This window comes from Amblyomma americanum, chromosome 2 (genome assembly GCF_052857255.1).
Source record: "Amblyomma americanum isolate KBUSLIRL-KWMA chromosome 2, ASM5285725v1, whole genome shotgun sequence".
Lineage (NCBI taxonomy): Eukaryota > Metazoa > Arthropoda > Arachnida > Ixodida > Ixodidae > Amblyomma > Amblyomma americanum.
The window spans coordinates 151152224-151296402 of NC_135498.1; positions in this window are offsets into that span (position 1 = coordinate 151152224).

Consider the following 144179-nt stretch of genomic DNA (forward strand, 5'->3'; position numbering starts at 1 on the left):
GCTTCTGTTGGACCTGTGAACTACAGCTGATTGTAAAGCCTCCCATTGGTCGAGTGACTTTATTTTGAGACCCTCCGGAGGGGCAAGAGGGCCTTCGCAAAGGATGTAATTAAGGTCAGCTATAGTTTCACAGAGCTTACAGAGATCTGAATATTGACCGGGGTAATAAAGGGTGCACATCGGCGAGTTAGAAATTTAATTATCTGCAGGCGCCGCCAAGCCTGGCTTATTGTTTTGTTGGATGAGGGGCACCTAGTTCTGGTGAGTCTGTGATGTTGTGAAATCTCTCGGTAACACACAAGACGATCTCTATCTTTGGTGGTGGCGTACTATTGATGGTAAAAAAACATTTTCAATCTGAAGTGTTGCATGAATTTTCTCTTGTCCACCCTGATTATGAAGTCCTGTCTCTTGTTATCGAAAGGAAGGTTGTGGCAGTTATCTATCGCCCCCCAAGCGGAAACTTAAAATCCTTTTTTTCCTTTCTCGACTTTTTCTTATCTTTTATAAGCGAAAACAAATACGATGTCATTTTAGGTGGTGATTTCAATATCAACTTCCTTGTAGACAGCCCCACGAAAATTGAATTTGAAAATCTATTAAATTCCTTCGCTGTTCAGAACGTGATTTCCAATCCTACACGTGTTACACTGCAGTCTGAATCACTAATTGACCTAATTTATAACCAATACGCACATGCCTGTCCTGAACGCAGGTGTAATAAATACAGATATCAGTGACCACCGCGCCACTTTTATGTGCATTCCGAAAAGTAAATTTCCTAATAGAAAAGTGACAACTAAATTATTTCGGGACATTTCGACAAAAAAAACTGAACACTTTCAAAGAGGAAGTTAATAGTCATGATTGGAGTGACGTTCTCAATGAAACAGCTGCCGAAAGGGCTTACGCTTTGTTTTTAACGGCCTTTTTACGTATATACAACAAGTGTTTTCCTTATAAACATGCAGAGAAACGTAAGAACATTAGGAAGCCATGGATTACACCTGAATTGCTGAAGAAAATTCGTAAAAAGGACAAGCTTTACAAAAAGTTTGAAAAAACACGAGACCCTGACATATTTAAAGCGTTTAAAGTGTTTCGAAATAAACTGACGACGGAAATACGGAGAGCGCGCGATCAATATTTTTGTGACAAGGTTTCCTCTATGAATAAGTCAGATGAATTATGGAGGAAACTGAATGCACTTCTGGGCAGGTCTTCAGGTTCAAGCCCAATAACAACAATTCAGAATGGGGGTAAGGAATTGACAGGCATTGACTTAGCTAATGCATTTAACAGCCACTTTACAGATATAACTAGTTTTTTCGTCGATTCAAATACTCTTAATACTCGAAACGAGAAATCTATGTTCTTAACGCCAATATCAGAGTCAGAGGTGATATCGGTTTTCATGGGCTTAAAAAACAGTAAAAGTGCTGACGCAGACGACATTGTAATAAAACCAGTAAAGTATGTGATAGAAGACATAGCAGGGTGCTTAACTCAAATATATAACCTTTGTTTATCTCAAGGACTATTTCCGAAGCAAATGCAGCTTGCCAAAGTGAGTGTACTGCACAAGAAAGGAAGTAAGAATGAATTTACAAACTTTAGACCCGTGTCAATACTTCCAGTTTTTTCTAAAGGATTTGAAAAAATGATTCTCTCTAGAATAACAAATTTTAGTGAACAATGCAGTATTCTTCACGACGCGCAATACGGCTTCAGAAAACACAGATCAACAGAAATGGCACTGCTGGAGCAAAAGGAATTTGTTCTAGAATCTCTCGAAAACAAAGAAGTAGCCCTTGTGGTATACGTCGATTTCACAAAAGCTTTTGATTACTTAAATCACTCTATCCTACTGAAAAAACTTGAAATGTACGGCTTCCGTGGAACTGTGCTATCGCTTTTGACATCCTACCTAAATGATTGAAACCAGTACGTATATTTAAATGGCTACTCGTCCCATGTATTGCCCATTTCTGCAGGTGTGCCTCAGGGGAGTATTCTTGGCCCGTTTCTTTTTAATTTGTACCTAAATGACATCATAAGCATCGATCCCACGATAAAATTTGTCATCTACGCGGATGATGTGACACTTTTGTTCACTGCAGCTAGCGCAGATGAGGTCATCACTAGAGCGAACAAAACTCTTGAGAAATTAGACATATGGGCCCAACTGAACAAATTAAAAATAAACGTTAGTAAAACGAAGGCTGTCCTATACCGTGCGAAAAACAAAATTATTAGCATAGACAGAGACATTAAGTTGAACAACTCAAAGATAGAGATAGTAAACACATTCAAAGTACTTGGAGTATATTTCACCGAAAATATGACGTGGGACAATCACGTGAGCCACGTTATCTCAAAACTGTCTTGCATCGTGGGAGTAACGTACGCAAACAGATATACTCTACCTCGAAAGGTTAAACTTTTATTGTACAATGCACTATTCCACTCACACATAAACTATTGCCAACTAGTCTGGGGGAATACAACCAAAGGAAATTTGCAAAAAATTCTGACATTGCAGAAAAAAATGTTAAGAAACATTGAAAACGTCCCCAGAAGTCACCCTTCCCACCTTTTGTTCTCGAAATATTGCATAATGAAAATAGACAGCCTATACTCGCACGGCTTGTGTTCGCGTTATAGGATTGAAATAAAAAACAACACTCATTGTCTACTACGGTTGGCATCTCTTTGTAAAAGGACACTAGCTTATGAATATAGAAGCACACAGCCTTGGTTAGTAAAAACGTGCAGGACAGATTATGGACGACAAATGATAAACAGATTGCTACCACACTTGTTAAATATCTGTTACAGAAACGGTATCACTCCCGAGTTAACTTCAAAAAGAGAACTGAAATTACTGTTCATAGAAAACAATTCCTTCATATGATGGGGTATTTCTAGCATTTTGCATATGTACGCTGTACCTTTCCTTGAGCAACGCTTTTCTGTTCATGCGCATTGTTTTCTCCGTCTCTTTCCTTTACTTATGTAACGTTCTTGTTTTTTCGGGCTTTTTCCGGCATGTACTATCGCTTATCACCGGTGTATCATACAGTTTAATTAGAATTGTTTTGTTTATTTTCCTTGTACAAGCCGATCTGACTTTGTAAACAAAACATTTCTGTATTTTGATTTGTGTTGTTATTATGCTGCTCTGCCAATATTTTATTTTATTTTATTTTTTATTTTTTTCCCTTGTCCTCTCTTTTGTTTCTTGAATTTTTTGTAATCTGGGGAGCTGGGAACTAGTCAAGCTGAATTTTCAGCTTTTTTTCCCGCACTCCCTCACTTCATGAGTGAAATAAAGAATTTATTTATTTATGTCCTCGGTTAGATCTCCAGCTCGGAGCGCGAGACCTCGAGCCAGTTCGTGAGCTGCTTCATTACCAGCGAAGGATGCGTGTGCAGGTGTCCAGAATACTTGAATTTTTCGATTTTCCGTTGCGGCCCGCAGGATTCTTTTCGTTAACGGGGAGATCCTTCCTCTGGCGGTGTTTATCATTGCAACCTTGGAATCATGGACTATAATTTCCGCTTTCGTGTCCTTAATCACAAGCGCGATGGCAGCTTCCTTTGCAATTTATGGGCAGCCCGACATGATTGAGGCGCCAGTTCTGAGATGCATTGCGGCGCGAGCTACCGCTATCGCCATTCTCCCGTTCCCAGAGTTAGCTGCGTTTACATACGCCACGTCTTCAATCGAATAGTCCTTGAAACGTCTGCCGAGGGCTTCAGCCCGTTTCTCTCTGCGATCCCTGTGGTGCACGGGATTCATGTTCTTAGGTAGTGATGGGATCCTTAGCCTATCAGGCACACTTTAAAGCATATCTACTTTTCGACCTTGTTGATTTGCATAATTTATTCCTAGTTTCCTTATGATCTCCCTACCCGTGACGCCCCCGGACAGTCTTTCGTACTGGGAGATTTTTACGGCTTCTACAATTGCGTCCAATGTGTTGTGGAGACTCATTTTTAGTAGCTTTTCGGTGGGGATTCGGATGGGAGCCCCAGCGCTTTCTTGACACATCTGCGAATGATTCCGGTGGAATTTTCTTTTTCCGGCACCTTTAGATTAAGGAAGGGAGCTACGTATGCTATTCTGTTTATTACGAAGGCTTGTACGAGTCTAATTAGATTTGTTTCTTTTATTGTGTGTTGTCTATTGGCGATCCTACGGATAAGTCGCATGGTCTGCTGCGCGAAGAGATCAAATTTACATATTGTTTCTCCACTGACACCGTTGATCAGAATGTGCAGCCCTAGAAGTGTAATCCTATCCGGCTTACGAGTAAGAAGTGCTTGGGATTGGGCTCAATGGAATATCGTCATTTCAAGGGCTGCGCTGCTTGGGCAAAAAAGGACGTGTTAGAATCAAACAGGGACGTGTTAGAGTTTTGTCGCTAGCACGTCACTGTTTGCCCAAGCAGCGCAGCCTATGAAATGCTTTAGGGGTATCCAGTCCTTGAGCTTTGAGTGAGATTCGCGGGGAATGCGGCTTCAATCTACTTTTAAATCTGCTTGTTGGCTTGTATAGAAGCTTTTTCGATTTTTACGGGCAGCATCTGAGTCCCCTGTTGTTCACATATTTTTCGACCTCTTTGGCGGCCCTTTGCAGTGTCCTGCATCTGGCCATCACTTCCTTTTACAATCCACATGATGTCGTCTGTATATATGCAGACCCTATCGCGGGTAGTTTCCCTGGGAAGAAGCGGGCACAGAACGGAGCCCTGTATGGTTTTCTTGCTGTCTAGTTCGATGCCTCCCGATATAGTTTCCCAGAAATAAATTTGTGGATCTCTATCAGAAAGAAAATTTCTGACACAGTTGTAGGTTTTTCGTTTACTCCTTAGTGCCTAAGGTTGTCTGGGATCGCGTTGTGCGTGACGTTGTAGAAGGCGCTCGCCAGGTCTAGACCCAGGATGACCATCGCGTCCCGCGTGTCGGCATCTAGAATTTGATGCAGGCATAAAAACGAATCTTCTCCTAGTCGCTGAGGTGCGAGGTGAGTCACACTTCCCGGAAGTGGGCCACTGTTGCCTGCAATATTTTAGCGGGCCGTTATCTTACGCGTGGGATCGTGCAATATTTTCATAGCCGCATGATGAAATGGTTGCAGCCCAAATAAGAGACATAACAAAAAGGAGCGAGAACAACATTTGGCATACAATAACTATGCCAAGCTTTCCGCGCAGGCGCAAAGTATTACTGCTTTTAACGGACGACTCGGTGGCATTCAGCTGCTCACGTTGAGGATGCCTACCGAATAATAATGAATGAAAAGAAGGTTTTACGTCTCTAGTCTTCTATCGCTTGTTGCTCGGAACGGCGCGCCTTCAAGCCTGACGCAGTCTGCCGTCTCCAGTGATGGGTTTCCAGTGGAGGCGCCGCAGATCAGATATGTGGTGCGCTGAGTCGGTTGCCTAGTTCAAGGGTCACCATCCAATGGATGCTAAATATCGCCTTTCCTAGAAACTTAACGCCATACACGGTGCAGAGATGGGCGCGCGATATTGAGACTATTTCATATTTAGCCTCGTTGTTCGGGTCTGCCAAGTCAACTTCCGGTTCTCATGAGAAAGAGAGAAAGTAAAGTTTAATGAGGGGAAAGGTGGAGAGGTCGGAGAGTGGTATCGTACCCCTGCGGAAGTGTGTATCCATGATTCGTAGCCAATTACATTATGCGAGCTCTACTAACATCTCTTCCCTGCCATTGACACCGTACAAAATGATGATACCCGTACCCAGACACCCTTAGAGCGCCACAGGGGACTCCCTCGACTTAGCGTGACCAGCTCAGCCGGAACCCAGCTAGCAAATGAATGAGGCGGCTGGTCGTTCGGTGCCCAACTTTCGTCAGTGGTAAGGCAGAAAATGGGCTCCAGTCATTTTCTCTGAACAGCAAGCTGTATACTTCAAGCGCCCAGATGGGCACAACACACACGTGTTTGTTGTCCCCTCCTTTCTTTGTCTCGGCGCTGGACATTTGAACTATATCAAACAGCTTGCGCACCAGCACTTTATAGAATTTACGGAATATCACGGCAGAGATACGACACAGAGGAATAAAAACTGCTCATAAGACACATGAAATGTGTCCTACAAAGAGTGCAAAAAATGCAAAGGAATACTTTTTAGAGGCTACACTATAGAGTCAGGTCTTACAATACCGCACTAACATACCAGAGAGGCAAGCAAAAAGAAAACACAAATTACCGGTCGCTGCATCAGTCTGAAGTCAGAGGAATCCCTGAAGTGCCAACTCCAATGGCCCTTCCTGGGCGTACGCGCCCAGCGTCGGCGCTCTTGGCGTACGCCGGAACGGGCGTCGAAAAGGGGTATGCATCTCCATGTTACTGGTGCTGGCTCGCTTCTCTCTCGAGCCGACGGAGAGAATTTCAAGCCGTGAAGAGAAGGGGTCCGAGGCGCCGAAAGGGCAACTTAAACCGCGAAGAAGAGTTCGGGGAACCTGAAAGAGCTTCAAGCTATGAAGAAGAGTCACCGAGACCCCGCGATCCTCCCATTGTTGTAAACCAGACCCCGCTTCCGACGCATACGCGAGCGCCCGTGCGCTGACGCCGATATCGATATCTAGCACGGACAGATATCGGCGCCTCACCGAGGCTCGCTGGCGTCTCCTGCAGTGCGCATGCGCAGACCGGTTCTGGCGTACGCGAAGAGCGCCGAAGTTGAGCGCGTACGCCCAGGAAGGGCCCCTGGAGTTGCCACTTGAGGTGGCAGTCGCAAATACTGGCGCGTGAGCTTTCGCCTGACAGCGGTGTTCCCCGGCAGTCTTGTCGGTGCGCCATTTTATTATATGCATGCCACATGTGTAACCAGGCAGGCACGTAAAATAATTTTCATAGTAAAAACGCTCTCTCACCCTCACACCGGGGTTCTAGTCTTCGTTGGTCCAGAGAGCAGGAACATTCAATCAGCCGCAAAGCGTTTCTTTTCAAGCCGGGCGCCTCCGCTTGCGAGCGAAGTTCAGAGGGCATCATGTAACACGCGCAAAACTACGCACTCTCCGCCGGTCGTCGAAGGGTCCTTCTCTGTCTCGTAATATCTGTGGCTTGCGCGGGTGCAGTTCTGTTCACGCCGCTCCGGGGGGTTTTAACGAACATTGGGGCTTGAGGAAACGAAATGACACAGTAACTGTATCTCTTATCTCGGTGGGCACCCGAACCGCGCCATAAGGGAAGGGATAAAGGAGGGACTGAGAGAAGAAAGGAAGAAAGAAACAGGTGCCGTAGTGGAAGGCTGCGTAGTTATTTCGACCACCTCGCACAGCACACGGGCGCCTTAGCGCTTCGCCTCCATCGAAACCCGACCGCGGCTCGCCGATAATTGTGAAAGCCACAGTACCGTACTGCATGGTCTCCTGCCTTGTTCTCGCCTACTCCAGAATTCATCTCCTATCAGTGCAGTCCACTGCGCTTGAAGTTTACACATTGCTGAATGCAGATCTTCAGAGAACCTGCCAGCCTTCTCGTCCTCATGACTGGATATAAATGCGCATGCCTTACAGCCTTTCAGATCTCACCTCTCCGGTGAGCCATAATAGCATAGTGCATGCCGGCCCTTCAACACTGCATATGCTTAATCATGGCTAGCCTGCCTAACAGTATGATATCTATTCTGAAACAGTACTTATAAGGTAGTCTCAATGTGTAAATTTTCACCGCAAAACTTTGCAGCTTGAGTTTCTAATGTTGGCCTGACTGGATCCAGAAATTTAGCACGCTACGGTGTGTCACAGGAGTGATTGCCACTTTGGTCAACTGGCCCAAAATTGCTTGTTACGGAGAGCAGAGGACGATGTTCATGTACTATCACGATCAAAATATTACGAGACGCGCGCTCTCGGGAAAGGTTTGCTGTAGCTCCACCTCGCTAACCAGTCACATGGTATGGTCACCAGCGGAGAGAGCATGCACGTCCCCTTATGTCCTGACATATATCAGGCGATTACATTATATGACCGCGCCGAAATAAAAGCTTTTCCGCACACAGCGCCCCATAAACTTATCATCGCGATAGCACATATAAAAAGCGTGTCTGGTCTTAATAACTCGTTCAGGAGATGAACTGAAAATCATAATGAGTTAGGTAGAGAAGAACGGTGGGTCTAAACATTGATATGCAGAAAATGAAACTAATGTTCGACAGTCTCACAAGGCAATTGCAGTACACAATTGGTAGCCAGGTGCTGGAAGTGGTAAAGGAATACGTCTACTTAGGGCAGGTAGTGACCGCTGATCCGTGCCATGAGAGGGCAATAACTAGAAGAATAATAATGAGGTGGAACGCATATGCCAGGTTCTCTCAGTTCATGAATGGCAGTTTAACAAACATACCTCAAGGGAAAAGTATGCAAAGGCTGTATCTTACACGTATCACCTACGGGACAGATACATAGATACATAGTTAAGGACAACGCAGCGAGGCATGGAAAGAAAAATGATAGGTGTAACGTTAAGAGACCGGAAGCGCACAGAGTGGTTGAAGGAAGAACCGCGGGCTAATGACATCCTAGTCGAAAAGAAGAAGAAATGGGCTTCGGCAGGGCATGTAATGTGATGGCAAGATAACCGCTGGTCCTTAAGGGTAACGGAGTGGATTCCAAGAGAAGAGAAGCGTGGCAGGGGACGGAAGAAAGTTAGGTGAGCGGATGAGATTAAGTGGTTTGCCGGGATAGGGTGGGCGCAGCTGGGAAAGGAGAGGGTTAACTGTAGAGACACGAGAGAGCTCTTTGCCCTGCGGTGGGCGTATCTAAGCTGATTATGATGATGAAAAAGTGTGAGGCCATGTACTGTACTGCGCCATGATGGTCAAGTTATCGTCTATTGACTTGGTGCGTTGTAAGGCCATGTTCCCGTGATCAGGCCACACTCCAAGCCTGGTTACTCCGTTCTGCTAATATCAGAATTTTAAAGTGCAGCTCTTAGGCGCCCGTTCGTGGGTTGAGCTACGTTGGCGTCGAAGGCGCAACAGACCGTGAGAAGAGAAGTGGGAGGGGAGCGCGGGAGGTGATCTGCCGGCCTGCGCGTCACACGCGCACGCACACACACACACACACACACACACACACACACACACACACACACACACACACACACACACACACACACACACACACACACACACACACACACACACACACACACACACACACACACACACACACACACACACACACGCACGCACACACACACACACACACACACACACACACACACATACACACACACACACACACACATGTGTCGTGGGTTCGGATCCCACCAGCGGCATGGTTATTTTTTCTGCTGCTTTATAAGTAATTTTCTTTAAGCGACAGGGTAACCCAACTATTATTCTCCCATTGATTGGGTCTACAAATTAAACAAAAAATTTTGAAATATTCCCCTATGGGACGAATCATGAACGAATAAGTGGCGGTGCGCTGAACGACGACGACGTTGACAGTTGGTAGCTGGGCGCTCGGTTCTGAGCTGAGTGCTGGCCATCTCAGAGCAGCCGCCAATATAGACTTACCGCCGTAACATCCCCGTAACATCCCCGTAACATCTTTTGGTGGAGGTCGCGGGTTCGAGCCGACATGCCGACGACCCGACGAGCCGACGAGACGACGGGCCGAACCGGCGAGATGACTACCGACCCGGCCCCTCCGTCTGCGCCTGCCACGCCAACTGTCGTCGTAGCCCACCCTCGCGACCCGGGCACATTCTGCGGTACAGATGGCGTGGACGTCGAGGACTGGCTCTCGCTTTATGAGCGTGTTAGCCAGCACAACAGGTGGGACGCCACGCTGATGCTGGCCAATGTAATATTTTATCTCGCCGGCACCGCACGCGTCTGGTTCGAAACCCACGAAGAAGAGATTGCCACGTGGGATGCCTGCAAGCAAAAGCTCCGCGGCCTGTTTGGGAAACCAGTTGGCCGTCAGCTTGCTGCCAAAAAAGAACTTGCAGCTCGCGCCCAAACGGCCACTGAATCATATATTACATACATTCAAGACGTCTTGGCACTGTGCCGAAAGGTCGATCCCAACATGACCGAAGACGATAAGGTAGGCCACATTCTTAAAGGCATTGCCGACGATGCCTTCCACCTTCTTCTATGCCGGGACTGCTCTACGGTTGACTCCGTTCTGCAGGTGTGTCGACGCTTCGAGCAGGCCAAGCACCGGCGCATTGCACACCGCTTCGACCGCCTGCCTAACACAGCTGCCAGTTCCACGTGCGAGGATCTGCCGACACTAAGGCAGCCTTCCAACCCCGACAACGTGACTCGCATCGTGCGCCGTGAACTGGAGGCGCTGGCTCCTGTTACGCCCAACGCGCCCTTGTCGGACAACACCCTGGCCACAATATCCCTTATTCAAGCTGTCGTCCGCCAGGAGGTCGCCAACTTGGGCATGCCCTCCAGCCATCGTCCCGTCGAACCTCGGAGTGCGAGCCCCATCTCTCCCGTGGTCGCTACTGCTACGGCCCGCAACACCTTCGTCCCAAGTTACACAAGGTATCGCAATCCGGATGAGTGGCGTACCCCTGACGACCGGCCGATCTGCTTTACGTGCTCGCGCGTAGGCCCCATCTCCCGCCACTGCCGCAGCCGTTGGTCCGCACCTCCCCGACCTTTGCCCTACGTCGACCGCCGTTATGACTATGAACCCCGTCGCTTCACGCCTCGGAATGACCCACCCAGCGCCGAGTCCACACCGCCTCCTCGTAGAACCAGCCGCTCTCCCTCCCCGACAGCCCACCATTCCCGCTCACCTCTTCCGCACCGCAATTATTCACCGTCCTCTGCAGGCCGCTTCGCGGGAAACTAGCCAGTGCAGCTCCCGGAGGTGATGCTGCATTGGTGCCCCGACCTGAAAATCCTCTACTGACCCAGCCTTCGCCCTGTAATCTGCTCGACGTTTTTGTGGACGGTGTTCCTGTTTCTGCCCTCATTGACACTGGTGCCCAAGTCTCGGTTCTTAGCTCATCCTTTTGAAGTCGCCTCAAAAAAGTTCAGACCCCTGCCGCTTCGCCCACCGTTCGCGTTGCCGATGGCAGCACTGCTGCCGTCACTGGCCTGTGCACTGCCCGCGTCACTCTTGCCGATCGTCACATCCCAGTTTTGTTCACCGTCCTCGAACACTGCCCTCACAATGTGATCCTTGGTCTAGACTTTCTAACCGCTCACTCTGCCCTTATCGACTGCTCCAGCGGCCTTCTACGATTGGACCTGCCTCTCAGCTCAGCCGACACACCCTCAAGCTCCACGCCCCGCCTTCGCTCCACCGAGTACGCTCGCCTGCCCCCCGACTCTGCCGTTTATCTGCCTATGTCCCCATTTCCTGCGGTTCCTGATGGGGATGATCTTGCCTGTCCACTCGCCGATGTCGTTCTCTCCCGCAATGTTGTTCTTCCGCACCTCATCGTGACCGTCACCAAGAATAGCACCTCCCTTCCTGTCCTCAACTTCAGCTTGTCACCACAAGTTCTTCCTGCAGGCATATCGCTTGCTACTTTGTCTTCTCTCACCGACTGTACCGCCACTGCTCTCTCAACTGGACCGCCTTCTACTGTCTTTCAAGCGGCCGACATCCCGGCCAACGTTCCGCAATCCATTTCTGCGATGATTGCTTCTGACCTGAGCCCCGAGCATGCACAGGATCTTCACAACCTTTTGGTGTCCTACTCCGACATTTTTGACTTCGCTTCTGCTCCTCTGGGTCAAACATCGGTAGTGACTCACCGCATTGACACCGGCGATGCCAGACCTATACACCGGAGGCCTTATCGTGTGTCGCTACCAGAGCGCCAGATCATCCAGCGGGAGGTGGACAAGATGTTGGCCAACGATATCATCGAGCCTTCAAACAGCCCTTGGGCATCTCCTGTCGTGCTCGTGAAAAAGAAAGACCAAACTTGGCGGTTTTGCGTCGACTATCGTCATCTCAACAAGGTCACGAAGAAAGACGTCTATCCCCTTCCGCGCATAGATGATGCCCTGGACTGTTTACATGGCGCCCGCTACTTTTCGTCCATCTACCTTCGTAGCGGGTATTGGCAAATCTCTGTTGACGCAAGAGACCGCGAGAAAACAGCTTTCGTCACCCCTGATGGCCTTTACCATTTTAAGGTCATGCCCTTCGGCCTTTGTAACGCCCCTGCCACATTTGAACGGATGATGGACTCGTTACTCCGGGGCTTCAAGTGGACGACCTGCCTTTGTTACTTAGATGATGTAATTGTTTTCTCGCCCTCTTTTGAAACCCACCTGCTTCGCCTTTCGTCCATCTTGGCACTTTTCCGCCGCGCAGGTCTTCAACTCAACTAAAAAAAAATGTACTTTCGGCCGCCGCGAACTAAAAGTCCTCGGCCATTTGGTGAATGCGAGTGGCATACAACCTGACCCTGATAAAGTTCGTGCCGTCAGTGCTTTTCCCTGTCCCCGCTCGCCCAGTGATGTCCGCAGCTTCATCGGTCTCTGTTCCTACTTTCGCCGGTTCGTCCCGAACTTCGCAGCCGTCGCTCGCCCTCTCACCAATCTGTTGCAAAAAGGCGTTCCTTTTTCCTTGGGCCCAGAGCAGGCTACTGCATTCTCCAGCCTTATCGCCGTCCTCACCAACCCTCCTGTATTGGCCCATTTGAACCCGTCTGCCCCGACTGAACTTCGCACCGATGCCAGTGGTCACGGAATTGGCGCCATCCTTGCTCAGCGACAACGCGGCCAGCACTGCGTGATTGCGTACGCCAGCCGTCTTCTTTCTTCCGCCGAGAATTACTCCATCACAGAACGCGAGTGCCTGGCTCTTGTTTGGGCCATTGGAAAATTCCGCAAATACTTGTTCGGCCGCCCATTCACTGTTATAACCGACCACCACGCCCTGTGTTGGCTCTCATCTCTCAAGGACCCTACTGGCCGTCTTGGCCGGTTGGCATTGCGATTGCAAGAATACACCTTTTCCGTTGTTCACAAGTCCGGTCGCCTCCATCAAGATGCAGACTGCCTGTCCCGCTATCCCGTCGATCCTCCTTCTACAGACTGTGAGTCGGATGCCTGTGTCCTCTCCATCTCCGACCTCTCCCACATTGCCGACGAACAGCGCTTGGATCCCACCCTCACCTCTCTCATCGACCGCCTCAGCACCGACCGCCGCGACACTTCTCTGGCCCGGTTTTTGCTTGACAGGAACACGCTGTACCGCCGCAACATGCGACCTGATGGCGCTGAGCACTTGCTCGTTGTTCCCCGCCACCTACGGTCCACTATCCTCGAACAACTGCATGACGCACCTACGGCTGGTCATCTTGGTGTCTCCCGTACGTACGACCGCGTGCGCCGGCGTTTCTTCTGGCCTGGTCTGTACCGCTCCGTCCAACGCTACGTCGCCGCTTGCGACGTCTGTAAGCGCCAAAAGAAGCCCGCTGTCTTGCCGTCTGGACACCTGCAGCCGATCCCCATCCCGACCGACCCGTTTTCTCGCGTTGGGCTAGATTTACTTGGGCCCTTCCCGGAGTCCTCCACGGGGAACAAGTGGATTGCCGTCGCCACCGATTATGCCACGCGGTACGTGATCACTCGCGCCATTCCAACCAGCTGCGCCACTGACGCCGCTGACTTCCTTCTGCACGACGTCATATTACACCATGGCGCTCCCCGTCAACTCCTTACCAAACGTGGCCGCTGCTTCCTTTCCCGAGTTGTTGACGAAATCCTTCGTTCGTGCTCCGTTCGTCACAAGTTCACCACTGCTTATCATCCTCAGACGAACGGCCTTACGGAGCGTCTCAACCGCACGCTGACAGACATGCTCGCCATGTACGTATCCGACGACCACCGGGACTGGGACATAAGCTTGCCTTTTGTCACCTTCGCCTACAACTCTTCGCGCCATGATACCGCTGGTTTCTCGCCCTTCTATCTTCTCTTTGGACGAGACCCCTTACTGCCCTTCGACACTCTGCTGCCCACAGCTGGCCCTGTCACTACATATGCGCGTGAGGCTATCGCCCGAGCAGACGCCGCCCGCCAGGTTGCTCGAGACAAGCTCTCCGCCTCCCAAGAGGCTCAAAAACACCGCTACGATGGCCTGCACCGTGATGTGCGATACCCTGCCGGATCTCTCGTCTTGCTGTGGCTCCCATCCCGTCGTGTGGGGTTATGTGAAAAACTTCTGCCGCGCTACACAGGTCCTTATCGTGTATTACGGGCAGTGACCGACGTAACGTATGAAATCACGCCGCTGCACCCAAAGTCGACGTCCGCTCCACTGAAGTCCGAAGTCGTTCATGTAGCTCGCCTCAAGCCCTATTACCCACCATCGACATCGCACGCCTAACACGCACCGGGACGTTGCCTTCAGCCGAGGGGGATAGTGTTACAAGTGGACGAATCATGAACGAAGAAGTGGCGGTGCGCTGAACAACGACGACGTTGACAGTTGGTAGCTGGGCGCTCGGTTCTGAGCTGAGTGCTGGCCATCTCAGAGCAGCCGCCAATATAGACTTACCGCCGTAACATCCCCGTAACAATATATATATATATATATATATATATATATATATATATATATATATATATATATATATATATATATATATATATATATATATATTATGAGTATCTCGAAGGCTCATTAGGGGCATTACAAGAGGGGTGGGCTAACGTATTATTTTATTTGATCAGTCGTGAATGATTTGAAGGACTCCAGGCCAGGACGGATAATAGCTTCAGCGAGCAGGTTGCTCTAGTCTCATGCGGTCTGGGCGAAGAATGATTTCAGATGCGCAGAAGTGGTTGCTTGAGGTGTATGAACAGCGGATGACTGTTGCGAAGAAAACGGCGGTGTGCAGGGGTGGTAGCGGAATGAGTCAAAGGTGAATGATAAAACCTGTGGAAAAGGCATAGTCTAGTTATTTTCCGACGGGATTCAAGGCTGTGGGGGTATCTTTTGTTTTCCATGCTGTTACGCCCGTATGATATGGACAAGCGCAATAAACGAATCTTGACGTGCGGCTCTGAGAGGACTGAAGAGTTTTGGCTAAGTTAATGTGTTGGGGGTCGTAGATTGAGCCTGAATATTCAAGTTTAGGACGGACAACAATAGCGGGACAGTTTTTTGGAAGCAGGTGCCAAACGCAAGTTACATTTTAGATAGCCAAGAACACGGCTCCGATATCAAGCCGCACTTTGATTTGATGATGATATCAAGCCGATATCATGCACTTTTGTGGGACTTCACCGTGGTAAAGACCGCCAAAGATCCTTCCTTGGTCCGATTTACCTGGGTGGCGACCTTGCGCAGGTTGGCTAAAGAAAACCTGTGCGTGCCACGTCTTGTGTGAAGTAGCATGCACTTTGGCATGCACCGGTAGTTTCTTTCGCTGGACGTAGGCATGACTGTCGTCATAGTGAGCACGAGTACTCAAAGGAAACTGCGAAGAGTGGGCAGCCTTGTACAGGGGACAAGTTTGGGTTAGTTTATGAGGTTTAACACCCCAATGATACTCAGGCTGTGAAGAAGGCCGTAGAAGAGGGCTCCGGGTAATTTCGACCATCTTGGATTCTTTAAAGTCCAGTGGAATTGTAGAGTACACGGGTCTTGAGCATTTCGCATCCATTGCAATGCGACCGCCGCGGCCGAACACGAACCCGCGTGTTTCGGGTCAGCAAATGAGCACCTTAACCAGTGAGCCTTGGCCTTGTACAGGGGACTGCTCATGTAGTTTGCATTAGAATCCTAGTCCAGACTTGCAGATCTGCACAGCTGTTAATACAATGTTGAATGTGTTGGTTTAAAATAATCGGGTTCAAAGGCGGTTGAAGGAGCACATGCGGAACCAATGGGGTTATTAGTCTACGGGGTGCCGATGTGACCTAGTATTAAGTCAAACTCAATGTGGTCCCATGTGAACGCTGCAGATTCCTTGTTCTGTGTAATATTATACATGCACACTGAAACTGGGTCACGTCGCGAGAGATGAAATGTTGTAAAGACGTGAGAGCTGACTATCACAAAGTTGAGCGTGCAAATGGTTGAAGCTGCTATGCATTCAAATGAACGGTATCAAGAACAAACTGAAGCGATGCCTCGGTTTAACACATCGCAGCGAATAGTCTTTTCCATGAGCATACCGCAAGAGATTTAACGACAAACGCTTATTTCTTTCGCGACCATTTCCCTAGGCCTAGAGTGAGTTTTGTCAGGATTCGCATGAAGATATAATTTTTGCAAAAAGCACGCAAGCCGCACGTGCTTCCTACTTCTCATCTCTAAATGAAGAATGTGCCATCATCATTGCTGAGAATTTCCAAGCCGCAATTAACTGCCAGATATTGCCCATGCGGGACTCAGTCGGCTAGATAGATGAGCTGTTATGTCTTCTGGTGCGTCTGCTTCACCTTAAAAGAATTCGAATCACGAATGTCCCAGGGCCATTCACGCGGGGTCTCCACGTATACAGCCTGATGCGTCGCATGCGCTCTTTAGTATGTGAACACAGTTTGCTATTGTCATTCTCGGCGATATGTATAGCTCGGCACCTGTAGCTACTGTAGCATCATGCAGTAGTCATATCGATGTAGTGACGTCACTCCCTTTCCACATTTAATACGCTGCAGTAAAAGCTGCAAGCTAGATTCTCAGTTCCACTGCCTTCTTGAGAGCGCTACGGTTGTCAGGTGTAGAGTGTTAAATTATATTTGAATGAGGGCGCGTGTTAGTTTTCTTTCCTGCTCAAGGACGCACGAAGGCTTTTCGCAAAACCACACCTGTGATTATTCTAAATCTAGAAGTATGTTAAATGGCTCGCATGCCTTACTCAAGGGCTCAGCCAGAGTTTTGATTTGTATAGGCGTCATAGCACGCATCCAAAAATTTTAAGCGTTCTGAAACGCGTCATCTTCTCATACTACCTGCAGTGGCCCATCAGCTGGGTTGAACAGCCACATTAGCCAACCAAACTATGTAACCCCAAAGTAGCATATTGAAAAAAGAAGCGCATGCCTACGATCTGTTATAGCAAAAAACCCGACAGGACGGTTACGACTGTGTAACGCGATGTTCAACGATAGCCGTTTAAGCGTTTAGTTTTGGGGATATATTCCTGGCGTACTGGTGTAGTGGTCAAGTGATGCAACCCTGCACTGGCAGGCGGCTGTTCTAAACAAAGCCACCCGTAGGCTTAGGCAACCTAAGTTGATCGTGACATTAGGTCACGCGACATCAATGTAACGCACAGGTCGCGTGACCGAGACCGAGCAATCCGAGATTCCGCGTGCTCGCGAGCGCGACATGAACGTCACGTGACCGTGACATTAACGCACCCACCGGTTAGGGCGACGACGTCGACGGCGGCGACGGCGACGAGAAAGCCAGGGAGGGGTGCCTAACAGCTGTCGCTGTAAAAGCTGATGCTGCAGGTATCTGTTGTTGCTGCAGGTACCTCGCGCAACTCAATACCGCTACCTGCTCTATAATATCTCCAGATAGGAGCGAACCTCTTCAATAAACCGGAACATACCTGAGCTGACGTCTTATATTTCAGGACGTTAATCAAACTATATTTCTGAACTCTCTATGTTCGCTTCAGCATGAACAAAAAGGTTTGCAGTCATAGCTCTAATACTTCTTTCTGACCTTCGTCTACCCTCACTGCTACCGGCATTTATGCTTTAGGAACGTGCGGCAATTGCTGAGTACTCATGTTTAGTTGAATACATTAGGGACCAAATGCATGTTTAAGTCAAAATTACAAGTAATCTCGTGCTGAAACGCGCGCACTTTGGGAATTCTTTAATCACTTTGTGCAGGATGCTCATTAAGGCTAACTAACCACTGAGCTTGGATGAGGCTCAGAGTGCGCCTGTTGGTGTGCAATTGTCGAAAAGGCAAATACACGAGAGCACATTCTAGGCAGCAGCACCTTCCTCTCCTTTGTGAGGTGGCGGGTTCGATTCCTGTTACTACTAGTTACCCACTTGTTCTCTGAAAAGTGTACAGGCCATCTATTGGCCCGGTGGTCGCCTTCCAAGCCTTCGAGCTTGAACAGGCAATTGAAAAAGCGACAAATTTGGCATTTACCGCACACGTGGATTTCAGTTGTTCAAAAGCGGCACGGACCACCGACCCATCGAAGCAACGGTCAAGTTGAATGCCATCCTCCCAAGGATATTCCCCGCGGAGCAATCTGAGCGCAATGCCGAGGGAAAGCCATTAGGAAGCCCGTGGGTAGCCGGAAGCATTGGGAATCGAAGCCAGCCCCTTCCGCATACGATACAGATGTTAAAGACACTAGGCCACTGCTTCCGTATTTGCTGTAATTAAAGACTTCGCAACGGCGATCGCCACTCTCGTCTCAAAGGCGGCCGCATAGAAGCCACCACTAGTGGCTTGGGCATCGCTCGTTGTAGGAGTAATATACAACATTAACACGACACTAAAACATCCACATAGACAGCACACGGACGTACTGTCTTTGCAAAAAGTAACCGGCCTACATGGTTTGCTTCTGAGTCCTATAGTGGAACAGGTATACAACCGCTAATGCTCTAAATCTGCGAAAGTTAAACAGAACCTTTGCTATAAGCTTTCAACCCCTTTTGATATTAAGATTAGCCCTAAGTTTCACTGTACAAGTCAAAAGCTAACCATGCAGGTTGTTTTTGGCAAAGACTGTACATCGAAGCATATTTCAGTTTGCTGTTCGAAACTGGATGCGCCGAAGGTCAACGGGACATGTGCAGGATCCCCATAGCGTGCCACCCTGAGTGAACCCGTCATCAGGTCATGGGGCGAGAATGCCCTCTCCGAGTTCAAATGGAACCAAGGCTGCTGAACTCATGCTTTCCTTGAAAACGTCGCTGAAGACGGGTATGCATTGTAATGTACGCGCGGTCAGATCATGATGGAGGTTACATTTATTTGGTTTTCAAATGCGGTTTAAGTGTTTTCTTCATTTTACTAATAGCTACAGTATTTGTGACGGCCTTATTTCGTTGAGTTGTAGGTTCCGCATAAATTTTAATTGCCCTGGGACATGCACCAGCGCTTAAAAAACATCTCTAATAGACTACGGACGAACAAAGAAGCGGACAATACAAGGTTCATTTCTTCGTTCTTTATCTGTGCTGTTGTTTTCGAAAATTCCATACCAAGGACTTCAAATGTACGTATATGTTTCAGCTAGTAACGCTTAATGTGGACGATCTTTGTAGTGTGCTGTGCGAAAGCTCCCAATTTCCGCTTTTTCTTTTCAGAAAGACTACGACTCCAAAGAATCAGGGTAAGCAGTTCAACTGGACACCTTTACTGTGCAATATGAGCTTATGCAACGGCAGTGTTAGAGATGCACTCACCTATCAGAGCACCTTAAGAAGTAGAGAGATAGAAACCATGCACCCTGTCGGTGTCATGAATAAGATGTTATCGTTACGTGAAAAGCAGATACCTTTCGGCGAGAAATTATGAGTACGAAGCGGCACACCCATTGACTTCACATGCGTAAAATGTGCTTTAGTGCAGCGCCAAAAAGAACATGCAGTTTTTAATATATACAGCATTACATATGAAGCCTCTCACAATCCATTTCTCTCCGACCGCAGAGCATGCGACCATAGGGCGACCACCGAAAACGTGCGCTGTATTTAAATTATAACAAATAGGCGGTAAAGTGAACTCTACGCTTTTAAAGTGCTGATTTCCCTTCTTATCCGCCTGCGAGAACTGGTCATTCTTTTATGGGTAACAGCATTTCCATATCACTTTTAAAACGGCTTGTGAAAGGCTTTCGAAAGAGGAGATGATCTGGACACTCCTGTAGTAATTAACTCTATCTTGCGGCGCACTTGCTACTTTGCGCTTTTATAGGCTGCTGCATTGCACTTACAAAGGACGCCTGCTTGACTGTTAGGTCTTTAATTTGTTTTTAAAAAAGACTAAAAAAACTAACAGGATGGTTACGACTGTGTAACGCGATGCTCAGTGGTGTAGTGGTCAAGTGGTGCACCCCTGAACTGGCAGACGGCTGTTACAAACAGAGCCACCCATATAGGCTTAAGCGATCCAGGTTGTCCGTGGTATAAGGTCACATCTCACGTGACCGTGAAATTAACGCGCCTACCGGTTACGCCGACGGCGACGAGCAAGCCAGGGGCGGGCGCCTAACAGCTATCGCTGTAAAATGTTCTGTGCTAAGGTTAGGAAAAAGGATGAGAGATCGGCACTGCATCACTCTTTACCGCGCCGCAAAACTTTTTAAGCTAGCTTCCCTAACAAACACCGAAGATATTGCTGCATGAAAATGATGCTCTTCTTGTCCCCCTCTCCTTATATATGCCGAGTCTAAAAAAATAAAGAAAATAAGTAGCGACTGGTTCTCGCTGTGCCCTATCTAGCCCCCATCCCGCCAAAGCACTTGGACAGGGACCGAAGAGAAGGCTTGCCCAGATTTCCTATCTTCGGGATAGAGGGAGTAAAGCAGGAGTGAAGTGACTCCTTCATCTGGTGCGAGTTACTGCGAGAAGTTTTTTTTAGTTATTTGTAAGTTAAAGGACTAACGAAAAGTTATAAGTTTGGCTCGACTAATCACAAAGACCTGCAGATTTATTGCACTAGGATATGCCAATAAAGATAATTTCAGAATTCCTTTGAAACCAAAAATTCGGGCCAGTGCTGGCGCGCTGTTTATGACCCTATTTCTCTCAAACACAACAGCGCTTCGTAAGGTTTGTATCGTCGAATCTTAATCTGCCCTTTTTGGTGAATCTAGTGGCACGTATTCTATGCAACATCTCTTATTACCGTGCAGTGCATTCACACCAGCCAGTAATGATAGCCAAAGGAAACAGACATTGGCCAGCCACAAAAAAAAATGCATGAAGCTCTCTTAAAAGCGCGCCGCATGTCTTGAAGATAGGCTCTTTCTGGATAGCGTTCTTTTGTGCAGGGTTTATCGCCTCACCTGGGCCTGTTTAGTAAGTGCCTCGACAGAGTTTGAAGCGAAAACTTCACTACGCTAGGTAAAGCCGATTTCGCCGTGCGTTGCCGTTGAGCCAGAGGTCATGTGTGGTTATAGGCGTTTCCATATGCGGTCCATCATGGTGTCGCACACCTTGACCTTAGACCTTTCGATTCGCCGATAGAGGCCGGTAGAATAGGCCGCAGCGTTCATTGGGCGACCAACCACCTCTCGCGATCAACCATTAACTGCCACCTGCCAGGGTGGGAGCGCTGCCTGCCCAGTGTGCGGAACGCGCTCAACGTTACAGACGCCAAACCGCGCTTACTCGCCCGACAACTCACAGCTTTCCCTCTCTAACCAGGATCAGCAGTGGTCAAACGCAGGTATTTCTTTTTGTGTTACCTTTTATATGTAGGTTTGAACGAAACCTATTTCTCTACAGTTAGCTCATTTTCTCGAAAGGGCGTCTTCATTGTGCGCTTTTTAAGAGTGACGCTCGTGGAGACACAGACAAGTTGTTAAAAACTGCTATGTTGTAGCCACTTCGCACCACACTTCCCTTCACTCATCAACACTAGGCGGAACAGTGATTCGCTCGTATCCTTTGTCCTAGCGCCAGCTTTCTCGCATTTATGAAAGATGTTTTGGTGCCTATATGTTGCACAAGTTTAAATATAATTAATACTGTGGCGTTGCAGACTTTTTTTACAGCATTACGTACATGGTTTTTTGTCGAATTCCAGCTTTTAAAAACAAATATTAGGAAGATCGGCCCATTGTGAGCTGTCTTACTGGCGCAGCAGAGGCAGGTCTCTTACTGTATATTCTGGCTCATTCTCTATTACATTATTGCATCCGTTTGTATCATTTCAACCCTTGTGAAGCTTAGAACCGTATCTGCGTCTAGACCTTTATCCAGGTTACAGAAAATGGCTCGAGCGTCTCCCGAACTGCACCGTGAGTTACGACCCAATCAGAGACAAGGGTGGCGTTCGGCGATACTACTACAATTCTACGTCGAATGAATGCCAGCAAGTGGATGTTCAAAACGGAGATCTCTATTTCCCAGATAGGCGTTACTGCGTGAGCAAATGCAACGCAAGTGAGTTTTATTTCTTTTCCTTTCAAGAAGTTTCTTGTTTAGAAATAAACTATCGGCGCTGGGAAGATGCTGTGGTTGTATTACATTCGACGCGCAGATAAATTCTCTATGTCGCACTAATGCTTGCTAGAATTCATCATTACTTCAATCAGCCTGCATAGGGGTAGGTTGGAGATCAACTATTGATGATTTGCTCATTAAGGGAAAAATTACGTAGGATCACTTTGCTCTAAAATATGCACGGAAGATCGCCACCACGAATTCTTCAAGTCGCTGTGACCATCAGATTGCGCAAACTACAACACAGCCCACAGTGCATTGGTCTACAAATTTACTTAGAAAAACACTTTGCCTTATAGCCTTTATCAGCTCCTCCAGGGGTGTATACCGAAATAGAATGCACCCTTGTCAATTTGACCACTCTTCATCGTCATCATAATAAGGTAACTACATTTGCAGCAGGATAAAGGCCTTTTCTGTGTACGCGCGATAGACCAACCCCGTGTTTACATCAAAGAGGGAGGTTAGTAGCAAGCGGTTACAAATGGTGGTGAAAAGAAAGCTGAGCGTCTATAGGAATACGCGGAAGCAGGAGTTTTCACTGTGATTTTCTGTTTTCACAGAGCACACAACGATGCTGTCGCTTCACTATGAAAAACAAAATTCATCCTAGATCAGGTTCCGAAAGTATGAAGTGTAACTTCGAAGGCGAAGCATAGTTAAAACACCAAAAAACATGCGCCAATCTACGCAATCAAAGTAGAGCATCGCGTGCAAGCGGACCGGTGTCCGAATCTTGGTGCCGAAAAATTTCTCACCAGGCCTGAAAAAGAAAAAAACTCCGCGTGTAGATGTAATTGCATAATCAGACCTTGTGCGCGGCCTGAAATCAGTGTCTAGAACCGACGAAGTACTTTCTCCCCAGAGCAGGATTTCGTTACTCTGGTGTGGTACTTGCCAGAACCTTCTATGAACACACCAATAAAACCTCGGCCCTCAGTCTCCGGTGGCTGCGGAGCAACTGACCAAGGCGGCGGTCAGACCTGTGATGCAGCGGAGTGTTCTAAGAATCTCTGGCTCCAGACAAGCCGCCATTGGTGTCTGAAAATGGCAGCGTTTCACGCTCGAGCCTTATCCAGTGACGGTAGCTTAGAAGTGCTGCTCGAGGAACTAGCGGGCATTAAATGCGATGCCCCAGGGCTTTGTGATGTTAGGAGGACAGGTGAGGCGCTTACTGTAAAAAATGGTGGGCCCGTACTGTGCTATCGCTGATTAGAGGACAAACGAGAACAAGGTGTGGGATCCTCATCAGCTAGGATATAGCTGGAAACACGAGGAGTTGCATAGTATTACCGAGAAGTTAGCAGTTATCGTAATTAGGCTTAATAAGAGGTAAAAGGTGAAGGCGATGGAGGCCTACGAGCCTACATCAAGCTAAGGTGACCAGATTAATGAGCATCTTCTGTGAAGACGTGGAATCGGCAATGAACAAAGTAAAAACTCAGTACAATGAACTCATGGACGACTTCAACGTGACGGTGGCCAAGAAGCAGGCCGAAGACCGTATGGTAGGTGGCTATGCTTAGGCTCCAATAATAGCCAAGGGGAGTTATTAGTAGAGTTCTCAGAGAGAAATAATTTACGGACCATAAATACCTTCTTCCGGAAACGAGAGAGCAGGAAGTGGACCTGGAAGAGCCCTAATTGTGAGACTAAACATGAAACGTACTTCTTACTGTGCGCGCACCCTGGCTTCGTGCAGTAAGTGGAGGTTCTCAGAAACGTGCGTCGTAGCAATCACAGAATGGTAAGGTCTCGAATTAGCTTAAACTTGAAGAGGGAACTGAACAAGCTAGTGAAGACGAAGCGCATTAGTGAGTTGGCAGCGAGAGGGAAAGTAGAGGAATTCAGGATATCGCTGCAGAACATATATTCGGCGCAGAGGACGACGATGTTAATCATGAAAGAATGAACGATATTATCACAGTTATCATTACGGATTTCGCAGTATAATCAGACGGCAGGCTGGTTTGACAAGATACAGGCAAGCTACCTCAGGAGGCGAAAGATCTGATTAAGAAAAGCCAAAACATGAAGGCGTCTATCCCCACAGAAAGACTAGAACTAGCAGAGCTATCGAAATTAATAAATAAGTGCAAGGTAGCCGACATAAGGAAGTTTAATATAGAGAGAATGGAGCATGCTCTAGAGAACGGAGGTAGCCTAAATGCGGTGAAGAAGAAATTAGACCTGGGCAAAAGCCAGATGCATTAGTTTACACATAAAGAGGGCAAAATCTTTAGCAATACAGATAGGATACTTAAAGTAGCCGCAGAGTTTCACAGAAATCTATACATTACACGGTATAATCAGGACTCTAATGAGCGAGGCAGTAGCTCACAATACTGGGACATCCCGTCAGTAAAGAAATACGAAGGAAAGAAAGCCTTAAGAGCCATGAAAAAGAAGAAATAAGCTGTTGAGGATCAGGAAACAGATCTGTCGGGGGACGGAGGTGAGATCGTGCTAGAAAAACTAGCCGCCCTGTATCTGAAACGCCTTATGACCTCGAGCGTAGCAGAAGCTTGGAAGAACACCAATATCATCTTAATCCATAAAAAAGGATATGTCATGGACTTGACAAATTACAGAAATTCAATCAACGAAATGATCAGGCACACGTTCGAAAAGGGTAAGCTACAACATCTCATATTCACACTATGAATGTTGTGATAGAGAAATGCGCAGAATATAACCAACCCCTATATATAGCTTTTATAGGTTACGAGAAAGCATTCGACTCAGTCAACGCTTGAGCAGTCATGCAAGCATTGGGGAATAGAACAGCCTTACGTAAAAATACTAGAAGATATCTATAGCGGGTACACAGGTACGGTATACTCCTCCATAGATTCGGCAATAAAATTCGAATAACGAAGGGTGCCAGGAAAGAAGAGACGATCTCATCAATGCTACTCACCGCCTGTTTACCGGTGGCATTAACAGGTCTGGTTTGGGAACAGTTGGCGTTATGAATTCATGGAGAATACGTTAGTAATCTGCGATTCACTGATGACATTGCCTTGCTAAGTCCCTCTGGAGGTGAACTGCAAAACATGATCAATGACCTAGACCGGTGAGCAGTGCTCTGAGTCTAAAAATTAATATACAGAAAACCAAAGTAATGTTTAACAGTCTCGTAAGAGAACAGCGCTTTACATTTGGTAGCGAGGTGCTGGAAGTGGTAACCGAATATGTCTACTTAGGTCAGGTAGTGATCGCAGCTTCGAACAACGAGAGCGAAATAACTGGAAGAATAAGAATGGGGTGGAGCGCATTTGGTAAGTTCTTACCGATCATGAATGGCAGTTTACCAATATCGCCCAAGAAAAAAGTATATAACAGCTGTACCTGACCGGTACTCACGAACAGGGGCAGAAACATGGATATTAATGAAAGGGTTCGTCTTCAGTTAAGGACAGCGCAGCGAACAAAATCGGTAGGTGTAACGTTAAGAGACAGAAAGAGGGCACTGTCCGTGACGGTGCAAACGTAGGTTAATGACATCCTATTACCCATGTGCGACTCAGTGCTTGTCATTGTGGGGAGCCTAAGTGAGCAAATATCCTTCAATATACAGGCTACCGCAGGAGCTAATTTTTGTTCAGGGCATATAGTTTCTTACTGTGCACTAGATGGTAAGCTGGCGGCTCTTCACTTCATCGTCCATGAGCGCCCGAGGCATGCCGGGAAGACAGCACACCGGATTCGCATCGAGTGGCTTGTTGACTGTAGTACGGATTGGAAATTTTTGGTTGTTCAGTTTTGTTATCACCGCTGTAGTCTTTACTGATATTTTGTGCGCTTTGTGGTTTTGTTGTGGATCTACGCAGGCAGTTCATTTAAGATCCGAAGCATCCAAGGGCGCTTTTAAATTCGCACTCAGGCGATTGAAAATTGGTAAAAAACAGCATTATCACCTCCTTCCACCGAGGTGTTTTGACGAAATCGTGCTATCATGCCATTCGATATTGCTTTCAGGCCCAACTGCCTAGGGTCAAGGATGGTGGGTGTCAAAGGGAAGTGATAACTGTGGCGTGCTTCGGTTATTAAACTATTTAAAGCGCCAGGCCGCTCTGCAGGGGATAGATGTTCAACCTGAAAAGAAGAAAAAAAGTTACTGTCCTACTATATGCTCATCGCCACTCCCATGAGCTACAAACGTAGAAAAAAGGCACAAGATAGGCGTGTTCCTTACAGCTCCCGTCAGCCTCAAACAGACATGCCCGGCCATTCAGAAAAAGAAGGAGGCGAAGAAAAAGAAAGACTGTGGCGTCGCGCACAGAGATAAGTTTGTACGCTCCTGCACAGGTGCTGTGTACAGTGTCACCTTTTCCTGCGGAGTTCGCTATATTGCAGACTGGGTGGCGCCTGAACAAGCGCCTACCGGAACACAGGAATAATTTACAGAATGTAAATGGCCAGTCTCATGTGGTAAAGCTTTGCGAAACGTGTCAATTAATGAAGAAGAAAAAGAGAAAGTGCAACCCATTGGTTCAGGACACGCGTCTATTATACAAGCACGAAGACGAGACAACACGCGAAGTGGTAGAGGCTTACCAGATCGTAAAAGACAGACTGCATAAGTAAAAGAACAGTTTTTCTGAGTGATAAGAAGGTTCCTTTTCTCGATGGTGCTTGAAGGGGGTGTGAGCGGTTTTGCGTGACGTTTTTGTGTATTTTTTTTGTTTCTGGTTTCATGTCTTTATGTCTTCCTATATATATGGAGCATCAAAGAATAAAGCCTTTTGTTAGGAGTCAGCGCTTGTCCTGTGTCCTCCTTTCTCTGGTCCGTCGTTCTTGTGCTGTTTTATTATGAATCTGAAGGCGCTAGGCTCAAAAAGAGCTGAGCGCAGTGCCTAGCGCCTGCTAGGCCTAAACTCCGTTTCCCCCTCATGATCATCATCATCAGCCTGACTACGCCCACTGCAGGGCAAAGTCCTCTCCCATATCTCTCAAATTAACCCTTTACTTTGCAATCTGCGCCCATCGTATGCCTGCAAACTTCCTAATCTCATCCGCCCACCTAACCTTCTGCCGCCCCCTGCTACGCTTGCTTTCTCTTTGGAATCCATCCCGTTACCCGGAAGGACAAGCGGTTATCTTGCCTTCGTAATACACTCCCTGCCCAAGCCAATTTCTTCCTCTTGATATTGACTAGGATGTGATCAACCCGCGTTTGCTCCCTCATCCGCCCGGCCCGCTTCCGGTCTCTTAACGTTACTCCTATGAGTTTCCTTTCCATGGCTCGCTGTGCTGTCCTTAACTTAAGCTGAACCCTTTTCGTTAGCTTCTACGTTTCTGCCCCGTAGGTGAGTACCGGTAAGGTACAGCTGTTGTCTACTTTTCTCTAGAGGGATATTGGTAAACTGCTATTCATGATCTGCGAGAACCGGCTATGTGCGCATTAATGACGCTTATTTTTTAGTTATTTCATTCTCAAGGTCCCGATCAGCGGTGGCTACGTGCCCTAAGCAGACATATTCCTTTACCACTTCCAGCACCTCGCTACTGATTGGGAACTGCTGCACACTTGCTAGACTATTGAACATTACATCGCTTTTCTACACGGCACTTTCAGGACCACCGTTCTGCTCTGCCTGTGTGGCTCAATTATTATGCTTTGCAAATCATCTCCTGAGTGACTCAGAAAGGCAATGTCGTCAGTGAATCGAATATTATTGAGGTATTCTCTATTAGCTCTTTTCCCGAACTGTTACCAGTTCAGGCCTCGGAATACCTCCTGTAAGCAGGCGGTGAATAGCATTGGCTAGATCGTGTAACCCTGCCAGACGACCTGCCTTATTGGAATTTTATTGCTGACTTTATGCAGCACTGTGGTAGCTGTGCAGTCGTTAGAGATATTTTCCAGTATTTTGACACAATACTCTTCTGCACCCTGATTTTGTAATACCTGCATTACTTCTGAGGATTCCACTGAGTCAAATAATTTCTTGTAATCAATGAAGGCTACATACAAGGGTTAGTTATGTTCTGCGCATTTCTATATAACCTAACTGACACTGTGTATATGAGGTACTGCAGAATATTTTTTACGAAAGCCTGCTTAATCATTTGGTTGATCAAAGGCGAATGTTCCCCTGACACTATTTCGGATTGCCTTAGTACATACTTTGTAGGCAACCGACAGTAAGCTGATTGGCCGGTAATTTTTCAAGTCCTTGGTGTATCCTTTCTTGTGAATAAAGATAATGTTTGCATTTTTCCAAGGTTCTGGTACGGTCGAGGTCATAAGGCATTGCGTATACAGGGCAGCTAGTCTTTCTACTACAATCTCCCCTCCGTCCTGCAACAGATCTGCTGTTACCCGATCCTCACCAGCAGTGTTTCTTTTTTTGCATTTCTTCTAAGGCTTTCTTCACTTTCTGTTTCGTTACTGGCCAGGCGACAAATTGCCCATTAACATTTCGATTACATTGGTTATTGCATAGATTTGTGCGGAACTCGTCGCCTACTCACCCTGCGCTCACCTTGGCATTGTGCAGGATGTGGAGGTCGTCGTAAAGGTGAGGTGCAGCTACCACAGAATGGTAAAGTCCCGAATTAGCCTAGATTTGAAGAGGAAACAGAAGAAACTAGTGGATCAGAAGCCCATTAACGAGTTGGCGGCAAGAGGGAAAGCAAAGGAATTTAGGATTTCGCTGCAGACCAGATATCCAGCTTTTACCGAGGAAGACGATCTTAATGTTCAAACAATCAATGATAATCATTATTCACTGCTATCATTACGGAGTGCACCGTAGAAGTAAGTGATCATTAATTAAAAGACTAGCGCATAAAACTGGGACGCAGACAGAGAAGAAGACAGGACGAGCGCTAAACTGCATTGATAGAAGTAAGTGGTAGGGTGGTTCGACAGGATACCGGCAAGCTATCTCAGGAGACGAAAGAGCTGATTAAAAAGCGCCAAAGCATGAGGGCGCCTCGCCCTAGAGACAAAATAGGACTAGCAAAGCTATCGAAGTTATTAAATAAGCGCAAGGTAGCTGACATAAGAAAGTTTGGCATGGAGAGGATCGAGCATGCTCTAAAGAACAGAGGTAGCCTAAAAGCGGGGAAGAGGATAGTATTCATAGGAAAATTTCGGATGTATGCGTTAGGAGACAAGGAGGGACATGTCATTAACAATATCGATAAGATAAAGTAGCCGAAGAGTTCTACACAAATCTATACAGTATCAAATGTAATCAGAACGTTAATGAGAGAGACAGCAGCGTAGAGCAATGCGTCATCCCGCCAGTAAAGAAAGAGGAAGTGAAAAAAAACCTTAGGAGCAATGGCAAGGGGAAAAGCAGCAGGTGAGGATCAGGTAAGAGCAGATCTCTTGAAGGCCTTAGGGTAGATTGTGCTAGAAAAACTAGCCAGCCTGTACACGCAATGCCTCATGACCTCGACCGTACCAGAAGCTTGGAAGAACGCAAATATTATCTTAATTCAAAAGAAAGGAGACGCCAAGGAGATGAAAAATTACAGACTGATCAGCTTAATATCCGTTGCCGACAAGGTATTTACCAAGGTAATTGCTAATAGAGTACGGGTAACCTTAGACTTTATTCAACCAAAAGATCAGACAGGCTTTCGTAAAGGGTATTCCACAAGAGACCATATCCACACTATCAATCATGTGATAGAGAAATGCGCAGAATATAACCACACTTATATATGGCCTTCACTGATTACCAGAAAGCATTCGCCTCAGTGGAATGCTCAGAAGTCATACAGGCATTGCGGAATCATGGTGTAGAAGAGCTTTATTTCAAAATACTGGAAGATATATAAAGCAACTTTACAGCTACTACAGTCCATAATGTCAGCAATGAAATTCTATAAAACGGAGAGTTGAGCTAGTACGTACATACTGCTGGGAATAACAGCGCTGAAACGAGGGACAAAGATTGGAAACGAAGCCAGATCACGTGTGCTGGTCCTTCCTACAGAGATCCGAAAAGTCTTTGCTCAGTTTTCGTTCGGCGCATTCGAAGGTTGTTAAATGTGGGATAGCAGTTTCTTGCCTAGGTGCTTCCATTGCCAAGTCATGCGTGCATGCTATCAGTACAAGTTTTAATGAGCAAGTTCAGAGGCGAAGAATTGCGGGCTTTCCGGGTGATGTCATAGTACTTGCTTGCAGTAAGATACTTAAACAGGTCAAAAGAGAAGAATCACAGGAACCTTAAAAAAATGCCGTCTATGCCATCTGTCCGAATTTAAAAATTTTCGAAATAAGTTAACTGCTACTCTCAGACAAGCCAAGAAAGATTACCTTCATAGGTTGTTTAATCCTGAAGCTATAAAGCGAACCGATATCACGTGGAGAAACCTTAGCATAGTGCTTAACATTAGACGTCAGCATTCAGAGGGCGTACCAGAATTGATAATTAACGGGGAACGTTGATCAGGCGCGCATTCAGCAAACGCTTTTAATAATTATCTTGTGTCCCTTGTAAATAGTCACGATCCACGCTCCGCAGAGTACCTCAATTCCAGAAATTGTGATAGTGCTTTTTTAGTTCCAACTAGCGCCGAAGAAATTTATCTCACGTTCTCCGCTCTGCGAAAGAGTAAAAGCTTAAATATTGATGACCTGCAAATACGCACTGTAAAACAGGTTTTAGATCCGATATGCCCAGTTCTTGAGCATGTGTATACTTTGTGCTTTGTAAACGGTATATTTCCCAAGCGCATGCAGCTCGCAAAGGTTAAAGTGCTCTACAAAGCCGGTGATAAAAACAACCTGTCTAACTGCAGACCAATATTCATTTTGCCTGTATTTTCAAAATGCCTAGAAAAGTTAATAACACTGAGAACGGCCGCTTTCTGCGAAAAACACAATATTATTACTGACTGTCAGTTTGGTTTTTGAAAGGGTCGCTCGACAGAGATAGCTGTACTAACACAAAAGGAACTAATACTACAAGCATTTGAGCAAAATTTAGTGACAGTAGGTGTTTTCATCGAGTTTTCAAAGGCCTTTAACACAATTAACCACACCACTCTGCTAACGAAACTTGAAATTTACGGTTTCAGGGCCCCATTCCTTGGTTTAATCAAAGCTTTCTGCAGTTCAGGTGTCGGAGGATTTAAATAAATAACTGTATTTCTGATAACTTACCCATTCGTTTTGATGTACCTAAAGGATAAATTCTTGGACCTTTGTTATTTAATATTTACGTTAAAGACATAATGAATATTGACACCCCTGCCCGATTCATCATATACGCTGATGTCATTAGTCTGTTCTTTACATCTGGTTGTGCAAGAGACCTGTTGGCTCTTGCGAACGCTGCGTTAAGTGAGCTTAATCGATGGAGTTCATTGAATTCACTGTCTACAAATGAAAACAAGACAGAGGCTGTACTTTTTCAACCTAAAAACAAAAATGTCCACATTGACGGCCATTTGCAAATGGGTTCCTCGATTAACAACTTTGTGCCATTCATTAAATGCCTCGGGGTCGCATTTCAAGAAAACTTACTTTGGAATCTTTATACAGACTCAGTTTCTAACAAAATCGTTCGTGTTGCGGGAATACTAACGAAACTTCGATTTTTTCTTCCCCTGAGAGTGAAAAAACTGCTTTATAACTCTCTCTTCCTGTCCCATCTGAATTACTGTCATTTAGTATGGGGAAACACCCCGATGTCTAACATCACAAAACTTCTTCTATTGCAGAAGAAAACCAATTCTTCATATGACGCTCATACGCAGCCTCTTTTGAGTGCCCTTAATTTACAACCAGTCACCTCCATATATCGTAGTATTTTACTCAAGCGTTTCACTACTGCGAAAAAACAGAACACGAAATTTTTCGAGCATTTATCTCTATTGACAATGAATTATAACATTTACAACACACGTCACAGGGAAAGATGGTGCGCTCCTAAAGCGCGCACTATCTACGTTTAACAAAAGTCACGCCACGCACTGCCATCTTTGTTAAACTCATTAGAAACTCAATAGACGCTATATTGCTTTTTAATGGGCTCATTGTGGATTCTTTTTTTGTTTTGCTCTGGTATACACTGACGCCATGAATGCTTAACCAATTTTCTCTGCTTGTAAATAACTTATTATTTATAGATGTGAATTTCAAGGCTATATTATTTGCATCATTTTATACTATTCGCTTTCTGTAATATAAATCCTTGCAGCAATCTATCGTTGATTTTTTCACCCGTATGTATTTCTGTTATACAATGTTCACCAATGCTTTTTTTTTCTCGTTTGTCGATCATTGTATGTTTGTGTTCTCTTTATTGTGCAGAAGGCCATTTCTGTAAGAGGTACACACCCCGTCAAGCCGAATTCATTTGGCTTTTTGTCGGTACTCCCGTCATCTGTGCGTGTATAGATGCAAAAAAAAATTGAACTGAACCTAAAAAAATTGAACCAATCACTTAGCCAGCGCTGGGCAACGCAGACATTCAATGAACATTTTATTTGTATATTTGAAGGACATTGGACATCTTGACCAGCTCTAATTTCACCTTGCGTTTTATCCTCATACATGTTCCACGCAGTGAACTTTGTTAGCCCATTTGTCGGACTATACACTTCATCATTTCATATGTAACATCATTACTAGTCGAGACACTTTAGTACGCATTTAATGGCTGCATTTTATCTTCTTGCTCGTTTAAGGGGCTCTACTTTACTTTTTCCGTACCGCTCATCTTCCGCCTTTATCTTCGAAATTCCCTTCCCCGCAAAGAGTAGCATGCCAGCGATTTTTAAACCCCTGCTTAATTCTCTATTTTTTCATTAAATGGCTTCTCTCTCTCTCTCTGTCGCTCGGCTACGTGAATTGAAAGAATTCGAATTGCTATTTAAAAGCTGTCTTAAGGCTTGCTAATGAGAAGGAGTGGCTTTGCGTGTTAAAGTTTCACTTAGAAGCACAACAGTAGAGGCCCGACAGAAATAAAAAAAATGTGATGATAATGATGAATTTTTATCGCGTAAAGGCATCCATGGCCAAATAGCGCCATGGCACAAGGTTTTTTCTTCTATTCAAGATTTTGGTAAACGACCCATTTCCCAAGCATTTCATCCTAATGAAGCCAAGCACCAGGCAGGGGAAAGCTTGTGAAAAACTTTGTGTGGAACAAACGTCGCAACACAGAAGCTACTTATTCAGTCAGGCATTATAATTCATAAACGACATGACAGAGATGCTATTATTTTTACGAGGTAGGGGAAACGAAGTAGCGACAAATTATAACATCGTCTAAAGTATTTAAATTCGCTCCAAACCGGCTAACTTGAAGGAATTTTGACTCTAATGATTTTTCAACTCAACACCACATTAATGAATGCTCTTGTGCTTGCAACTGCCTAGTAGGTAAGTTAAAAGATGTGCTGACATTCGAAGAAAAACAAAGTACGGTAGCTAATATGAAGCGCCCTTTTCATTGTGCAGCTTCCATTTCGTGTGTATCTGAGGCGGCGGAATTCGTTTACCGAAAAAACAACGTGCTTGCTAAACATAAGAAAATTGATAATATGCGCATAACTGGGAGCTAGAGTTTCATGTGCAGCGCTGAGGTAATATCACGCTTAATCACCATCTGTTTGAACAGTCTTCAACTGCATACCTGCTCATAGAATCCTGATATTCTTGCCGGGCGCAGGCTACTTGCGTTTGGCTGTTTCCACCTGTTAAGGAGACTGCGTGGGCAACACTCGTTCATTACTTTTGCAGCTCAAACTCAGCCTCCACGCTGCAACGAGCCAAATGAGACTGGAGTGGCGCCGAAAGGTTGGAGCTGCGAAGAGGATAAGGAAAATAGATACACAGTCTGCGTGAAAAAAGGCATCGCTACAAAGAGTAACTGAATAGTTGAAGGAATGAATATGTGTCGTCGTAGGAAGATAAAAAAATAAATATTGCAATGTATAAAAAATGGCTCAAATTATTAGGAATCGTAGCTAGCCGATGAAGCAAAAGAAGAACTTGCGCATGCGCAGAAACACAACAACGCCAGCGACAACTTTGCGAAAAATAGCTCTTTGTGTGCGTCTCACTTCCTTTAATCTGAGAGACTCGCCTTTAAAGGTACGACAGGACAGCGTTAGTGGGCCCCGTCCGCCGTTTCTCTTGCCCGCGCGACATGGATAGTTTCCTTTTTTGTAATGGCAATAACTATGAGAAAGACCGCATGTCCACATATTGTCACGCCATTGAAGTGCCAAAGCTGATTATATTTGGTCGGCATCACTCACTGCGCCGAAGATGAGGAGAGCGAGGTGGATGCCTTTCGTGATCGGCAAGCGGATCCAGCTGGCTTCAGTAGCCTTCAGAGTAAACTCCTGGTCGTGACATCTTGGTGGAAGGTGCAGGGTATAGAGATTCCCCTGAAGACGGATCTCAAGCTTCACATTCGCCGGAGTAGTCTCATTGATGGTCAGCCGCCTTCTGTTCCCTTGATGTCCCTGTACGGTGACGCTGCCAGGTCTGTGCCCAGCAGTTTTGGCAGCGTTACCGGGAGCCATGGTCGTTCGCAGGCTGAATCAGCGACGACGTCGATGAATGGCTGACCTACTACAGACGGGTGAGTCGCTACAATAAGCGAAACTCCTCCGCCCGACTTGCGAACGTCGTATTTTCTCTAACTGATACGGCCCTAACGTGGCATGACAACCACGACGATTCTTTCACGACATGGGACCGTTTTGTAGAGGACCTCAAAAAGTGCTTCGGTGACTCTGTCGCGAAGAAGAAGCGGACTGAACAAGCCCTTGCGCAAAGTGCTCAGCTTCCCGGTGAGGCATGTACGAAGTACACTGAGGAGATCGTTAGGTGAAGCAAGGTCGTTTCTCTTGTCATGACAGAGGAGGACAAAGTTGGCCACTTGCAGGGTTCGCAGGCAGACATTTGCAATTTTCTCATTGGAAGAGAAAGTGATGGAACTAAGGCGAGGAAGAACCAGCTCCGACAGCGTTGAGGTTCGAACTGTTTTAATTGCGCTGCTCGCGCTGCGGCTGCCTAGCCAAGGAGGAGGAGGAAAAAACATTTACTACCCTATTTAGCAGAGGTGTTAGCGGCTTCCGGATGTCTTCATCCCTTGGGCTGAAGTCCCGGTTGATCCGGTGGTTGGTTCCCTTGTTCCAGGGCCCCACTGAGCCGTGCCACCTCGCATGCGTGCTGCACTAGTCCCCTTTGGACCGACAGCTCGCTGCTGGTGAGCAGGCCCTCCCACTGTTCCGCATTGGGCTCTTTTAACTTATGGAAGGAGAAGTTACTCTTTCATTCCCATGTGATGTGATATAATGTGGGGGTTGCCCCGCACCACGTGCATGTGTCGGCGTATTGGTTCGGACACATTTTGTGGAGTGTGTGTAAGTTGTGGAAGGTTCCTGTCTGCAGTCTTCGCCAGCCGACTGCTTCGTGTTGTGTTAAGAGTGGATGTGGCGGGGGATACGTTATTCAAACTTCCTCCTTCTTGTCCGGCGCCGCGTGCCATGGCTTCGAGCCGAGCAGCGCGAGGGGCGCTACAGCCCCCCCTCCCCCCCTCGTAGAGCGGAAGCCACAGGATGCGTCCAGCGAATGTGCTTAGAGGAAGGTGCGCACAATGGTGGCGCAGCCGAAGCGAGAGTGAGTGGAGAGCCGACGGGCAGAGGAGTGGCCATGTAGGCTGGTTTGAGTCGGTCAGCAGCAACGATATCTGCACGGTCGTTGACGTTTAACGTAAAGGTATTGTGCGCATGATGGAGGACGCGGAAGGGTCTATTGTAGGCCGGTGTGAGGGTTGGACGGCCGTGGTCACGGCGGATGAAGACATGGGTGCAGGAGGCCAGGTCCTGGCTGACAAACACGGACAGGATGACGCGCTGTAGGGGTGACAGGAGTAATGTGGCGAAATGTGTTGCGTAGGTCTCGGATGTATGTGGCAGTGTCATGGATTAACGGAGGGGAGGAAGGAGAGAGGAATTCTCCAGGGAGACGCAGGGGAACGCCGTAGACTACCCCAGCAGAAGAGCTGCCGAAGTAAGCCTTCAGTGCCCAAGAGGACGAAGGGAAGGTGGTCGGACCAGCGTTTTTGTAACTAATTGGTAAAGGCAGCCTTCAGCTGTCGATGCAGACGTTCCACCATACCATTGGCCGAATGGTGGTAGGAGGTCGTATGGATGTGGCGGACGCCCAGAATATTGGCATGTGCAGTAAACAGGGCCGATTGAAACTGGCGGCCGCGGTCGGTGGTGACGACAGACGGGCAGCCGAAACGAGAGACCCAGCCGGCCATGAAGGCCGAAGCAACGGTCTCAGCTGTAGTTTCAGCAATGGGCAACGCCTCGGGCCAGCGGGTGAAACTATCCACACATGTGGGCATATAAGAGGCCTTACGTGATAACGGGAGCGGTCCAACAATGTCTATGTGAACATGGAAAAACCGTGCGTCAGACGGCCGAAAAGGACAGCCAGGTATAACGGCATGCCGGTGAACTTGACGCGCTGGCAGTGAAGACAGGTTCATTCCCAGTGGCGGACGTCGGCATTGATGCTTGGCCAAAGGAAACAAGATGTGATCAGCTTCTGCGTCGCACGAATACCAGGGTGGCTCATGCAGTGCAGTTTATCAAAAATGGTGTGACAAAATGCCAGAGCTACATAGGGGCGCGAGACGACAGTGGATGTTTCGCACGTAATGCACTTGAATGAAAACGGCAGTGGACATTGGGCGAATGAGAGGGGCGTGGATGTGGAGCGAAGACGATGCAGCTCTGGACTGTTGCGCTGTGCAGCCGCTAGCTCCTCCATATCCTCTGTTGATTCGGACGCCTGGCACTAACACGGGAAAACGCATCAGCAGCAACATTCTCTGGGCCATGAACGTGATGGAGATCCACTGTAAACTCGGAGATAAAACACAGTTGGCGGATCTCGCGTGCAGTATAGGTGCTGGGGTCCCTTTGGAAGGCAAACTTCAAGGACTTATGGTCCGTAGTGACGTGAAAGTCCCGACCCTCGAGGAAGTGGTGGAAGTGCTTGATGGCGAGGTACACAGCGAGCAGTTCTCGACCGAAGGTGCTGTATTTAGACTCAGGTGGCTTCAGCTTTTGGGAGAATAACCAAAGGGCCGCCAACTAGAGACTTACTGCTCGATAACTGCGCCGACCGCAATGCTCGAGGCGTCAGTGACGAGGCGCAGTGGAGCATTAGGAACTGGATGTATGAGCAAAGTGGCGTCTGCGAGCGCCTTCTTGGTAGCAGCAAATGCAGCGGCAGCGTCTTCAGTGCATTCAAGTGGCGCGGTAGAATCTTTTTTCGTAGCCAAAATGTCGGTCAGAGGCTTCAGGAAAGAGGCGCACTTCGGAAGAAAACTGCGATGAAAGTTCAGGAGGCCCAAGAATTCTCTGAGCTTTTTGAGTGGCGTGGGGGCGGGAAAATCTTGAATGGCTTTGACTTTGCTGTCGAGAAGCCGAATACCTTGTGACATGACAAGGTGGACTAAAACTCTATTGTAGCTACGTCAAAGAGGCACTTGTTCGGGCTGATGACGAGCCCATATTCATCAAGTCGGTGGAACAGGGCGCGCAGATGAGATTCATACTCAGAACCAGATGAACTTGCAACGAGGAGATCATCGATGTAAATGAACACGAAGTCGAGGCCTCGCGGAACCTCGTTGATGGTTCGCTGAAAAGTCTGTGCGGCACTGCGCAAGCCAAAATGCATCCGCACATACTCAAAGTGGCCGAACGGTGTGGTAATGACCGTCTTCGTAATATCAGCCGGCTCCACGGGAATTTGATGTAGGCCTTCACTAAGTCAATTTTAGAGCAGATCGTGCACCCAGCCAGATTTGATGTGATTTCCTGTATGTGAGGAAGTGAATATCGGTCTGGTAAAGTGTGAATTGAGGGCGCGGTCATCTCCACATGGCCTCCAGTCGCCCAGATCTTTCGTTGGCACCATGTGAAGTGGCGATGCCCTGTTGCTGGAGGAAAGGCGTACTATGGCCAGTTCAAGCATGTGTGGGAACTCACGGCGAGCGATGGCGAGGCGTTCTCCAGTCAAGCAGCGAGGGCGAGAAAACACCGGAGGTCCCAAAGTCACAATGTGCTGGCTTTGGTGTGCTGGTGCGCGGCTTTGTCAGGTTGAGGAAATCAGCGAGAATGTTTACGGCGATACAGGGACGGGAGCGCGCAGCCCCGTCGCCGCAGCGGTGGAAAGTACGCCATTAATGAAGAGGTGCGTGGTGAGATCTATGAGGCGATGAGCTTGCATGTCGATTGCTAGAATGAAGAAGCTGAGGATGTCGGCGCCGAGAACAGCTTGCGAGACGTAAGCGATAGTGAAGTTCCAATGAAACTTGCGGTGCAATACCAGGTTAAGCGTAAGGGACCGTTGGCCATACGTGCGAGCGCTTGAAGCGAGGAGGTCTAGTTGATGAGATCGGAATCTGCTCAAGAGGCGCTACGACGCTGACCTGTGCTCCCATGTCGAGCAGGAAGCGAGCTCCAGTGACCTTGTCCCAGACATAAATTAGGCGGCATGCCCGTCCACTAGAATCACTTGCCGCCGTCAGTGGCCGATCGCAGCCTTTCCCAAGAAGCACGGGTGGGCGCACTTGCGAGAAGAGCGGCTGAGGGTACTGTGGTACCAGCATACAGCCGAGGGTAAGGTGTCGGGTCACGCGTTAGATGGTTGGGGCTCTGAAGAACGCGGAGGTGGCGGGGAGCAGCGGCGTGACCGGAAATTCTGTGACGAACGGCGGGGTAAGTGCGTGAGGACATCGAGCCGCCTGGCAAGAGCATCAAGTCGACATTCGATGCTGGCAAGTTGGGAGCCTGCGGCAGGAGTTGAAGGCGGACTGGTCACAGAGCTCACGATGTGCAGCCGTGAGTAGTCCGCAACACGGTCAGCGAATGCAGCGACCTCGTCTAATGAAACATCACTCACAGCTGCGAGTATGGGGACCATGTGTTGGGGAAGACGCTGAAGAAACAGCTCACGCAGAAGGGGGTCGTGCTAAACAGCGGAGTCTCCAAGAAGCTGGCGCATGCGACGAAGGAGCTGCGATGGGCGGCTGTCACAAAGCTCTGTAGCACTGAGGAGCTGCTCGAGTTTGCTGCGCTAGGACGCTGACTTCGATTGATGACAGCCACCTTCAACGTGTCGAAGGGTCGAGCCGAGTCCGGCGAGCTGACGACGTCCACTAAGTCCTCAGCGACTTCAGGAGGCAGGGACGACGCGAGGTGGAGGAATTTGGTCTCCTGGCTAGTGATACGTTGCAGCTGAAAATGCGCATGAACCTTTAGGAGCAAGGCGCTGTGGCTATCGGGCCAAAATGGCGGCAGGCTGACTCGCTGGAACGGGGCCACCGAAGCACCGGGAGTCTCAGAATTATGAGAAGGGTCGCCGCCGGTGGGCGGAAGAGCCAGGAGATTCCTTGTAGGAGGATGGGGTTGAGCGTTGGAAGCCGGGTCGCCAAATCTAATGGGCACAAGGTTTTCCCGGCCTGGTGCTGGGCTCTTCTGGGGTGAGATGCTTGGGAAAAGGTCGTCGACCAAATCGTTGCCTTGACGGATCAGAGATAAGTTCCGCCGTCAAGTAACCCTGAATCCGGCTCGTGCGGTAGAAGCCCAACTTGTTGCCCTTTCTTTGAAAACGAAGAGTGGCCTTGTGGTAGAGCATCCATCGCGCATTCGGAAGGTGCTGGGTCTGATCCTCAGTGCTGCTGGGCACCCACCGGTTTTTTAATGAGTACAAGATTTCCACCGGCCCGGTGCTCGGCGCTTCTGGGGTAAGATGCTTGGGAAAAGGGTCGACCACAATTGCCTTGACGGATCAGAGATACGTTCCGCCGTCAAGCAACCTTAAGTCCCCCTATTGCGGTGGAAGCCCATTTGTGGCCTTTCGGGAGCTTAGGTGAGGAAGAACCAGCTCCGACAGCGTAGAGGTCCGAACTGTTTTTAATTGCGCTGCTCGAGCTGCGGTTTCCTAGCCCAACTTCCTCCTTGTCCGGCGCCGCCATGGCCTGCGAGCCGAGCGCGGTGCGAGGGGCGCTACAAAAGTTCAAGTCCGTGTCTGACGTCATCCAACACAGTCGCACGTTTGAGACATTAAAAATGCGTCGCATGACACCGAAGTTTGGATGCTTGGCCGGGATGACGACTGTGGCAGCCATAGACACATCCTCGTCATGTTATTTGGCCTCCACGATCCGCCAGATGGTTCGCGAAGAGTTGACCAGGTCGCTGGAATTCACTCGGAATTTCTCAGCGCTCCCTCTTGTGTATCCCATGCACCCTACTCCGCCGGCCGTCGTTAACGCAGCGGACCTTGAGGAGCACCGGGTGTCGTCGAGGCACCGCGCCTGCCGCAGGTACTCGTCGAGGCCACCACTGTCGCGAAAATTTAGAGGACACTTTGTTGACCTCAAGTGCGGTGAGGCGAAAGCCTTTAGCGCGGTGTTGCTGCTTCTGTCACTGATGTGTAGCTAAGATGTTAATATTGTACACAATTTTTGTGAATCTTAAATGCTGAAGACATGGGAGGGCATTTGGGAGGCATACATCTGATTTAACGCCTTTCTGCAAACACTCTCCACTGTCCTAGACAATGAGAACCACACAAGCCTTGGCAGGAAGTAGCGTAGTCGTTAGCACATTCAGCTGCGGAACGTAAGGATTCTGGTTGGAATCCCTTTGCGCACAACGATTTTTTTTCTTATCGAGTTGAAGATTGTCACGGACGGACGGACGGACGGACGGACACCGCGAGCATGAGGCATTAAAGGCTTTCGCCTTCATACTCGCGCGCTGCCTCGATGGCGCGGTGGCCGCGGCTTGGTTGACGGAGTCCTGGGCGCTGGCCGCACTGTCGTCAGTGGAGGACACGATCGAAAAATAAAGAACTCTGGTGGTGTTTTGGTGTCGGTGTTGTTGTTTCCTCAAAATCGATGGTATATAACCGCGGTGGGGGATTGGCCAGGGTTTGGTGCGGACCCAAACAGGAGAAAATTCATCGAGGGTTATCTCAAGCAGCTGATAAATATAAATAGAGGAATCTGTGAATATATACAACGAATTTTGAGAGATCTTGCGGAAATCGGAATGAAATCGATGAAAAAAAAGCAGAAATAAACAACTTTTAAAGAAATAACCTAAATAAATTAATTTTGAGAGAAAAGTAAAGGGAACAAAAAGGTAACGCAAAAGTCTCCCGGTTTCGATTGCATATCCGTGATGAAGCTCACACACCTGCCTAAGGGCATGCCCTTTGACGGTTACACCGAAGGAGAGGAAGACTCAAAGGGTAAATGTCAGCCCTAAATGAGCGAGAGGATTTTGCAATAACTGATTTCTCTGCCGTGCAAACCGCCGCCAGTAGAGGACTAAATGATCTATTGATTCAACGTCCACCCATGACGCATACAGATTGGACGGCGTGAACCCAGAGCTGCATAAATAAAGATTGAGACGAGGAATCCTGCAGCGCAACAGCATCATGGAAACCTCACATTGCCTTGGAGCGCATGAACGCATGCTCCATGATAGTTTTAAATGTTCAAGGGCCGCTATTGCAAGGATGGGATCATGGCCCAGGTACCGAAGTATTCGGTAACGTTCATAAAGAGTCGCGGGCAGCAGGGTGAGGTTCCCAACGACATGGGCAACAGGCCCATTGATGGCTGATTTCTCTAAGGAATCGGCCATTGAATTTGAAGTAATGAATTTGAACAGTGCCCTGGGATCCACTGAAAACGCAGCACTTGCACATGAAGAGGCACAAAGTGCATTAGGAAAAGGTACAAAAGACTAGTTCCCTAGATTTCAAGCGCTGCCAAGACTGAGAGACAGTCCGAGAGAATGATTACTCGAGTAATATCGCGGGGAACGTTTTGAAGGGCTAAACGAATAGCGAGAAATTCAGCAGCAATAATTGGTGTATAATCAGGGATTCGGATAGAATGACACCAATCTAGTGCGTGCGAATAAACACCTACTGCTGCGTTTTCGCCTTATTGAGAGGCGTCTATGAGAATAACATAATGGCTCGGATATTGGAACAGGTATTCCTCCAGGACTGCAATTCTAGACAGCAAGTGCTCTATAAACACAAATTGAAGCAGATTGTAGATCGTCCAATGTTTATCTAGAAACAAAGCTGGGCTAGTCAAAAAAATTGGAGCAGCCACTCCAGGCATTGGCTCAAGTCCCAGTAAGAAGGTGAGCACTGTGAGAAGCTGGAAGCAAGAGCTCAAGTCCCGTACGCTAGCTTCCAGAAAGAGGACGCAGTTTGCCACTGATTGTGGAAAACCCAGGCAAAGCCATAGAGCGCGCTTCTCAAAAAGAAGCAGGGGTAGAATTTTGTTATCTAGGACAACCGGAGAATAGAACACTACCACGCCAAAATTGGTCTTACGTATGTCTTATAGAGAAATAAGAATTTTTTATTGCTGATTCGCGTCAAACGACGGAGAGCTCGCTCACCTCTGAGGACTATAATTCTGATATGAGGTTGCCAGTCTAGATGAGGGTCGCAAATTACATCTAGGTACTTTAAGGACTCAACTTGAGGAATTTGGGTGCCACAATACAGTACAGAGTTATAACGAGCAGACGTTTGAGGACAAACGAGAACGGGAGATTTCTTCACGTTGAAAATTAAATGTAACTACAAAGGCATACTTCCAGGGCATTGAGGTAGTCTTGCAAAAGCTGGCATAGTGAATGAATGTCTCCAGCAGAAGCAAAAATAGTTATGTCATCCGCATACACATGTACTGTGATGCCACCCTGAATAGATATATCTCGCATAAGTGTGTTAAAAAGTAAAGACAAAACTGATCCCTGAGGCACACCTCTATACCATAAAAAGGTTTCGGAAGTAAAGGAATCGTCGGAACAGAAGAAACACGTATTTTTTAGGAATTCGTGCACCCATGCCAGAACGCAAAAAGGCTGCCGAATTTCGTCAAGCTCGTTCAATAGTAATAGAACGCTCTGCGCTGCTATATTGTTTAAAGATATCCATAGTGACTAAAGCAGCGACCTCTTTCTTCTCCATTGTAACCTTAATTCTGCTTTACAAATCTAAATGAGCAGTCCAGATCGAGCACCCACGACGAAACCCTATCTGAGAAGCACTGAAGGCTTTTAATGCAATAACATGATAACATTACACCTGCCTTTTCGCAATCCTGCGAGGCATCGGTAACAATAAGAATATGAGAGGGAAAGGACCTTGGGTGGTCCTGCAACAAACCTTGAAGAAAAGGAAAGGGCTGCAGCTTTGCATTCGATGGGAAAATGTCATCGAATTCAATCTGGACAGAAGATGAGTTGTTATACATTTGGCGGACATCTGTGAAATGAATGTTTATGGGATCAAGGAGGGACTGCACGAAACATGTCTGTGGAGTATGAAAACGAGACCAGGCGGCACTAAAAAAGGCGGAAGGCTGACTAAGAAATATTATACTGGAGGTGCGAAGAGGTGAGTTGCGCAATTTTAAAAATGTTTGAACTCTTAAAAGGCGAAACCTAGCTGATAACGATGGGATTCGCGCCTCGAGGTGCAGAACAGCATTGGCGACATATTTTGGAAGCCGCAGACAAAGGCGCAACGCCTCACGCTCCAACAGCACATGAGGGCGAAGTTTATAGGCAGGAGCTCCTGAGAATAAAACACACCCGAACTCCAAAATTGGGCGGACGAACATTTTATAAATCATCAGAAGTGTATGCCTTCTCATGCCTGACCTAGCACTACAAAGCATGCGCAGGATGCCAATGGCCTGAACTCCTTTTGCAGAAACTTGCTGAATGTGTGGCCGCCAGGATAGTGTAGAGTCGCATATTACTCCGTGATACTTCACCGTCTGAACTTGAGGTATTATGTTATTTCTATAGACCAGGTAGATATTTACAGGAACAGAAACTGGAAATATTAACAATGCGTATTTCTTCGCATTGAGGGACAGATGAATTCTTCCTAACCAGTTGTCAAGAACATTGAGGTAATTTTGCAGGGTTCGATAAAGTGTGAATGTCACCTGCTGATGCAAAAAAATGCAATATCGTCGGCGTACACATAACATTTAACATTTTGGATGCGTGGAATTGAGCTTAGAAAAATGTTAAAAAGAACAGGTGAGAGAACTGATTCTTGCGGTACACATCTTGTCAGTGCAAATCTCCTTAAGGAAACACCATTTTGGCAGCAGTAAAATTCTCTATTTTCCAAAAAACAGAAATTCAGGCTACAAAATAGCTTGCGAAGTTCAGTTCCTGCAATCTTAGTAACAGAGTCGAGTCACAACGCTGTCGTATGCTTTACTTACATCCAAGGTGACAAGCGCACAGGAAACTGTTTTCTATTGCGAGCTAACTTAATACGACTCTCTAGGTCAGTATGAGCACACCAAAACAACTTGGCCTGAAACCAATTTGACATGGATTCAAGAGAGCATTTTCCGAAATGAATTACATGACACGGCTGAGAAGGACCCTTTCTACCAATGTCAATAGGTTCGATGTTAATGAAATAGGGCGTATGTTGTCTAAAGTTAAGCCCTCCCCTTGGTTTTTAAGCAATGGAACTATTCCAGCAAGACGCCACTCATGAGGTATCCAGGGACCTTTAATAGAATGGTTAACTAGAGCCAACAGGTCTGCAGGAGATTCATTGAACAAAATTTTGATCATAGATGAAGTGACCTTATCGGGACCAGGAGCCGCTGGGGATAAGCGCAGAACAATTTGCGACAGCTCAGGCATAGAGACCTCAGTGAAGTTACTTGAGGTGCATGTGAATATAGCAGGAGAAGGGAGAGCAGATGTAAAGCGAAGCTCTAGGCCACACGCAATATCCTCTAAGGCCTTTGCTATGTCAGCAGGGGACTGAACGATGGATTCAATGTTGGCCGCCGGTGGAATCACATTGTTGCGTCTCATGAAATGAAACAAATCTCGTTTATTTCCTGATTGTGAAAGGAAATAATAATGATTTGTATTATACTCCTCCTTTGCAAGAGCGACAGTGCACTTAAAAGTTGCTGCAACATATTTATAATCCAACCAATTTTTGAGGCATTGATTGATGAGAAGTTTCTTCCAAGCTGCTTTCCGTCGTCTGTATGCACGCGTGCACTCAGCATTCCACCAATTGTTCGCGATTGCACCTTTGGTTCTCTTAACCAAAAATTGAGACTTCAGCCTTGCATGATCCAGTACTAAACATAGATGCGCAGCCTTGCTTTCGGCACTTGTCTAAGCTTAACCGCCGTATTCAAGAACGACACTTAAGCTTAAAGTACGACTTAAGTGACTCTCCGGTGCTTAAAGCGTTTCATAAACACACTTTCACTTAAGTCAAAATCAAAGGCGCACTTATAGACCCGACAACTTAAGCTAGGCTCTCTGCTAGCTCAAGTGACACTTTCCGCATTTCGACATGGCCGAGTCCTACCGCAGTTTTTCAGACTTCGTCAACTTCTGTGCTCGCGTCGCCGAAATCGCCGAGGACAGAACGTACAGGTACGCGCGTGCTCCGCGGCCAGTGCTCAGGGATCGGCAAAACCCCATGGAGATATACAACGATGCCGAATTCTTTAGCAGGTACCGCTTCTCGAAGCAAGCGGTGCTGGAGCTGCTTGGGAGGCTTCCGTTGCGCGCCAACACCGAAGAACGCGGTCTCCCGGTGCCGCCGCTGCTTCAGCTGCTCGTGGCCTTGCGGTTCTACGGCGCGGGGCCTTCCAGATCGTCACCGGCGATCTTGCGAACGTGTTTCAACCGACAGTGTCGCGGATCATCGCGCGCATATCGCACATGATAGCCGAGACATTGTTCGCGGAGCTCGTGAAGTTCCCGAGCGCCGCCGAAGCCCCGGGAGTTATGGAGGAATTTTACGCAGTGGCGAAGTTCCCTGGCGTGACCGGCTGCATCGACTGCACCCACATCCCGATAAAGAGTTCGGAAGGAAATGATGCAGAAGTCTTCGCGGAGCTCGTGAAGTTCCCGAGCGCCGCCGAAGCCCCGGGAGTTATGGAGGAATTTTACGCAGTGGCGAAGTTCCCTGGCGTGACCGGCTGCATCGACTGCACCCACATCCCGATAAAGAGTTCGGAAGGAAATGATGCAGAAGTCTTCCGCAACAGGAAAGGATACTTCTCCATCAATGTTCAGGTAAGTTCTGCGTCAAAAAAAATTATGTTCGGCGAACTGAGAAAAAATAATGTTCAGTATTCGGCGGGAGGCACCATTTAATGCTTCGGAATGCCCTTCGCGCTATAATCGGTTCCAAGGTATTGAAGTACTGAGCTAATGACGGTATGTCAGCCACCCTTCGACACCATACTTGGAGAAGCCAGCACTTCAGTTGCCCTGGCGCAAACAGGGGTCAAGGCTGCGTTACTACCGTAATTGTATTTTTAATTTTCTCGCCTCCTCGCGTTATATTAATATTGATAACGTAAATTCGTAATTTCACCATCGTTACGTTGTTGCTGCTGATAATCACAACAATAACAGCATAACAAAAGAATATGTTGCTACTAACAAACAGTTCTGTGAAAAAATGTTGAAATCGGCGATTTTTCCTGGATTTGCAGCTGAGTACAGGCCGTAGGAATGTTGTGTTGTATGCAAACTTAATTCTTATTTTTGAGTAGAGTAAGCTTTGACAATAATTAGCTGGTCCTATTTTATCACAAATAAGCCTTCGTTTTAACTGTTTTCAATGCAGAGGTAACCTATTACAGTAGTGAGTTGTTTTGCATATGTAGCACGTGCCTTCAGTAATGACAGACATGAAAATAACATAACAGTACGAGACAAGTGTTCATTGTTGCTGCAACTTTTTTATGCAGTGCCCACGAATATAAATAGCTCAAAACAAGCAGTGTTGATGTTATATGCAAGTGGTTTACACGAGCACACATTTTTATTCAGCTGCCCAACACTATTTCCTTCCATATTCCAGAATAACATTCTGGCCGCAGTGCAGGTCAAGTCGATCTTACTCGTGCTAATTTATTTATTTTGCAGGCAATCACAGGTCCCAAACTTCAGTTTCTGGACATCGTTGCCAGCTGGCACGGTTCGGCTCATGACAGCCGCATTTTTTATAATAGTCGGGCCAGGGTGCAGTACGAACAGGGGGACATTCCCGGCATCCTCCTTGGTGACATGGGCTATGCATGCAGGCCATACCTGATGATTCCTTTGAGAGATGATGTTCTACCAGGAAGTCCACAGTACAAGTAAGTTCAAGCTGTAGTTTTAACAAAAATAAAGGCAGCTCTCAATAAAGAAAACGTTTATTTTCTACAGGTAAAACAAGTCACAAATAAGAACGCGATGCAGCATCGAGCGAACCTTCGGGGTGTGGAAGAGAAGGTTTCCATGCCTCGACATGACACCACAAATCAAGACGACCACGGTGCCTATCGTGATTACGGCATGTGCGGCGCTGCACAACTTGGGCCGGCTGCTCAAGGGCCCCGTCCCACCCGCTCTACTGTACGATGCCACTCGTGATTGTACTGCGCCTGTTCCTGTCTCTAGAGCAGCCCAGCCGCCAGCCACAGTGCCACTAGTGGATTCGGCAAGTGGTTTTAGAACCAGAGACAGGATCATTGCCCAGTACTTTCACTGAGGGGCATCATCATGCTGGACATACAACTTGCAGAAGTAATGTGTGAAGGACAACTATCTTTTTCCTTGCCTTGTTTCTACATAAAAATCTACATCCTAGCCTTCCCTTCAAGAGTTCACTATTACCCATGAAATATTGTTTCTTGTTGCATTGCACATGTTTCAAATATTTCTTAAAATTGGTATAAAAATTTTAAATTGTGGTGTTTAATGCCTTGATATGACATCAGTTATAAAATAGGCTCTAATGAAAGGCTTGGGAATAATTTAGAACAACTGGAGTCGTTTAACATGCGCCGACATGGAATAGCACGACATACGCATTGTGCACTTCTCTGGTTCTTGCATTTTCGCCCTTATTACCTGCGAAAAAACTGTTTCTCTTGCACCTGTGTATTTCTGCTTTCACAATATTAGTAGTGTTGTACTGAGACTGTACTGTACCATTTTCTGTGTCATATATCTGTATCATAATGTATCATATTGTACTGTATCATATTTCACTGATTTTTTTATGCACTGTTGTACTACACCAGTTTTTATTTCCTTATTTGTTGTTGTGTCCGCCAGGTAGTTACGCGCAGTGACCGAATGCTCAGCGAGTGCTACCTTGGACGATCAACAGCTGGGCGCCCCCTGCAGCTGTAGTGAACATTGTGCTGTGCGCGTTTTTATTGTTTCACCATGAACTAATCACGTGCGCAACCTGTACATATTTATTATTGTGTAAATAGTTTTTGTGTACATTACCTCTCCCCCTATCCTCTCTTCCTGTCCTCTCACCTCTTTCATTTAATTTCTCCATTCTGCCTGCTATCGTTTATTTCTGCTAGCCCAACTCAGGTGCTTCAGTATTGTTGGTAGGCTAGCAAAAATATTTTCCTTTTTTTATTATTATTTTAATAAACCACCTAATTACTCACTTGCTTGTTGTACATTTGTAAATGATCCACCGTGCATCCGGTTCAAGCCTTCAGACTTTTACAGCCTCGGCGGCATATGATTACGTATGCACCATAATTCTTCCTGCTTCTAATAAATGATAAATTCATCCAAATTGCTTAGCGAAGCCCTCTAAGGACATATAGATTAGCATGCACCTACACCCAGCCACACAGCTGCAAAAAATTATGGTCAGTGACTACAATCCTTCACTTCTATTGCAATACCTGACCACAGAAAGCTTTGTTGAACTCTTGAGTATGTAAATTGTTGAACAAAGCACGGATAAGTTATGACGAAGATATGGCGAATCATGCAACTCACTGTGCACACAGCTGCCTCGAAGAAACCTTCAAGTTTCAATGTCACTTGGAAGAACGGGCAGTTGGAGCCTAGATTTTGGTGTTTAAAAACACCTGTGCCAGCACTTAGAAAAACCTACTCACTGTGCACATCCATGAGTGGTCCCGGAAAATTAGGAGGCTAGACACAAGCGGTTTTTGCATTTTGCAAGCCACTAGCTCAAGCCCCTAATTTCAAGTGACCTCCCGGACGTACAGCTTCTATGTTATGGATATGAGAAAATGCCAGTGCAAAGCTTTGTATCACACAAAATAGCATTCGTTGCGGCCAAAGGTACCAAAGTGTGAAAAGGACATTGTTCTATCTTTCTAACGGCCAACTGAAACATAAATTCATCCCGGTACAAGGACCAAGCCTATGAATACTGCCCGTTGAGGCAGTTGCTCTAGAAAGCAAGCTAATCAGGATGGCTAGCAGATGCCAGTGCAAGACTAAACTGGTCAACTTGGAAATAAGAATGGGGAAATGACGCGGTTGTTCTTGGTGAAGGCTGGCAATATGAGTCCAGCAATGTTGGCAATCGTAATAAATGAACCTCTCAAGTGGCATATCAGTGAAGAAACAGCCCAGCAATGGTCTGTTTTCACTGATTCAAAAGCAGCCCTCCAAGCGCTACAATCTCCTCGTCATGGGTTCCATGAACAACTTGTCGCCGAAATCCGAGAGCTCCACCACACAGCCACCAACACAGGGCACGATATTGTTTACCATTGGCTGCCAGGACACAGCGGCATCACAGGCAACCACCGTGCGGACGAGACCGCGCGAACTGCTCACCACGAAGGTGATTGTGTGACCATCCCCATCACGAGACCCGACGCAGCACTGTTGCGGGACATCACGCTTGCCGCGTGGAATTCAGGCCAATTCTCGCATTTGCCTTTCAAAACCTTAGACCCAGATCTAAAGCTTTGGCTTTCATCTGACCTACCGCGATGTGAAACAACTTTGTTGCGTCGCCTGTGGCTTGGTGTAGCTTTCACCAAGCACTACTCCTTCTTAATAGATATGTGTGGCAGCCCTGCTGTGCCATCTGCGGGTGTGATTAGACTATAGCCCACATTCTTTGTGAATGCCCTGCCTACAGCGCCGAAAGACAGTCTCTCTGCCGTGCACTGGAGAATCTAGACCTGCGCACACTGACGGAAACGTAGATTCTCGGTCACTGGCCGCGGCGGTGAAGGCCTGCAAGGCACTGCTCCGCTTTTTGAAGACTTCTGGCCTGTACGATAGGCTGATTTTGCTGAACGCTGTGAATTTACATAGTGACTTGAATTTCCTTGATTTCTCCTTCATCTTTTTCTCCCCTCATTACTTTCCCCCCCGTGCAGGGTAGCAAACCGATTATTCACTGGTTAACCTCCCTGCCTTTCCTCCTCCTCCTCCTGAGAAAACCATCCCACCCATTTCTCTCACGCCCCGCCGCGGTGGCTCAGTGGTTAGGGCGCTCGATTACTGATCCGTAGTTCCCGGGTTCGAACCCGACCGCGGCGGCTGCGTTTTTATGGAGGAAAAACGCTAAGGCGCCCGTGTGCTGTGCGATGTTAGTGCACGTTAAAGATCCTCAGGTGGTCGAAATTATTCCGGAGCCCTCCACTACGGCACCTCTTCTTCCTTTCTTCTTTCACTCCCTCCTTTATCCCTTCCCTTACGGCGCGGTTCAGGTGTCCAAAGATATATGAGACAGATACAGCGCCATTTCCTTCCCCCAAAAACAATTAAAAAAATTCTCTCATGTGTAGTTTGAAAGTTTATAGGTTCTCTTAAAATTTGTTCAGCATATGCCATAGTTTAGTGAACACAGTGTTTCCACAACTCAAGGAAGTTTTGTAAATTGCACTGTTACAAAATGAAGAAAAAACCCTGAGTGCACTTGATGCTGCATTTTATTTGCTTATTTATGCAATACCCACAGTGGCCATTACTAGGGCAGGAACACGACACACAAGCAAAAAACTTGACAGTGTTCCCCAGCAAAAGTGTCCATAAAGTGAGTTGGCTGTAATAATGAATTCTGAAGAAAAAGAAGCAAATATTCTTTTAATAAAGCTTTATGGGTGCAGCCTGCTATAGTGGCACGTGGAAATTGGGAAACACGGGAGCATTAGTGTAATCGCGAGGAGCTTTAAAACCATCAATATAAATATACAAGGGGTAGAACATCTGGTAGATGCACTTGGGATTTGGTTGTCATCACTGTCCATAATAACAAGACAAAAATACATATGTCCCAATAGGCTATTGCATTTTCACCCTGTCCATTGTCTCGACATAGACATTGCATTTGAATGAGGCATAAATACAATCCAAAAGTTTGGTACCAGAAAAACTGCCCCTTTCAATAGGGGTAAAATTAACATGGCATGACTGTACATTAGATTCAGCAGATGATCATACATGGTACAAAGCTGTAAAGAAACCTATGCGCTATGCAAAAGAAATAATGAGAAAAAAAACATTGCTGGAAAACGACTGTACCAAACAAAGGAAGAAAAGTAGATTTCAAAACTGCATTCACTTACATATACAGGAAAACTGGGAATTAGCAAAAAAAAATAGCACTACGTACACTTCAAAACATCAAGCAGGAAATGTAGCAGAGGCGCTTTTCAAACCAGCTTTTAGTCTACTGCAGTGGTTCCGCGAAAGAAGTGGCTTGACCACAAGAATCTTTAAAAAGTGCAGTCAACCAACCCCGTAGAAAGTGCCAAGTCGGCCTCAAAGTGGCAGTTACGTCCTCATGAAATAACTCACGGCAGGAGTGCCGCGCTCTTTTCCTCTACTGATTAATAATAACGACAAATTATTTGGTTCAAACAGAACACATTATTTAAACCATACTGCACAACCATGTGGCAGCTAGAAACAGAATCTGCATGCTTTTACCCTGCATAAAACAATACTACAAACTGGATATAGCAACTGGCTATCTTTAAGGGGGTTTAATGTCCCAAACTGAGTCGGGTTACGAGGGACGCAGTAGTGAATGGCTCCGTAAATATAAACTCCTTGGGGTTCGTTAACGTGCACTGACATCACACGGTACACAAACCTCTAGAATTTCGCCTCCACCAAAATTCAACCGCAGCAGCTGGGATCGAACCTACGGCTTTTTCGTCAGCAGCCGAGCGCCATAACCACTGAGGCAATGCGGCAGCTTGACTATCCTAAACACCACAGACATTCTGTAGTAAAAAGCAACTAAGAGAAGCTGGATGAGGTTGAAATTCAAGCAAGACTTAAAGGCGCTGTGAAACACCTTCCGAGGAGAGCACATCAACTCTCTCAATCGCTGCATTTGGTTGTCATGAACATCCGAGCCAAGTAATACACCTCTACACCTGCAGAGAACCCACAATCACGCGCCAAAGTTGACCAGCACTTCCCGGAGAATTTTTCATGCTCGCGCCCTTCTCCGTCGCTCACAAATGCGTATACAAGTTGAGAGATGGCTACTGGTTGCATTCTTTCAGACGTCGGGCAGCTACTATGGCCACGGCCAGTAAGCCGCGTAGCTCTGATGGGTCAGGAAGCTTCGCACCCCGGAGGTGGGGCCGGCGGAGGAGCGCCGACCTTCCAGCGTGCAAAGTGTGATGAGAGGAGAGAATTCAAATTTCGACTGCAGAGAGCTCAGCCGCTACAAAGCGCATAAAAAAATTCTTGCTACACAATATTCGTGAACTGACGTGCTTTAACGTCCCAGGCATATTGTAACTTTACTAGAGCCCCTTTCAGAGCTCCTATAAGAGGTTACAAATTTTTCACCTGCTGCGATGGCTCAGGGGCTATGGTACTAGCCTCTTGGCTGTGGCAGCTGCATTTGTTAGGGGGCAAATTGCAGACTCCTGTGTTCTATGCGATGTCAGTGCACATTAAAGAACACCGCAGAGCCTGGCATTATACCGACTTCATCTGGGTCCTTATTTGTATACCCCCACTTCATCCCTTCTCTCAGGCGACTTGGCCATAGTTGCAGTGCTTTCATTTTTCAGATTATGTCCCCCTGCCCCACCTCCAACATCACCCTCCTCAAAGTTCCCACTTTACTGTTTTTATTTGCAGCTCCAAAAGGATCTTTTTCGACCCTTTCAAGTCATTCTTAAGCTTAACATTTTCCACCTCAAGCTGATCGATTGCCGCTCGCTTTGCAAGCTTGTCGCGGTGGTCTGCTCGTAACAGTCGCATCCGCAGCAGGTGCTCTTTACACTTTTGTGCCCTCTCAGTAGAAATATCATTAAGGCGAGCTGCTAGCTCTTGCTCGATCAGCGACTGCCTATGCGTGCCCGCAGTGCGGCTGGTACCTGCTGCGCTTTCTGCAGAGGCAGCAGGAAGCACTGAGGGTGAGGGTGCTGCGGCTGCCGGTGTTGCCGGAACAAAAAAAGCGCTTGGCGCAGGTGGCACAGCAGGCGACTGCCTCTGCGAGCTCATGCGGCTGGTACCTGCTGCCCTTGCTGTAGAGGCAGCAGTTAGCACCGAGGGTGCTGCGGTTGCCGTTGTGGCTGATGTTAAGGAGGCTGCCATGGCCACTGGCTCCTCTTCCATTTGCTCATCTTGCTGCGGGCTACCCTCTTCATAGTGCCAGGACCACAGCGGGTCCTCTGCATCACCTAATGCGGAGGAAGTGCCTGCTATTAGACCTTGAAATGAGGGCAAATCCAATGCAATGTCGCTTTAGATCAAGAGACACTTCAATCTTTGCTAGTACTGCAGGCTACCTTAGCCTTTGAATGGTTTACAATGAAGTGGGTACTTTAAATGCATTCTGCGCTATATTGTACGCTTGTATTCGTTGCTTTCAATGTCCTTTAGGTGACATTTTACCATTTTGGGTCGTGCAGTAACTCAATCAATGCTTCCCTTAGAGTTCGTTTATGCGGCAAAACAGGAGGCATAAAACATGCACTTAGCCTGCTTTGAAGGGAAACATTTCCGGAATACATTTGTCACATACACTGCCAATCATGCTCCTTGGATGACCACCTTGGAAAATATGTTCGGCCAGTGCATTCGCACCTCTTAGCTGTAGCTTTGATAACACTGGTCACAGAGGCCAATATTTTTATGACAGGTCAATACAACACAGATGCCACAGAAAATTGGACATTGCTACAGCTGTTATGCACACTTTAATAATGACAGAAGAGCTCATATGCTCAGAAAAAACAAAATAATAAGCACAGAAGCAGCCTACAACAGCAAAAATGGTCATACACAAGCGCCAGGCAGGGATGCTGCAATTCATTTTGCTGGAATGTTTCATCTAATCCTCTAGGCATAAAAACAGAAAAGCAGTAGATACACAGAATATGTATTCCAGGAAAAATAATTTCATAAATATTTTTTGGAGCTTGCAGTACAACACACACACACACACACACACACACACACACACACACACACACACACACACACACACACACACACACACACACACACACACACACACACACACACACACACACACACACACACACACACACACACACACACATATATATATATTGTTACGTGCTTTGCACGCACGGGGGTTTATTCAAAGAGGGGACCGGTGGAAGCAGGATGGAAGCAGGAAGCCTAGCAGCGTCCTTCAGCTCTCTCTTTTTCTTCCTCTTTCTCCGCGGGTCAGTCCTTCATCTTCTGCTTCTTCCGTCGAGGTTCTGTGGAAGCACGTTACATTTCCCTCCTCGCAGACGATGCCCGTCGGGCGAGTTAAACAGACCGTCTGGGATGGAATCGCTTGAGGCGGGCTACATGCACCACCTGAGAGTGGCGTGACCGTCGACCATAAGCAGTTAGTCGTGCTATAACGTAATTAACGTCACTTATGCACTCCAACACAACAAATGGTCCAGTGTAGTGAGATAGCAGTTTCTGACACAGACCACGCTTGCGTAGAGGGGTCCACAACCACACAATGTCACCAGGAACATAAGAAACTTCTTGGTGTTGGACGTCGTAGCGGTTCTTGGAACGCTCTTGCGAAGATAAAATTCGAACGCGGGCAAGCTGGCGAGCTTCTTCAGCTCTGCAGAGTGTGGTCGCAAGAGAAGGTTCATCGTGGATGAAAAATGGTAGCATGGTGTCAAGGCCGCAGCGAGGCGAGCGAGCATAGAGCAGGTAAAAGGGGCTGTAGCCAGTTGTCTCATGTTGCGCGGTGTTGTACGCATGAGTGATGAACGGGAGTACGCCATCCCAGTCCTTATGATCTGCAGCGACGTACATGGCAAGCATGGTGGTGAGCGTACGATTAGTGCGTTCTACCACACCGTTCGTTTGGGGATGATATGGCGTGGAGTGGCGAAAACTGCAGCTGCTGAGGCGGAGAAGTTCTTCAACAACGTCCGCTGTAAATTGACGTCCACGGTCGCTAATGAGAACTGCAGGAGGGCCGTGCCGAAGAATGACGAATCGAAGTAAGAAGTTAGATACTTCAGACGCAGTAGCAACTGGTATCGCGGCTGTCTCACAATAGCGGGTTAAGTGGTCTACGCACACAAGAATCCATCGATTTCCTTTAGAGGATCGTGGGAAAGGTCCAAGGAGGTCAATGCCAACTTGCTCAAACGGGGCTGTTGGAGGTGTGATTGGCCGCAATTTGCCCGGTGGACTTGAAGTCGGCAGCTTAAAGCGCTGGCATTGCACACAGCTGGCTACATAGTGCTGGATGGTTGAACGCATGTTAGGCCAGTAAAATCGTTGTTGTGTGCGGTGGAGTGTGCGTGTCACTCCCAAGTGCCCAGACGTGGCGTCGTCGTGCATCATTTCAAGAACTGTGATGCGTAGGCTTTCGGGTACGACAAGAAGCATGCGTGCTCCTCCAGAAGCGAAATTCTTCTTATAAAGCAAACCGTCGCGAATGCAAAAAGTATTCTTTACAGAATCTTGAGCGGCATCAAACAAAGAGGTTAATGTTTGGTCCTTGCGTTGCTCAGTTCGAAAAACTTGAAGATCGGGGAAGGCTTGTGAAAGTGACGACAAGTATTCATCAAAGTTGTCTGCGTCGTCCTCAGTCGTTAGAAGCGGCAAACGGGAAAGACAATCGGCATCTGAGTGTTTACGGCCGCTTTTATGCACAACAGTGAAATTAAATTCTTGTAGGCGCAAAGCCCATCGAGCAAGCCGGCCACAGGGGTCACGAAGACTCACTAACCAGCAAAGCGAGTGGTGGTCGGTCACGACGGTGAAAGCATTCCCGTACAGATAGGAGCGGAAGCGCTGTACAGCGAAAACAACGGCGAGACATTCTTGCTCAGTAACCGTGTAATTTCTTTCGCTCTTACTCAACGAACGGCTGGCATATGCTACCACGTGCTGATCGTGACCATGGCGTTGTATAAGTACAGCGCCGATACCGATACCACTTGCATCAGTGTGCACTTCAATTGGTGCAGATGGGCAGAAGTGGCGTAGGATGGGGCCCGAGGTCAAAAGAAATTTCAGATGCCGGAAGGCTGCGTCACATTCGCTGGTCCAATTGAACGGTGCATCTTTATGCAGCAAACACGTGAGTGGGTAAGCGATGTCCGCAAACCTAGCTATAAAGCGTCGAAAGTACGAGCAGAGCCCTAAAAAACTCTGCAGCTCTTTCACTGATTGAGGCACCGTAAAACTTTTGACAGCTTCAATTTTCTTTGGATCTGGTCGAACACCTTCTTTATCAACTAAATGACCAAGAACAATTGTTTCACGGTTCCCAAAATGACATTTCTTGGAATTGAGGATAAGGCCAGCTCGTTCCATGCAATCAAGCACAATATACAGACGGCGGTTGTGCTCACTAAACGTTTTGCCAAAAATTACAACGTCGTCCAGATAACATAAACAAATTTGCCACTTGAGGCCACGCAGGATTGTATCCATGAACCGCTCGAATGTTGCAGGTGCATTACATAATCCGAAAGGCATAACGTTGAACTCGTAAAGTCCGTCTGGTGTAATGAATGCCGTTTTTTCCCTATCTGCAGCGTGCACGGGGATTTGCCAGTAGCCGGATCTCAAATCAATAGAAGAAAAGTATGAAGCGGAGTGCAGACAATCAATTGCGTCATCTATACGTGGAAGCGGGTAGACGTCCTTCTTCGTGGCCGTATTTAAGCGACGGTAGTCAACACAGAACCTCCATGTGCCATCTTTTTTCTTAACAAGGATAACTGGAGCCGCCCAAGGACTGGAGGATTCTCGAATTATGCCTCGCTTTAGCATCTCTTGAACTTGGTCATCTATTAACTTACGTTCAGTGGCTGAGACTCGATAGGGCTTCTGGCGTATAGGAGGTGCGGAGCCGGTGTTGATCGTGTGATGAATACGACTGGTAGGCGGTGGTGTTGAATCGTCTTTGGCAAAGTCGAACACGAACACGTGTTTCAGAAGGAGTTCCACTAGAGTGCGACGCTCGGTTGGGGAAAGAGCCTGATTAATCATAGCCTTAACTTGGGTCTCCATATCTCTTTTCACGTGCTGCTCACTGACAGAGTTGGTTAACGCCGCGACGAAACCTGACACACCTTCCTCGAAACGGGCGAGTTTGAGGCCCCGGGGCAACACAGCTGGCTCTTCAGAGTGGTTCACTGTCCACAGCTCGGTACGGCCTCTCACCACGGGAACGACGCAACGAGGCACGACGATACTCTTCTTAGAGCAGGCGAGTGTCGTAGGCTCTACCACAGCTTCAAAAGATTCGCACTGATTGTGAATAGAGGAAACCCGCACGAATGCTGCAGAGAAAGCTGGTACAATAGTATCTTCTTCCACCGCAAATGCTCCAAAATCCGGTGTCGAGTTATCCACAAGAGCTGAAAGTAACGAAGAATTCAAAGCAACTTCTCCCGTACGACAGTCTAAAGTTGCACCACACTCTTGCAGAAAATCAATCCCAAGAATCACATCATGCGTTGACCGTGGTAGCACTGCGAATTCTGTTCTAAACGTTAGACCACCAATAACAACATCCGAAGCACACACACCAAGTGGAACCAAAGGTTCACCACCGACACCACGGAATAACGCTGCACGGTCACCACTAAACATCACTTTCCTACCTAAACGATTCTTAAACCTCAAACTCATAACGGATACGGTAGCACCAGTGTCCACAAGAGCCATTGTTTTCACACCATCAATAAACACTTCCAGTTTGTTCTTCAACATAAACACGGGCAGAGGTAGATTGGACGTCATCGACTCGCCGGCGGCCTCACCTCCATCGGCCGCGCCTCCTAGTTTCCCGGAGGCGGAGGGGATGCACGACGTCGAGGAGAAGGTGACCGCCGTTGGCGCTGAGGTGGCGGCGTCACACTGCGGTCAGATGCGGGTGATGAACTCCGCAAATTGCTCGGACGGTACGGGTCCCAAGCGGACGTTGGGGGTCTCTGCTGCGCGGTGTGCAGTTGCCCGTAAGTATTCGCCGGGGGTTGGCAGTCTTGAGAAGTTGGGAAACGACGGCGGCAATATCTAGCGATATGCCCTGCAATGCCACACCGGTAGCACAAAGGTTGAGAGCGCCAGCGACCGCCATAAGAGTCCTGGCGAACAAAGTCGCGACGTTGGCTGAAGCCAGGATCTCGCTGCTGACGAACCACGTCTTCTGGGTAGGTGGGCCTCCTTTCTGTCGGCTGGTGGCGATAACGTTGGACAATGTTCCGATCGTCCATGGGCAAAGTGCCGTTGGGTGGAGCCCACGAAGTCGACAGGGCGGCAACATCTTCCTCCGGTGCAGAACTGTGCCGCAGATATTGTGTGTGGCAGAAGGTATCCCGGGATCTGGACAATTCCTCGCGCACAATCTCTCGAATCATATCAGCCATAGAATTTGGAGAACTGGCTTCAACACTGGCTATAGAGGTGACATTGGCCAATCTTCCGAATTTAGGGGTGATTCGACGCAGCTTAAGAGCTTCAAATGTTCTGCAATGTTCTATAACGTCAGCGGTGGTGCTCAGGCTCTCTTTGCTAATCAGGAAATTGTAAACATCTTCCGCAATTCCTTTTAGAAGGTGGCCGACTTTGTCTTCTTCAAGCATTCTGGAGTTAACTAGCTTGCATAACTTTAAGATGGCTTCGATGTATGCCGTGCAAGTTTCTCCGGGTACTTGCGCGCGGTGAAGCAATGTCTGTTCCGCACGCTTCTTCTTTGCCGATTCATCCCCAAAATTTTTCTTTATCTCGGTCGTAAAGGTAGCCCATGAACTCAGTGTATCCTCATAATTGTCGAACCAGTCAAGGGCAGTGGCGGCAAGGAAAAACACAACGTTAGCCAGTTTAGTAGCAGCGTTCCATCGATTGTATTTGCTCACCCGCTCGTAGTGTTTCAGCCACTCGTCAACGTCCTCTTCAGGTTTTCCAAAAAATGTGCGGGGCTCTCGATAATGTGGCCAGTTGTTCGCTGTGGATAGCCCGGGTTGCTCAGCATTGTCGTCTCCAGGCATGTCCGATGGCAGTGGTGGGAAGCCTGCGAGTCTACGGCTCCTTCGGTAGATGGAATGCTCCGTGGTCGATACCCGGCACCTCTCACCAACCTGTTACGTGCTTTGCACGCACGGGGGTTTATTCAAAGAGGGGACCGGTCGAAGCAGGATGGAAGCAGGAAGCCTAGCAGCGTCCTTCAGCTCTCTCTTTTTCTTCCTCTTTCTCCGCGGGTCAGTCCTTCATCTTCTGCTTCTTCCGTCGAGGTTCTGTGGAAGCACGTTACAATATATCATCATCATCAGCCTTATTACACCCACTGCAGGGCAAAGGCCTCTCCCATGTCTCTCCAATTAACCCTATCCTTTGCCAGGTGCATCCACCCTTTGCCTGCAAACTTCTTAATCTCATCCGCCCATCTAACCTTCTGCCGCCCCCTGCTACGCTTACTTTCTCTTGGAACCCACTCCGTTACCCTTAAAGACCAGCGGTTATCTTGCCTTCGCATTACATGCCCTGCCCAAGCCCATTTCTTTCTCTTGATTTCGACTAGGATGTCATTAACCCGTGTTTGCTCCCTCACCCACTCTGCCCGCTTCCGATCTCTTAACGTTACACCTATCATTTTTCTTTCCATGGCTCGCTGCGTTGTCCTTAACTTAATCTGAACTCTTTTCGTTAGCCTCCACGTTTCTGCCCCGTAGGTGAGTACCGGTAAGATTATGCTGTTGTACACTTTCCTCTTGAGGGAAATTGGTAAACTGCCACTCATGATCTGCGAGAATTTGCCATATGCGCTCCACCCCATTCTTATCCTTCTAGTTATCTTCCTCTCATGATCCGGATCAGCTGTCACTACCTGCCCTAAGTAGACGTATTCCGGCACAATTTCTAGGCTCTCGCTGCCAATTGTGAACTGTTGTTCCCTTGCTAGGCTGTTGAACGTTACCTTGGTTTTCTGCATGTTAATTTTTAGACCCATCGATCTGCTCTGCCTGTCTAACTCGTTGATCATGATTTGCAGTTCACCTCCTGAGTGACTCAGCAAGGCAATGTCATCAGCAAATCTCAGATTATTTAGGTATTCTCCATTTATTCTTATTCCCAACTGTTCCCAATTCAGGCCTCGAAATACCTCCTGCAAACATGCGGTGAACAGCATTGGCGAGATCGTGTCTCCTTGCCTAACGCCCTTCTTTATTGGAATTTTATTGCTGACTTTATGGAGGACTATAGTAGCTGTGCAGTTGCTATATATATCTTCCAGTATTTTGACATAAGGCTCTTCTACCCCCTGATTACGCAATGCCTGTATGACTGCTGAGGTTTCCACTGAGTCGAATGCTTTCTCGTAATCAATGAAAGCTATATATAGAGGTTGGTTATATTCTGCGCATTTCTCTATCACCTGATTGATAGTGTGAATGTGATCTATTGTGGAATATCCTTTACGAAAGCCTGCCTGATCATTTGGTTGATTAAAGTCTAACGTTGCCCTGACTCTATTAGCGATTACCTTAGTAAATACTTTGTAGGCAACGGATAGTAAGCTGATCGGCCTGTAATTTTTCAAGTCCTTGGCGTCTCCCTTCTTATGAATTAAGATAATGTTTGCATTCTTCCAAGCTTCTGGTACAGTCGAGGTCATAAGGCATTGCGTATACAGGGTGGCTAGTTTTTCTAGCACGATGTCCCCTCCATCCTTCAACAGATCTGCTGTTACCTGATCCTCCCCAGCTGCTTTTCTCCTTTTCATTGCTTCTAAGGCTTTCTTTACTTCATCTTTCGTTACTGGCGGGATGACGCATTGCTGTGCACTGCTGTCTTTTTCATTAGCGGCTCTGATTACATTGGCTACTGTAAAGGTGTGCGTAGAACTCTTCGGCTACGTTAACTATCTTATCCATATTGCTAATGACATTGCCCTGCTTTTCTCTTAATGCATACATCTGGTTTTTACCTATGCCTAGTTTCCTCTTCGCTGTTTTTAGGCTACCTCCGTTCTTTATAGCATGCTCGATTCTCTCCATATTAAACTTCCTTATGTCGGCTACCTTGCGCCTATTTATTAACTTTGATAGATCCGTTAGTTCTATTCTATCGGTAGTGTTAGATGCCTTCATGTTTTGGCGCTTCTTAATCAGATCTTTCGTCACCTGAGATAGCTTCCCGGTATCTTTTCGAACTGTCCTACCGCCTACTTCTACTGCGCACTCCGTAATTATTGATGTCAGGTTATCGTGCATTGAATGAACATCAAGATCATCTTCCTCAGTTAAAGCCGAGTATCTGTTTTGCAGCGCTATCCTAAACTCCTGTGCTTTCCCTCTTACGGCTAACTCGTTAATGGTCTTCTTCTTCGCTAGCTTCTTCCGTTCCCTCTTCAAGTCTAAGCTAATTCTAGACCTTACCATTCTATGGTCGCTGCAACGCACCCTTCCGAGGACGGCCACATCCTGAATGATGCCAGGTTTAGCGTATAGTATGAAGTCGATTTCATTTTTAATCTCACTATTGGGGCTCTTCCAGGTCCACTTCCTGTTTTCTCGTTTGCGGAAGAAGGTATTCATGATCCGTAAATTATTTCTATCCGCGAATTCGACTAATAACTCTCCCCTGCTATTTATAGAGCCTATCCCATAGTCACCTACCGCGTGGTCGTCAGCCTGCTTCTTGCCCACCTTCGCATTGAAGTCGCCCATCAGTACAGTGTACTGCGATTTTGCTCTATTCTTTGCTGATTCTACGTCCTCATAGAAGCTTTCAACGGCCTGGTCATCATGGCTGGATGTGGGTGCGTAGGCCTGCACCACTTTCAGCTTGTACCTCCTATTCAGCCTAATTACTATAGCTGCTACCCTCTCGTTAATACTGTAGAACTCCTCTACATTGCCAGCTATATCCTTATTAATGAGGAAACCCACACCTAGTTCTCGTCTATCCTCTAACATGCGATAGCACAGTATGTGTCCGTCCTTTAGTACTGTATACGCCTCACCTGTCCTCCTAACTTCGCTAAGCCCTATCACATCCCATTTAATTCCCGCTAGTTCCTCGAACAGCACTGCTAGGCTAGCCTCACTAGTTAAAGTTCTAGCGTTAAACGTTGCCAGGTTCAGATTCTAATGGCGGCCTGTCCGGAACCAGAGATTCTTAGTACCCTCCGCTGCGTCACAGGTCTTACCGCCGCCGTGGTCAGTTGCTCTGCAGCCGCTGGGGACTGAGGGTTAATTGGTTTGATCATAGAAGGTTGTGGCCAAGTACTACACCAGGGTGGCCAAATCCTGCTCTGGTGAGAGAGTGCGTTGTCGGTTCTGGTCACCGAGATAAGGCCGCACTCCAGGCCTGGTTATGCAATTCCATCGACACGCGGATTTTTTTTTTTAAACCCGGTGGAGAATTGCGCGGCACCAGGATTTGAACCCCGGTCCTCTTGCACGCGAGGCGTATGTTCTACCTCTACGCCATCGCAGAATATATATATATATATATATATATATATATATATATATATATATAAATATATACGCAAGACCAAACACAAAAAATTTATTCGAGACGGGGTTCCAGAACACGTGTGGTCAAAATCAATAACAAGCGAAAAAGAATCAAGAACGGAGGCAGCTACAAATATTAACCCCACTATTATAATAAACTCCAACAACAAATCCAGTAGAACGACACAAACGTCAACAGTTCAAGAAACACGCGTAGAACGATCTGAAATGACAGCATCTACTAATAATAATCTTGCGGTTCCAAGCGCCGACTTTGCTTTCCAGCACAATATTATTAATCTATCAACCAGGGCCTTAACGACAGAGGAAATATCCGTCCTTTCTCGAGGCCTTACATTCTGCCCTACCACCGGTAAATACAGCGAATTCTCGGTGTTAAAAGATTTGGACAACTTTGCACGAATGTTGCGACTCCGGGAATACTTCGATCGGGCGCGGGTTACCGCGGATAGCAGAGAACTCGTCGTTACTAACCACCACTGGACTCCTAGTATAGGAAGGGACAAACACTTGGACATGTACATTAACGCCGTCCAGAAAGACATTATTTACGCCTACAAGAACCAAACTCCAGGGAGGCAGAACTTGTCTAAAAACGAACGGGATGCATTGAAGGCTCTGAGCAGAAGGACAGATTTAATCATAAAACCAGCGGATAAGGGAGGTGGTATAGTTGTCATGGACAGCGAAAAATACATTGAAGAAGGCTTGAGACAACTCTCTAACATTAGTTTCTATCAACGTCTTGAAGCAGACCCAACTGCGCAATACCAACATTTTGTAGCGGAGACCCTGGGTCAACTTGCGAAGAATGGGGACATATCCCTACTGTTATCTAAAGCCCTCACCGCACCACACCCGTCGCCGGGCCGATTCTACATGTTACCGAAAATCCACAAAAAGAATAATCCTGGCCGCCCTATAGTATCTGGCATTGGCACGATTACAGAACCAATTTCCAGTTACATTGACACACTAATTAGACATATTCCAACAACACACGCATCATACATACGCGACACAAACAATTTCCTTCGCGCAATAGCAGGTCTCAAACTCCCGGAAGGAGCCTTCCTGGCAACACTAGATGTAGTCTCTCTCTACACAAACATTCCTCATTCCGATGGCATTAAATCTCTGATCGAAGCGTATGAACAAAACAGAAAGGAGGAAACCCCTACCCCACGTGTTTTAGAAATACTGGCAAAAATCGTACTCGAATATAACAACTTCGAATTTAACAATGAACACTATTTGCAAATTAATGGCACAGCCATGGGTACAAGGATGGCACCAACCTACGCCAATATCTTCATGCATAGTATTGAATCCAAATTTCTGAAAGATTGCCCTATTAAGCCCACCCTATACAAACGCTACTTGGATGACATCTTTTTAATATGGACTGACACAGAGCAAGAACTCGTACGTTTTATTGAAAACTTCAACCTCGTCCACCCCAACATATCTTTCACTTACACGTACTCCAACACCAAAATTAACTTTCTAGATGTTGAGATTTCGGTAAACAAAGGCTCACTTACCACCGACGAACCGCCAACAATACCTACACTTCCAAAGCTGCCATCCTCGTCACTCTAAAACAAGCATCCCATACTCTCAGGCACATCGATTTAAAAGAATATGTTCCCAAGACGAGGACTTCGTAAAAAATTCCAAACGCATGCGAGAAGTCCTCATTAAGCAACGATACCCCCCCGCCATTGTCGACGATGCCATTGAAAAGGCATCTAAACTCAACCGAGAGCAAATACTGGAGGGATGTCGCTACAACGACGAAACAGACCACCGGGCCAATCTCGTACTTACCTTCACCAGTAACCCGCCTAACGTAAACAAAATCCTCAGAAAACATTTCAACATCCTCGAACAAAGCGAGCGCCTCACCAAAATTTTCACTGCTCCCCCTCACGTGATCTACAGACGACCAAAAAACATTAAAAATATTCTTGTACACTCAAAAACAAATAACCAGCCGGTTTTGGGGTGCCGGCCCTGTGGAAAAAGTAGATGCCAGGTCTGCAAACACATACAAACATCAAGCTGTGCAGTAAGCACAGCTTCAGGCTTCAAATGGGAAATTAATGGCAACTTTGATTGTGATTCCTGCAACGTAATATACCTCCTAGAATGCAGTGTGTGCAGTATGCAGTACATTGGACAGACCGTCAACCCTCTACGAATTCGCTTTAATAACCACCGCGCGCATATCTTATCCCTACCCAACCTTCCCTTGTCAAAACACATTAATGAGCGAAACCACCCATTTGATGCAATTAAGTTAACAGTCCTACAGGGTGGGTTCCACAACACCCGGGAAAGAGAACAACGCGAGTCGTACTTCATTTACAAATTTGAAACAATTCCTCACGGCATTAATGAAAGTCCAGGTGTATTGTCCTCCATCCGCCCCTTGCAGGGCCGTTGCTGACATTACGAGAGCCAGCTTGACATACCTCGGTCGTTTCTTGCCAGCGACATCTTTTTCAAGCTCACACAAATTTCTTCATTCCCTACCCCATCCTGCCCCTATCTTCCCAGTTCGATTACCTTGACGACGGGGTGCAATTGAAGAACCCTTGCCTAATTGCTCACGCCATTCACATTTACCTCCCACACCACACTTGGCCGAACTCGGATGTTTTTCCACTTTTTTTCTTTTGTGGGTGTTTTCATTCACAGTGCACGTGTGTGTAGTTAAGCTCACGGCGCCCTGATTCTACCTTGACTCGGGCTGCGGAAATGGTTCCAGATGACGGAAGTCTCCTGTCCTGTCTGCATTTTATTTTGTTTATTTGTTTACTTTTTCTGGCCAGGTCACGCGAGTGCAAGCATCTCCAATTTATATATGTTGGACAATTCCGCCACCGTCTGTTTCTGTACACCTTACTCGCTTAAATGCTCCCGCCATTGTCATTTAGCCGCCACACGACACTGGCATGAGCTCGGATGTTTTACTGCTGTGTGTCTGGGTGTTTTCATGCACAGTGCACGTGTGTTTAGTTAAGCTCACGGCGCCGCTGATTCGGCCTTGGCTCTGGCTGCCGAAGTGGTTCAAGATGACGGAAGCTCCGACCCTGTCTGCATTTTATTCTGTTTATTTGTTTACTCTTTGTGTACGGGGCACGCGAGTGCACGCGTCTTTAACTTTTGTGTGTAGGGCGATCCCGCCACCGTCTGCTCCTGTCCACCTTACACGCCGCCGCTCTGTTGCCTTGATGGGTAGCCATTATCCTCTCCCGCTCCGTGTTTTCCTTTTTTTTGTTTCCCTCGTCCGGGGTCGGCTCCCCGCGGCTTCGGGGTGAGCGGCGGGGTACAACACGTTTTTCTTCTTTTTTATTTGTTCCCCCTTTTTTCCCTTTCTATCTGTATCTTTTCTAGTATTCTTTGCCACCGTTTGTTTCTTTTGTTCATGTGTCGTACATGTGTGCCAGTGCCAACTCCTTAAGAAGAGGAAGAAGACCCCTGTAACTTCAGTCTTGAGAAAGGACAGGCTCTGTCCGAAACGTCGACTCAAAATAAATCTATGGCTAAATGAAGCGTTTTCAACTTTGAATTTTTGCCTCTAGCAACCAAATACGTTTATCTTTCTATACTATATATATATATATATATATATATATATATATATATATATATATATATATATATATATATATATATATATATATATATATATATATATATATATATATATATATATATATATATATATATATATATATATATATATATATATATATATATATATATATATATATATATATAATAAAAGTCATACCACTGGCTCCTGGAATCGAAGCCTCTTGAGTGCGCGAAAGCAGGGCGGCCACCGATGGTGTGAGTTGGGACTCGCCGCCTGGGTCTGCTTGGTGGCGATCACTGTCGAAGGGGTTCGCCAAGCTAACCCTCATGCGGGATACGACAGTGCCAACTCTTTGCAGGTCTTCAGTGAGCTGGCTGGGGGCCGCTGAGCCGCCGCCTAGGTATTCACAGAAAGCGCTGTTACAACCACTGGAAAAATCCCTGGAAGAATATTCACAAACACAGAGCACATTCGATATAATAAATAATAATAATAACAATTGGTTTTTGGTGGAAAGGAAATGGCGCAGTATCTGTCTCATATATCGTTGGACACCTGAACCGCGCCGTAAGTGAACGGATAAAGGAGGGAGTGAAATAATAATAATAATAATAATAATAATAATATTAATAATAATAATTAGTTTTTTGGGTGGGAAAGGAAATGGCGCAGTATCTGTCTCATATATCGTTGGACACCTGAACCTCGCCGTAAGGGAAGGGATAAAGGAGGGAGTGAAAGAAGAAAGGAAGAGAGAGGTGCCGTAGTGGAGGGCTCCGAAATAATTTCGACCACCTGGGGATCTTTAACGTGCACTGACATCGCACAGCACACGGGCGCCTTAGCGTTTTTCCTCCATAAAAACGCAGCCGCCGCGGTCGGGTTCGAACCCGGGAACTCCGGATCAGTAGTCGGAGTGAAAGAAGAAAGAGAGAAATGGGTGCCGTAGTGGAGGGCTCCGGAATAATTTCGACCACCTGGGGATCTTTAACGTGCACTGACATCGCACAGAACACGGGCGTCTTAGCGTTTTTCCTCCATAAAAACGCAGCCTCCGCGGTCGTTCGATATTCGATATGAACGCCAAAGTATCTTTCGAAATTTAAGCGCTACGAAGCAACGAAAATATGCAGGTTTATTCGCGCAAGCAGGAGCCTTTTTCTCTGACAGGAGCACGATATTTGCATTTATTTAGTAATACTCTCCGGTTGAAACAACCTTAAACATGCTGACTCCAAACTGCGGGTGCGTGAAAGCTAGATACTAACTGTGGCGGTGAAAACGCACAGCAAGAAAATTGGCAGCACAAGTTCCAGCACTTCACAGTTCACAATTGGTAGCGAGGTGCTGGAAGTGGAAGAGGAATAGGTCACTTAATTAGGGCAACTAGTGACAGCTGATCCGAATCATCAACGGAAATAATAGAAGGATAAGAATGGAATGGAGTGCATATGGCAGGTTTTCTCAGATCATGAATGTCAGTGTACCACTGTCCCTCAAGAGAAAAGTAGAGGCTAACGAAAAGGATTCAGCTTAAGTTAAGGACAACACAGCGAGCGACGGAAAGCAAAATGGCAGGTGTAACGTCAAAAGACCAGAAGCAGGCAGAGTGGGTGAAGGAACAAACGCGGGTTAATGACATCTCAGTCGAAACCAAGAGGAAGAAATGGGCTTGGGCAGGGCATCTAATGCGAAGGCAAGATACCGCTGGTCCGTAAGGGTAATGGAGTAGATTCCAAGAGAAGGCAAGCGTAGCAGGGGGCGGCAGGAGGTTAGGTGGGTAGATCAGATGAGGAAGTTTGCAGGCATATGGTGGGCGCAGCTGTCAAAGGACAGGGTAAATGGAAGAGACATGGGAGAGGCCTTTGCCCTGCGGTGGGTGTAGTAAGGTTGATGATGGTGATGATGAAACTGAATGATCAACAGGAAATTCCTTAATGCACCTGTTTAGAGTTTTATGCTACCGTGCTAACCACTGATTTTGAGGAAAGAAAATGGCTCAGTAACTGTCTCACATGTCTCCATGGATACCCGAACTGTGCCTACAGGAAGGGATAAAGGAGGGAGTGAAAGAAGAAAGGAAGAGGTGCTGTAATGGAGGTCTCAGGAATAATTTTCAACCACCTGGGGATCTTTAATGTGCACTGACATCTCACAACAGCACAAGGGTGCCTTTTGCGTTTCGACATCAGACTGCATTTCACTTTTGTAGCGAAACATTCACTAACTCGTGCTTCGATTTCCATGTGCCTAGTTTTCACCTTCAGCCAGGGACTCCGAAACAGGGAGGGGGGGGGGCAAGGAGCCGCAGTTCCCCTCTCCCCAACCTTTCTCCAGAGAGGGCAGCCCCCCCCCCCCCCCCCCGAGTCTTCAACTTCTTTTCAATTTTAGGGCGTTATTAATGTAGAGCACAGTGGAGCTGGGCTCACTAGCTTTTTATAAACGTTTTCTTGATGACATATTCATAATTTGGGCAGAGACAGAGGAAAAACTAATTCAGTTTATCACCTCATTCAGCAACATACATCCAAATATCTCTTTTACACACACGTACTCAAATAATAGCATTAACTTCCTTGATGTGCTTGTTCGTGTTGACAGGGGTGCATTAATCACTAGCGTTTATAAAAAACCCACAGACAGACAACAGTATCTTCATTTCAACAGTTGCCTCCCACGCCATTGCAAAACTTCAATTCCGTACTCACAGGCTATCCGATTCAAACGCATTTGCTCTCGAGCAGAAGATTTTCAAAAAAATGCTAAAAACATGGGCGAAATTCTTAAGAAACAGCGCTACCCGCCTTCAATCATCAACGATGCCATTAAAAGGGCGGAAGTGACTAACCGTAATCACATCCCTGCGGAATCCCCGCCAACACCGCATCGCTGTAATCTAGTACTGTGTGATGACCCCCATAATGCGCAGGTCCACACGGGACGGAGAGGCAAAGAGACACCGTATGGCTCGGTTTAAACAAACAGGTATATTCAATAATTACACATGATTAAGGTTATACATCAGAGGCTGGGGCGTCCGAGCTTACGTGCCGACGACTTCATGGGGGCGATGGAGTGGCTCCGGAGTTGGGCTCGAGCGGTTGCTGGCAGAAGCTGCACGCCGTCGGGCTTCGGCGCTGAAGGCCCTCTTGGCGAACGATGTCGTCCTGAGCGTGTATGCAGTAGAATTTCAATAGTCGTCCGTTTCTTCGAGGATGGTTCACAAACCCTTCCTCTAGTGTCGTTCGGCTTGGAAGATGAACAGGAGGCGAGCTTGTAGATGATGACAGCAGAGCATAATTTTACAACATACATATACAGAGAGTTAAACTGGAAAAAGCAGAACTGAATTTACAAAAGAACAAACTTTGCACTACTTTACTCATCGACCGGGCAGGTTAGTGCCTAAGTAGCATCACATTACATGCTAAGCATGGAGCCCCAGCTCAGACTGGACTGGACTGCATCCGTTTACATGCGCTTTTAAGCACTTGATTAACAAAGGACTAAGGGCGGTCATTTTCAGTGGCCCGCCCAAAGCATCAATTCTCCAATGAAAAATAACATGCGAGATGGGGACCACCCCTTGGGTTGGGCTTAGCCTCGAACCCAGAGTCTGTTAACAATACAAACTAAATAAACAACAAAAACGCCACCACTCTCTCTCAAGTGAGAGTATACACAGGCTCTCTCTTCGGAGCTAATTCACTAGCGCCTGTCTTTCCACATTCTTGGCGAGTACTGCCTGTCCGCCATGACAGGTGTCCGTCACGGCCCTTCTGGGAATGCGCTTTTGTCCACGAGGCACGGCGGGAAGCTGTGGGTGCCTTCCCGGCGATAGCCCACGTCGAAAGGGGAAGGAGGGAAAGAATGTTGTCTTCGCGGTAGCGCATAGCGTCGGCTGTGGTACGGCGCGCTCTGGCCCGCTGACAGCTCCCTTGTCCTGGAATGTGCCCGGAAATTGGGGAGGATAAAGCCTGTTTCCCCGGGGCGGCGGCGGGTCCGGTTGTTCTGGTCGTCACTCAAAGAGCATGGCTGGGTAATTGATGATGCCGCTGTCACGGGTCTCCGTCTACGCCGCGCCGTCGAACGTGGATCCTCGTAGCACACACGGAATGTCACAACTGACATTCACAGACAACCTACCGAATATTAACAAAATCCTTCAAAAACACTTCAATATCATAGAACAAAGTGAGCGGCTCTCAAAAATTTTTCCATTGGTCCCCCGGGTAACATACAGAAGGCCAAAAAATTTACAAAATCACCTTGTGCACTCAACGGTTAATAAACCGAGGCCGGTGGGTTGCACACCTTGCGGAAAGAGCAGATGCCAAGTTTGCAAACACATGCAAACCACAGCACTGACTAAAAGTACCCATTCAGATTTCAAACATGTTATCCGAGAGGACTTAAACTGCGATTCCAGTAATGTTGTTTACATGCTCGAGTGTGGCGAATGTCAGATGCAGTACATTGGCCAAAGAGACAATTCCTTCCGATTAAGATTTAATAACTACCGCTCACATAATCTCTCCCTGGCCTCCCACTATCGAGACACCTCTGCGAAAAGGCCACGAGTTTGACAAACTTAAAGTAACGATATTGCAGAGTAGCTTTAAAAACACCAGGGAGCGCGAACAACGCGAATCCTACTTTATTTTCAAATTTAACACAGTGCAAAAGGGCATCAACGAAAACCATGGCACCCTATCGTCTCTTTCGATGGCAGAAACCAAAGAAAATTTCAACCCTAATAGACAAAGTACCACCACTGACCGAGTCGTCTGAGGTCTTACCCCTGTTGCATGTCAGTTTCGGCTTGTTTCCATCTGCCGTTCAACTCATTCTTTGGTCCCGCGAGGGCCATATGTCCCCTTTTCTTTCTTCTTTTTTTGTCATTATATATTTTTATATATTTGTTATTTTTTGAAATTTCTCTGTGCTATATCTCTTGTTTTTTGCATTCCTGTCAACAAGCCTTTCCATCTGGTCCTCCTATGGGAAGCTCATCTGGTTTTAGCGGCTCGCGTGTCACCATGTGGAGCCACTTCGGGCGGTCTCAACCTGTTCCGCCTCGTCCGGGCCATCTTTCGGAGCCGCTCGGGGCCGCACATACGCGAACAGCGGCATACCGAAACCCACAATTGGCGGACGCATCCCTTCTTTTGTTAAGCCCCACCACGTTTCTTCTTTGCTTTCCCCTTTTTCTCTGCTTTTGCTTCTCTCTCTCTTTCTCTTTTTTTTCTTTTTTCTTGTCGCAGTAGCCGCGTGCGCACCCAGCTCGGCCTCCCTCTTTCGCTTCGCACGCGCGCGTGTGTGTGTGTGTGTGTGTGTGTGTGTGTGTGTGTGTGTGTGTGTGTGTGTGTGTGTGTGTGTGTGTGTGTGTGTGTGTGTGTGTGTGTGTGTGTGTGTGTGTGTGTGTGTGTGTGTGTGTGTGTGTGTGTGTGTGTGTGTGTGTGTGTGTGTTTGCAGTGAGTTCACGGGTGCGCGACGCAGCACCTTTGCTTCCCTAATATGCCATAGGCGTCAGTTGTGTTCCGTTCTCCCGGCCGCCCCTTCCCCCCTTTTTTCTTTCCTTTACTTTTCTTTATTTCTTTACTTTTTAAGCCTTCTGTGTGTCAAGTCCCATGTTATAAGAACACGCGCCCATGCACTGTATGGTCACTCTAGAAAAAGATCGGTCCTCCGATCGAAACGTCGACTCAAATAAAAATGTTTCCTTAAATGAAGCGTATACTTCGAGTTCTATATATATATATATATATATATATATATATATATATATATATATATATATATATATATATATATATATATATATATATATATATATGAATAAGCTTCATGTCCATCTGAAATACATGTTTGGACAGGGAAGTAAAAAATATAAACAAAAAGTAATTAAAATTCAATAAACATTTAATGAAAGCATGGAATAAAGAAAATAAACTCGAAAACCTGGACCCCCTACTCGGAAAAAAATTCCGGAGTCCCTGCCTTGAGCTGAGGTCAAATTATGAAAAAGAAAATTCGATCAATATCAACGAACGGGAATCGAACCCGCGGCTGCGCGAACAGATCTTTAACGGCTGTTGGGCGAGACCACTATGCTACCGTCGGATTTTTTTTTCTTTATTGCATGGAAGAACTTCTGTAGAAAGGAGGAAACTTCAATCAGACTAGTTCGCGTCTCAAGTTACCGGGCTGCTTAATATGAGCCCCCCATAGCCCTAACTCACCACTGCATCCCCATCAAAACATCAAAATTCAGGGAGGCACACACAAGCATCTAGGCACGGCAGCCAGCTTGGAGGTTCGTCGCGAGCAGCATATACACTCCTCACCAACGCACACTGTTCCCGAAACACAGATTTGGACGATCTTGGTGGCTCGGCATGTCTGTCCATCATGCGGCTTTTCCAAAGACTGAATAGTCCCATCAACACAAACACGTCATAAGGCACAACAGAGTTTTTGTCAACAGGCAGAAATCTAATAGTGTATGGTGTAATTTCAATGTCCTTCTAAGAGTTCGTTGTAGAATGTCCCAAAAGAACATGGCATTCACGGCACAGGATGAAGCAATGATCAATTGTCTCAGGCACGTTACACAGACGACAATTCACATTCCAGGGTACAAACATCCCCTTGTCATTAAGAAATGTCTTGACAGGCAGCGTCCCTGTGTGTAGTTTGAAAAAGAACGTTTTAGCGGCTGCCTGAATGCACATCCGCCTAACACGCTTTAGAACACTGGTGTCCAAAGACCCCAGATAAGGCTGCCGATACAATGGTGTAGGGAACAAAGACTCAGTGAGAGCCTGGGTCATCTGCTTTCTCGAGAGGCTATACAGGTAATCTAAAGAGAAGCGCACAGTGAGAAAATTGAAAGTGTCAGCAACCTCCTTAAGAAATCCCCATAAAGTCCCCTCACGAGCCTGCACAGTCGGTGCGAATAAGTAAGGCAAGTGAAAACTAAGCCGCCTAATGAGCACAGCTACCAGAAACGGGTCGTTTGCCGATTTGAAAAAGAAAAAACGGGAAACGAGTTGATGCACGAACAGGTGAACAAGGCCCACTCCACCACCCTCTAAGGGAAGGAACAAGTTGTCACGCCTCATCGGCTCCCATTGAGAGCGCCAAACGAATGCTGCAAATATTCTATGTATTGCTTGCACCTTCCTCCTCGCACAATGCAGGACTTGAAGGACATACGCGAGCTTTGCAAACAAAAAAATGTTACAGACCTGTGCCCTCGCAAACACTGAGAGTTCCCTACCCATCCAAGCCTGTGTTTGCCGCCGTAGAGTTACAGTTTGTGAATCCCAGTAGGCTGTACTGTTGCGAACTTGGTGCAGCGGAACGCCTAGGTACTCAAGAGGGCTACAGTTCCAGCATATACCACCGAAGTGGCTTGGCCTAGTTCCCCAATGACCCAACCAAAAGCCTTTGGATTTCTCTAAATTAAGAGCCGCGCCTGATACATCGCAGAACTGTTTAGTCGAGTTTAGAGCCTCGAGTACACTCTTTTTGTCAGAACAAAAGAGGGCGACATCATCAGCGTAAGCTAAAACTTTAACTTCACATTGAGCCAGAGAGAAACCGCGGATAGCTGCGCTGTTAATTATACTGAGACAGAGGGGTTCCAGATATAGGGCAAACAACAATGGAGACAGTTGACATCCTTGACGAACAGATGCTTCTAGTGGTACTGGTTTCGTTAGCTCCTGATTAACAATAACCCTTGTATAGGAGTTCTTATAGCACAGCCTTATGCCTTTGAGCAAGACGTCACCAATATTTGCATACTCCAAGACCACGAACAAGAAATCGTGCCGAACTTTATCAAACGCCTTAGCCAAGTCAATTTGAATCAGAGCTACTTGGCCTATCTCATCTGATACTGTCTCTAATACTGAACGTGCAATATGGATATGTGTTTGAATACTGCGGCCTCTAATACCACAGACCTGATGCGGACCTATCAAGTCCATAATGACGAGCTGCAGACGACTGCTAAGAACCTTGGCAAAAATTTTGTAATCAACATTGCAAAGGGAAATTGGACGATACCCCTCAACAGTTTTCAACCGATTAGTATCTTTGCTTTTGGGAATTAATATTGTGTGCCCAGAATAAAAAGTGGGAGGCAGGACACCCACATCATAAGATGCTTTGAAAACTTCCATCAAAACAGGCACTAGGCAAGGCGAAAATGTTTTATAGAATTCGCTAGTAATACCATCTGGCCCAGGAGATTTCTGGCTCTGCAGGGCAGAAATGCCTGATTGAATTTCATCCAAAGTGATAGGTCCCTTCACTATAGCACACTTCTCATCATCATCATCAAGTCGAGGGAAGTTTCCGAGCTACCGTCGGAGCGAACACACCTCCTGTTAAATAGCTCCACATTCTCGCCCCGTGAATTAGAGAGCGTCGTCTTCGACTTTTATTTGCTCCGTCCCGCGGCACTGCCTGCTCACCGTCGTCTTCTACGAAGCACAAATTCATGCTTTCGCTCAGATTCGACTGTGGTAAACATTCTCTGTATTCTTTTTTTTTTAAGGGGCGGAGGAGGAATCTAGTCATAAAATGCAGGCAGCAAGCAATCGGAACAGTTCTGTAATCTGGGAGGAAACCTCTGAATTCGTCAGCAAAAAAGAATCAAAGATGAAAGAAAACAGGACTTACCGGTCTTAAATATCTCCCGGTTGTCGCCCGCTTTCGCCTTTCGCCACTTATTTTTCAGGTTCTCCCAGCATTTCTTCAGCTGGAGCCATGTCCGTGGGCTCACGTTGTGATGGGAATTGAACTGAGTTTCTATAATCTCCCACTCTTTCCTTTTCCTTGCAACTGACACGGCATCGGTTTTCTTGTTTTCTAGTATGGCCTTGTGCTTGTCGACGAGGTCGAGGAGAAGAGCTCGCTCTACTCTGGAGAAGTTAATTTTGTACTTCTCCGGTTTCTCCATCACGCGCGCGTCGCAACACAGCACCAAAGAATGACGCAGTACAGAAAACAAAACAGACTACAAATGACTACACACTATCAATAAATATAATACCAAAAATAGATACGATACAAGCAGTGAATTTAAAATTAAAATGCGCGATAACAATATAAAGCAGAAACAAAGAGCTGGCGATGCTGGCGATGATGCAACCGATGGACGCGCGCGAGCGGAAAGACTACGAAGTCGACAGGAGCAGTACTACGCGCGCTACTATAGTGACGTCTTTGTTTGTGGCCAGACAAATAATATTAGTTCTCCAAAGCTAGCCGAAAAAGACTTTTTTTTGTTGTTAAAACGTTAGTTGAGACTTGTACTATGTATTAGCAGTGCTGTTTTGGCGCTTCTATTCTTTATTTGTTCATGAATTTATTAGATATACAGAAATGTTTGCTTAGCCTCCTTCCCATGGTGCCTACTTACATCTAAAAGCGCTACTATCATAAGTGCTGCTTAAGTGCCGTTTTTGAAACTTCCTTCGCCACTCATACTTTACTCAGAACTTAAGTCACACCTTAAGTTTCATTCTTGAATACGGCGGTAAGTGTCTGAAGTGATTTGGAGGGCTGATTTTAGCATGTCTTTAAAGCAACTGTAATTTATTAACGTGCGCTGATGTCGCTCAGGAAGAGTTAATTTGCACGCAAACTTGAAACTAATCGGTAGATGATCACTGTTTGTTGCACAGTCAACAGGCGCCCAACACCTAACAGACACTCCTGGGGAGGAAAAAGTTAAATCCAAGGCAGAGCGGCATTGACTCAGAACAAACGTAGGCAATCCGGAATATTTGCAGATCAAGTTGTTGTCAGAAACCCAATCAAATAGTCTAGAACCAAAGCTGTCTGTTTTAAACTCCCACGTCACATGGGGCAAATTGAAGTCTCCAAGTAATAGAGGGGACAGGAATAGAGGATAGGGAAAGAAGTGATATGTACATACTATTTACACAATAAGAAATGTGTCCATGTTGTGCGCGTGGTTAGTTCATTTTAGAGGAATTAAATCACACACGCGTACAGCACTGTGTTGACTACAACTGGAGAGGGGCATCCAGTTATTTAATGAGTTCTACCTTGAACGATTAATAACTGGACGCCCCACTACAGTTGTAGCCAAAACAGTGTTGTGCGCGTGTGTGATTTAATTCCTCTAAAATGAACTAATCACGTGCACAACCTGGAAACATTTCTTGTGTAAATAGTTTGTACATATTACTTTTTTCCCTATCCTCTCTTCCTGTCCCCTCACCTCTTTCATTTCATTTCTCCATTCTGCCTGCTATCCTTTTTTTTCCGCTGTCCCAGCTCAGGTACTTCAGCATCGATGGCAGATGCTGGGGCTAGCAAAAATCTTTTCCTTCCTTTTTACTATTATTTTAGTAAAAAACCACCACCACCAAGTAATGGAACCTGAGATCGGCTACTAGACATGAGTGAGCCAAAGGGACGAGTGTCACGCACACCAGACGGGAAATATGCCTTAGCTACCGTAAAGGGCTGTTGAATTGGGACACAGAGGTCAACCACAAGGATTTTACATTCATTGTCCGCATATTGGAAAGAAATGCATGCCCTGTGGCAAAACTTTGTAGAGATGAGCACTAACAACCCTCCCCCTCGTGATGACCGGTCAAGCCGGTACGGACGGTAATCCTTGAGATGATAATTGAAATTTGTAGTTAGCCATGTTTCCTGTAAATCAACTAAATCTGGTAGAAGCTGATTGCATAGGCAATTTAAATTTGTTGAAGCTGAGAATATAGATCGACAATTGCACTGGAGTGCACTTAAGAACACTATCTTGGCGGGAGTGCAGCAGCCGCGACTGCCTTTCCTAATCCCGGTCTCAGCATTTTGACTTGCGTTACTTTTCTTTGTCTTTGACTGGGGGCAGGATGAACCTGCAATATTCAGAGGAGACCCAATTCATTTCTGGGCGAGGAGATCAGACTCCATATCCATACAGTCCATAGAGAATGCGTCCATAACGCTGTTCGAAGGAGAGGCCTGAAAGGTCTTTTGTTGCTCACATTGTTTTTGGCCTTGTTTTTGGCGGAATCGATTACTACAGAAGGAGGAGTAGCTTCCGAAGCCAAAGAAGGCAAGAGCGGAGCGGTGGACACCTGCAGAAGATTGGTCATCTGAGCAGCTATGACCTGCGAAATGCACGTGGATACGGTTTCCATAATGCGATTCATTGCATTTGCCACAGCTTTCTCAACTGCCGCTGTAATAGCCTGTGACCAACTAGAATCCATTATGGGTGGGCATTAGGCGGCCACACTAGAGTAGCCTGATGGCGCGTTCACACTTGGACATTCGGCGGCGAGAACGAGCGGAATCCGCTTCCGCGGCAGAGATTCCGCCGAAATACCCAGCGGAAAGGCCGATCGATCTAGGACCGAATTCTGCCGCCGGAAAAAAATCCGCCGAATCTCGACAGCCAATAGGAAGGCGAGTACCCGCGGTGACAAACATGGCGGCGCCCTTCGATGCAGGACGCCTCGCTTCGGACTGGATTCGTCGCTGTTACTGCATTTTTCAGCACGTTCACAGGCCATAAAAGAGCCAGCGGTCTTTCACTTTGTCTTATCTCGCCCATAAGAAAACGTTTGAGCGATAAATTTGCTTTAATTTTTATTTCGGGTGACGATTCGTCCCCTTTTAGGCTTAAGAGGGTAGTCGAGTTGTTGACAACAATGGTTCCTGTCCTAACCACCAGATGGCACCACTGGGCGTTTAAAAAGTGAGAATGTTAGAAATGTCGTAACGTCCGACAAAATAGCTGCATTTAGCGTACGCAAGCGTGCATAAGATTTTGGTATGTAGACAGCATCGATTAACCTCTTGCCACATCTGTGAACGCCGTGAGCAGACGACACACACACGATGAGCGGCGATGCGGTGGCCGGGAAGTGTGAACGAGACAGCATTTCGGCGGCCGCGGATTCCGCTTCCTCTCGCCGCCGAAAGTCCAAGTGTGAACGCGACATGAGGCTCTCTCCTTGACTGTGGCAAAAGTCTCTCTCCGCGTGCATCTGCGCTTGTCTATAAGCTCGAGAACCTGAACTTCTTGTGCTCGTGCAGGACAGTCAGGCGAATCTGCAGGGTGAGCACCACTACACAAAAAACATTTCTCTTGCTGTTCAGGACATTCCTCTCTGCAATGGCGTTCCCCACAGGCAAAGCAGCGTAAGGCCGATTTGCAGGCTTTGCCGCTGTGGCCAAATCGCCAGCAGTTTTGACACTGAAGGGGCCGAGAGTTAAAGACATCTACTCGAAAAACCAATGGCCACACCTTAATCTCTGACGGGCAAAATATTCCTGCAAATGTGGCAATGACGGACTCCGTAGGAATTTTTACTCCGTCAACCATCCTGCTGCATCGATGGACAGCAATCACTCCTGCAGGCGATAGGTTCTCAAGCGTCTCCACAGGGGTCAATCGAGAGTCGACGCCTCGGACCAAGCCCATGGAACATGCTAGATGAGGCAGAATGAATGCGCTCACCGGGTGGTTGGCGAAGGTCGTACACTTTAGTAGGTCTTGTTGCAAATGGGTCGCAAGCCCCAAGGGTAGCGTTGGCCTGGCGGCCTGGGGCACAGCTGGAAACATCCGAAGGTCCTGGCAAAGGATGATTCGACTGCCAACAGAATAACTTGTGTATTCTAGCATCGCAAAAGAGCAGCCGGTCAGGGCGACCACGTTTCTCGACGGAAGAAATCGAAGCCTCCCTTTGGCGTCCGGGGCAGCTGCCTTTATACCCTCGGAGTCGAGGGCAAGAAGGAACGGCTCGGGATGAAGCGCACGAGACGGCGACGCACGGACATGTTGAGACGTGACGTGTCGCGTCCGCCGGGCCGGCGCCGGTCAGACCTCCTCGCCTCCCAGTTGGGGAGCTCCTCTCCCCGGCTGCCGCGCTTTGACTAGCGTGGGCACCAACATGCACACACACACACACGCACACACGAAGACACGTGGCATTGAAACCTGCCTGGACGCGCTTGGCGGGAGGCGTTGCGGCAGCACTGAACGGGCCAAAATGACCGCCACTTTGAACGAAGCCCCGGCGTCCGTTGCATCCGCGCCGGCTATACCGCGCGTCGTAGGCGAAACGTAACAGACCGCCCCGCCGGGAGAAGGAGATCCCGATGGTCAGGGGACTGCATCCGCTATCCGGAGGGATGTCGCTCGATGATGCTCGTAATCGAAATCGGTCGTCCCTCGGCGTTGCTTGAGCGCAGCGCACAGAGAAGGCCTCGTTCTCTGGTTCAGGATCACACAGGACACTGCAAAGTGACTTCGGGAGAGTTGCCATTTTTGTTCTCGTTCCCAGCAAGCGTTAGAACTACGCCGAAACGCAACCGCTCAGTCAGCAAGCACGAGACAACCCTCACTAAGCTCTGCCAGGCTCCTTCCCCTTTTATACTACTGCCTAGTTCCTTACAGTAGTCAAGCAGCACTCATAACGTGTCCACAAATGGGAAAATTGCACTAGAAAGCACGTCATCACTTTGAAACACTAAACAAAAACAATATGTTAAAAATCCTGTCTCAGGAAGAAAACATCAGTAACAAACAACTTTGAGGCGGATTCCTACGTTAGGGGCCTCGACTTAAGCCATCGGCGTTACCGTTGAGACTCCCCTTTTTGTAACGCACCTCAAAGGAATATTGTTGCAAAGCGAGGCTCCAGCGCAGGAGGCGGCCATTTTTGGGAGAGGTGATCTGCAGCCATTGGAGAGGGCAGTGATCCGTTTCAATGATAAACCTCGAGCCGGCTAGGTAGCATGACAATGTCTGAACGGCCCACACGAGACACGCACACTCTTTCTCGGTGGCGCTGTACGCCTGCTCACGACAGGTCAGCTTACGACTAGCATACAGGACGGGGTGTTCCACTTCTCCATTTTCCCGTTGGCACAGTACAACGCCCATGCCTCGCTCACTAGCATCGGACTGAACAACGAACCCTTTTGTGTAGTCTGGCGATCGTAGCACAGGCTGGCTTGTTAGGGCGCTCTTTAGGGCGCTGAAAGCTCTTTCCTTTGTCTCGCCCCAGACGACTGTTTGGGGCTCTGTTTTTCTTAGAGCATCCGTCAGGGGAGCCGCGATATCGGAGTACCTGGGGATGTACCTCTGATAGTAGCCGGCGACACCTAAGAACGACCGAATATCGGTCTTCGTGCGCGGTTGCGGGAAGTCTCGCACAGCGGCCACCTTTATTTCAGAGGGGCGGCGACGACCCTGTCCAATCACGTGACCGAGGTAGACAACCTCGGCCTGTGCTAATTGGCACTTGGGAGCCTTGACTGTCAAGCCCGCTTCGCGCAGGCGGGTTAGCACTGCCCGCAAGTGTGCCATATGCTCAGACCAGGATGCGGAGAATATCGCTACGTCGTCTAAATACGGTAAAGCGAATTCTTCCTGTCCCCGCAACACTTTGTCCATGAGGCTTGAAAAGCAGTATGGCGCGTTCTTCAAACCAAAACTCAAAACGTTAGGACGGAATGTTCCTATTGGTGAAATGAACGCCGCATACCTACTAGCCTCTTCTGTAAGTGGAACCTGCCAATAACCCCTGACAAGATCTAGGGTGGAAATAAACTGAGCGCTACTAACTTTCTCAAGGCGCTCCTCGATGTTAGGGATCGGATAAATTTGATCCTTAATGATGGAATTAAGCCTGCGGTAGTCGACGCAAGGACGAGGTTCCTTGCCCGGTACCTCAACTAATATCAAAGGGCAGGTATAATCACTCTCACCCGCCTCAATAACACCGAGCTGTAGCATTTTCTTTACCTCAGCCTCCATAATATCGCGCTGGCGGGGTGACACCCGGTACGCCTTGGATCGTACTGGCTCTGGGGAGGTTTTTTTTTTTATAGGGGGTTTAACGTCCCAAAGCGACTCAGGCTATGAGAGACGCCGTAGTGAAGGGCTCCGGAAATTTCGACCACCTGGGGTTCTTTAACGTGCACTGACATCGTACAGTACACGGGCCTCTAGAATTTCACCTCCATCGAAATTCGACTGCCGCGGCCGGGATCGAACCCGCGTCTTTCGGGCCAGCAGCCGAGTCTGGGGAGGTAAGTTCTATTTCATGAGTAAGGACAGAAGTCCTACCAGGCCTCTCAGAGAACTGACCTTGAAACTCTTGTAAGAGTTGGTGTAGTTCGGTTTTCTGCTCAGGCGACAGCGGTGCTTTAATGATTAAGTCACTAATGACCTGATCAGTGTCTTCCCTGTTCGTCAATGAGCCTAGTCCCGGAAGCTCGACCGGAAGCTCTTCGGGAACGTTTACCATCATACACACCACTGCTTCCCGTTGTCTATAGGGTTTGAGCAGATTACAGAGGTAAACTTGCAGTGCTTTCCGTTTTCCTGGCAGACTCACCACGTAGTTAACGTCCGACAGTTTTTGAACAATTCGTGCTGGGCCCTCCCACTGCACGTCGAGTTTGTTTTTTTTAGCGATGTGCGCAATATCATTACCTCATCGCCCACCTCAAAACGACGGGCCCTGGCTCTCCGATCATAATAAACCTTGGCCCTCTGCTGGGCCTTTGCCATTGCTTCACCTGACAACTCCTGTGCCTTTCTTAAGCGTTCGAGGAGCCTAAGCACGTACTCGACCACGACTGGGTCGTCGCCCCTGCCTTCCCATGAGTCTCGAAGCATGCGAAGCGGAGACCGCAGCGAGCGACCGTACACCAGCTCAGCTGGCGAAAACCCCGTAGCCGCATGCGGCGCGGTCCTTAATGCAAACATCACCCCAGGCAGACACAGCTCCCAATCACTTTGTTGTTAAAAACACAATGCTCTCAACACGCGCTTCATGACGGAGTGGAGCTTCTCAACGGAATTCGACTGTGGGTGGTACACTGAGCGGTGTAACAGCTTTACTCCACACCTTTCGAGAAAGGCTGTCGTCAAAGCGCTAGTAAACACTGTGCCCTGATCTGACTGGATTTCCGCAGGAAAACCAACTCGTGCAAATATGGACAGTAGTGCATTGACTATCTCAACTGAGCTGAGTTCTTTAAGCGGGACTGCTTCAGGGAACTTTGTCGCTGGGCAGATCACAGTCAAAATGTGTCTGTACCCCGTGGCTGTTACCGGCAGAGGTCCCACTGTATCCATAAGGAGCCGTCTAAAAGGCTCCGTAATGATAGGTACCAACTTCAACGACGCCCTCGATTTGCCCCCTGGTTTGCCAACCCGCTGACAGGTGTCACATGTCACAGTCGAATTCCGTTGAGAAGCTCCACTCCGTCATGAAGCGCGTGTTGAGAGCATTGTGTTTTTAACAACAAAGTGATTGGGAGCTGTGTCTGCCTGGGGTGATGTTTGCATTAAGGACCGCGCCGCATGCGGCTACGGGGTTTTCGCCAGCTGAGCTGGTGTACGGTGTCACTGACAGGTGACAGGTGTCACATGTCCTCACAAAGTGTTCTGCGTCACGAAAACACCCTGGCCAATAGTACTCTTGCAAGAGACGGTCTTTAGTCTTAACTCCTAGGTGTGCGGACCACGAACCGCCATGCGACAAGCGCAACAGATCCTGACGGTAGCACTGAGGCATGATCAGCTGATCGAACTCCACTCCTCTGCGGTTTGGATACTTCCGGTACAGGACCCCACCTCTTTCCACAAAACGAGCATATTTCTTGGCGATACCTTCCTTGACATTGCAGCGCATGTTTTCTAGGCTGCCATCCTTTTTTTGCTCGGCTATCAAAGCCGACCGGCTGACTTTTAGCAACCTATTAAGTCCATCTGACGTAGGCGCGATGAGCAAATCTGCAGATAGCTCTTCTAACTTTCCCGTGTCGGGCATTTCCTCTCCAGTACCTGGTGCCTTCAACGCTACAGGCTCAATTTTATTCAGTTCGGACGTGCTCTGAATATCAGCTTGCTGCGCCTCCGACCCTTTCTCATTGTTCGACAACGTCGGCCCCGCAACTACCGCCTTTGCAGCGAGCTCCCGAACTCTCGACCTGGTTAAGGCCTGAACGCTAGCCTCACCAAACAAAAGCCCCTTCTCGCGCAGGAGGTGATCGGACCTGTTCGAAAATAGGTATGGGTACTGGGGGGGGGGGGGGGGGCAGCATAGATGACACTGCGGCCTCCGCCTCAATTGCTCCGATAGGTCCTTCAATAAGCACTTTTGCTACGGGCAGACACACGCTATGAGCTTCCACGGCTTGCTTGATCCATACGCACTCGCCCGTGAACATATCGGGTTCTACGTAAGAGGGGTGAACTACATCCATTGTAGCTGCGGAATCACGAAGCACTCGGCACTCTTTCCCGTTCACGAGGAAGTCTCGCATGTAAGGTTCGAGAAGCTTCATGTTCTCGTCAGTGCTGCATAATGACAAAAACATGGCTTTTATTTTTGTTTCTGGACACTGCGCCGATAAGTGACCCGGCTTCTGGCACGTATAACACACGCGCGCTTGCCTCGTCTCGAACCGCTTTCTGCGTTCGGCTTCGGCTGCCGCCGTCTCTTTACGTTCGGTCGGACTGCTTTCACTCGCATCCGCACTACGTGTGTCCCCCCTTGCTCTCATGGGTGTGAACTTCGGCCTCTCAGACTTGGAGCCAAATTCACCCTTTTGACCGTCCTTAGCTCCGTGAGCCCGACGCGTCACAAACTCCTCGGCTAGCTCGGCGGCTTTAGCCATTGTACTAACGTCTGGCCTATCCAAGACCCAGTACCGCACGTTCTCAGGTAACCGACTATAAAACTGTTCTAGCCCGAAACACTGCAGAATTTTCTCGTGGTCACCAAACGCTTTCTCTTCTTTGAACCACTCCTGCATGTTTGACATAAGCCTGTACGCAAACTCTGTGTGCGACTCACTTCTGCCTTTTTCATTTTCCCGAAACTTCCGACGGAACGCCTCCGTTGACAGCCTGTACTTTTTTAGCAGACTCGATTTCACTTGGTCGAAATCCTCTGCCTCCTCTCTCTTCAAGCGAGCGACTACGTCGGCCGCCTCGCCGGGTAACAAAGTGAGCAAGCGCTGTGGCCACGTTTCCGGAGAGAACCCCTGCTTCTCGCACGTTCGCTCAAAGTTAAACAGGAACAAACCAATGTCCTCTCCAAGCTTAAACGGCCGCATCAGGTCAGTCATTTTGAACGATACTCGTTCTCCTGCACCGTGTGCCTGACTTCCATTACGAGCGCGTTCCATCTCTACCTCGAGACGCTTCATTTCCAAAGCGTGTTGACGGTCGCGCTCTTCTTTCTCTTTATCTTTTTGTTCTTTACGTTCGCGCTCGTCTTTCTCATTTTGCTCTTTACGTTCGCACTCGTCTTTCTCTTTTTGCTCTTTACGTTCGCGCTCGTCTTTCTCTTTTTGCTCTTTACGTTCGCGCTCCTCTTTTTGCTCTTTACGTTCGCGCTCGTCTTTCTCTTTTTGCTCCCTCTCCTCAATGGTCTCAAGGCATTCCGACTGCTGGTCATCCTCAGGTTCCAACTCAAGAATAGCCCTTAGCAGTTCTGGTTTTCTGAGTTTGTCTGAGACATCCAGACCTAACTCTCTTGCAAGCTCCAGCAATTTCGGTTTGCGCAACGACTTCAAATCTATGGCTGCTCCGAATGCTACTTTCTCTACTGCCTACTATTGTCTTGCCGCAAACTAACCCGGCAGCAACGACAACCACAATTACCAGCTCTGTTTCTGACACTAACAAAAGCCTGGCAAAACTCAGAAGAAAGTCCCGCACTCACCAAACCTCGCAGCCAAGAATTCAGCGCAGTCGTTCCGCTGCAGGCAACCAGTCATCACACAGGGCTCGTTGCACTGCTCCCGGATGGTCGTTGTGCTGCTCAGCATGCAGTTGACCGCATATCTTCGCTGCTGGCCTCCGTTGTCTCGATCCCACCGCTGCCACCAGTTGTTGCAAATGGGTTGCAAGCCCCAAGGGTAGCGTTGGCCTGGCGGCCTGGGGCAAAGCTGGAAACATCCGAAGGTCCTGGCAAAGGATGAGTCGACTGCCAACAGAACAACTTGTTTATTCTAGCATCGCAAATGAGCAGCAGGTCAGGGCGACCACGTCACTCGACGGAAGAAATCGAAGTCTCCCTTTGGCGTCCGGGGCAGCTGCCTTTGTACCCTCGGAGTCGAGGGCAAGAAGGAACGGCTCGGGGTGAAGCGCACGAGACGGCGACGCACGGACATGTTGAGACGTGACGTGTCGCGTCCGCCGGGCCGGCGCCGGTCAGACCTCCTCGCCTCCCAGTTGGGGAGCTCCTCTCCCCGGCTGCCGCGCTTTGACAAGCGTGGGCACCAACATGCACACACACGCACACACGAAGACACGTGGCATTGAAACCTGCCTGGACGCGCTTGGCGGGAGGCGTTGCGGCAGCACTGAACGGGCCAAAATAACCGCCACTTTGAACGAAGCCCCGGCGTCCGTTGCATCCGCGCCGGCTATACCGCGCGTCGTAGGCGAAACGTAAGTCTTCAATACAGTCTTTATCCGGCTACCTGCACAAAATACCACCCCTGCCGAACTGCCGGACATCGTTAATGTGCATGAAGTGCTGCGATGTGGACTGAAGAGCCGCCTGCACTGCCTCCAGGTTGTTCAGTCGGATAGCGCCTCCATCGGAAGGCACTAAAGCGACCGGAATTCTCGAAACTCCACTGCGGAAAAAGAGATAAATTGGGAGCTGGTCTTGAGGAAGAGATGCCGACCAAGGGAAAAACTCCTGGCCGGCAGAATAAGTAGACATCAAGCTCTCGTCCCGCGACCAACTACCCTAGAACAGGAGCAAGCAGGCACAGACAATAAGAAGGAGAAATTTAGCAAGCTAGCGCAACACCGCCAGGTACTTAGCCGCTACCCCGCAGCCACACAGATGGCGATCTTCGTCTTCTCTGAACTTTGTTTTCAGGTTCTTCTGACCATGAATGACGCACATTTATATCTTCACATAAATACACAGCCACTCCCAAAGTAATCGACGCAGGAAGATTTAACACGTATCAAAAATAGACAAATGAAAATTTGACGTTGAAAGAAGTGCGGACAGTGATGCTATAGAATACATGAATACTGTGAAGCGTCTGTTATGCGGCGCGAAGAAATGGGGGAGAATAGGTGCAAAGTGGTCGACGAAGCGATGAAAAGCGCAGAGGGAGCCGGCGTTCACAGGAGTGCTCTTACAATGTGGCACACCCGGTATGTGCCTCTGCACTTCATTTTCTGCCTCTGCCGAATAGTGTTGTTTTGTAGCGCGTTCCAATAAAGGGATCTCCTCATGGAAAGGTGGCCGTTGCCCTTGTTAGGTGCTCCGCTTGTTGCTGATAAACGTGAAGCTTATTCGCGGTAATACAAGAATAAGAGGATATAGACTATTTCGCTTGATATCGTCAGACACTTTACTGGCAGTAAAGGTCATCCTACACTACCCCAGTTATTGTTGGCAAGTTCTTAGAGCAACATTTTGTTTATAGCGTCTATATTACTGTTTAAAATGTTGCTTTTATGTTTCACGTCTTCGTGCTTTTCGTACGTGTGTATCAGCTCCTGCTAGACTATTTTGTTGAGTTTGCCGTGCACCACATGGTTATTTGTCTCTGCTGCTGTTTGTGTTCCTAAATGCGCACTCTGAAATGCAGTGCCATGCCCAATAAACTTGGTTTACTTCAAGGCGCTTCATGTTCCCGTTACGAGCCGACTGAGAGATCATTAAGCCTTCCCGAGTAGCGCATAGAGAGGAGATATAATTTAGCAGTCATGAAAAGGCTGAAAACGAAGCTGCACTTCAACTAGGCAAAGAGAAAGAGAGAAGACGCTTACTGAGAATATTTCTCCCAGCCGACCACGAACATTTCATTTGTTATTTAAACCGCTGCGACACTTGGGGAAGACGAGGGGATGCTACCAGCGATGTTGGTCACCTTTCCCGCCAGTCAGCTGAGGAGGACGGAGTACCGAAATCGGCAATTTGTGTACTCGCCGTTCGAAGAAGTCGGAGGGCCGCGCTGCCTTGTTCGGTAGCAGTTGTTCGAGAATTCTAGAAAGCCAATAGCCGTCATGGTGCAGATTAAAGTTTGAGTAGACTACAATGGACGAAAGAAGCGAGAATCCGGTAGTTTGAAGGCAAATAGTACAAAATGCCTATTTATACACAAGCCTGCCCAGGCGTTCAAGCGCCCCAGCCATTTCTTCGAAGGCCGGCGTTTACATAATCACCCCTGCTTCAACCGCGTATATGCCAATTCAATTCTTCTACATTACCTAAGCAAATGGACTTTGGAATTATCTTCCTGGCGCAATATTCTATTTTCTGATCCTTGAGAGTATAGAAAGAACCTCTGTTTGCAATTATGCTTTACTATTATTCTAAATGCTATTTTGTGCTGTACTTCTGTTAACGTTATACATGGTTATCACTTTTTCGCATCGCGTTTTATTTTAGCTGACTTTTCTTGGTATTTTCAATCTTCGAGCTCGTGTTATTTGCCCTCCTTCGATAAACTTTTTTTCGTGTATTTGCCCGGTACTGCGCACATTATATCGTTAGTGTCGGTATATCGCGAAAAGCACTATTTTTTTACTTAATTAAAATGCTCAAATAACTTCTAAACCTTCCTAATTCAGGGCTTAATGCATACGCGGAATTGAAGCGTGTCCAACATACACTCTTCATGATCATCAACATCATCATCGTCATCAGCCTGACTACACCCACTGCAGGGCGAAGGCCTCTCCCATGTATCTCCGAATAACCCTCTCCTTTTCCACCTGCATCCACCCTTTGCCTGCAACCATCTTAATCTCATCCGCCCACTTAACCTTATGCCGCCCCCTGCTGCACATACTTTCTCTCGCAATCCACTTCATTGCCGATAAGGAGCAGCGGTTATCTCGCCTTCGCATTAAATGCCCTGCCCAAGCCCATTTCTTCCTCTTGTTTCGACTAGGATGGCATTAACCGGCGTTTGTTCTATCACCCACTCTGCGCGCTTCCGGTCTCTTAACGTTACATCTATCATTTTTCTTTGCATGGCTCGCTGCGTTGTCCGTAACTTGAGCTCAAGCCTTTTCGTTAGCCTCCACGTTTCTGCCCCGTATGTGAGTACCGGTAAGATACAGTTTTTGTACACTTTTCTTGTAAGGGATATTGGTAAACTGCCATTCATGATCTGAGAGAAACTGCCATATGCGCTCCACCCCATTCTTACCCTTCCAGTTATTTCGTTCTCATGATCCGCATCACCTGTCACTACTTGCCTTAAGGAGTATTCCTTTACCACTTCCAGCTCCTCGCTGCCAATTGTGAACTGCTGTTTTCTTGCTAGACTGTTGAACATTACTTTGGTTTTCTGCATGTTAATTTTAGACCCAGCGTTCTGTTCGGCCTGTCTAATTCATTGACCATGATTTGCAGTCCACCTCCTGAATGACACAGCAAGGCAATGTCATCAGCGAATCGCAGATTATTTAGGTATTCTCCATTTACTGTTATTCCTAACTGTTCCCAATTCAGGCCTTCGAATATTTCTTGTAAGCAGGCGGTGAATAGCATTGGCGAGATCGTGTCTCCTTGCGTGACGCTCTTTGTTGTCGGAATTTAATTGCTGACTTTATGGAGTACTATAGTACCTGTGCAGTTGCCATATATATCTTACAGTATTTCGGTACAAGGGTGTTCTACACCCTGATTACGCAACGCCGTTATGACTGCCAAGGTTTCCACTGAGTCAAATGATTTATCTTAATGAATGAAGGCTATACAAAAGAGGTTGGTTATGTTCTGCGCACTTCTCTATCACCTGATTTAAAGTGCGAATATGGTCTATCGTGGAATATTCTTTACCAAGTGCTTGCCTGACTATTAGGTTGATTAAAGTTTAAGGCTGCCCGTACTCTATTAGCAATTACCTTAGTAAATACCTTGTCGGCAACGGATATTAAGCTGATCTGCCTGTAATTTTTCAAGTACTTGGCGTCTCGTTTCTTATGAATTAAGTTAATGTTTGCCTTTTTTTAAGGTTCTGGTACTGTCGAGGTCATAAGCCATTGCGTATATAGGGTGGCTACTTATTCTAGCACGAATCTTCTCTCCGCCATATAACAGATACCCTGTTACCTGATCCTCCCCAGCTGCCTTTCCCTTTCCTATTGCTCCTAAAGCTTTCTTTACTTCATCTTTCGTTACTGGCGGGATGACGCATTGCTGTGCGCTACTGTCTCTCTCATTAACGTTCTGATTCCATTGGCTACTGTACAGATTTGTGTAGATATCTTCGGATACTTTAACTATCTTATTCATATTGCTAATGCCATTGCCCCCCTTGTCTCTTAACGCATACATCTGGTTTTTACCTAAGCCTAATTTCCTCTTCACTGCTTTTAGACTACCTCCGTTCTTTAGAGGATGCTCGATTCTCTCCGTTTTAAACTTCCTTATTTTGGCTACCACCTTGCGCTTATTTATTAACATCTATAGCTCTGCCAGTTATATTCTGTCGGTTGGGTTAGACGCCATTCTGCTAGGCCGTTTCTTAATCAGACCTTTGGACCCCTGAGATAGCTTGCCGGTATCCTGTGGAACCATCCTACCGCATACTTCTACTGCGCACTCCGTAATGATAGCAGCTCAGATTATCGCTCATTCTATGAAAATCAAGATCGTCTTCCTCAGTTAAAGCGGAATATCCGTTCTGCAGCGATATCTGGAATTCCTCTACTCTCCCTCTTACCGCTAACTCGTTAATGGCCTTCGTCTTCACTAGCTTCTTACGTTCCCTCTTCAAGTCTGATCTAATGCATACTCAAGATGCATATAACTTCGTTTTCAGCTGCTTGAGACTATTGCCTCTTTTGGTCTGTTGATGCGCAGCTCTTCTCATGTATGCCTGATATACTCTTTTGCTTTTGTATAACTTTTTGTGCATTTCCCCTATTTTTGTTACATGACGCATAGTTGTGTTTAACTGTTATCTCTTTGTGAATTGCAATATCGTATCTGAACTCACCTGTTTTTTTGTGTTTTGCTGTACTTTACAATGGTTTTCTGATTTGTAACCTATTTTGCACAAATTTCTGTATTTGACCCCCCTTACACAATGCCTCTCCGGAGGCCTGTAAGGTATCTGTAAATAAATAAATATCTCGTGACCTTACCATCCAGTGGCCGCTACAGCTCTCCTTTCCGAAGACGGCCACATTTTGAATGATGCCAGGTTAACCGCATAGTATGAAGTCGATTTCATTTTTAGTCTCACCACTGGGGCTCTTCCAGGTCCACTTCCTGTTCTCTCGTTTGGCGAAGAAGGTATTCATGATCCGCAAATTATTTCTATCCGCGAATTTGACTAATAACTCCGCTGTAAATTCAAAGATGGTTCTTTGCCGTTTCTTCGGAGGGGCACAAGACCTCTCCAAACGTGAATTCGATGGTGTTGAAGGAGCAGACGATGATTGAAGCCAGATGATGAAGACAAAGAAAATATATTTATAGGATGTACAAGGGCAAACTGCGTTACAAGCTGATTCACACAGACAGTCAAATTGTAACTTAAAAGAAAAGATCTCACATAGAGCAACAAGACGAGACCTTACTCATTGACCCGAGGTTAGAGTCTAGGTCTGTACAATTACGTGCCACTGGACGGAGCCTCTAGCTCAACTAGACGAGACTATACAAGACTCCCCTCCAATGATTTTACATGCAGTTTTAAAGCTTTTGCACACAAAGAAATTAGGGCGGTCATATATCGAGGCCCGCCCTAAGCTTCGATAACCAATGGAGGTAGCCACAGCCCCTGAAGGTTGGACCCAACTTCGAGCCCGGGACTTGGCTATAAAGAAAAAGAAACATATACAGAAAACATTTTGAAAACCCTCTCCCCGAGGGGAGTTCTCGGCCTTAGCGCTTGATACTTTCTCTTTCCCTGCCGCACCCGCGCTTCGCCTCTCAAAGGATGAAGCGTTTTTTTTTTAGCTAATTGGCGGGACCACTGACCCACTGGCTCGCCGCAGGAATGTCAGACAGCGGAGAACCGCGGCGCTTCGGTGCCATCGAGAATGCCAAAAAGAAGAAGAAAAAAAAAGGCCCATCGCGGAAAGCGAGGTGGTTCGCGTTCTGCCGCCGTGGGAATGCTGCCTGAGATCAAGCGGCCCCACGTGGTCGTTGTGCGCGCCTCGCATGCTTTCCTGGTGCGCTAACAAAGCCAGGTGTCTTCAGCCGTCACAGCGGTCATGCAGCGAGTGCCTCCTGCGCCTTTGCCACTGCTTGCGGGGGTAGGGGAAGGGGGGTAAGGCACGCGGGTAGGGGGGAGCGTAGACCGGAGGCCCGCAAGCTAAGGGAATAAAAAAAATATGCGAGTTGATGGAGCGCGGCCTTACATCTCCCCTGCTATTCCTAGAACCTAACCCACAGTCACCGACAACGTGGTCGCCAGCCTGCTTCTTGCACATCTTCGCATTGAAGTCGCCCATCAGTACACTGTACTGCGACTTTAATTTGGTCATTGCTGATTTCAAGTTTTCATAGAAGCTTTCAACGGTGTGGTCATCATGTGAATGGCTGGATGTAGGCGCGTAGGCCTGGATCACTTTCAGCTTGTGCCTCCTACTGAGATTAATTACGATAGCTGCCACCCTCTCGTTAATACTATAAATCTCCTCTATGTTGCCAGCTATATCATGATTGATGTGGAATCCTACACCTAGTTCACGTCTATCCCCTAATCCGCGATAGCCCAGTATGTGTGCGTCCTTTAGTACTGTATACACCTCATGCACCTGTCCTCCTAACTTCACTAAGCCCTAAGGCATACTATTTAATTCCCGCTAATTCCTCGAACAGCACTGCTAGGTTAGCCTGACTAGATAAAGTTCTAGCGTTAAACGTTGCCAGTTCAGATTCCCGTGGCGGCCTGTACGAAGCCAGAAATTCTTAACACCCTCCGCTGCGTCTCAGGTCTGACCGCCGCCATGGTCAGTTGCTCCGCAGCCGCTGGGGAATGAGGGCCGAGGGTTAATTGGTTTGTTCACCATGCACCCTTAGACGCTTTTAAATACGACGGGAAAATAGAATATCGCCCGTAGCATGGTGCTGAAGTTCGCGCGTATGCACGCGTCGAAACCAGACTAGACACGCAAAGAGCGCTTCGGACGTCGACAACTCCGCATTCGATGTCACCGCACAGGTGACGTCTGCCGTGCGCGAGATCACTGAGCACAGTTATCGCTGCCGATTACACGTGGTTCGGCCAGCGAGAGGAGAATGGGTTCTTCCGGGCCAGCGCCCAAATAAAACAAGCAGGATCACTGTATGAGGGATATGCCGGCTGAGTGCGGAGCGGTTGTCATCGACACGTGTCTGAAATGTGTGTCGTCATATGCTCCTGAAGCGCAGCAAAGTGCTTCCGCTTGAAACATTTTTAATTGCTATATTATTATTTATCAACAGAGCGCTCTGCTTTGATTTGGAAGTGAGGTTGTTCGTTTCGAACAGAGAGTAAATAATGATGACCAATGCACACAATGTTGCTTCGCAACGCGTTTGATTTGATTTGTTAAGATCACAACAGGGTCTCGATGTGCCACATGAGTTTAATGTTATGAAGCATTTTCATGAGTTCTAGCGGCGTTGCGTGATAAGTATAAACATCACTAATGAAAAATGAATCAGCATTTCAAAGCGAATTTTTTAACGTTAAAAGTAACCAATGATACAGCGCTGCTTTAAATGCTACTGTAATATTGAAATCTCAATTTTGGGGGCACTCACCTTGCTTGACCCCTTACGGGTTTGTTTCCGCGCGGTATCTTTTCAATTAAGTTTAACTAAGAAGGGAGGACGCTTGCGTCGTAGCGACACGAGCGCCACAGACGGCGTGGCTGCTGCGCGCGCAGGTAAGAGGCAGCTCTCTTCGGCTCGGGAACTCGTCGCGCGGGTATGTATCGGAGCGGCACACCATTGTCCGCCAGCGAGGCGAGGCCTCGTGGTAGGAACATTCTCCCGCCAGCACGTCCCATCTGACCTAGGAGTCCCCTCCTCCTCCGTAAAGTTGTCTAATGTTTGCTCGAAACCTTGCTGGTGAGTCGGACGGCCTCGATTCTTTAGCGTATTTTGTTGCTAGCTGGAGTTATTTTGGCTTTACTAATAAATGCCTTGTTTGTGTCAGCCAGTGTCGTTCATTTGTTTCCCAAAGAGCAAAGCCCGAAGTGGTCGGCATGCCTTGGTGATTGCGCGCGATCACTGGGTGTGGTCAGCGGTTTTCAACTGTGTCAGCCGCGGTTAAGCGGGCAGAACGTATTTATTTCCTCTTACAGCCCCACAACTTTACAATGACAACGCACACCTATTTCTAGCGTCATGTCAGAGGTGTTTTTTCAGTGCTTGGAACAGTAATCGGGCTTTCAAATAAAGGAGTACTGCACGCAAATATGTATTAGTGCATATAGCGCTGAAACTGAGTGAGTAAACATTGTAGAAATTCACCACTACCAATTAAAGGGGCTCTGGAAGGGGGGAGGGGGGTCTGAGGTTGGCTATAAAATGGTTTCATTGAGTGCAGTCCACTGAGCGTTCATGCCACGTACGAGGCCTCAGAAGTGAGCGGATAATTTACAATACATTTTAAAAAAATTCCCGCTTTCGCACCTCGCGGCGACAAGCGGTGGCGGGCTTTCGAGCGAAATCTGGCAGATGACGTCACATCTTGCAGATGACGTCAGGAACCGGGGTTCCCATTGGTTCGCCATGCCAACGTGACCAAACGCCAGACCCCGTGTTTACCGAAATAAAAACGCTAGATACTTAAAATTTTTGCTTTTTCGGAAACGTTTCTAATCCATGAAAAAAAAGTAGTCGTTTATATGCATGTTTACGCCGTTATTGTGTGTGAAGCATCAAAAATTGGTGCTGCACTTCCGGTTTTCAATACTGTCGGTCGTCTGCTCGTAGCACTTGTGTCACTCCGCCGGCGCCGCTGTTGAATCGGGAACTATACCCAACGTCTTTCCAACGTGTTAGAAGGGGACGCACTACGGTCGCCTAGTATAGACACAGAAAGTGCGCTCGCTAACAAACGTAGTAGAATTCTGAATTTTAGAAACGGTGCTAGTGCTAACGTTCCAGTGATATCAGTCACGACCTCCGTCGCATGCGCGACCAGAATGGATGGGCCGTGCTGTGTTGTGGTTGTAGAGTTAGGGACCGGCAAGGTGTTACTATTCGGCACGCTCTGCGCAAAGATGAAGGCACGCGAGCTGTCTGGCTCCAGCGCATCGGACTCTCCCAGTCGGACAAGCGCAAGAGCCCCCGTGTCTGTGGTCGGCATTTCTCGCCTGAAGACTACTGCTACAACCCAAAGTTCCTGCGGCGAACAGGTGCGAATGTGAAGAAGCTGAGGCTGAAGCCGAGAGCACTGCCGACGTTATTTCTTCCAACGACGAAAGTAAGTATTCCTGTGTGCAAAACTGCAATGCGGTACTCTAATAATTAACGTACGATGCAGTGCGCGAATCACAACACCGTATATATATATATATATATATATATATATATATATATATATATATATATATATATATATATATATATATATATATATATATATATATATATATATATATATATATATACCAAAAGTGATTTCTGGCAGCTGATTTGGTCAATACAATATAAAATCACCAGAAAATGAAGAAACATAACAGGATTTAATTCACGACGTTTCGGCCGGAGGACCAGCCTTTTTCGAGTGTAGTACAGCGTTTGAAACACGCAGTTTTTATAGAGAATGCGCGAGGTACAAAGTTTACAAGTTTACAGCAAAGCACGAGTTCAGAACACTAGAGGGGGGGGGGGGGGGAGGGAAGAGACCAGGAAGAACATTTTTTTAAATAACAAAAGAACAATAAGATTAAGATAACAAAAATGTAAAAAAGGGGGAGATTCTTTCCCACCACCTCAGGGTTGCCTTGGAAAGACACTCGAGGTGTCGCTCCTCAGCATTTTGGTGACAAGCGTGAAGGGCTCCACCCCTGTACAAGGAGGAAGCTACATTCCAGAGAAACTGGTAGGAGGGCGGATGGAGAGAGAGTAAAGAGGAATGCAAACGAGGCCTCTAATAAAGAAAAAAAGACGAAAAAAAGAAAAAAGAAAGTATTGAAAAAAGGAAAGAAGAGCCATTGTACGAGGCTTGGTAATATGCATTGAGAGAAGGGTGGTGGCAACACGAGAGAATACAAAATAGGACATTAAAAAAAAAAAGAAAAGGGGGATTCTTTTCCACCACCTCAGGGCTGCTTTGGAAAGGGGTGAAGGGCGTATTTTGGTGACAAGCCTGAAGGGTTTGACCCCTGTACATGCAGAAGGCAACATTCCAGAGGAACTGGTAGGGGGGAAGGGATGGGGGTGAAGAGGAATGCCAACGAGGCCTCTAAAGAAAGAAGAGAAAAACAAAAACACAAAGACAGAAAGAATAAGAAAAAGAAAGAAAATTAGGGGAAAAAAGGAAAGAAGAGCCATTGTACAAGACTTGGAAATATCCATTCAGACAAGGGTTGTGGCAACACGAGAGAAATCAAATAATGCAAGTTCCTAATCAATCCTTAGAAGGGCACTCGTGTACACACGCATACAGATACAGACAAAAGACAAGGCTAACAATAAATCCAACACCAGAACCGAACTGCAATGAGTCGGAAGTACAATCTACCGCAAGACAAATGACCATTCAGAGTAAACAATTCATCAGTGTATGAAGGGAAGACCGACATGACAGCAAAAAAAAATGAGGGGGGATAACAGCAAATGGGTGACAATATAATACAATGCGCGACAATACATGATTAGAATAATAATAAAAAGGGGAAAGAAAATAGCAGTAAATGTGGGACAATGCAAGTGCAAAAACTGGGGACAATGCAAGTGAAAAAAGGAAAACACGTCGGAAGCTATGCTTGTTATGAATGCTGCCGCCCGTTCTATGAGTCTGGGATAATTATTTTTGATAGTCTGGGATAATTATTATTCTAGGAGTCTGGGATAACTATTTGTTACATCTATTGAGTGTGTAAGCATGATAGCCGGCCTACTGTTTCGTTATGCCGCTCGAGACTGTGTTAAATTTGTGAATCAGGTACGATTCACAGCTCTCGCGGTCATAATTTGTTTTGAACCCCGATTGGAGTACAATAGCTGTAAAGTTATCGAATGGGTGCCCAAGGTTGTTGATGTGTTTTGAAAGTGGGAGATTTGGCTGTGTCCGCACATGTGATCTGTGGTTGTTGATGCGAATTCTGAATGGTGTAACTGTCTGCCCTACGTACTGAGCTTTACAGGTGCCACATTCCAGGAGGTAGACAACATTAGCGTTGTCGCATGAAAAGTTACCTTTTATCTTAAATGATAAGGATGACGCTGTGCTTTTAGCACTGGTTGTTGTTGTCATCTTCGGACAGAGTTTGCACCTAGGTTTATTGCATTGCGCGGATCCTCTGAAGCTACGGTTGCCGATTGTAGACGATGTTATCATATCCCGGATGTTCCTTGCGCGCCTATACACAACACGTGGGGGATCAGGGATAACTTCTTTCATCTTTTCACTTTGTTGAAGGATGTTGTGGTGTTTTTTTAAGAATTGTGCTAAGATTTGGCATTGAAGCCGAATGGGTAAGGACCAGATTGACTTGATAGTCCGGGCGTGGCTGCTTTTTGCCATTTATGAGTTCGCGTCGGTCATGCTTTGAAGCTTTCTTGACTGAATCGTCGATGACTGACAATGGGTGCCTCTGTCGTGCTAGGTCCACACGGAGTTGCTCGCAGTTTGATTCAAAGTCGCCTTCTTTAGAGCAAATCCTACGGAAACGTAGGGACTGACTGTAAGAGATGGATGTTTTACAATGGCGAGTGTGACTGCTCTGGTAGTGTAGGTACTGGTGACGGTCGGTGGGTTTTCTGTAGACTGTTGTCTCAAGTTTGTTATCCGTGATGGTCACCTGGACGTCAAGAAAATTCATTGTCGAGGCTGAATGCGAGGAGGAAAACGAGATGTTATGAATTTTCTTGACGTCCAGGTGACCATCACGAATAAAAAACTTGAGACAAGTCTACAGAAAACCCACCGACCGTCACCAGTACCCACACTACCAGAGCAGTCACACTCGCCATTGTAAAATATCCATCGCTTACAGTCAGTCCCTACGTTTCCGTAGGATTTGCTCTAAAGAAGGCGACTTTGAATCAAACTGCGAACAACTCCGTGTGGACCTAGCACGACAGAGGCACCCATTGTCAGTCATCGACGATTCAGTCAAGAAAGCCTCAAAGCATGACCGGCGCAAACCAACACCCTCTCAATGCTAAGGCCTCTCCACCGGCCGCGTGACGTCACGCCAAGGGACCGTGCAGGCCCCGCGCTCCGCGATTTCAGCGCGCCGCGCCCGTCTGCACTATTCGGGTACTGCCGTACGTAGCTGCCTTATAAGTGATTCCTTCATTTTCATTTTTGTCGTTGCTGCAGAAAAGAAATTCGCTAGTTTGTGCGCGCCTTAGGCTATCATTTTATCTGCTTTATATATTTTTTTTATTGCAGAACACCTTATTGTCAAGAAAGTTCGAGCTGCTAATACAGTTTTTTATAATAAACAATTTAGCATACGGCCGCCAATTTCGCATTATTGGTCATTATAATAAAAAATTGATTAGTTAATTTCAATTAATCATCTAATTATTAGGTTCTATCACGTACATGATGTCTGCCGTGCGGTAAAATCCATCCGCACATGCGTATATCTAGTTGTTAAAGTAGAAGTTCGTGAACATTGAAAAAAAAAACACCGTCTACTGCGCATTGTGTTAGTTTTATTCTGTATTGTGTTTTGCTTAAAGCTTTCACACACAGCAATAATGACACTCACAATAATGTTGCGCTGTTGAGTATTTGTACAGCTAATCTGACCCTTACAATAAAAAACGACGAGACACCAGCAATGAAGTGTGCGCAAAGCATTTTTATTGCTTGGGAATAAAACTTACTTCTTCTTAAGCGTTGCTGCTTTCCGGGCTGCGGCCTTCTGCTGCGCATTGTCTTGTATGGCATCATTTCTTAGTTTGCAAAAGTTGTTTAGAACAACGTTGGTTGCAACGCGTACTACCAAGCGCAGGAGAGTTTGTGCAGTGTGGCCATTTTCACATGTCTCAATGTCGTGTTCGTCCAGGAGGGAAATCGTCTGTGAAATCACGACACCACGTTGATTTCTACAGGAGAGAAAATCTTCCGCGGTTGCTCCAAAAGACAACTTCTCTGCAACTAGTTTAGTCATCAGTACCATGTGAACTGTGCATGGCTGGGGAAACTTCAGCCCTCCTCTCGACAGGTTAGCTATCATGGCAGTATTTTCCGCTTCGATCTCTCGATTTTCAATCACCAATGTGCTGAAGCAAGCAGAACATGAAAGCTTCTTTAAAGCAGCATGAGCAGCGTATCCTGCAATGTAGACAATAGCATCCATGTCAGAGTGGGCGTGTGTAATATCGTCGTCGCTGACAGCCACAGAAAAGTTGCATGGGACAAGATCCTCACTTACGTCTTCAAACTCTGTTTCCTCGCGTGGAAATGTCAAAAGTTTTTGAAGACGAAGCTTCTTCTCACATTCGTAGAGCTGACGCACGGAAATGTGGTACTGTGATCCTGCCAGCTGGCGGTAACGGCCGAACCGGTCTTCTAGCGCATCCGTCTGAAATTTGCCCAGCAGTACGTACTTGAAGTGAAGTTCTTCTAAGCAGTAGCGCGAGAGTTCTACCAGAGAATAGCATGTCAGTCGCAAAGCACTGTGAGTCTCTTTCGTCAGCGAGCCACTGGTGATGTTTATTCTTGCCCAAGCGTCCAACCAGTCCACAACGCCGCTCAGGAAAGCTAACTGTGTGTCATCAACAGACCTTACAGGGTCTTGCATGCTGTCCCTTAGCCTCTGGCCTTTGCAAGGGGTCTTAACATTGACTATTTGCCACCATGTGAGGATAACGTCAATGAAAAGAGCAGTCGACTCAGCTTGAGGAATCTTGAACGCGGAACCATGTGTCCTGAGGGCATTTGAAACAAACTGATTAATGACGTCGAGAGCGAGCTTTACATTTTGCCGCTCCATTGAGGTTGGATTCACGGCTTTTGCGTTCAGTCTGTAAGCAGCCTTCACAAGCGACGTCTTCTCTGAAGAATAAAGCTGCCGCACAGCTGCGAAAGAAGCAGCTTTCATACGAGGAGGCCCTTCGGGCATTGCTCCACTCAAGTCCATTTCAGGGAAATAGAGGCATGTTCCAGGGTTTTTCTGGTTAATCCAATTGTTCCTAATGCACTTCAAGAGATGCACAGGATCGACCACGTAGAAAAGAGGGCGAGCGTTATCGGCTGGATGGGGATAGACAATGCTCACCTGAGGACTTGTAGCAAATAACGACATCATCTTGCGGTTCAGAGCATTGTTGTCCGTTATCACAGCGATAATTTTGAGCCCCATTTTCTCAACATTAATGATTATGTTCTTAGCATGCTCGTGCAAAATTTCTGCGCTCAGTTTGCTCACAGGTAATATGTGAATGACGTCCTTGTTTGCAGAAAGGAGTGATTGTACCATGAACACATGGGCTGTTGTTGCTGGTTCCGTTGAATGAACCGACGATCCTACTATTGTGCCCCCTTTGTAGTCGAAGTATGGTTTTATGTGGATCTCATCGATCATCAGGGTCACTGTCTTCTCGTGGTCTTTCATTGATTTGACTCGTTCTCGGATGTAGGAGAGACAGTGCGGTTGATTTTGCTCCACAAGAGGGTCAGCTTTGTAATTTGAGCAAACACGGCGCAGTGTGGAAGGATGGGGCAGAATGATTCTTGATGCAGCTCTTGTGAAGTGATATGCGTGAGGAGAAATTGAATTCAAAATACTGGCGAATACCAGCAGCTCTGCGCTATACACATGCTGTTTCGCGAGGAGAAGCTCTATCTGCTCAACCAGAAATTTCAGCAAAGAAGACTGTTCTTTCGTCGTATCACTGTCCTCAATGAGGTCTGCAAGCAGTGAACCGACAAACTGCAATACTTTAGTATGTTTCGACTCTTTCGTCACCTCAGGTATATTATGCAAGCCTATCTCGAGTTCTTCTAGCAGCAAGGACAGGCTGGAGGTGTCGCATACTTGAGCTGGCAGAATCCTGCCTGAAGGAAGCGACAGAAGCTTCACTCCATTCAAGAAAACAGAAAGTGACAGATCAGGGAGAACTACCAAGGCGCATTTCACATTAGGTGAAGGATCATTCTCGATGAGAAGGAACCTAACGCACTGCTCATCGACAGAAACGGTCCAGAATTTCGTGTTGCAGATTCCAGGCAACTTAGATTTGAACTCCTCGTAAGATGAAACTTTGTTTCTTTTCTGTTCAAGCTCATTAGACTGAAGTGACTTCCTCATAGCCTCCTGCAAAGCAGCGTTTTCCCTTCTTGCTTTTTTCGTCTCTGGCGATTCACTCCGTCCAGGCGTTGAGGACAAGTATTTTGGGCAGTTTGGAAAAACAGAAGGCGCAGCATCAATCTTCAACTGTAGCCTGTCACGCTTCACCTCTATTATTTTCCCTGTCAGTTCATCTTGGTGTGACAACGTCGTAATGAAGTCGCCTGCGTGGAAGTGCAGTTCACACACCTGCACGAGAAAATGAAGCAAGGCCATTCGCCATGACTCTCCATTGCCTAAAACACTAAGTAAAAAGAGTCTGAATAGTGAACAGCTTTTACATATTTACACAGCTTTTACACAAGCCTTATGCACATCCACAGAACTAAATGCTTCCTGGACAATTCATACATAAGTGTAAGAAGTGATATCATTGCCTACAAAGACAGCATGCCTTTCCGGGAGCGACAGCTCACAACTAAGATAATTACCAGCGCCTATTAAGCAATATTTCAGAGTCTTACCCTCGAATGCTCTGTAGGTGTGAAATCCTTCCGTGGAATGGCTCGCAACCAGGCTTTTCTTCGTACTTCGTCTCTTGGGAAGCAATAAACACGTACTTTGGGACCATTCTGGTAGTTCCCGCGGCACCCGGGAACACAGCACCGGCCCATGTTTCACGAAGTTGCACTCGCTACACGGCAGGCAATCAGTTTCCCATTCGTGCGCTAGCACAGGTACGCACGCCACACAAGAAACGGCCACACGAAACAGACACAGCCGTGCGAGGAGCGAACGGAAATGCACCCAACGCCAGGCTGAAAGACTCAAGCAGCAGCTAGACGCTCACTGCAAGACTGCGTTCGTGTCTGTGCTTGCCCGGGCAAGCGCGAGCACATCGAGGGAGACAACCGAGCGGAGCGGAGCCGCGCTTGGTGAGCAGCCTGACCGGACACTTGGCGTGACGTAGCGCGTGTGGAAAGGAGGGCCTGGAGAGGCCTGAAGAAAGTATTTAGAGGGTGTTGCGCAAACTCATAAATGGCAAAAAGCAGCCGCGCCCGGACTATCAAGTCAACCTGGTCCTTACCCATTCGGCTTCAATGCCCAATGTTAGCACAATTCTTAAAAAAACACCACAACATCCTTCAACAAAGTGAAAAGATGAAAGAAGTTATCCCTGATCCCCCACGTGTTGTGTATAGGCGCGCAAGGAACATCCGGGATATGATAACATCGTCTACAATCGGCAACCGTAGCTTTAGAGGATCCGCGCCATGCAATAAACCTAAGTGCAAACTCTGTCCGATGATGACAACAACAACCAGTGCTAAAAGCGCAGCGTCATCCTTCTCATTTAAGATAAAAGGTAACTTTTCATGCGACAACGCTAATGTTGTCTACCTCCTGGAATGTGGCACCTGTAAAGCTCAGTACGTAGGGCAGACAGTTACACCATTCAGAATTCGCATCAACAACCACAGATCACATGTGCGGACACAGCCAAATCTCCCACTTTCAAAACACATCAACAACCTTGGGCACCCATTCGATAACTTTACGGCTATTGTACTCCAATCGGGGTTCAAAACAAATTATGACCGCGAGAGCTGTGAATCGTACCTGATTCACAAATTTAACAGTCTCGAGCGGCATTAACGAAACAGTAGGCCGGCTATCATGCTTACACACTCAATAGATGTAACAAATAGTTATCCCAGACTCCTAGAATAATAATTATCCCAGACTATCAAAAATAATTATCCCAGACTCATAGAACGGGCGGCAGCATTCATAACAAGCATAGCTTCCGACGTGTTTTCCTTTTTTCACTTGCATTGTCCCCAGTTTTTTTCACTTGCATTGTCCCACATTTACTGCTATTTTCTTTCCCCTTTTTATGATTATTCTAATCTTGTATTGTCGCGCATTGTATTATATTGTCACGCATTTGCTATTATCCCCCCTCATTTTTTTTTGCTGTCATGTCGGTCTTTGCTTCATACACTGATGAATTGTTTACTCTGAATGGTCATTTGTCTTGCGGTAGATTGTACTTCCGACTCATTGCAGTTCGGTTCTGGTGTTGGATTTATTGTTAGCCTTGTCTTTTGTCTGTATCTGTATGCGTGTCTACACGAGTGCCCTTCTAAGGATTGATTAGGAACTTGCATTATTTGATTTCTCTCGTGTTGCCACAACCCTTGTCTGAATGGATATTTCCAAGTCTTGTACAATGGCTCTTCTTTCCTTTTTTCCCCTAATTTTCTTTCTTTTTCTTATTCTTTCTGTCTTTGTGTTTTTGTTTTTCTCTTCTTTCTTTAGAGGCCTCGTTGGCATTCCTCTTCACCCCCATCCCTTCCCCCCTACCAGTTCCTCTGGAATGTTGCCTTCTGCATGTACAGGGGTCAAACCCTTCAGGCTTGTCACCAAAATACGCCCTTCACCCCTTTCCAAAGCAGCCCTGAGGTGGTGGAAAAGAATCCCCCTTTTCTTCTTTTTTTTTAATGTCCTATTTTGTATTCTCTCGTGTTGCCACCACCCTTCTCTCAATGCATATTACCAAGCCTCGTACAATGGCTCTTCTTTCCTTTTTTCAATACTTTCTTTTTTCTTTTTTTCCTCTTTTTTTCTTTATTAGAGGCCTCGTTTGCATTCCTCTTTACTCTCTCTCCATCCGCCCTCCTACCAGTTTCTCTGGAATGTAGCTTCCTCCTTGTACAGGGGTGGAGCCCTTCACGCTTGTCACCAAAATGCTGAGGAGCGACACCTCGAGGGCCTTTCCAAGGCAGCCCTGAGATGGTGCGAAAGAATCTCCCCCTTTTTATATTTTTTATTATCTTAATCTTATTGATCTTTTGTTATTTAAAAAAAATGTTCTTCCTGGTCTCTTCCCCCCCCCCCCCCCCTTGTGTTCTGAACTCGTGCTTTGCTGTCAAATTGTAAAGTTTGTACCTCGCGCATTCTCGCGTGTTTCAAACGCTGTACTACACTCGAAAAAGGCTGGTACTCCAGCAAAAACGTCGTGAATTAAATCCTGTTATGTTTCTTCATTTTTGGAGATTCTATATATATATATATATATATATATATATATATATATATATATATATATATATATATATATATATATATATATATATATATATTAAGGAAGCCAACAGTCACCGAACCCAAGGTGCATAGGGGAACGTTTTCTCTTCTTTTTTAAAATTTCTAATGACAATCGATTGATTTAAAGAAAATTACTTATAAACCACAAGCATAAGAGGGCTCGCGCACAGTTTCTGCTCTCGCCATTAGATGACGTTCTACGGTACACTTGCGGTATTACAAGACGTGCTACGTCCACCGCTATGGACGAGGGTGGCGCTGGTGAACACTCTCAAGGTTCGCTTACACGCAAAACATAAATACCCACGAAAGCAGCAGATTGGACAGCCGTCGCCGTAGCTCAGTTGGTAAGAGCACCGGACGCGATATTCGGAGGTCGAGGGTTCGGATCCCACCGGTGGCATGGTTGTTTTTTTTGCTGCTTCATAAGTTATTTTCTTTAAAGGCAATTTACTCGCACTAGAAATAAAAAAAATAAATTGAAAAAATTCCCCTCTGCACCTGGGTTTTCGGTGACTGTTGGTTTCCTTAATATATATATATATATATATATATATATATATATATATATATATATATATATATATATATATATATATATATATATATATATATATATATATAGTATAGTTCCATGTGCATTTTATCTGTTAGCTAGCCAGTTAATATATATATATATATATATATATATATATATATATATATATAATGTTACGAACGTAGGTTGCGTTGGCTCCGCAGAATAAAGATTTAAGAGAAGTGGGCACTTATACAACGACACTTTTATTTATCAACGTTTCGACCGCGGTGCGGTCTTCTTCAGGACTGTAGTGGTCTCGCGTCAGATGGACGTTTTAAGTTTGTGAGCTCAAGAGGAGGGAGAAAGGAGTGTAACACGCAAATAGCAACAACAGTTCAAAAAATTGAAAAAAAAAATAAAGATGGGGTGCGGGGAGCAGACAGGGACATTATTGGGGGAGGAAGCAAAAAATAGAAATAAAAGAAAAAATGGGGAAAACTAGTATAGTAAGGAAGGGTGGGGTACAAAACGAGATGGCGAAACGAGAGAAAGGGAGAGGAAGACGGTGCGGGGGACATGGGCAGCACGGCAACCACAGGCGTACGAAAGCAAAACGTGCAAACAAAACACACAAACAAAATGCTCAAACACAAAGGGCGCCGCTGCAGATGCGTGGCCAAAGAGGAGCCGCTGCGCAAATGACACTGGCAGTGACGAACAGGCCAAACCAGGCGCCTTTTGGGGGTCTCACTAATTTCCGGTGAGCCGAGGGCTAGAACGTTAAGGAAGGAGTGGGCTACGTTAACGAGCACATGTGTAAGAACTTACTCACGGTGTCCGGGTTTCACTGAACGGTGCACCCCTCTACCTGGGAGGGTCGTTGAACCGACCTCGCCGGGAATACTTGTTTGTAGGGGAGGAGGGCTGGGCTAGCTGTGTGCAAAGATTTCAAATTCTTGGAAAATGTAAGGAAAGAACGTCAAAAGCTTATCAATACTGCATGAGGCAGGATAGTGTAAGTAAGGAGGAATATGATTGCCTGGGATATACACTAGGAGTTATAAGAGGTATATCTGAGTTAGCCAATTAACGAAAAGTGTAGTATTATTTTGTTTGGAGGTCGTGAATAAAAGAAAGTGTACCAGGCTTTTCGTTAAGACCTTCTTGAATAGTATTAAACTTGCGGATAATATAGGATTCACGCTGTTCACGTTCTCGCCTGTTTTTAAGCCCCCTTGAATAATTGTTACTTTTAGTTGGTCAAATGGGTGCCCTTCTGCGTTTACATGCTTGGATAGCGGAATGTTTGGGGGAGACTTGGCGTGTGCGCGGTGATCGTTAAATCGAATGCGGAATGCAGTGTTTGTCTGTCCTCTGTATTGCTGGTTACACAGAGTGCATTCAAGAAGGCAAATAATGTTTGATGAGTCGCAGTCAAAGTTACCGTTGATTGAATGCTGGAAAACTGACCTCGTACTAGTTGCGGAACACGTAGTCTGCATGTGCTTGCAAACTTTGCAGCGACCTTTACCACAGGGCTGGCATCCATATTTTGGGGTTTTGTGTTCCTTGGAGTGGACTAGATAGTTCTGAATGTTTTTGGTACGCCTGTAAATCACGCGGGGTGCGCATGTAAATATTTTCGATAGTCGTTGACTTTGCTGGAGAATGTTAAAGTGCTTATTAAGGATTCTGTTTATGTTCGGTGCGTTACTGTTAAATGTGAGGATAAGGTTTGTAGTATAATCATTTCGGTTATCTATTTGGTGCCCCTGGAGTATTTGACTACGGTTAAGATTTGAAGCTCTGCTTATGGCGTGATCAATAAGGGAACGTGGATAGCGCTGTGTTAAGAGCACGTTGCGCATGTGTTCGGAGTTTTCATGAAAGTCTAGGTCGTTAGAGCAGATTCTTCGAAAACGATGGGCCTGCGAATAAGGGATGCTGGTTTTGCAGTGACGGGGACGGGCGCTTTGAAAATGTAGATATTTTTGTGAGTCGGTTGGTTTTCTTTAAGCGGTTGTACGAACTGACCCCTTGTCCACCAGAATGTCAACTTCAAGAAAATTGATTTGTCTGGCTGAGTAGGTGTGCGTAAACTTTATGTTTGGGTGCACGGAGTTGAAACTGTCAATGAAATGGATAAGTTGTTGTTCTGTGTTTGTCCATATTATAAAAATATCATCCAAATAGCGCTTGTAAAAGTACGGCTGAATTGGACAAGAAGAAAGAGATTTTGACTCTATATGGTGCATGAAGATATTGGCATAATTTGGGACCATTCTTGTTCCCATAGCGGTGCCACTTACTTGCAGATAATATTGAAGATCAAATTCGAAGCTATTATATTCTAACACAATTTTGGCTAGTGTTCCTACCACGTTTGGGCTTGGAGATTCATGAGGTCTCTGCTGTTCATAAGATTCTAAAAGGGCTGCAATGCCGTCGGCATGGGGAATGTTTGTGTATAAGGATGTTACATCCATGGTCACAAAAAAAGGCTCCTTCTGGTAAGGTTATATTGTCTATCTGGCGGAGAAAGTGGTTTGTATCTTTGATGTAGGATGGATGTGTGGCTGGAATGTGGCTAATTAGAGTGTCAATGTACTGTGATATTGCTTCTGTGAGAGTGCCGATTCCGGAAATTATTGGCCGTCCAGGAATACCGGCTTTATGTAATTTAGGGAGCATGTAGAAACGCCCACATTTAACAGTAACGCACCGAACATAAACAGAATTCTTAATAAGCACTTTAACATTCTCCAGCAAAGTCAACGACTATCGAAAATATTTACATGCGCACCCCGCGTGATTTGCAGGCGTGCCAAAACATTCAGAACCATCTAGTCCACTCCAAGGAACACAAAACCCCAAAATATGGATGCCAGTCCTGTGGTAAAGGTCGCTGCAAAGTTTGCAAGCACATGCAGACTACGTGTTCCGCAACTAGTACGAGGTCAGTTTTCCAGCATTCAATCAACGGTAACTTTGACTGCGACTCATCAAACACTATTTACCTTCTTGAATGCACTCTGTGTAACCAGCAATACATAGGACAGACAAACACTGCATTCCGCATTCGATTTAACGATCACCGCGCACACGCCAAGTCTACCCCAAACATTCCGCTATCCAAGCATGTAAACGCAGAAGGACACCCATTTGACCAACTAAAAGTAACAATTATTCAAGGGGGCTTCAAAAACAGGCGAGAACGTGAACAGTGTGAATCCTGTTTTATCCACAAGTTTTATACGATTCAAGAAGGTCTTAACAAAAAGCCTGGTACACTTTCTTTTATTCACGACCTCCAAACAAAATAATACTACACTTTTCGTTAATTGGCTAACTCAGATATACCTTTTATAACTCCTAGTGTATATCCCAGGCAATCATATTCCTCCTTACTTACACTATCCTGCCTCGTGCAGTATTGATAAGCTTTTGACGTTCTTTCCTTACATTTTCCGAGAATTTGAAATCTGCACACAGCTAGCCCAGCCCTCCTCTCCTACAAACAAGTATTCCCGGCGAGGTCGGTTCAACGACCCGCCCAGGGAGAGGGGTGCACCGTTCAGTGAAACCCAGACACCGTGAGTAAGTTCTTACACATGTGCTCGTTAACGTAGCCCACTCCTTCCTTAACGTTCTAGCCCTCGGCTCACCGGAAATTAGTGAGACCCCCAAAAGGCGCCTGGTTTGGCCTGTTCGTCACTGCCAGTGTCATTTGCGCAACGGCTCCTTTTTGGCCACGCATCTGCAGCGGCGCCCTTTGTGTTTGAGCATTTTGTTTGTGTGTTTTGTTTGCACGTTTTGCTTTCGTACGCCTGTGGTTCCCGTGCTGCCCATGTCCCCCGCACCGTCTTCTTCTCCCTTTCTCTCGTTTCGCCATCTCCTTTTGTACCCCACCCTTCCTTACTATACTAGTTTTCCCCCCCTTTTTTCTTTTATTTCTATTTTTTTGCTTCCTCCCCCAATATTGTCCCTGTCTGCTCCCCGCACCCCCATCTTTATTTTTTTTCAATTTTTTGAACTGTTGTTGCTATTTGCGTGTTACACTCCTTTCTCCCTCCTCTTGAGCTCACATACTTGAAACGTCCATCTGACGCGAGACCACTACAGTCCTGAAGAAGACCGCACCGCGGTCGAAACGCTGATAAATAAAACTGTCTTTGTAGCAGTGCCCACTTCTCTTAAATCTTTATTCTGTGGAGCCAACGCAACCTACGTTCGTAACGTTCGCTACAATGGCGCCTGCTCGCACTTCATCAAGACACGTCCTTTGGAAATTCCCCGTCGAGAGCCCAACTACTGCCATCATCGGGGACTCTCAAGTGAAATACTTGCATCAGCACGTGGATCCTGCAATCCCGCACACCCCAGCATTTATCTGCCAACCTGGTGTCAAAATTGAAGACATCCCCAACCTCCTGGATTGGGTACCACGAGGTGTGTCGGACATCGTCCTTCACGTCGGAAGCAACGACGTCGCAATCATGGATGCCGCCACCGCCGCAGACCGGTACGTGCAACTAATACATCAAATCAGAATAGGAAGACCGGATATTATTAACATTTTTGCAACGCTCGTGCTTCCTCGGGCTCCAAATTTGCAAAGGAATTCAACCAACAGGCCTCAAGCGATAAAGATCAACCAGAAGGCCCAGACTTTTAATGCCCTTCTTGTCGACATCTGCCGACGAGAGCAGAACACCTTCTTCGTAGACAACCAAATGGAAATATTCCACCCTAGCACAGTTCTGTCTGCAGATGGCGTGCACCCCAGCTTCGGTGGAGTCTCGCTGCTGTCTTGGAATATATATAACTTACTCCTCCGAATTCGCCACCTCACATTGGGGCAATGGAGAGACTACGCGCCACAATTTCCACAGCCTCGGCAGCAACAAAATTCGATGAGTACTCCAGAGCCTCGAACATTTGCACAAGTCGTAGGCAAAAATGCTATGTCTACCAGACAAGCAGCAGCCAGCCGTCCAGACATCACCACCAGGCCACCACTCACCTCCCGGACATCGAGGGGACACTGCAGCGCAGCACTAAAACAGCCACCCCAGACCACCAGTGGCACAGCAGCAGCACATTCCTCTACAGCAAGCACCTCAGCCCAGGTGAGCACATCAAACAAGCCATCGTGTCTAGAGGCAAGCCCGAAGAGAAGTATGCAACCGAGACGGAAACCTGCCGTGGATTCTGCACCAGAACAGCAACCCATCACCAGCAGCCCGTCATATAACTGTGGACTGATCCCCAGCACCCTTGTTTTATCGTATGACCTCCGGAAGCGTTGTGGGTCCGCCCAGCGAGTGTGCCGGGACTGATACACAGGCCGCGTGAGTACTCCGCTTCTCTTGTTCTCATATCACCGGCAGCCCTGTTTCAAATCTTCAGCTTTTCTTAAATTACGATAAATAATTGATAAGCGGTTTAGACATGACCGTCATGTTAAAACCTTAAAAATGTACCTTCGGGCTAATATCGTACCGAAAGGTCTACAAGTGAAGCTGATACCAGCAATGAATAATCTATCAGAAGGAGACAAAAAGAAATGGAACGACATATTAAAATCAGCTTCCCTAGAGTTATTCAAAATCACAATTCGGCACTCTGAGAAAGCTTCGGTGATACTGGGAACAGAGGAGCGTCGGGCTCGGAATAATCTTCTTGTTTCCGCGCTGGAGGCCGAGGAACTAGAACGTTTCAAAACAAAAAAAAAACTTCAGAAATTGGCATAATCAAAATTAGAAAATTTACACGGGACAAAGTTCCCCATGACGAATGGATGAAAGAAGTACTAAGTGCGGTTGGATCAAATTCTCCCAACCCCGATATCGCTCAGTCAAAGGTCAGCCAAGGGCAAACACTCTCAAAACAGGGCCATCACAGTGCAGACAACATCACTAATCTATCTCTAACACCGCTCACAGAGTATGAGCGAGCCGTCCTATCTAGAGGGCTGACTTTTTGCTCCCGCACAGGCAAATACAATGAATTCCAACTCCTGAAAGATATTTACGAATTCGCCAGAAAACTTCGCCTGAGAGAATACTTCTTTGATAAGCCCGAAAACCCCCACCAAAACTCGGACTTCCACCCAGCAAACCAAAATTGGACTCCCAACATCGGGCGGGAAAAACACTTGGATATCTATATTAGGCAGTTCAAAATGACATTATTGAAAATTTTAAGAACCGCAGGTTAGGACCAGACAATCTTCCTAAAAGAGAACGTACTGCTCCCGAGGCGCTCAGCAACCGTACCGACATCGTCATAAAGCCAGCTGATAAGGGCGGAGGCATTGTTATCTTGAACAGGGATGACTATATAGCAGAAGGCATCCGACAGCTTTCTGACAACCATTTTTATAAACAACTGCATGGCGACCCCACCGACGAGCACTCAAAAGCTATATCTGACATTCTCCTCGACCTCACAAAACACAATGAAACCTCCCCAAAACTGTGCAAGGCACTCACGGCTACCCATCCTTCTCCTGGGCGTTTCTACATGCTCCCTAAATTACATAAAGCCGGTATTCCTGGACGGCCAATAATTTCAGGAATCGGCACTCTCAGAGAACCAATATCAAAGTACGTTGACGCTCTATTTAGCCACATTACAGCCACACATCCATCCTATATCAAAGACACAAACCACTTTCTCCGCCAGATAGACAATATAACATTACCAGAAGGAGCCTTTCTTGTGACCATGGATGTAACATCCTTATACACAAACATTCCCCATGCCGACGGCATTGCAGCCCTTTTAGAATCTTATGAACAGCAGAAACCTCATGAATCTCCAAGCCCAAACGTGTTAGGAACACTAGCCAAAATTGTGTTAGAATATAATAGCTTCGAATGTGATCTTCAATATTATCTGCAAGTAAGTGGCACCGCTATGGGAACAAGAATGGCCCCAAATTATGCCAATATCTTCATGCATCATATAGAGTCAAAATCTCTTTCTTCTTGTCCAATTCAGCCGTACTTTTACAAGCGCTATTTGGATGATATTTTTATAATATGGACAAACACTCCGTGCACCCAAACATAAAGTTTACGCACACCTACTCAGCCAGTCAAATCAATTTTCTTGATGTTGACATTGTGGTGGACAAGGGGTCAGTTCGTACAACCGTTTATAGAAAACCAACCGACTCACAAAAATATCTACATTTCGAAAGCGCCCATTCCCGTCACTGCAAAACCAGCATTCCTTATTCGCAGGCCCATCGTTTTCGAAGAATCTGCTCTAACGACCTAGACTTTCATGAAAACTCCGAACACATGCGCAACGTGCTCTTAACCCAGCGCTATCCACGTTTCCTTATTGATGACGCCATAAGCAGAGCTTTAAATCTTAACCGTAGTCAAATACTCCAGGGGAGCCAAATAGATAACCGAAATGATTACACTACAAACCTTACCCTCACATTTAACAGTAACGCACCGAACATAAACAGAATTCTTAATAAGCACTTTAACATTCTCCAGCAAAGTCAACGACTATCGAAAATATTTACATGCGCACCCCGCGTGATTTAGAGGCGTGCCAAAAACATTCAGAACCATCTAGTCCACTCCAAGGAACACAAAACTCCAAAATATGGATGCCAGCCCTGTGGTAAAGGTCGCTGCAAAGTTTGCAAGCACATGCAGACTACGTGTTCCGCAACTAGTACGAGGTCAGTTTTCCAGCATTAAATCAACGGTAACTTTGACTGCGACTCATCAAACATTATTTACCTTCTTGAATGCACTCTGTGTAACCAGCAATACATAGGACAGACAAACACTGCATTCCGCATTCGATTTAACAATAACCGCGCACACGCCAAGTCTCTCCCAAACCATCCCCTATCCAAGCATGTAAACGCAGAAGGACACCCATTTGACCAACTAAAAGTAACAATTATTCAAGGGGGCTTCGAAAACAGGCGAGAACGTGAACAGCGTGAATCCTATTTTATCCACAAGTTTAATACTATTCAAGAAGGTCTTAACGAAAAGCCTGGTACCCTTTATTTTATTCACGACCTCCAAACAAAATAATACTACACTTCTTGTTAATTGGCTAACACAGATATAAATTTTATAAGTCCTAGTGTATATCCCAGGCAATCATATTCCTCCTTACTTGCACTATCCTGCCTCGTGCAGTATTGATAAGCTTTTGACGTTCTTTCCTTACATTTTCCGACAATTTGAAATCTTTGCACACAGCTAGCCCAGCCCTCCTCCCCTACAAGCAAGTATTCCCGGCGAGGTCGGTTAAACGACCCGCCCAGGGAGAGGGGTGCACCGTTCAGTGAAACCCAGACACCGTGAGTAAGTTCTTACACATGTGCTCGTTAACGTAGCCCACTCCTTCCTTAACGTTCTAGCCTTCGGCTCACCGGAAATTAGTGAGACCCCCAAAAGGCGCCTGGTTTGGCCTGTTCGTCACTGCCAGTGTCATTTGCGCAGCGGCTCCTCTTTGGCCACGCATCTGCAGCGGCGCCCTTTGTGTTTGAGCATTTTGTTTGTGTGTTTTGTTTGCACGTTTTGCTTTCGTGCGCCTGTGGTTGCCGTGCTGCCCATGTCCCCCGCACCGTCTTCCTCTCCCTATCTCTCGTTTCGCCATCTCCTTTTGTACCCCACCCTTCCTTACTATACTAGTTCCCCCCCCCCTTTTTATTTCTATTTCTTGCTTCCTCCCCCAATATTGTCCCTGTCTGCTCCCCGCACCCCATCTTTATTTTTTTTTCAATTTTTTGAACTGTTGTTGCTATTTGCGTGTTACACTCCTTTCTCCCTCCTCTTGAGCTCACAAACTTAAAACGTCCATTTGACGCGAGACCAATACAGTCCTGAAGAAGACCGCACCGCGGTCGAAACGTTGATAAATAAAAATGTCTTTGTAGAAGTGCCCACTTCTCTTAAATCTTTATTCTGCGGAGCCAACGCAACCTACGTTCGTAACATTATATATATATATATATATATATATATATATATATATATATATATATATATATATATATATATATATATATATATATATATATATATATATATATATATATATATATATATTAACTGGCTAGCTAACAGATAAAATGCACATGGAACTATACTAAACATATGTGTGCCCGTTGTGCGATTTCCGTGCAGGATCAACTGTGCCGTACGTACGTATACATGCGTGATTTGGCCGCAGGCCGCAGTCCTCGCGACAGCAAGAACATTTCAGTCATTTCCAAGGAAGTAGGGGTACCGCAAAGAAATGCAATAGTGCCTTTCAAAGCCTTCGTCACCACGCATTTTGTTTCCAAGGAAAATGCGCGTATAGCCCGCCAGTTATTGTAGAATTTTTCTTTCCGCAAAAATTTCATGAGTGCAAGGACATGCCGGCCATTGCAAGGAGGTCGGGAAAAGTAATGCAATAAACACAGGTCCCCACTCAAAACCGCCATAATAATTTAGGAGATACTGAAAACAGCTTGGCCTACTATTTTTGCGTTTGTTTACTTTTCTTAATTATCAGCTCACCGAATAAACTTTCTAATGAAATAGATTTCTCTTTCTGGCACTAATTGATAACTTCGTTTTCAGTATTCTGTGAACAGAAAAGGCTTCTTTATATAGCACTGTGCGAAATAGAGCAAGTTATTTACTTAAAGAACAAGTAAATTTGCATGTTCTTCATAATATAAACGAAATGAACAATTCTGCGCCAAAAGGTTTGGTTTATGGTTTATATGGGTTTAACGTCCCAAAGCGACTCAGACTATGAGAGACGCCGTAGTGAAGGGCTCCGGAAATTTCGACCACCTGGGGTTCTTTAACGTGCACTGACATCGCACTGTACACGGGCCTCTAGAATTTCGCCTCCACCGAAATTCGACCGCCGCGGCCTGCATCAAAAGAAAAATTTCTTCTTGCATTTGAGTGCTGGTTCACCTTGAATGTTCTTGATATTGTGTTTTATCATGCCCTGCAGTTTGTTTACTACATAAGAACAATGAGGTAGCTCAGCTTTGTTTAATATACACATCATAGAGTATAAAAATTGTGCTTCCTTATGATGCTGTAAGACCCCCAATTTGGTTTCAGCGTCAAATTCCAACTCAGGCTGTGGTAGAAAACAGTGAAGCCACTGGAGCATCTACCAGCCAGCTAAGAACTGCAGTAAGTTGTAGCCCAAGATGGCTGCCGCATGACACTTGTATTAGTTCTTTTATAAGCTCGGAACTGTTATCAGTTACTGTGCAACAGCTCCATTTATTATCATTATAGTGACATAATACGTGCCTTACACACAAACAATGTAAACTTTTCAATGCTGCTGTGCTGTGTGTTTCAAGGCATAAGTAAAGTCAGGGCAGTCCTATTGATACGACGCCCCCAAGGCACACCATTCTGACTGTTTGTTAGCGACTGTGGTCCTTTGCTTCCTACACATGGCCGACAATGGCATATACCGAGCAGATGATGTTCAAAAATGTTAGCTGTACAATTCATAGCGCTGCTTGTTTGTGGCTGTTAAGAATTTATGCTAAAGAGAGGCCTTACTTTGCTCTGCAGGAGCATCAGCATGCATAAGAAAAAGGTAGGAGTACTGCTATACACACCAGTCTAGTGAGCATGTCTTAAGTTCACAACTTTCATATAACTGCATCTGCCTTTTTTAGGAGCCACTTCGTAACTGCATTTGCTCTGCAACAAGAAACACGGTGGGAACACAGACCACAGAGCAGTGGCGTGATGTGCCCAGCACACCGCTGCGACGGTTTTCTGGTAAGTAGGATGCACTCCGTAACATGGTAGGGGCGTATACCCTGAAAAGGCTGGAAACCACTACTAGTCAGGTAATAAGTGCACTATTCAGGAAAAAAGTGCAGAAAATTGCTGCAGCTGCACAGGTAAACTTCAGCATCAAATTTCTTGTTGCGGCCAGGGCACAGACCGAGCCACCTGCAATGCTGCCTGCCCCGCTTTTGCCCATTTCAGCCAGCTTCAGAGCGCAGGTTGCGTCAACGCCACAGAAACAAGAGGCAGCGAGTGTGGTGTCGGGACAGTGGACAGTTTTGATTGGGACGGAGGTGAACAGCCAGCTGCAGAGCTCGACACCACATACATGCTATCATTTGATACAAGTGTCGGCAGGTATGTGAAGTGTATCATTAATACTGTAACACCTACACCAGCATCTGCTCCTGTCACAGCAACTTTATGGTCACTGTTTGGTACCTCAGCCTGAGAATGTGTGATTAATTCTTGCCCTTAGTGAACAAATTTTGATGCACAAAAAATGCAGAAGGCATCCACATGCGAAACGATGCGAGAGCATATTTCAGAGCTCTATTTCACTGCAATAATTCAAAGCCTTCAACTATGGTGGCTTTTTCTTTCCGTTTTTCAATCCTTCCCTCATACTGAATGAGTGGTATCCGTTCAAAGTGATACACGAACTGTGCTTTCCTTTTTGCTCACAGCTAATTTATGTGTGCATGCGCTGAAGTGCTCTATGAAATAAGGTATATGCAGTGTCTGAAGGTAGGGTGGCGTGTCAATTACTTCAATAACTGTTGAAGTCTTAATAACCTCAGGGTTAGCGACACATGGGCCTATGAAACGTGGAAGCCACCTGGAGGGTTTACTTTGACAACATTCATTTTGCATTGTAGGAGTGCACTTGTGAAAATCTCGGACAAGGGCAGCTCAGTGAAAGGTGCTACCTTCTGTATTGCAAAGAAAACAATGTATGATGAGTGGGTGGCAGCTGGAATGCTATTCATTTTCAGTTGACATGCAGATGCACCTGTTCAAGGTGAACGAAAATTCATTGTATTTGAGAGTTGCCTGCGAGAGCTAGTGGGTACCTGCCGCACCTGCTGCCATCCCTGCCGCCGTCACTTCACTGTGGAGGGCCCACTGCTCACAGTGCAGGCTGTGTGTGCACTAGGCCATAGCTACACCTGGGAGAGCCAGCCACATGCGGATGATGAGGCAGCCGGCAACCTTCTACTGGCTGCGGCAATACTGTTATCCGGATCCCCGGTGGCTGCATCACTGCGTTGTTTGAGGTCCATCAATGTGCAGACCATCTGCGAGAGAACATTCTACAATTATCAGCGGGCGTACTTGCCGCCCGCTGCAAAGAAGGTAACGGCTGCATGCTGTACAAAGCTCTGTGCAACTTCATGTCCCGGCACAAGCACCAGTTTCATCAGAGAAAGAAAACATCCAAAAACAATAAATCCGTCAGTATTGATGCAGGCCTAGTTCATTTGTTTTCTAGAAGGAATTTAACGCAAGTAGTATCGTAAAGTTCTAAGGATGCATGACTGTGTACAGCTGCAAGTGAGGCTTCACATGGACAGGTTAAATTTAGTTTTAAAATTAGTATGGCAGACCATTTTCAAATCAAAATAAGCGTTGGGGCTGGCACTATGAACCTTGGCTTGTGGCTGTTAGATTCTGACGCTGTACAATGTTTCGAGATTTGAAACGCCCTGCTTTCATTGTTGCATCAATGCAAAAACATGTTTTCTTTGCAGGATTTAATGATTCACAATTTGGAACTCAATTTAGAAAAGGTTTTTTTATCACTCCTTACAGCTGCCTTTTCAAGCATTATTTACCAGCATATAGCCATGACCTCTAACTTTCTCTGGCAGAAAATTAAAAATTCTGCTAACTGAGAACAAAGAATTGTGATTATCTCCGGGAGGTATCAAGTAATGCTGCGGAATACATACTACAGTGTGAATTGTTTTCAAGCCTTTCATGGTTGCTAAAGTAACCTTCGTCATGAGGCTTGAGAGCAGCTTTTTGCCGGCCTTGGGGCAAAGGACTCTGCGCAAGGGCAGAAAAGGCGGCTACGGATGAAGAAAGAAGGTAGTGTGGGTCGCTGCGAAGAAGGGGGCACTAAAAGAGTTGAACAGGGTAGGAGAAGAAAGGGCAAACAGGTGCCGGACTGGGCAGCTTTCAAAATAGAGTAGCGGCAGCAAGGCAGTGATGTCCATTGCTGCCGCATCAGCGGCGGCTACATGTCTTAAATGTATTGCAGGCTTTGTTTTCGCGCATTGTGGCATGCGAATCTTGAGAATCGCCTCTTTAGTAGCATGCCATCTTCATTTTTGGCGGGCTGTCGGCTATGGTTGGCCAGCTGTGACATCACACGGTCGCGTGACCTAAAATGTAACGGGCGGACGCGAGTATGAACCACTAAAGGCTATCGCCTTAATAAGATAAATCAGTGATTTTTTATCATACTGCCATTCTCGCTGATCTACTCTCAAAACAATAGCACTAAAAAGGTGCTCTACCTGGCTCATGAAGTTGAATGTGACTAAATGTAAGTTTATGCACGTGTCCCGGAAACGATCTAACTTGCTCTACTCATATTCGCTAAACTCGACCGTGCTATCGCAAGTTGACTCTTACAGGTATCTTGGCATCGAAATAACAAGTAATCTGAACTGGTCAAAGCCCATCAAGTCACTTGCTGCACGCGTTTCCAAATCACTAGGCTTCATTAGACGATCTCTCACATTTTCTCCGCCCACAGTTAGACTAATCGCATATGAAACATTTATCCGTACCAAACTTGAATATGCATCGACTATTTGGAACCCCCATCAAGAATACCTAATCCAGGCGTTAGAAGCAGTGCAAAACCGAGCTGCTCGTTTCATAACATCCAAATATGATTCTCGGCTGAGCGTTACGAATATCAAATCTTCCATTGGTCTGTCTAACTCCCCTGTCATCACGACGTAAGATAACAAGACTTTGCCTATTTCACAAACTTTATTATAATTTCCCGCAATTACGTGAGAGCCTTATTCTGCCCCTCTTCAGATCCTCCCGACGTTTGTTTAATTGCAACCGTGTTCAGCGTATTCATGGTACCACTAAAGCTTTCAATAATTCATTTTTGCCAACTGTTATATCCGAGTGGAATGTACTCCCTGACGATATTGTCAATGAAACCAACTCAGTAAAATTTAAACACTTATTGACTGCTTATTTCTCTCCTCAATTCTTGTAGAATGCCTTTTATTTACCTATTTATTGTCTTAGCAATTTCAATGCGTTTACCGTGTTTATTTGTGCTTGCCATTTATATTTGTGTTCTATCTTTGTGACCCGTTATTACCATTTGTTCCCCCCTTATGTAATGCCCCAGTGGGGCCTTTAAGAGAAAATAAATGATGATGATGATGATGATGATGAGAATGTGGCTGCTAACAAATTCTGCGAAAAATGCACAAGTCTGTGATTTTCATGGAATCGCAACAAACCAGGGGCCTTAGCCATTACTGTAAAATCCTAAAATATGGAGTCTATACCATGTACTGAAATATGGGGCTCATGTATGTTCCACAAGTGAGCTGTTTATTGATTGAGGAACGAAATGAAAAGTATGTGTTGTCTTGCATGCAGGTTTTTCGGGAGCAGCAGGCAACGCTGGCAGAAGAACTGCAAAGCGTACAACTTGAACTGTCTAGTGACGGTCGCTGTGACCCACCAGGGTACAGCGCCAAATACCTGACGTACAGCCAGGTCACCGTGAAAGTCGGCGAAATTGTGTTTTCATTACCTGCGAGAAAAGAGCAATGCAATCATGTCACAATGCTAACGCAAAGATTGATCACCTGGCTTGTTTGTAAAAGGCCCTTGATTTAAATTCTACTGCCACCGCAAAAAAGAATTGGAGCTACATTAGAAAAACCGCATTCCATTTAGTTAAAATATTAGCAGTCATGCAAGCTATGCATAACCAGGAAATAAGAGGCATATGTAAAGATTTCCTTTACACGAAAAGTTCAAATAGCAATCAGAAACATACAAACTGACCAAATTCTTGCACTGCTCACTGCATGTTTACATGAGGAATGAAAACTTGTTAAAAAAGCTAATGAACAACATCCTGGCAACTTTTCATTTGCTAATGACAATGATCTGTATGTAATTCATGGAAGGTACTGCAGTGCTCAACAGAGGACGTGAAGATGTCAAGGGCAATGGTACGACTGAAATCGATGAAGAAAAACTTATTTAAAGGGAAAGACATTTTAAAGTCAGCGGTGAGGTATTAGAAGTAAAAAAAAACATCTGTTTTGGTCAAGTAGCGACTGCTCACCAGGCACACAAGAAGGTAGCCACCATGGAAGTTTTATAACTATAGGGCACTTAAAAGAACCCTAAAGTAAAACCGCACCTTACTAACATTACTCAGATGAAGCCGAGATGAAGAGGAGGAAATGGTAGAAAACAGATTACTGACAGTCCCTTAGCATAACGAACAGGATTCCAAGAGAAGACAAACACAGCAGGGTAAAACAGTCAAAGAAGCAGGTGATATGGAGAAATTCGCAAGCCGCAGCTGGCACTGCACAGATTTAGTTGAAGGTAATGGACATGTAAGGGATTATAGAAGCTGCTCAATGAACCAGCATGTCGTAATTTTTTGTTTCTTTCACAGTCACGTGCAGGGCCAAACAGTGTGGCGATCGAAAAGCAAGGGCTCAGAAAGTGCGTGGAGACACTTGAGAATGCAGGTGCCACCGCATGCTCTCTGACCACAGGTAACACTCCAGGGTTCTGTACATTGCTAAGGCATGAAAAGGCGATGCGTGATGTTTTGCTAATAGCCCTGTCACATGGGCACTTCCAACTTGCCAGTGAGTTCAGACGCGATGGCCACATGGCAGTGACGAAGCTGCGCAGAAACCAGCAAGCCATGCTGGGTGTGGAATATTGCAGTTGCACAGTCGATGATCGCCAGTGTCATCTTTGAAGCAGCTTGTCTGCTTGCTGTAGCTGGTGGGATGATGCACTGGAGGCCCTGAGGGAAGACAATCAGTTCTCGCCCAGAGCCTGCCCCCGAGTTGCCAATAGCCACTGAGCTGTAAAACATTGTGCCGCTTCCACACGACCAGCTCGAGCACTGCTGGAAGATTCTATTTTTCTCCACAAAGCTCCTGTGGCACCACTGTCACCACCAATATTTGTTGGCTTGCAAACAATCAGCCTGTAAATTTTTTTACCTTGAAAAGAGTGAAATTGAAATGCTTAATGTTACAGCAATAATTTCTCCAAGAATGAGAATTGCTTTCAGCGAGCTGTAGTAGTATTTATGCAATCTCGAGCAAGCCAATTTCGATGTTTTTATATGCCTGGATACAATGACCTTATGTTAACTGCAGTGTTTTGTGGGTGCCTAATTTTTTTCTCTGCAAAATAAGCTGTATTTTTAACTGCAGTAAAATTTCACTGCTTTTACTACTATGAATTCATTCATTTGAGCCTGGCTGTGGTTTCTCGCCACTGTTCAAAGGCCTTTCAAATCTCGCCACAGTTTTCCGCTCCACTGTTCATTCAATAGCCATTACAGCTGCCCATGTAGCAGCGTCCAATAGGCCTTTGAGTTGATAGGCCATCAATTAAGGGGGCTTCAAAATGGCACTCTGACCGGGATATGCATAAGTCCTGATGTTGTGCTGCTTCTGCAGAGAAATATTTTCTCAGCAATTACAGTGCCTTGCTTGTTATTGTTGTCCATTTTCAGACAAACATTCTGGTGTCAGGCGATTCTGCCGGGTGGAGAAGGCAGGCATCAAGCATTGGTTTGATGTATGGCATGTTGCTAAAGGTAATTAAGGCATCGTGTTAGTACGAGAGGCCCAGGATATGCTTTGCAAGCCGGGTAATTTTATCTTTGTTCTAGGCCTCAAGAAAAAGCTCCAGGCATGCAGCCGCACACGCACAATTCTTGAGGGATGGATTGTGAGCATTATTGACCACCTCTACTGGGTTGCTATGGGCCGCGGAGATGGGGAACTCGTGGTCAGCATGTGGAACAGCTTACTGAACCATGTGTGCAACAAGCACAACGGCCATGAGGAACCCTACCAAAAATGCATACATGGCCCTCTTGAAAAACGCCAGTGGATGAAGCGAAGTAAGTGCTGGTGCCGAATGCTGTTACTTTAATACTTAGTCAATGTTGAATTATAGGCTCCGGAAATGATTTTAAAGCAGCGCTTGACCAAATACCTTCTCTTCCAGACTCAAAGGCCTTCCAAGAGCTACAGAAAATTGTGAGCTCCCCTTTGTTGCTGCGCGACATCCGTCAGTTGTCTCCTGACGTGCAAACGTTTTCGTTAGAGTCGTTCCACAGCCTGCTTATACAGTTCGCTCCCAAGGCAAATGCCTTCTCGGAGGAAGGGATGCAAGCAAGGTGCATGCGCACTTTGACCTGTGGCATGCAAGCAGATGAGATGACCATTTCTCTTCATTCAGGACTCAGCTGTCTGTGATGCACTACAACGATAACTCCACGAAAGTGCTAGCGGGGACAGCTGACGATGAACATCGGTGAAAGGTGAAAACATCCAAATCGAGAAAGGGGTTTTTTACTATCTGTCCGGTAAAAGATGAGACAACATACAGTAAGCAAACAATTGTTATAGCTCCGGTAGCACCATTTCACAGCAGCCACCAGTTGTTATAGGCCGGGTGGCATGGCCGGCTGTTGTTATGCAAGGTAGCGTGGTTGGGCCGGAGAAGGGATGGGGACGGTTGGAAGCTGACATTTGGGAACGACGAAAACACAAGCAGGTTTACTGACAGGAAACTTATTTACATATTTTACGAAAAGAATAAACAATCAAGAATTACGAGTTCATAGCGCCGAGCGGATAGATGAGCCTTATCGCCAAGGCCCATAGCCTTCGTTCCTACTCAGGATGCTCGTTAAATACACTGAGGCTTCGCGCTTTTCACCAGGCGGTATCCAATTGAACACGAGGCACAGATCGGAAGAGTCACTGCACATAGCACGCGGAGCCCCGTGGAAATGGGTGAGGACAATTCGGGGGTCCGCTTCTACTTCGCCCGAAGCTGTACGTCCATCCAAACACAGGCACTTGCCAGTCACGGTTAATTTCGGGAAGGCACTGTTCCCTTCTTCCCCTGTTGTCTGACCTCCGTCAGGAAACAGACAAAGGGAAGGTTATCTTCCCCTTCCTGAAGAGCGTGAGAAAGATTTCGCAGGCAGGTTTCAAGCACAACTTTTTTCGTGGGGTCCTCCTGGGGTCAAATGAGCTGTCGAAATTGCCGCTACCGCGTGGTCATCCCGGTCGAGTGAATCTTCGCTTTGATCTTCTTCAGCTGGTGTGCATTCCATTCATAACACAATGTAGACCTTAAACATACGTAATATTGTGGCAATGAAATCATTTTCTGGAATTGTAGCCTTTCTATATGGGCCATTAGATTTGCAGTAATACCGAAAGACTTCCTAGTTAATCATTCAGTGGAAACACACATGCTGAATTATCAGCAACCTGATGCAAATTGCACAAACTTGGATAGATACTTCGTCTAATACCGCTGTTGTGTACTCAAACAACCTCTAATTTGGTGTTTTCCTCCGCAGGCTATGTTGACAACCTCTTGTTGAATGTTGTCGAAAGTTGCGAGGGCTCCTCCTACAAGGAAGGCTTTCTGAGCAGTGAGCCACCAACTCTACACCACATGACAAGCCACTACAACAGGCCCGAAAAGCAAGACCTCATTTCTACCAGACATTCCCGATTTTCAAAAATACTACCAGACCCACTCTCAGTGTCTTCCATACCATCGGCATCACCATCGTGAGCAACCGCTCTGAGCACAACGAGGCAGAGTCCTCCAGTCTGGCTCACAGAGAAAGCACTCGACCATTTAATATCTTGGCAACATTCACCCTGCACTGTGTTTGGACACTACATAGACTATATTACTGCCATCTTGCTGGCCACGCACTACATGCGTGTGTGAACTGCTATACCCCCTCTCTTCAAGTAGAGTATGCCTTTGTGGAAGGTGAACCATATTTATTGGAGGTCCCAGCAGCCGCGGCTGGTGAGCCAGCGGATTGGGATGTCGACTTTGCGGGCCAGGCCAGTTGCCGAATGTGTTCTGTTCTGCGCGAGCCAGGTCGCGCTCCCAGCTTCATATTCATCAGTGCTGCTGGCCGTGCCAGCGCCGCTACAGGTGCTCCTCACCTAGTGCGCTGCGCGATGAAAGAAAAAAATAAATACGGTATCTACAAGTTTCTTCATGCCAGTGAGGTTCGTGTCAGAGTTCGTGATGGTAGCCGGCAGGAGAAACAAGCTCGAGCTGACGAGCCTGGCTGCTTCGCAAAGGGCGAAGGGAGCCAAAAGATGACAATGGTGACGGAATGAACAGGCTAAAAAAATCGAGGAACTGGAGGCGAGTTAGGCGTGTTACAGTCGTAAGGTCTACTGGTGGGGCCGCCAGTTAGGTTAAAGTTGGCCGGGAAATGTCCATACAGGAAATGCAGCCACGTGGGGATTTACAGGAGGGATGCGATGTTCGCTGGCCCAGTCGGTGCGGACGAAGGTATGGCGTGGGAAAGCCACAGGTGTAGAATTGAAGACGATGCCTTCGCTGCTGGGAACAGCGAAACGACGGCGCACGACTCTGGGCTGGAGATCTGCTGCGTGGGGCTCAGGCTGCCATTTAGGGAAGTGGATGAAGCGGTCGATTGAGTGGACGGAGTGGAGTGGGGGAAGAAGAAGACGGACGTGCTGACGTGTTCTTGCTGGCCGCTGCTGTTTTCTGCATCTTCTGGTGGTTCTGGCTTGTTCATCCTTGGTGAGCCCGTTCTACGTTGGGGGGTTTTGGCCAAGGCGTAGTTTAAGACGCAGTTCATGTGAACCTGAGGGTGCGTTTTGCTGAGAGATGTCGTTGGCCTCCCCAGGTGGAGGGTCGGCAGCTTGGTTTGCCAGCTTGCCAGCCCGAAGCCTGCCACTTGAGTCCTTTCACAAAAATGGCATTGATGCGGTTCCCGTGGCTATCGTCCGAATCGGTGAGGGTGTGATCAAAATGAAAACACCAAACTAATTAAACAGGAGCAAAGATCATTGCCCAATACCTGCAGAACTCTGAGGTGCGTCCATTCGGCCGTCGATGAATTGTGTGCAAGTCCTCGGACATCACTTGTGTTGCAGACTTGCTTAAGTGCAAAAATTTCAGCCCGCTGCCGGTGAAAGCATTCATTCCCGAACAGCTTGCATGTGTCAAGGGTATTGTAAGAGGTGTCGACCCAGCATCATCCCAGCAAGAAATTCTACATTAATTTCAGGATGCAGGCGTTGGGGTTCTTTCAGTCTACCGCTGCAGTAGAGAGGTAAATGGCTCGCGTGTTGCTACTGAGTCTGTAATAACAACTTTTGCTGGCTCTTCCTGGCCTGCTGAACTACAAATCTGGCCGATTGTGTACCGTGTAGACCCTCTAGAACCCCGCCCTCTTCAATGCGGCAACTGTTGGCGGTTCGGGCATAGTGGCAAAGCATGCAAGACGGAGACCCGCTGCCGTTTATGTGGAAAAGGTCATTCTGCTGATAACTGCACCTCAGAGCAGCCTCATTGTTGCCTCTGCAGCAACAGTCACTCAGCTGATGATGCCAACTGCGCAAAACGTAGTGAAGAGCGTAGCTTGTTGGACATTATCAAAGAGAAGCGGCGCTCAAGAGCCGATGCCTACGCTGTTCTTAACAGGAAAAAAGATTCATATGCTAGTCGTGTGCGCGCTTCTCTTGGGGACATTGAGTCCAACTTGGCTGCCTCAATTGTGACCACAGTCGAAAAAGCTCTTAATAATGTGGTTGAGCGAATGCTAAACACTTTCTCTGAGTGGTTGGCTCAGTTTGTTGGAGTTCAGTCTGCGTCACCATCAACACCCGTCCTGGCAGCAACGTCTGCACCTGTTTCAGCTTCTGCAGCTAGTGCTAGCCGCTCTACATCAACTTCTGATGCTTCCCAGGTCCCACCTAACATCTCTGTTCCTAGCAGTGAATGTCGCAGTGACATCTGCACAACAGATGTCGAAATGTCGTGCCCTACGCAGAAGCGCCGTGCTTCCTCATCACCATCTAATGCTAGTTCTCCACAGATGAAAGCTAAAAAAGGACCACCCAAACTTCATCCCAATGTTGATATCCTTAAAGAGGCGGTTTCGGCCTCTTCAATTGGTCAATAATCATGGCAGGTATCAAAGTGTTACAATGGGACTGCCGTTCCGTATTGTCTTCTCTTCCAGATCTAGACATACTTATTCGCAAGCATAAGCCTGATATTGTACTTTTACAAGAAACGTGGTTATCACCGTATAAATCATTTTCAATGAGAAACTTTCGAGTTTTCCGGTCAGATCGAAATGTTGGCAGGGGAGGTGGCTTGGTAACCATGCTATCTAAATATTTATGTCATCAGGCATGTATCTCTACGAAAATTGTTCTCCCTGACTGTGAGCTTTTAGCGATCAAAATTTCATTTCCGCATTGTGCTCATATTACAATTGCTAATGTCTATTTTTCTATAGGTGTACACAGGACAGACTGTTTAGAAAGCTTGGTGACTGGCACAAACAGTGCAGTCATCGCAGGAGATTTTAATTCTCACCATAGTGACTGGGGAAGTCGTACTGATTCCTGCGGCCAGCTTCTCTGGTCGTGGCTGTCTGAAAATGCTGTACGCTGCTGCAATTCTAGAGAAATAACCTTTATGCGAGGGGTTGCTCGCTCAGCCATTGACTTAACATTATCAGTAGGTAGGCTAGATGTGACTGATTGGTCGACAGAGGATTCGGGCACGTCTAGTGATCACTTTCCTATAACTTTCACTATCCGGTTATCTCCTCTTAAAGCTAGTTGTGTAATCCATAAATTTGCCAACCACAAAATTTATAAAAATCTGATGTCCGCCTCACTTGCCTCTATAGTTAATACAAGCCGCGATGACAGAGCTCAGCAGACGGTTTCATTTTTGCAAAATGCAATAGACCACTCAATATTCGCTGTGCCCGCAGCAGCCTCTACTAAACAGCCGTCTCCTTGGCGGACAGAAGAATGTGAGAAGGCCTATCGTCGCTGAAAAGCGGCCTGGAAGAGGCTGTCCTGCAACCAGAGTCCGGCTAATTGGTTAAATTACAAATTCTTCTCTGCATCCTTCAAAGGAACACTTGCAAAAGCCAAGGAGGAGTACAACCAAAATTTAAACACGTATCTTTCAAATCCTCGTCATCGGAAAGCCCTGTATAGATTTATGGAACGTAACAAGAGTTCTGTCGTCCCTCTTCTCACTAGTTCAACAGTGCTATCACCACAAAAGGCTCAGGAGAACCTGGAGTGTATTGCTCAGGGATTGGCGTTACGCTTCCAGACGCAGAGAAACGTCCCTTTGTGCACAATTTCACCCTCTTCGGATTATACCGAGGTTGACGCATCAGAGCTCCTCTAAGTCCTGGCAATGCTGCATCCTGCAGCTCCTGGACCAGATGGTGTCACTGTGTGTATGATTAAAATTTTAGCCCAGGAGTTTACAAGCGCCCTCTTAGATATGGTCAATGCTTCTCTGGAAAGTGCATAGATTCCAGCATTTGGAAGACGGCGAAAATTATTTTATTAATGAAAGATGTTGGAAAAGGATACGTCTTAGATAATATTCGGCCAATTGCACTGATTTCAAATTTAGTCAAATTAATAGAAAGAACAGTGCACAGTTGCCTCACAAAACATGTTCATGACATCAACGGTCTCAGCTCAGCCCAGATTGGCTTTCGTCGTGGATGCTCTATATGATCCGCGCATGTGGATCTAGAGAGCAGAATCCGGCTCTCGCTACGCAGAAGAGAAGTTTCAGCTTTGGTCACTCTTGATGTAGCAAAGGCCTATGACAGTGTAGAGCATACTATTTTAATTAACAGACTTGCTCAGTTACATCCTCCAACCTACATTTATGCGTGGATATCTGAATTTCTTTAGGACAGATTCTTTTACTGCGCCGAGGGAACCCTATGTTCAAATACATATTATCAATCAAGAGGTGTGCCGCAAGGATCGGTGCTATCCCCTCTGCTTTTTAATATTTTGGTCAGTGGCATCCCCATTCGTCCTGATATAACAGTTTTTGTGTAGGCAGATGGCATAGCTTTTTTCGCCTCGGCCAGGGATATCCACTCCCTTTACCACATTCTGCAGGGATATTTCGATGCTCTTGGAGCATGGCTGTAGGGCATTAATTTATCCTTGAATGTAGAGAAATGCGGAGTTTTGGTATTTCCTCCAGACAGGCCTTTGCATGTTTCATTAGTCCATCGCTCTCTCCAGATTCCACAAGTGGAATCCGTTAAATATCTGGGTGTTACTCTCACCCAGCATTATATTGGCGCCTTCATATAAAGAACAATGCGTTTAAAGGAGAACGCGCTCTAGGCCGGCTGACAAGAATCGCCAATAAAAAGTTTGGGATGCGCCGCGACACGTCATTGTTACTATACAAAGCCTACGTAAGACCTATACTTAAATTTGGTTGCATTCTGTTCTCTGGTAGCGCAAGCTACAAGATTCAACCCTTAATCTTACTGGAAAGGCGCGCTCTCCGCCTCTGCCTTGGTCTCCCAAAATCAGTTTCAAACGCCCTGCTTTATCTGGAAGCCCGTATCCCTGATCTAACTTCCCGTTTTCAAATACTCACGGTGCGAACTTTCCTCAGGTCGATGGACCCAGTGACTGATGTCAGTACTCCTATTTTTGTGTCTCAGCCGGCCTTATTCTTTTCTCATCACTGGCCACGGTATCAAATGCCACAACTTATGTTAACCCCGAACCTTTTAACACCGATTGGTGTTGATCTCAGTTCTTTGCAGTGGGTTGATGACACGCCGGCAGCAGTGGAATTCCATTTCGACCACATCTTCCCATCTCATGCCAAACACATGCCAGCAAACATTTTAAACGGTATTCTCTCGGATCACATAGAGAAACACCCCCATCATACGGTGCTTGCTACCGATGCCTCCCTCCGTCAACTGCCAAAAAGCTGCAGTTGCCATCTTTTCGCAGGATTTGGCATGGAGCTATTCTGTCCGCATCCCAGATTATATTCCTCTATACTTTGCGGAATTTTTGGCTCTTGGAATGGCCCTTCACAAAATTCCATGCATGTGTCTCATGCTATTCTCGCTGATTGTTTGTCAGTGTTAGTCTCCCGTGACACTTCACAAGAAGATTTTTTGAGCCGTATCCTGCGATTTTTTGTCCCATGCACTTTGAAGGTGGTCCGTTTTGTCTGGGTCCCTGGCCATGCAGGTATTCATTCAAATGACGTGGCTGATTACTTAGGAAGGTCGGCTCTTGACGGGTCAGTGACACATCCCGTCCCGAATTTCAGCCTGCTGGCGATTTCCAGGTTTCAGCGGTTCCTACATATATCAGCCAGGTTACGAGATCCCTTACTAAATACCACTGACTATCAGCACTTAGCATATAATTGGAACGTCCGTTCGTGTAAATCCAGGCTGTGTGAGGTAACAATGACGCGGTTGCGGTGCAGGATTCCAAGTTTGAATTTATATCTATGCAGGTGTGGGTTGACACCGATGAACCTATGTGAAACATGTGGGAAAGTTGAATCTTTAGACCATTTTCTCCTCTACTGCCCAAAGTTTGCACTTCAGAGAAAGATTTACCTGGAGGTCCCTCTCTCCAGGTTAGGGCTCCCTTTATCTTTGCCAGTATTTTTATCGTTTGGTGCGAACGCCAAGGAATTTGCATTGGGTTCTATTTGTGGGTTTCTCCACGATTACATAATTGCAACTGGTAGGTTGATGTGCTAATTCTTTTAAAGTTTAACGAGCTCTTCTTTTTTCACCAAAATGCTGTCTATTATTTGACTGTCAATATTGTTCTCTTGTTTTTATTCATTGATTTTTCAAAATTCACGATTGGTGCTTCAATTTTGTCATCATCTTCCATGGAAACTTCTTTGTTTATTCAGCTACACCTTGGTCAATCCCCCCGCGTGGGTATGTGCCATATACCTGGGGTGAAGAAGAAGAAGTGGGCCGACTGTCTGCAAAAGCGAGCCCACTGTGGCACTGGACCGCTTGCCGGGAACAGAGGGCACAAGTCCGGGACGTAGAGGTCGGAATGGGAAGGAAGCAGTGGTGCTGAGTATATTGGCGGTGGTGGATGGGGCACGCTGTAATGTGTCGCAAGCATGGAACCACCTTCAGTGTCTTTCTCGTCTGTTGCGGAGGCACAGTCACTGGTGAAGGCGCCAGGTGGGCAGGAATCCGTGGTAGGCGGTTCGGGTGGCGTGTTATGCGCAACAAGGCTCTGGTGTGGCGTGCATTGCGTGCCTCACGACAGGAAGGACACATGGGCTCACTGTGATTGGACATGAGGTAGCAGGCGAACAGGCGGCTAGAAGCAAGTTGGGGCCCGAGTCGAGAGAGAGCTCTTCTGGTGATGGTCCAAGGGCAGGCGCCACAGCTGGCAAGCAGGGCTGGGCAGGAGGCGCTGTGGGACGGGAGCTCGCAAGTGGATGGCCGTCCATAAGGGCCGGTGGAGCAAACTTGGGAGAGACCGGGGTTGGGAGCGGCTCCGATGTAATAGATGGCAGGGGGAAGACCGAAGCAGCTATGAGGGGGATTCGGCCAGTCGTCGCAAGTTGAGTGGCGGCACTGCTTCTGAGCCCGGAACAGCAGTGCAGAGAGTCGCCGTCAAACCGTTCTTGAAGTCGGCCTAAATGTCGGGGCCAAGAGGCGGCAACCGCAGCTTTGCCAGCAGACTGGGTAGGAGTTCGCGGCTGGCATGCTGATGGCGCAGCAGCTCGCTGGACGAGTGATTGATGTGAAAGTGCGAGTCCAGCAGCACCAGCCACATAACGGGGTCCCTGGCATAAAACGCAGGCAGGCCGGGCAGCCGAGGAAGGAAGGAGCGCTGATACGGCTGAAGGAGCTCACCGGATGCGATGGTAGGCGCGGACATGGCGACAAGAAGCTGCCGAAAACCGGTTGCGAACAGCGGGCGAGCAGCGGCAAGGCCAAGTGGAGGAACAGGACGGACAGGAGCGTAGAACCGGTGGGGCGGCGTTGCGTGCGTCGAAGCTGTCGTCCGGACGAGTCACCAGATGTGGAAGGTGATCCAAATTTATTGGATGGTACCGTTAGCCGCGGCTGGTGAGCCGGAGGGGCAGGCTGTCGAATTTGCTGGCCAGGCTGGTTTCCGAATGTGTTCTGTTCTGCGCAAGCCAGGTCGCACTCCCAGCTTCATCAGCGCCGCTGGCGATGTCAGTCCCGCTACAACTTCAATGATTCCAGCTGTGCAGATTGGAGCAGTCCAATGTGTATCAAACCCAGCGCATCCACCTTTTCAGCTGATCTGTGCTGTTATCCTCAGCTGTGCTAAGACTGAGAGCCGTTTCCCCTGGAGCCATCAGCCCCCACTATACGCTCACTGCAGGTGACTTGTGGGGTCTGACGTCCCAAAAAAACTCAGACTATTGTCAAATATAGAATGGGAATGAGCGCAATGTTTTGGAATTGTTTGTTTTTATTTTGTTTTTTGTGTGCTGATTTATCGCATTGTATTGCATTGTCTTTTTCTATTTGCAAGTTATTTGGCAACGAAGAGTTTTTTTATTATTATTTTTTGTTGTTTCTTCATTTCTGCAGTAACCTGACTGTAAACGTTTTTAATGTGTGTATACAATTTATCCCTGTCCTGCAAAAGCCTCCACTATGAGGATATAAATGTGTTGCAAATAAATAGAATATAATTAGGAAGGCCCGCGGATAAATTTCTGCCAACTAGGGTTCCTTAACATGCACTGACATCGCACAGTTCATAGGCGCTCGCATTTTACCTCCATCAATATGTGGCCAAAAAGGTCAGGATCGAACCCGCATAACCGGGTCAGCAGCAGAGTGGCGTAACCATTGAGTAGCCAGAAAGGATGATGTTCTTTCCTCACTTGCTGTGCACAGGAAGGTTCGAATGTTTACAATATTGTCAAGGCTAAGTTCTAAGCCCATTTTATACCACATGTCATGTGGATGTAATCTACGAAAGGGCAAAATACTATATGAGGAAGAAAGCCCAGCTAACCGGTGGTGCTTTCATAACACCACTGCCCAGATTGGCAGATACATGCAGACAAACATACAAAAGAAAGAGTGAGAAACTGCAGGCTGATGCTAAGCTCACCCTGCAGGGTGCTATCATTTTCTAGCGTGTCCCACTGCTGGTCTACTTACGAATGTACTGAAGCCTTTCAGCTGGTCACTTTAGCACCATTTTCAGCTGCATCTTGAGCGGCCTGTTCCGGAATAACTCATATTTTCTGGCGCTTAGTGCACACAAGGGACAAGAACACAAATACACAGGACGTGCGCTAGTCTTCAACTGTCGTTCATTCGAAAAAACATTCAATATAAGACATCTCAATTGCTGATATTCACACACGCGCAGTAGCAACGCCACGTTTCAAGAACAACAATTCCTTTCTTGAGAGATAAACAGATAGGGTGCTGACACATTTTGAACCTTCTTTATTATTGCACATAGCTTCGAAAATTTCCCGTTCCGATTGCGTTTTTAGTCTTCCTAGAATGCTTGTTTCATGCAATATTGATGTGCAGGGTACAGGGTCAAGGTCGCCAGGGTACCGTTCGATGACACAGCGTTTGCAGTGCACCGCGAGATTCCCCCCCGCCGATATGAATTCTGTTTCCAAGCGGTGCTCTCTGAGGCTTTCATTAACACATCTTCCTGATTGCCCAATATAAGCTTTGCCACAAGTGAGCGGGATTTTATAGACAACACCGATTTTGCATGGTACGAATTTCCTTTGGTGGTTCGTAGTGCACATTGGCTTCCTTGTCTCGCTGCTCACGAGTGGGCACAAGCGCACTAGTTTCTTCGGGGCAGTCAAAACAAGACCGACGCAAACTTTTTCGCCACCTTTTCGAAGCTATGTGGATTGATAAAGAAGGTTAAAATGTGTCAGCACCCCATCTGTTTATCTATCAAAAAAAGAATTGTTGTTCTTGACACGTGGCGTTGCTACTGCGGGCGTGTGAATATCAGCAATTGAGATGTTTTATATTGAATGTTTTTTCGAATAAACGACAGTTGAAGAATAGCGTACGCCCTGTGTATTTGTGTTCTTGTCCCTTGTGTTCACTAAGCTCTCGAAAATATGAGTTCAAACGATTTCCAACTAGCCCAAGTTTTTGCCTTAATAACTGTTTCGGAAGCTCGTGCGTGGTGCTTATCTGGGTCCCAGCAGTGGCGAGACTAAGAGTGATGAAGAATCTTAATGGTATCCATGACTAGGCACCAGATGATGTGATATCCAACAGGACAATAAATAAGGTAGTTTCCTAGAATAGAAGTCAAGAATTGAAGTGCAAAGTACCACTTTTCTGTTAGCAGCGCACGCACACCAAAACTGCAGAAAAAACTGCAGTCCTGTTCTTTCCCATTGTAGACCACTAGTAAACTGGTGACCGCCACAGTGGCGCAGTGGTTATGGCGCTCGGCTGTTGGCCCGAAACACGCGGACTCAATCCCGGCCGCGGCGGTCAAATTTCGATGGAGGCGAAATTCTGGAGGCCCGTGTACTGGGCGGTGTCAGTGCACGTTGAAGAGCCCCGGGTGGTCGAAATTTCCGAAGCTCTTCACTATGGCGTCCCTCATAGCTTGAGTTTCATTGGGACGTTAAACCCCCGTAAACCGGTGAACTGGCATGACGGCCAATATAAGAACCCTATCTACTGCAGAACTGGTTCAGGTAAAAATAAATATTCAGTGGCAGACAGAACCTGCAATGCACAAATGATGATGACACACAAAGGAAGGAGGAATGATGAGAGCAGATGGAAAAAAAACGAGATGCCTACCGTGTCCTTTCCTAATAAAAACTCACAGCTGCCGTACATCTCATTACTGCATCCATGGAAAGCAGCCCAGTTGCTGCAAGCCTTTGACCATTCGTGTCCTCGTAACATCCAAAATCTACTCAATGTTGTCACAGCAGGCACGAGTTGCACTTTGTGCTATATGTTGTGATCCTACCACATTAGTGAGAAAAAAGGTGGCGTATGCACGATACTGCCTGCACAGATAAAGTCATGCACAAAACATTAAACGCATAATGCACATGTATCTGTAGGCCCTAGAAGGGCCTATATAAACTTTTTGCTGCCTCTTGTCAACAGTATCAAAACAGTTAACAACAGACATGAGCCGACGGCGGCACTAAGCAGCAAATATACAGTAATATGCAGTTAATGGAATATGTGAACATCATGGCATTAGTGGACCATTACCTGCGCTATTGGGCAGGGTGCCTAAAGCCCACGTAGCTGGCGGAGGGAAATTCCGTCCGAATCCTGCACACGACGCAGGCTGGCAGCACCACACGTTTGGCTCTCCCGAGCGTCCCCCATATCCAATGGGTGAATGCCCGGTACGCAAGGAACCGGTTAGATCTGAAACAACCAAGGGTTATGAACATATAACTCTGTTTCAGTTGCAAGACACTTTTGGACTGCCTGTGCAGCTCCTCGTCCTCTTACAGGTGGGCGCCGTTCTCCCTCATCGCCCAATACACCACTCTGAGGACCTCAGGGGTGCAGCATAGGCTCTGGAATGCACGATGCTGAGTCACGCACCATTCCTCGCACTCCGCAACTACTGCCGGAACGTCGCGGCAGCAAACTTGCTCTAGGGGGGTGTCGGCATTACACCGCAGAAGCCGCAACTGCGCCTGAATTAGCTTTCGTCGTCGTCGAAATTCAGCGCCAGGTTTTTGAACGGGGTATTCTTGTACTGTTCGAAGCCCATCTCGGCACTCATCTGTATTAATCGTTGCTCGAGACCGAGGTCCATAACGGCGACAAATAAGCAAATCTCGTCGATGACAGACGATGTGATAATTCACCAGGCGTGAAGCAAGCGAGCGAGAGAGTGCGGCTACCAGAAGTAAACATAGGTGATGTATTCGTAGGTGGAGCATCGGTCTAGCTTGTATCTTTTATTTCTTTATGGCTCCCTTTGGCGTATGAGTTGAGAGGGAAAAGGTGGACTGTCAGGTTTAATCATCTGTATCTCTGGTGTTGCGCAAGCTACGTCGAAACTTTTTTCGGGAGAATGATGGGCGGTTCAGTATCTATCAGTGTCTATCAGTGTCTATCAGTGTATCTATCAGTATCTATCTATCAGTGTTCTGGCTTGTCATACCTTCGGTACAAGCCCCTTTCTGGGTTCCTTTAAAAAACTTTCTTCATTGCTCAATATGTAGGCATGTGCCAGTGGCATCGTTCTGAAGGTGCACGTGTTAGATGTAGTAGTGGCGCTCTATTTCAGTGTTGTTTTGTCGCCTTTGTTACCTATTCCTTGATAGAGAGCACAGAATAGAGCTTTCTGCTCACACAATGAGCCAATTTGGTCTTGTCAGTTAACAGTTTCATGAATGTTGATGAATACGTATCTCCTTTAATGTGCCCTGCTCGTTTTATAAGGTCACGAAAAAATGACTTCATTTGCAAATAGAAAATTGGACAAAAACAACATGTTAAAGGTTGGCATAAACAAGGAATATCATTACTACAACTTTTTCGTGCTGCATGGGCCAGATTATATGCTTAAAATGGACATGCCTTCACGTAGCGTGCCATGTGCGTTACAAAGCAAGAAAGTTAGCAACAGACAGCACACTTATACTGAGCTCAGTCTGTTCTCTTCTCTACAGTGCATGCAGCGCGTTGTGCGATATCCTGTTATCGATAACGAACACAGCAGCAGTATTGCACTGTCCTTACTTTCAATTTAATTGTGCTTTTACTCATACCAGTTAGGAGTGAAATGCTTAAAAATATGTAATGAGTCCATTATTATGTGTCCTTGTATAGATATTTTGACGTACTTAATAGCAGGGGGAGTTTCGTGCAACTTAGAGAGTCAGAAAAACTGCGACACTTCTAAATGGTGGCTAAAGGTGGTCCAATAATTGTAAAGCTTGCATTTTCTAAGACAAAACAAGTTATCCGCTCAAATTGCCCCAGAGAAAAAGATACTGATTTCAGCAATGGTGAGGATCTCTCACGTCGAGTTCAAATATAAGAAAGCAACTTGTGGAGTTTACCATATCAAAGACAACTATATTTCTTTGCGGTATAAAGCCTTCAAATATGCCTCAACCGCTACTTTTTATGAGGCTGAGCAAACAGTAAAAGAAATCTGCTAGCCACCACAGCGACGTAAGTCAGCACTACACCGTCCCCCAAAATGTCCTCATTCTAATCTTTCGTTTTCAGCAATCTTTACTAACATACGCAGTTTCATTCCAAAGCGACAGCTCGAGTCAAACCTGGTGTTATCATCTGATAGCAACTTGCTGATATTAACTGAAACGTGGCTAACAGATGACATTAGTGATGGCGAGGTGCTTGCAGATCTACCAAATTTTTCTTTCATTCAGGTCGTAAAAACGCATGTGGTGAAGATGTTCTGACCGCGGCAAACAGCCATTTATCCTGCACTCATTTGGACATTTCATCCAACCTTGAATTATTCTCGCTCATCTTTGTATTGTATCAGACGCGCATGCGCGCTATGTATGAGCCCTTTCCAGCGTGCTATCTGTAACGCTTGGCTGTTATCATGCAGCCGCCGGTCGACTATATATGTTGGGAAGCAATCACGAATAAACGCTTCTTCTGGTTGCTTCCAGGCTTTGTGTTCATTGTTGGATGCCGGAACATGGTGTCAGAAGCGGGATCGCCCTCACGTACGCAGTAATACGCTGGTGGAAGGAGCGTCTTTGTGCACTGGCACGATGGATTTAGTGAAGCCACCGCAGCTGCTGGTGCTGTCCGGTAGCACCGCGAAGAACTAGAGCCTCTTCAAGCAGCGGTTCGAGCTTTTCCTGCAGGCCACGGAGCCGACGAAAGAACCACGGACGCAGGGGGCTAAGACCGCACTGCTGCTCACCGTGGCCGGAGAGGACGTCGCCCTAGAGGTATTCAACAATTTTGTGTTCTCGGAGAACGAGAAGAAGGAAGATTGTGAAACAGTTATGAAGCAGTTTGAGGAATACTGCAAGCAGCAGCAGAACGAAGTGTACGAACGTTATGTCTCCAGCTCAAGAACGCAAGTTGAGGGCGAACCTTTCGAACATTTTTCACGGGACTTGAAGAGACTTGCACGCACTTTAAATTTTGGAAGCCTCAGTGACTCCATGGTTAGAGACTAGGTTGTATTTGGAACACAGAATAAGGAATTGCGTGAAAAGATGCTGAAAGTTAAGGACCTTACGCTGCTGAAGGCGGAGGAAATTTGCAAAGCTCAAGAGGTATGCGCCGAGCAAAACAATGTATGGGCGCAAGAGGAGAAAAAAAAAACACAAATCCAAACGCGCCAGCAAGGCAAGTGTTCAGTTTGTGAACAATCTGTGGAATGTTCGGAGCAAGACGAGGCTCAACGAGAACCGGAAGTGGCTCAGATCAAAGCACACAGGCAGTTCAATTGTAACCGCTTTCACGAACGTGGCAGATGTCCAGCATTCGGCAAAACATGTTTTCGGTGCCGTGGCGTTAACCACTTCTTGGCCTGCTGCAGAAAAGGGTCTCAAGTGAGCGAAGTATGTGACGAGCAGGCAGGATTCGAAATCCTCGACGTCAGCTTAGGCAACAGAGCCGATTGGGTTAGCCACGTGAGAGTGGCTTCCCAACTAGCGTCTCTTAAAGTTGACACAGGCTCGCAGGCGAATTTGTTGCCTTACTGAGTTTTTCAAAGGCTCAAAGCGAAGTCTGCTTTAAGAGCAAGCCCCTCCGTTCATACACCGGCGACGTTATAAAGCATATAAGCGTCGCTACGCTACAAGTGGCTGTGAACGACAGAAGTGGGCATTTCGACTTCATTGTAAAGAGCCGCCAGGCCATACTGGGACTTTCTGCCAGCGAAGCGTTAGGACTAGTGTCTTGTTCTGTCAAAGCTGTGCACACGAACAGCACTGACCAACTGGTCAAGGAATTTCTCGAGTTGTTTCAGGGCATCGGCTGTCTAGCACGCCAGTACCACATGGTTCTGCGGGAGGATGTAAGACCGGTAGTCCAGCCGGTGCGACGGGTGCCCTTGGCGTTGCTCGAGCCCCTGCGAGCAGAGCTGTATCTGATGGAACGTGCTGGACTCGTGGCCAAAGTCAGCGAACCGACGGACAGGGTGAGCCCGTTTGTTGCAGCACACAAAAAAGGATTGGAAATTACGCTTATGCATTGACCCGAGGCGAATTAACGAGTGCCTAAAGCGAGAGCATTATCAAATGCCGAAACGAGAAGGCATTGAATCTGAGCTTGCCGGTGTCGCTTTTTTCTCTCGCATCGACGCGTACTCGGGCTTCCATCAAATCCCCTTAGATGAGGCTACGTCAAAGGTGTGCACAATTGGAACGCCCTTTGGACGCTGCCGTTTCTTGAGACTTCCCTTCGGAATTGCTTCGGCGCCTGAAGTTTTCCAGATAACTATGAATGAAATATTCGACCAGGCTCCAGGGGTGCGGATTTATATCGACGACATATTGATATGGGGGAGCACAAGAATAGAGCACGATACTCGCCTCCGCACAGACTTGCAACTAGCTAAAAGGGCCGGCCTGACGCTCAATGCGGCAAAATGCAAATTCGGTGTCACCTTAATTGACTTCTTCGGTGATGTCATAAACAAAGACCGAATAAGACTTAACCCCGCAATGACCGCACCATTAAGTGAAATGCCTCCGCCAAAGGAAAAAGCCGGCGTTCACAGAATGCTCGGGGTGGTGAACTACTTCCGGAAATACATACCGCATCTGCCGGAAAGGACGGCGCTTCTACGAAGCCTCATTAAAAAAGATGTTTTTGAATGGTCCGAAAACCACTCTAGAGAATAGCAAGCTGTCTGCGACACATTGAACGGTCCGCCTTTGCTAGCCATTTTCGATCCTGCTAGGGAGCCGAAGATCGTTGCAGATGCTTCCAAAAATGGGATTGCTTCTGCCCTTCAGAATTAGGATGGTAGTTGGCGGCCGGTCGCCTATGCATCACGCACGACTGAGGATGAACAAAGATATGCGCAAATAGAGAAAGAAACGATGGCTATTACTTTTGGTTGTCAGAAATTTTTCATTTCGTTTACAGCCGGAAGTTTGTCATTGAAACCGACCACAGACCACTGTTAGCAATTGCTTCGAAAGGGATTGGCGACATGCCACCAAGGCTGCAACGGGCCTTTCTGCGCTTCCTAAGGTACGATAACGTTCTTCACTTTGTCCCAGGCAAACAACTGTTCCTGGCCGATATGCTATTAAGATCATCGCCGTCTGTTCCAAGCGACAGAGATGACTTCACTGATGACGTCGACGTCCATGCAGTGAGCGTGACTTCGGAGCTGGTAAGCAAGAAAATGTTTGACCGACTGACAGAAGCGACAGCCACTGTTCCACTGTCCCAGAAGCCAGTGACAGACTTGCAAACAGCGTTGCGGCAACTAAGGAATGGAGAAGGAATTGAAGGGTGGATGAAACCATTCGGTCCTGAGTTATTAGAAGTCAAGGGCATTGTTACGAAATCGTCATCTCAAAGGCCATAAGAGCTGAAATACTCGGTCGCATTCATGAAGGTCACTTGGGCATAAATAAGTGCAGAGCGAGAGCCCGTCTCTTGGTTTTTTTGCCGCGACTGAATACGGACATTAAAAACATGGTCAAGACCTGTTCTGTTTGTACAAACAACAAACCGAACCAGTGGTGCTTAGGCCGATCCCAGACCATGCCTGGACAGGGTGGGTGTTGACATTTTTATGTACGGCGGGAACTCCTACTTGTGCGTGTTTGACGCGTTTTCGAACTTTCCTTAAGTCTAAAAGCTAATCGACACAACTACATGCACTGTCATTGCTACACTTAGCTCAATTTTTGCAAGGTATGGCATTCCGTTGGAAGTGTGCACCGACAACGGTCCTCAGTTTTCATCCCATCAATTTGCTTTGTTCGTATCCAGATACGGGTTCAGGAATGTGACGTCGAGTCCGAGATTCCCACGGTGCAATGGCCTCACCGAGAAAGGAGTTCAAATAGTGAAAAGAATAATGAAGACTGGCGAGCTCAAATAGGACTTCTGGTTGGGTCTACTCGGCTATCGCTCGACTCCGCTAGCCGAGGGACGGCCCCTGGAGAGCTCCTTCACGGCAGAAAGTTACGCACTCGGTTACCGCACTTCGTGTAGCGCTCCAGTCAACTGACATCTCGGCGCCAACCGCGCAACCAAAGACCATCCAAAAGAAAACTCTACAGCACTCAAAAAAGATGCAGTCGTACGAGTACGAGGGGATGCATGGGACTGCAAGGCTCGAGTCATGGGCCTGATGGCACCAAGGTCTTATCGCGTCCTTACAGAGGACAACGAGGTGCTTCGACGCAAACGACATCTTCTAGCCACACGTGAGCCATTCCGACGGGAGTTAACGGAAGATGACTCTGACAATGAAGAAATTTCTCGAGAAAACGTGGGATAGCCACAGTCTATAACACAGCCCACACAAGCTGAGGAAAGTTGTGACATGGCGCTCTTTGGCCATAGCTGCCCTTGCGCCATAAAAATCCATAATCATCAACAAGCTGAGGAAAGCGCTGCAGTATCGCAGCCTACAGCCCAGCCCACGCAGTATGTGCCACGGCGGTCCACCCGACAAAAGCGACAGCCCAGTTGTCTTCACTACGAACAGAATTTGCGCCAAATGTCTCGTATTGTGCTCGCAGACTTTTAAATATTGCACTGAGGAAGATGTATCAGAGGCGCATGCGCGCTATATATGGGCCCTGGCCAGCGTGCTATCTGTAACACGTGGCTGTTATCATGCAGCCGCCAATAGACTATATATGTTGGGAAGCAATCTCGAATAAACGCTCTTCTTCTGGTTGCTTCCACGCTGTATGTTCACTGTTGAACGCCGGAGAGAGAGAGATAGAGAAAAAACTTCATTGGCGCCAAAAATTGGTCGATTTAGCGGGACCCGGGTGTATTCATGTTGAAGTTGCGAGTCTTCCAGGGGTGGCGTCCTTATTCCAGGGCCCCACTGAGTCTTGCTACCACATACGCATGTGCTGGACTGGTACTTTTTGGACCGCCAGGACGCTGCTGGTGAGCAGGCTCTCCCACTGTTCCGCATTGGGCTCTTTTAGTTTATGGAATGAATAATTGTTTTTACCCTCCCATGTAATATGGTATGAGGTGGGGGTGGCTCCACACCACTTGCATGTGTCCGCGTACTGGTTCGGAAACATTTTGTGAAGTATGTGCAAGTTATGAAAGCTTCCTATTTGCAGTCTACGCCAACCGACTGCCTCATATTGCGTTAATAGCTGGTGTGGTGGAGGATACTCTGTCCTCTGTAGTGATTTAGGATTTCCGCGTACTATGGTTCCACTGTTGTGGTGGGCTCAGGGTCACTTGATGTATCTGCTCGGTTGGTAAGCTCGCGAGCTAGATCGTCGGCCCTCTGATTCCCAGTCACCCCGGTGTGCCCCGGCACCCAGAAAATTTTGTGCTGAATATTATTGTTCGGGGGTCCCGCCAGGAGGATGATGCGTAGCGCTCCCTTGCTGATCCTACCATTAGTCTAGTGCCTGCATGCATCTTTGGGGTCAGTGATTATAGTGAGTGATTTATTTCTGCGGTATCCTTCAGCTACTGCTAGCGCAACAGCAGCTTCTTCCCCCTCGAATACTCTGCAGCCGCTCTGTGATATACTGGTGACTAGGTCCTCTTGATAGTTCACCACCACCTATACTACTCTGTGTTCCTTCGTGTTTCTGTTCCATCGATGCAAAACCGCATCTGTGTATACTACATTTGTTTTTTCAGCTAAGTGCTTTTCTACATACTCTGCTCTCGCAGCCCTTCTCCCTGCGTGCAGCTTAGGGTCGATGTAGCGAGGGATTGGGCACACCCTGAGTGTTTGGCGAATGTTATCAGGTATGCCCGCAACCCTGTCTTCCAATTCTTCAATTAAGTAGCCCAGCCTTCGGAGGAGCGCTCGGCCGGTGGTTGACTGCTGGAGCCTGTACATTTGGGCCCATATTTGAGCTTCCTTTAGCTCGTCAAACGTATTGTGGACTCCCAGCTTGAGGAGCTTCTCGTTTGACGTATTTCTTGGTAGATTTAGGGCCGTCTTGAAAGCCTGCCTGATTAAAGTGTCTGCTTGTTCTTTTTCGTGCAATGTCATCTTGTGGGAGGGGAGTGAGTATGTTATGCGGCTGACCACCAGGCTCTTGACTAACTTGATCGTGTCACTCTCCTTCATGCCAAATCTTCTCTGTGATACTCTGGTGATCATTCTGCTGACCTGTTGCATTGATTGTTGGAGAAGGCTTAGGGTGTGGCTGCACTTCCCGATGCTTTTGGATCCACATTCCCAACACTCTGATCATGTTGCGTTCCGGGAGGACCTCCCTTTTATTTTTATGTTGTATATTTCTTTGGATGGTCTCTTGCCCACTCGTAGAATTTCCGACTTCTATGTGGAGCATGCCAGGTCTCTCTCTCTGACGTAGTTCTCCACGCATGTGGCTGCCTGCTGGAGGAGAGCTTGTTTCTGCCCTGGGGAGCCCTGGCTGATCCAGATCGTTATATCATCGGCGTACATAGCGTGCTGTATCCCCTCTATCTGGCTCAGCTGTCTGCCTAGACGAATCATGCAAACTTGAAGAGGACCTGCGAGATCACTGAGCCTTGCGGGGTGCCTTTGTTTGGTGTTTCGAAGACCTTGCTGCGTAGGTCCCCCAGTCCACCCGTAGCTGTGAGGTTTGACGGGAAGGCCCTTACGTAGTCTTGTACTCTTCTTCCGCAGTTGGTGGCGGTTAGCCATTCCATGATGGCGTCATGGCTGACGTTATCGAACGCGCCCTTGATGTCCAGTGCCATGATGATGTTCTCCCCTGTTTTTGGGGCGGCTTCTGCGACTTCGTCCTTTATCTGTAAGAGGATGTCCTGCGTCGATAAATTTATTCTGAAGCAGAACATACTGTGCGGGTACAGATCTTCATCTTCCAGGTATTGTTGTATTCTCCTTGTGATGACTCTCTCAACAAGCTTTCCTAGGCACGACGTGAGCGAGATAGGGCGAAAATTGTTTATCTCCAACTTCTTCCCTGGCTTGAGAATCATCACTACCTCTACATGTTTCCATTCCCGTGGCAGTGTGCATTCTGTCCACAGTGTATTGAGGTAGTCTGTGAGTTGCATCACCGCTTCATCGCTGAGGTTGCGAAGTAGCGAGTTTCTGATTTTATCGGCTCCTGCTGCTGTGTTTCTGGTAACCGCCCTGATGGCCGCATAGACCTCTTCCTTGGTTGTCAGCCTGTCGAGGTGCGGGTTCTTCTCCGCTTGATATTCTCCTTGGTATCCTTGCGGCTTGTCTGTGCCATAGCACTTCTTGACCGCCTCCAGGATCTCTTCATCTGACTCTTTGCTGTTGCGGACCAGCCTCTGGATTGCTTTCCTAGTTTCTGCTTTGCTCTTTGTTGGATCCACGAGGGCTTTGAGTATCCTCCACGTTCTGGCCGTGCTGAGGGTGCCGCTCAGAGAGCTGCTAAACTGCTCCCACCCCTGTCTGTCCAGGTGTGCCGCATACTCCTCTGCCTTCTTGATGACCTCTGCTATCTTGAGTCGTAGCTTCCTGTTAAGCTTCTGTCTTTTCCATCTCTTTGTGAGCCCTCGCCTTGCTTCTCATAGCCTAAGCAGCCTCGGATCCACTTCCGGTGTTACTTCCGTTCTGTCTATCTCTTGCGTGTTTTGTTCCTGCAACTATTTCAGCTGCTTGCTCCATTCCTCTATTGAGGTGATTGCGCCTTGCATCTGCCCACAATCCCCCCGGAAAGCGTCCCAGTCTGTTATGTGGGCGGTCACAATTTTCCTTTTAGTATTCTCTGTTTCAAGAGTGACATTGATTACATAGTGGTCACTTCCCAGGTTCTCCAGCAAGTTCTCCCACTTGACCTGCCACGCTCCTCTGACAAAAGTCAGGTCTGGGCACATGTCTGGGCTAACGCTGTTCCGTAGTCGCGTTGGTTGGTTCTCATCTGTTACTAAGGTGCAGATTGCATTTTTAGCTGCTATACAGATTAGTTGTCCTTTTTTCTCTCCTTTCTGGTAGCCCCAGCTGGGGTCTCTCTCGTTGAAGTCTCCCGCGATAAGCAGAGTGTTGGATTTAGCTAGTGTTCCACCTCCATGAAAAGCTTATTGAAATTGCATCTCTTCTGTCTGGGTGGGCTATATAGATTTACTATGAAAGTGCTTTTGGCTTTATGCTTCTTTTTGGGAATAACCTCCGTTATAACGTGCTCTATCTCCGTGTCCTCAATTTCATCATGCACTATGGTGACTAGGTGGTTATTAATTAGAGTTGAGGTGCGTCCATTTTCCTGGCACTGGTATCCTTTTAAAACCGGAGTTATATTAGTTTCTTGTAAGAGAATTAAATCAGGCGGTGAGCCCTGCGTGTATATGAATTGCTGCAGTAGTCCGTGCTTGCGCCGGTAACCCCGACAGTTCCACTGCCATATATATATATATATATATATATATATA